Source organism: Tinamus guttatus, unplaced genomic scaffold (assembly GCF_059628265.1).
Source record: "Tinamus guttatus ecotype Peru unplaced genomic scaffold, ASM5962826v1 Tinamus_guttatus_pri_ptg000308l, whole genome shotgun sequence".
Classification (NCBI taxonomy): Eukaryota; Metazoa; Chordata; class Aves; order Tinamiformes; family Tinamidae; genus Tinamus; species Tinamus guttatus.
This window is the reverse complement of record NW_028288842.1, coordinates 1,489,175-1,599,075: the sequence shown is the minus strand read 5'-3', so window position 1 is coordinate 1,599,075 and position 109,901 is coordinate 1,489,175. Positions and strand designations below refer to the sequence as shown.

At 43.0% G+C, this 109,901-nt stretch overlaps 1 protein-coding gene across 1 annotated transcript; it reads left to right on the top strand.

Moving 5' to 3' along the window:
• Positions 1-7,571: 7,571 nt before the first annotated feature.
• Positions 7,572-103,619, top strand: ST8SIA1 (ST8 alpha-N-acetyl-neuraminide alpha-2,8-sialyltransferase 1). Its single transcript, XM_088528401.1, has 5 exons — positions 7,572-7,774; positions 31,218-31,362; positions 54,468-54,577; positions 59,283-59,375; positions 102,340-103,619. The coding sequence occupies exons 1-5, from the start codon at positions 7,581-7,583 to the stop codon at positions 102,824-102,826; spliced, it is 1,029 nt and encodes a 342-aa protein (XP_088384527.1). The 5' UTR covers positions 7,572-7,580; the 3' UTR covers positions 102,827-103,619.
• Positions 103,620-109,901: the final 6,282 nt, after the last annotated feature.

Genomic DNA, 109,901 nt, shown 5'->3' with positions numbered 1-109,901 from the left:
AAGGAGATGGTTGCCATATGGATTGCACGCAGCAGTATCACTGTCGGGAAAGGGTTGCACTGCCATTAGTGGGACATCACGGTGTTTATTCTAACAGATCTATGACAGCTGGCACCATAAGATGGTGCAGCATTGGTCCTGTGAGCCAGCAGCTGGCACACGGCCTGCACACCACGTCGGTCACTAAGCCCCTTTTGGTGCCTCGTACCTCTAAGCTCTGAGTTTTTCTTGGGCCTGTCCGAAACCAGGCTCACCAATCCTGGGTAGCATTTTCTGAGTTGGAAATATAAGTATAAATCACAACCACTGGAACTGGGAGCTCTTCCTAGCCGCTGGCAATGTAGTACAACCTCTCTGACATATTCACCCTTTCTGTCTTGCTTGGGAACAGAAAATATGTCCTAATCTGCACCACTAGCCTGTATAAACACCATCAAAATCACCACCAAAGAGCTACCCTAAAAATTATGAGAACTTCTTGTTATTTTATACTCACAACCAAGTAGCAGGACTCAAATTTAAACTCAATTCAAAGTAGGAGGAAGTTGAAATCCTTAGAGACATTAGCACTGACTTGAGAACCCCATCTTCTGTCTTGCAGACCATGGGAGTTGCTTTGACTCCTTCCTCTTTGGAACCAGAGGCTCTTTCACCTTTGCACCCACAGACTTGAGGCAACTACTGTTCAAGGATTCAGAGAGAATATTTTCATTTCCATCTCCTTTTTTGGAAGGGCTCAGTTCTGGAAAGGAAATGCCATCACTTCTTTTTTAGGCTGTGGTTACAATGATTATAAATAATGCTTTCATAAATAAAGCTTTCATGGAATTTAGAGCTTTGTGGTGGCCTGAAATCAAAAACCTTAGTGGTTTCATACAGTGTGGTTAAGTGGCGTAAATTTCAATGCTTTTCCAAACACTGGAAGATTGGGAATCGTGCTTCCTGGTGATGTTTGAGCAATTGTGTCTATGTCAGCTGAAATAGAGGAACACAGAGAAGAACAGAAATGAAAATTACATTACTTAACCATATCGGTCAAGCCTATCTTTCTGTGATATTTTTCTAAGCTACTTAAGACATGTATTTATAGACAGACCTCTTCTGTAGTCACCTTCGTTCCTTTTTGTACCTTAAACTTAGTATATTAGGGGAAAGGAATAGTCAGTATTTGTTTGTGGAAGAGATTTTATGAGGGAACATATGAAACTTCACCCTGTGTCTTTTGCAAGCACATATCAGGAATAATCTTCAAGTCTACAGAATCACGGAATCACAGAATACTTAAGGTTGGAAGGGACCTCTAGAGATCATCTAGTCCAACCCCCCTGCACATGCAGGGTCACCTAGAGCACGTGGCACAGGACTGCGTCCAAGCGGGTTTGGAAGATCCCAGAGAAGGATCCCCACAACCTCTCTGGGCAGCCTGTTCCAGGGCTCTGTCACCCTCAGAGGAAAAAAGTTCTTCCTCACATGGAGGTGGAACTTGCTATCTTTCAACTTGTACCCATTACCCCTTGTCCTGTCACTGGCCTTCACCAATGAGAAGAGTTTGAGTTCCAGAATTAAACACAACCGTGCACCCAGAGTCTGTATAACCTGGATAGCATTGGGGGAATCACATTATTAACTGACAACTGTAAAAGAACAGCTATGGCCTGAGGCTGCTATGTACAGCTGAGGCTCAGCAAAGCCATGTGCAGGTTGCTCCAGTGACGGCTCCGGAGTTCTCGCTTGCTAGGACTTCCACGGTGAATGCTGACAAGCTCCGTGCGCAATACTGCAAACCTCTGCATGAGGCTGTCGTGCCCCAGGAACCTTAGGAGGTCGCAGGATGTTATTGCATTCCTTCAGTTCTGGTTTGTGTTGTTACTCACCACAGAGTAATACTTCAGTTTGTCCTAGCTTCACCTCTGTCCTTTGATGGACAGTCCCTTTTGTGCCAAGCTTTGCTCTTATTTTGGTTACATATGTGGAGAAACAAAACAAATTTTCTTCATCATTTGCTTCTTAACAGGATTTTGATTCTCCTGGGTCAAGATGAAGTGATACTGTGTAACCTGAAAGGCCGGCACAAATATCCATAAAAATCCCGCGGTTCTTCTCTAGTATTAGCTGTCAATGAACACAGGAATTTCAGGTGATACACGAAGTTGTCTCTGTTAGGCATCCTACCGCACCAGGTTTCAAGAAGACTGTTATAAACCTAGCTCAGTTATCAGTCAAATCGTTACAGGTCTCTGCCTCTGTTTACACCGTTAAATGAGGATAACTGTAATAATAAGTTTCTTTTGGAAAAACAAACAAACGAACTTTGAGCCCTACTCAAAAAAGTGCTAAATAAGTACTGATTCATGAGTAATGTCTATATGTTGGGCACACTGTCCCTATGCACAAGTATGTTTCAATTAATGTATCTGGAAATCTACCCTGGGGACGGCATATAGAGTTTGCACATTTCTGCATCACCCTGTTTTTCCCTTAGAGGGGGAGAATAGAACAAATCTCGTAACCTAAGACCTCCTGTTAATTCCTGGCTAGTCTCAGAAGTAGTGAAAGGCTTCTCATGCTTCACACAACCTGACATTTGTTTCTAACGACAGCTAAGGATCATTTGTTACAGGAAAAAAAGAAGCAGCAGCAACATCAACACTTCTCCTCCCCACTTTTCTTCTGCACACTTCATCCTGGTCTGCAGGGATTACTTCTTGCAAGAGCAAATTTATTATGTCCCTCTCTATATGGGACACGACCTTCTCAAGAACAGGCACTTAAACAATGCTAAACCAAGAGCGATGCTTCTTGCCCACACTGCACAGATGGAAATCGCAGCAAATGTCAGACGTGAGGTCAGAATCCATCAGAGGCCTCAAGGAAAAGGAGCTCTGCTAATAACGTTCGTGCTGTTAGTGCCTACTTTCTCACAAGACTTGCTTGAAGTCTCTGCACACGCGTGAGCATTTGGGCATGCAGTGCCATAGATGCTGTTTTAAACAGTCTGTAATGAAGCAGGGCCCCTCCAGCCACAGTGCTTTTGGTGTGACAGTCCTAATGCAAAATCAGCATTAACCCAGGGCGTTCCTAGTCTTTGGGCTAGCCTCGGCCCCTAGGACCAGCCCCATATCTTCAGTGCAGATTGCTTTGACTAGCAAGGACACAAATCCTAGAGCAGCACAGGAGTTCAGGTTCACCACAGCATGCTCATCCTTAGCTTTTCCTGGGGGAGGATTCGGAGAGGCTGCCGTGCACACCTAGCTCCAGTCATGTTTGTTTATGCGTGTTCATAATTCTCTTCTTCTACACCCTTATAGCAATTGTTTGCAACTGATATCTCAGCTTGGAGGAAGTGTATTTTATAGTGGTTCTTCTAGGCTCTGATGCTGTCCAGTAATGATTGCCACAGTAGTCTGGGCTGGAAAATCATTTCTTATCCTTTGCTACAATAAGCCAGACCTATTGGACTCAGTTATACTCAAGGTCAGTCACTTTAAGGATTATATTAAACTTACTGTGCTTTATGGATGCATCCACTACTAATGGCTAAAACTATACAAACTGTGTGAATAATTGTTTATAACATTTGGCCAGAACACAAAATGAACACTGAGTATTTACTGCAGTTAGGAATAAGGGCTGCTTGCCATTATATGCTAAATACCAACCACAACCCTTAAAAGAAAAAAATCCAAGCTTTGCACAGACTCTGCTATTGGAGCATGAAATACTCACAGAATTGAGGAAACAGTATAAAACAAGTTATTTTAGTCTGGTGGAATCAGAAAATACCAATTTACCTTGAAAATATATGACAGCATTTTCATACTACCTAAAATCTGATTCCAGTTGCTCTGCTAACATTTGCACATTAGAAAATAAGTGGGATGAGGGAGAGGAAAGGTCCCGTTATTTTGGAAGGTGAGAGAGGGCTGAAATGAGGCACAGGCTCGGTACCAAAAGATGTGGCAGGAACACAAGATCGTGCATATGAAAGAAGACAGCAGTTGGGTTTTTGAAGGGATGAAACTGTTGTTCGCATGCGCTTCGGGTAAGGGCAAGGGAAAAAGGAGGCTTTATTCTGTAACCCCGGGAAAAATGGTCTTCACTTTGATCTCCTCAGCATTGCTTTCTCAGACACCGCCGGAGTGCAAAGCAAGTGAGCAGAGTATCAGCTCCACCCTCAGGGGCAGAGAGGGAAATGCAAAGCCAGCAGGGAAGCACACGCAGAGCTCACGAGCGCACACGCTATGGAGGAGAGGGTCTTTGTATGGCTGCACCGTTTGTACAGTTGTAACAAGCAACCAGCAATGGGAAACTGGAGAAAAGGTCTAGCGAGACATTTATAGTGAAACAGGAATACCAATATAATCGTTCCTCCATGCTTGCTTTCTCGTGAGTGGGTAATAACATCATTTTTTGGTTGTTTGAAATGCTTTTTGTTGAGTGCTCTCACTTATTGCTTTTCTCTGCGCTTCTTTTACAAGCATCTCTCAATAACATTTTTTTTTTCCAAAAGGAGAGCTGCATATGAACCATGCCCAGAATAGCCAGCCTTCCTGGTTGTGGATCTTACTTGGGACCAAACTAATGGAGATGAGAATAACCATCAGCACTCAAGCTCTCACTGAAATGGGGGGCAGCAGAGATCTCTCACAGTTGAATTTCAGCGTTTCGATTTGATGTAAAGGCATTACGGCTTGTTGATCGCTGCAGCTTCTCAATGACTGTAAATTGCCATTGAAATACTTCAGGCCAAGCAAGAGCTATGCTTAGCAGTTTATTCTTACCTTCAGCTTATTCTACTGTTATCTTCAACACAAAGTGCTAGTGCACTTCTCCTCAGGGCTCACTGACAGAGGGAGAGAGTCTTAAAATATTGTGTAGAAACAAACTTGACTGTAAGAGCAGAAGACTTGGGTTTGAGCTTGAGCTGGCCTATCTGTGATTTCTACCTCTGCGAGAGCAGAATAGAGCCAAGCACTTCCAGCTCTCCATGGCAAAAGCTCTGCCCCATCACTGCGCGCATCCATCTGGCTCCTGGTAGGCAGAAAACGGTGACAGAGTTACAGCCACCGCACTAGCCAGGACAGGATTGTTATAAATTCAGTGAACTGCCTGGGGGCTTGATGCTGAACTACATTCAGAAAATTGGGAGGAAAAGCTAAGGAATGTATTAGTGATTTAAAAATTAAAAATCCTCCAACATCGTGTCTCAGTGCACAAGACCAAAAAACCTGCATTAAACAAATATTCCCTCCCTATGTTATTAAGGGATAAAAATATATGTTTTTATATATATCTCGCTCTCTATATATCTATATATATATAAAATATTTAAATGAAAAAATAAGATTTTTATCATTTCCATTTCTACTTCCTTCATCTCGATTATTTTGGACAAACAATAACAGTCATTTCCTTTGCTCTTTTTCCCAAGCAACACTGGGACTCCAATTCATCTCTCTTCTCAGCTAGAGGTGAGCAGGGGGGCAGAATTTAATCTGAGATACAGTTTTGTGCATTTTAATAATTTGTACTTTTTTGAGTTCTAGCTAGTCCCAGCTAGCTGCATTTTGAATTACTCTAGAGATTGAATAGTTTCAGTTTGGTTTTATTACAGGCGACTGAATAAGTTCTGTTTTATTTTACTGTTGGTAGATAGCATTTTCACCAAAAGTACAGGTTTGCTAGGGGAGAATGAAAATATTTATTCTGCTCAAAATACTTTTTGTCTGTGGTGGGCCAAAATGCATTACTCAATTTCTTTTCAGATTTTGTCCATAGAAAACATCTCTAATGCTCTAGACAGCTCAAGTGTGTAAAGTAGGAATGAAAGCAGTATTTTTAAGGCAATTATACGCCTCACATTTTTTATTCATTAGACATCATCTTGCTAATATTCTTTTTGCCAGAGTATGGCAATACACTATGGAGAAGAAAACACTTTTTCTTCCCTCAAGCACTGAAAGTGCACTGAGATTTTCAAGCTTATATTTTACCAAAAAAATTTGTTATCTGTTTGGGATCTCCAGCTGAAAATGCTGTGAAGATAGAAAGCTATTATTTAGCTATTATTTTATTGCTACCTTATGGTCAGGACATATTAAACTAGTTCTCTCTTGCTTGCTTTCTGTCACCCACTTTTTTTTTACTCAGACATTATTCAGTATTAATCCAAGGGAAGTTCTGGATGTTCACAGAAAGAACCCTGGAGTTTGAGGTGGTTAAAGTCGGAGTTGTTTAAATGAATCCTTGCTAGGGCAAGAATATGAAACTCCAGATTTTTCTTTTGCTGTCCTTCCTGGAAACTTAACTATTGACTTTTATTACGGTGCTTTGGGTGATTTTAGCAGCTCAGCGAGGCAGTGCTTCCCTCCCCATTAGATGGCATGGCAAGCACTTCATTGAAAGGTTGTTGTGCTAACAACCCCTATTTAGGCAGAGGCTGCTCTTTCCCTTGAAAGCTTGTAAATGCTTCCTTGGTGCCTTGGTTTCCCCAAGTCTACAGCGCTCGAAGGTGCCTGTGAGCTGCCACTCAACCCAAAGTACAAAGTCCCTACGTGTCCACGAGACCGAAGGTCAAGGAAGCAGCCAGCTACTACCTCATACCAGACTCCCATGAGGGACACGGGGGAAGGTGCAGCATTTGCCAGGTGGTCTGAGAGATGTGTTTGGGGATGCTAATGGCAAAGAGACGCTACCAGCCCAAGCTCATTGTGTCATTAGTGCAGTTGCCAAGGTCTAGACCATGAGGTCTGAAATGGAGGAAAGATCTGAAAGGCAGTGACCCAGGAGGCCTCCAACACCCCTCTTATGTCTGATCACTGTTGAGAGGGTGCTGCGAAGCCGGCAGACACAAGCCCTGGGCGCGTTTTCCTCAGGGACCAACCCGAGGCGCGGGCGCTGATGCGGCCACAAAGCCGCTGCTCGGACAAGGGCTGCCGGCCACGCCGCGCTCTTCCCTGCGGCTGCCGAGTTGCCCAGAAAAACCAGCCGTAACGGGGCGGCTGGGCTTGCCACTATGGACACGGACATGGCTGGGGGCCCCCGCGCAGGCGGGAAAATGGCGCCCCGGGAGCCGCGGCGGCCGCGGCCGCCTCGCCCGGCGCTGGGGGTGCGGGCAGCGACCCGCCGGGGCGCCGTGGAAATTTACAGGCGGCGGCGGCGGCTGCGCCGCGGAGCGAGGGGGAGCGGCGGGAGGCGGAGGCTGGAGGGAAGGAGGGAGGGGACGGGCGGGCGCGGCGCAGCATCGTGTGGCGCGGAGCGCGAGGGACCCAAATGCCTGTGAGGACGGGAGGCAGCAGCCGCCAGCGCCCGGAGCGGAGCGAGTCGCGGCGCGGGCAGCGGAGGAAACGCGGCGCCGCGGCCGAGCCGCTGCCGCCGCCGCCGGGCCGCGGCCAGGTGGGCTGCGATGGCGGGCGCAGCCCGCGGGCGCCAGCCGCGCCGCCGCGCCTAGGGCGCCGTAGCGGCGCGGCGCGGCGGGGGTCGGGGCCGGCGGGCGGCCCCCGCGCCCGCCGCATGGCGCGGCCCTGATGCCGGAGCGCGGCGAGGAGACCACGGCGACGACGACGAGGAGGAGGAGGGCGATGGCGGGGCTGGCGTGGAAGTGGCCGCGGACGCGGCTGCCCGTGGGCGCCAGCGCCCTGGGCGTCTTTGTCCTCTGCTGGCTCTACGTGTTCCCCGTGTACCGGCTGCCCGACGAGAAAGAGATCGTGCAGGGGGTGCTGCTGCAGCAGGGCAGGGCGTGGAGGAGGAACCACACGGCGCTCGCCCTCTTCAGGTACCGGCACCACCGGACCCCAACTCCGCTTCCCCCCTCCCCGCCCCTTTTTCTTCTTGGCAATTTCTTTATTTTTTAATTCCCTCCGCGGCGCGCACGGTCCGCCCGGCCGGGGCAGCCGCCCGCAGCGGGAGCAGAGCGGCGCTGCAGGCGGGGGAGCCGGCGCGGAGCCTGCGGCCGCCGCGGAGCGGGGAGCCGCTCTCCTTCCCTTCCCTTCCCTTCCCTTCCCTTCCCTTCCCTTCCCCTTCCTTCCCCTTCCCTTCCCGGGCGGGGGCTGCCTTTGCCCCCCGGCTCCCAGCTAGCCAGTGGAAGAGCTCCTCAAGCTCGCTGCAGGAACAACAACAACAAAAGAAGGTGTTTGGGAATTGCCGGAATGAACCGCACCAGAATTCCCAGGGACTCCTTAGAAAAAGAGCGGCTTATCACTTTATTTGAAGCCCTTTGACACACACACACACACATATATATATATATAAACTTTCATTTGACATCAGTAGCAGCCAGCATGTGATCACCCTATGTATCGGGTCTGCTCGGATAACAGAAACTCCCCTCAGACCAGGCATTTTTTCCAAAACTCCTTTTACCCCAGGCTGCCAGGAGCATAGGCAGATGGATAAGTGCGTGCACCTAAACACCGTCGCGTCGCGTAGGCCGCAGAGAGGCTCCTTCTTTAGCCCAGGGTTAACTGTAAGGTGATGGTAACGTGGGGTCCTCATCCCTACATACTGGAGAAGAAAGTTGTGGGAAGAAATTTGGTTGATGTTTCCAGATCTTAATTCATCTTATTCCTGTTACGCTACTGATGCCCATTTTTTGGGAGGGGGTGGGGGGAAAAAATCCAGCTTTTTAAAAAGATGGTCCAGATAGGCGATGTAGGAAAGACTTTTAATATACTGCTTTTATATTTGTAAATCAAATGTTCTGGAAATGGGCAACTTTCATCTTAAAAACTGATCTGTAGTGATTTCTCCCTTGTGGTTAACAAACTCAAGTTTCTTTGACTCTCTAGCTATTCTACTTCCATTTGTTTTGCCACTCCCTGAGCACGATGATTATTGAAAAGATCTTCCTCAAAGAAAAGCTATTGTTTCTTGTCTGTATGTCTTGATGAGCTGGCTCAGTGCTAAATATAACGAGCTTTAAACCAATATGCTTCAGGAAAGAGGAAAGAACAAAAAAAAAGGAAGCCTTTAAAGGAAAATGTGTGCTGGAGATGCATAGTGAATATATCAAAATATTCAAATAATTGTGCTGTATATCTGCTTTTTTGCTGCATTAATTTGCTTCTCTTAGCATGAGCAAGGCCCATGTCAAGTGCATTGCTCTATAGTGTCGGATTACTGACAGAATGATGTGCTCTTTGCTACAGAAAAAGCTCCAAGTTCCTGTGAATGAAAGTCTGTATTCTAACCGAGGAACGGGTATCGAGCCTTACGGCAGCCCTGTGCTGGAACTTGGAAGTGGCAGTGCCTTGCATAATGTCAAACGGATTTTAATAAAATCATACTATATATTTAAGAACAACCACATTAGCTGCTATTTTTTCCTAGCCTTCCTGTCACCTCTTCTGGTTATCAAACAATTTTGTTTTTTATTGAGGATAAACTTATACTCACTAGCGTGCTAAAAAAATATATGAGAAAAAGCAAGCCTTCATATTAATATTTTGCATAATAGTCTTCTGGAGTCCTTTCAAGGTGTGCAGGTAGCCTGGATCTTGCTACGTAAAATAAGTTTTGTGTCTTCCTCCTCCTATAATCTGGCTTCACTCCTATTGCTAAAGTAGATTATTGTCATCTGGTAATTAACTTTATTGAAACACACTTTTGAAAATCAGGAAATACTGTTCCCCTATTATGGTCTGCGGCTGGATGAAAGAGAATTTTAGTAGGTAACTGTAGCTGAATCAAAGAGAATTTTAGTGAGTAACTGACCAAGGTCAAAGAAAATGTCTGTGGCAATTTGGGTTGAGCTCTGGCAGGGTGAGTACCAGCAAAACCCTTCATCCCCGCGCTGCTCCTTCCTCCTGTCTGGGGGTTGGAAAACCCTGAGTGAGGTTACAGTCTTGCTGATGCCCGAACTGTCCTGATGCTTGTGTGAGAGTTATGGGTTTGAATATGGACTTGCAGCATATTTGGTTTTTCAGTGTAAATACAGTGTGAGTAGCCATGGATTGATCCTGGGAGGGCTCAGTCTTCCACCTGTGCTATGCACTGTACGTAAAGGCAGCACAGGAGAACAGTTAAGCAGCACAGTTAAGCCTTTGACTTTGGCGTGGATCTGCGTTTAAAACCCGCTGTCAGGCTCGGCTCTGCATGTGTGACTTGGGTGAGTAATCCCTGCGTGATGCCTGCGTGCCGAGTCCTGCTGGCAGCGGAGCCGTGCGCGGTGGTGGTCGAAAAGGCCGAGGATACTGTCGAGGTTAGCAAAAGAGCTCCTGGTCCAAAACTTTCCTCAGCTGAACAGAGCTTCCTTTAAGGGCTTCAAACTCGGGGTATTCAGAGTTCCTGAGCATGGGCTAATATCTAACTCAAGGACACTAGTAGTGAGAAGTTAAAAGACACCGAGGGTACCAAACTGTCTGCTGTGGAAACGTCTCATCTCTGGCAAATACTGAATAATAGTCAGCCAGTCGGATGGGAAACTGTTTGATCTTGAACTGTTCGCACTACAAAATGGTCAGAAGAGGAATAAGACAGTCATTAGAGTCACTAATGGCTAATGTGTCTAATTTACCTACAGTAAAATGGCTTGTCATCCTCAGAGATATTTAATGTTATTGCACTCTAATTGTTTTTACAGATTGCTTGCTTTTTTGTGTGTGTGTTTTTTGGGGTTTTTGTTTTTTAAGGGCATAATGCTGCTTCAGTGATTTAGACAGAAGTTTTGCTAATTGCTATTTGTTATTGCTGAAATAAACGCTGTGCTATCGTACCTTTAGGATGATTTTATTTAAAACTATTGCAGTTGAAGAAAGGATGCGGCCTTTAAGGATCTGCCTTTAATCTGCCTTACGAGCCCCACACAACCTCAGATCCCAAGTGCCGTGTGTGTATGTGAGGTTTCTGCTTCTCCTGCTGCCCGGGGTGGACCAAGCTGGTGTGAAGCTGTGGTTGTGCGGCCACTGGAAGTCCCAGTCCCAGCTTCTTGGCCAAAAGCGTTGGGTGGTGAGGAGTGACTTGAGTTAGAAGTTGGAGACCCTTCGGGAAGGGGCTTTAAGGCACCTTGTGCTTAAGGCAATGGAAAGGCCACCCTTGAGATGTGGGTCGTGGTCTTGCTTCTGCGACAGGGGTTTGGTGTGATGCTGACAGTCACCCTGGGTTTATTTGGGGTGATTTGGTACTCTCTGTGCGTAACCTGTCCCAGTGCTGCTCCCTCTCAGGGAGGCTGGTTGGCCTCTCAGGGCTGGCTGGTTTTGGCAGATGGCTCCTGCGCTCCTTTCCCCCCTGGTTTGGCTGGCTGCCCACTTTCTGGGGACAGGAAGGTGAATCTCCTGGCCCGAAGTCGCACAACAGGGTGACAAAATATCCAGGCAGCGATGGATCCTGGCGCCTTCGCTCTCTGCTCTTGTGCTCTGCAGATGTGGGCAGCTGTGTGGAGCAAAACGGTGCTGTTATTCGTGATGGGAGTCTTAGGGTCTCACTGTGACTTCCTCCGTCAGCTGCGGTCTGCCTGGCAGAAATGCCTGCGCCTGCAATTAATCACAGTGAAGGTGAAGAACAGCCTCTCGTATAAATCGTTCTTCATTTTAGATTTTACTAACGCAGAGGTGGGATTCCAGGTCTCTTCCTAGTCTGTGCAAGACAGGTGCTGTTGCCAAATAGCTGAGTATTTCTTTAGTTGCATTTGTCTATATAGTTTTCCATCTCATGTGATGCAGGCACGTTACATAAGCGGTGCCATCCTTACTGGCCTACTTCAAGGGCAAATCAGTGGTGAAACTTGCTGAAGTTGACTGGCCAAGAATTTTGCCTGACCTAAACTGCTTTATAGGACTGTGAATTATTCCAGTTTATGTCATGGAGAACAGTTTATGTCATGGAGACATGTATAAAGAATGGATTTGGATTTAAAAGTAGAGCTGCGAAGTGCTGGATTAACACTAGATCAATTCTACCTTCCTGACCTACGAGACCACTGGAAAGCCCACTCTAAAGCCATCAGATACATTCAAATATTGTGCTCTGGCAGTGGCCAAAACCAGCTCGTTTTGCTCTTTCAAGTAGGTGGTACTGCTGTCTGATTATTTTTAATTTAGGCTTGTTCATGCTTTAAATGAGATTTTTGGGTGTATTTGCGTGTGTCGCCCGTGCCTGCTTTTTGCGACTGTCTCTGTCGGCAGGATCCTGCCTGGGACGTGTGCTAGAGGCTTGTTAGGGCTCTGCTCTGAAACTGGTTTGCTGGGCTTGGCCGTAAGTGGGTGTCTGTAATGCTGCTTCTCGGCCTCTCCGGCTGAGCTAGAACCTTGTTTTGGTGGGGAGGGACCGTTTGCCTAGCAGACTGACAGTGGGGGTCAGGGGGAAGGAGGCACAATTATCCCATTTTACTCTTTGGCAAATAGTAATATATCACCACAGAGAGGTATACTGTTTTACTATTTGGAAAAATCTTCTTGTGGTGCAGAAAGTGTATTGCAGAGAGAGATCTGGGTCCACACCTGCAAGGTCGTTACGTATCTCTGGCTACCCACATTACTTAAATAACTTTATTACTGTTTTTAAGTTAGTTAACCTGCAAAAATACGATGATGACGGACTGTGGTGACAAGGTAGGAATTGACTTCAGAACAGAGGTATCCTTCCACCTGTCCCCTACATGGGACTGCCTTGGGTTCTGGCTTCATGAAAGGTGCAGTTGCAAAGCTTGTTTTTAGGATCTGATCTTGCAGAACTTTGAGGTGTTATCTTATTATTTATTTATTTATTCATTACTTTTTTAATCCTGCGCTGCCAGCATTTGTAGGAGTGCGTAACCATCTTCCTGGGATTCATTTTGTGTGTGGCTGGGAGCATCTGAAGGCCTAGAGGCACCCGACAGGCAACACTAAGAACAGAGGCTTCACAGGAATTTAAATTGCCTAGCTAGGACTCTAGATGGCTGGTGTGTACATATGCAGATACTGCTGGGTATATATATCTGTATATATATAAATATAAATATTTGCACGTGTTTGTTTTTCCTTTTCTGCCTTAGGGTGGAAGGAAATGGGTGCTCAATAACCCTCACAATATAGTAACAGAGTAGTATAGTGATTTATTGCTGTGCTTGTAATTTTCATCCTACTCCACTCAGCAGTGAGGAGTGTCACTCCCATCTGATGTGTTTTCAGTGACATATGTAAAAAGACATATTTTCAAGGCAAGTACTTACTAGGTAAGAGCATGGAAAATGAATTGCCTTTCCCTCTTTAGAATTTATCTTCCCACAGTGAGGATGAGACTCCCTGAATTGAGGAGGCTGTTTAGACTGCGGTCTTCTGTTGTTCCAGTTTTCTAAGCACTAAAAATACTTAATTTCAAGTCTTTCTATATATTTTCATCTTGTTCTTTACGCTGCATATGGTTTCCAGGATGCAAGGAAACTTGTCCCAACATTACACACTAATGTGGAATCATTTCAATATAGCTGCATGCAGTTAAATTCATACTGGAGCACATTAATCCATATTATGTAATATTTGCAAACCGCAGTGGAGATGAGAATTTCATCATGTCAGAGTTTTTGCATGTAAAACTAGGAGACAGTTCTCTTTCAGATCATAAAGTCCAGGTTGATTAAATAAAGGGTGGGGTAGGCAGTGGAATTGAGAAGTCACTCAGCTTCAGTGAAGGCCTCTTCATGAGAGGAATTACAGATTTTCTCAGCTTCAGAAAGGACCTATGTCTGTTTCCTTGACTGCAGGGATATTTGTAGTTTTTAACATGTGAATTCATGGTAGAGAACAACTTTCCTGGCTTTAACCAGGATGCTGGAGGTTGTTTTCCCACTCCTTTCTGGAAAAAAAAAAGACCACGTCTGTGAAATTAGATTCTTATAAAACATTTCCTGGGCAGCAGAGCGTGTTTGTTTGTTTTTAATCAACAGATTGAATTAGTTTTCCTTCTCTTCCATCAACCTGGAAAAACCCTCCTGAACTTGTTGGTTGCTGTATTTCCTACTCAAGAGGAGACCTATAATGAGGTTTTTAACCGTTTCTAGTCTGCTTGTTTTTTTAAAAACCTCCATATATGCTGTGAGCGTCACTTTATCTCTTTTGCGACCCCTTTTAATACCCATGTGGTTTTTCTTACTTTTTCCCCCTATCCTTACACTGCTTGAAGCCCTTCTCAGGTTCCCAGGAACACCCGGGCTCTTTGGATGGGCCCTTTCATGATTCTGCCATTAGCGTATGTAGGAGTACAGTGAGGAAATTGTGTGAAATTATTTACTCCTTTATCTCGCTCTCCTACTGAGTTTCCAGTCACCTTCAAAGCACTGCAGCCGCTGCTGTTGCTTGTGGCATCTGCCATTTTCTGTTCTTTATGTGCTGGATTGCTGGCTGCCACACTTTAAGGATTAAACTGCAGACTTTGCCTTAACGTAGTAGGAAGATAAAGTCTCTCCTTATCGGGCCTCTTGTGCTGGGAGGATGCACAGCAAGGTTTAATTTAAAAGCTGCTTTGTAGCTTGCATGTGTTTTAAGGAGTGCAAGGAAAACAGAGCAGCCATTTGCCTGCTTTGTTGTGAGAAAGTTTTCCCTATTTTTGGCACGTCTAGAGTGCCTGTCATTGTGCTAAGTGAGTAACTGCTTTATATTTACTCAAAGATGAAAGATGAACAAATAAAACCTTCGTTCCCTTCGTGAATAAATTTTAGTGCTCTCTTGTGTATTCTGCCCTGGCCAAATTTCCGCTCTGGTAATGCCATCTCATCTGCCCCAACATTTGGAGTTTCCAGCGTGTGGGTTGTTCTGCTGCCTTGCCATCGTGCAGCGCAGGACGTCCCAGTGCAGGGCGATGAAGCGTCTGCCCATGTCAGTAATACTTAGAAGTGTCACAAGATTTGACGTGCCGGTGCAAGAAGCATTTAAAGATGCCATTGGGTGTGATTCTGAATCCAAGCTCACGGATCTCTCGTTTCTCATCGAATGTTATGAAGACTTAGGCCCCTTTGCAGAATGGTGCGAAGACTCCTAAGTTACACATCTGCTTTTTGTTTTGTTCTTTTGGCTGCCGGCTGCCCTACCAGAATTTAAGTGCTTATATACTCTCATAGGTAATGGGTTGTATCCGTTGCCTGTTTCAATGTTTAGGGAATGTAAGACCCATGATTTTGCACTCTGTTTACTCCCTGGCCCAGGTGGGGTAACGTTGTCCTGTGCCCAGCCCGCGCACCTGCTCCTTCGTGCCCTGGCAGCACCTCCTCATCATCCTCAGGTGCTCCTCGAGACTTCTGCTGTGGCGATAGGGAATCAGAGAGAGCAGCGAGAGCTGCAGGGGGACTTGAAGAAGCAAGACAAAGATGTAAGGTTAGAAGAGGAAGGATGTGTGGAGCAAAATGGGGCATGAGTATGTGTTCCCCTTTCCTTCTGAAGCATCTTTCTTAGTTGGTCTTCGTGCTCTGTCCTGATAAACCTGAACTGTGTGAGTCATTGACCCAATGCAATGTGAAAGCTCAGGGGAAACAAGAAAGCTGGAGCTGCAGCTCAAAATGAGTGGGCTCTGTTGCTGTCCGCTCAATGAGTGCTGTTGGAGACCTGTGGAAGTAGTGGAAGTTAGCGTGTAGACTGTAATCTTTAGGTTATATATGCCTGTTCATATGCGTGTTCATGGGTAATATTTCCTGTTCATCTTCTCAGGTGACATGGGCAGGGTTTAGACTCTTGGGTAAGGGGTTCCCATCTATGCAGTCTGTGCCATGTACTGCTTAATGGTAATATAAAAAGTGTATGAATACATCCATACGGGGTGGGGCTGTTAGGTTACTGCTCTGGGAGGGCAAGCAGTGACTGAGCAGCTTGGGCATTTATTATCCCTGGAAACAAGTAAACGGAGCAGATGCAAAGGGCTGTGAAGCAGGAAGAGCATTGGCTTTGCTCTTTCCCCAACTCTTAACCATGGGAACTGATAAGATCAGTGCTGCCAAATTGGTGGGGTGGTGTTTTCCTGAAGCATGGAGGACATTTCAACCATGACGTTAAATAGGACTCCTTGTGACCCTTGCTACCTGGGGGTTAAATCCTTCCTAAGTGTTGCCAAGCACTTGCTGGAGGTGGGAACTATAGGCTAGGGTGTATGTTTATGTGTCACTCTTGGATGGACAAGTGGAGGATAGCCAATTTCTGAGTATTTGAGTGAACTACCAAGATGCTGGGAGTTTTTGCTGGTATTTCCTAAGCCTCCACGGGCGAGTGCGATGCTAAAGAGATTGTACCAGTGGAAAGCTGAATGTTCCTGTTTGAGCAAAGTACTTCTGCAGAGCAACAAGATTTCCAGAGAAGTCAGAACAAGGAAATGTTTTAAAAGGGAAGCAAGCAAATAGAGGAAATCTTCACTGAAAGTAACTCATGTCTTTGGCAGGAGAGTTTTCTTTTCTAGCAGGGAGGAAAGAAGAGCTCTTCAGAAGGATTCAGGAGGTTCATCAAAAGATGCCAGGCCATAATAGAGGAAATGATCACAACCCAAGGACTACAATAATGGATGAAGGATCCCTTTCAAAGAAGTACAAACTTCCTTTACTATTTAAAGGAAGCATAATCTTTATGATACTAAGTTAGAAATATTGATGGGATGAGAAGCTGCACAACCCTGTCTGCTTGGGTCTGCCCTCTGCTCCTGAAGAGCTAAGCAGTTAATCAGACACCTCACCTCTTACTGCGGAGAGAAAGTATGTTTTAGCCTCAGCTCCTGCTTCATTAAACGTCGAGGAACGTGAAGTCATCACTGCAAGGCTCTTTGTTCAGGAGTATTAAGACATGTCTTGCCAAGAGCCCTCAACCTTTCTCAGTCTTCAGAGCTCTGAGACTCGGCAGCCTGGGGCACGTCCAACTGGGAAACGTCATGTACCTTGATGGTGGCTGCTCCTCTTAACCAAAGGAGGAGCAGATGATGTTTGCTTCCTCCAGGGCCATGCGGTTAATATGCCTTGCTCTGGGAGCACTGTAAGTTTGCTTTTCCCCGCAGCTGTAATAGGTGGGCTGGCACATAGAATCAATTGAAAATGGTAACATTTCACATAGGGAAAATGGGCAAGGAATTTTTTAGTTCTCACAGCTAAAATGAAGGGTTTGAAAGCATGAATGGGGGGAGGGGGAACTGATACCTCAAAAGGCAAATAAAAAGGAAACACAAATCCATTGTGGATGATTGTTGTCTTTTTTTATGTCTAATTTCTGTGCACTAATCATAATTTTAGGGGCTTGACTCATGATTTTGAAATGGTAGGGATTGCTATTGTGAAAATTACACAGCAGCCTATAATTAGGTATCTTTTTTTTTTTTTTAACTGAAGAAGCTGCAACAGCAAAGGGAACAGGAGAAACGAAACCAATCTGGGCATTCCTTTATAAAGCATATTATTAATTGAACATTGTCTTGGCATCCAGCAAGCTTTTAGCACAAACATGTTTACTCGAGCCTTATGGACGAATGCTAAGCATCTCCGGGGTTTAGTAGGCCCAGTTGGATGGAGTAATAAAAATGCATGAGATTTATTCTTTCTATCCGACTCCATTTATTCTCTGTAAATATTTAAGCATATCCAAGAAGGAAATGGCAGAGAATAGAACTCGAGCTAACTGGTCTAAAAATGGTAACAAAAGCGAAAAAGTAAACCTATCATTAGAGAAATCATGTGTTTTGATAGTGCTATTTAAACAACAGAACAGTGAAAATACTTATCTAGTGTAGTTCAGTAAATGCAAATGGTCCAGCATGTGATAACATGTTTACTTTTGCCTTGGGCATTTGATTAGTGAACATAGTGTTTTTTTTTCCTGTTTTGTTCAAAAAGGCAGTTTTATACTACACTTGTCCCAGTCTGTTCCTAGTAAGTCACATGCTAAAAGGGCCTGATCTGTGGAATAGTCCTGGAATAGCGTGTTAGCTGCCCTGCGTGGTAATAGCTGCAGCTGGTTTTATAAGTTTGGGACAAATTCTGCTTTCTCTTCTGCTGCAGAACAGGGGATTCACATTATGGAAGAAAATGAAGTTTCCTGTGCTGACACTGGGGTAAACGGTGGGATTTCTAGTGGTTTTGGCTGCTTTCTTTGTAACAGAGCAAGGAATACGTGTAGTGTGCTTTTATTTGGATCATGGCTCCAGCCTATATGAATATCTGCTTGCGCTGATCTCTGTAGATCCTAGCAAGTTCTGTCTTGAATCTGGCTTGGTCGTTTTCTTTTAGGGATTTTCTCGAGCAACTTGTGTGGCTGTGCAGCCCATGTCCTGTGAGACTCTTCCTGCTTTTCATTTTAAATCATTAACTTAGTTTGTCGTAGAGGAATTAGTTATCCTAGCAAGATGGAAATGCTCTAGAACTGTCTACAGATATTTCCTAAATTGTTTGATAACTTCTAAGAACAGATTTCAACAAGTTTAATAAATAAATGGCTAAAACTTTTTCACTTCTGAAGTAAATGCGTTAAATGTTATCAGGGAGAAATCGAGACCTGCTGGCTCTGGACTAGGTATCGAGCACATAGAAATAATTTTAAAGTATTTTAGAACTTGCAGGCAATATTCATATAGTCTCAAGATGCATTGTTGAAGGACTAAGTTGAATGATATATTTAATGAGTTTTGTTAGTTAGCTTACCATATTTCTCAATGGCATTAATTGCTCAAATGTCTGCTTAGGATTTTTACTTTCTATTTCTAGCACCATATTTTAAATATTGATGTTATAAAAGATCATAAATAGAATGTCATTTGTGGGAAGCACAAAAATAGCTTGCTTATATGTATTATACATATTGTCAGTGATTTAGGCATTTTGTTGGCACAAAATGAAAAATGTTGATTCACAATGAAGAACGATGAGTATTTTGGGCTCATCCTTCCCTTGAGAAAAATGGTAAACCTTTCTGCTCAAAAGAGGAACTAATATTTTCTTCTTTGTTTATCGAATTTTGTATGAATTCAATAGCAGACCTGCATTGGTTTACTCATTTAAACGGAATCGATCTGTGATGACTGGGTTCAAAGTTATTTTCTGCCAGCTAGCTTTACTGTGGGACCTTCTTTACTTATCAGAATCTTGTCTGAAGGAGCATTTGTCCTTGTTATTTTTAGCAGCTCTTTGATAGAGGAGTCTGTTACTACCCTGTGCAATAGTATCTGGGTCCTCTCAGGATTAGAAAGGGGAAGAAATGTTACCAAGTCTGCAAATCTGGAGTTACCTCTAGCATTTCCTTTCCCTTCCCTTCTTCCATCGTGTCCCTGTCTGAACTCCGTTACTGATGTGGCTTTTTTCTTCCGTGAGCCTCCGCACAGGTGACACTGAGATGTAAATAGCGCTCTCATACTGGCTCAGGAGTTACTTGTGTCCCAGTGCTTTTGAAGCTCATTAGCTTAAGTCTTTGGATCAGCTCCAGAACTACCACAGTTGTCACCATCATCTCTTTCCCGTTTTAAAGAGTAAGTTCTATAAATAGGGGTGCTAATTAGGCTTCGTTTGTGGCCCAGTTGCCTCAACTGCTTTTGTCCCCCGTGACCTGACTGCGGGGCAAGAGGCGCTGGGTGCTGACTGAGCAGCTGGCTGCTGTCAGGCAGGGTGGGTATATAGCATATACATCCCTATACATAAGACATGGGAATTCTGCTGGGGTAGGAACCATTAATGGGGGCCTGTCTTCTACCCAAGTCTTCACAAAACTTAAAGTATTTGAATTATTTTTGATATTTCCTCCTTCTTTCAAATGTTGTGGAGGTTAACCAACGAACTCAGACATCGGTGAGGTGGACATGTACTTCAGCCAGTGCCCTGGCTTGGGCTTATGTTTCCTTAGCCTAAAACATATGTATTCTTTCCTCTCGGGTGTCCTCAACAACATTCCCTGCCGGCTCCCAGCGGCTGCCTGCTGGGCCGCTTGAACCTGCGCAGGCCGGGCTGGCATGGCGGAGCAGGGCCGCCTCGGTGACAGCGCGGCCATCCCCCTGCCCCGGCCCTGTGTCTGCCCCGCAGCCTCCCCCGGAACGAAGCCCAGCCCGGACCAAACGTGAATCGTGCCAAGGCATCAAGCAGGGAGCAGACAAATTCCCGTGTTCTCAAGGACACGCTTTCTGGCTGTGGAGAAACCACTCGCGACTTCCCTACCCTCCTTCCCTTCCTGCTTTACCCCTCTGGTTGCTGCCTATTCTCATAGAAAGGGTATTTTTCTATGCTTGGTGAAAACCCAGTTTTCTATTTATAAGCATGTCCTAAACCGTCTTCTGTGTGGTGAAAAGAAGGGGTTGTGGAATTGGGTACTCCAGAAAGAAGGAAAATGTGTATGTTTGGATGGTAGGGAGGGAGGGGATGGTGTTGAGGGAGAGGAGCACTGGGAGGTGGAGAGGGAGATGGAAGAACTGTGGATTTGATGTAGTTGAGGCAAGTAGGTTGCCCTAACAGAAGCACTGAAAAAGAAGAGACAATAAAAAAAAATAAATAAAGATATGTTTATGTGAAACACTATACAGAGAAAGAAAGACTGTAGTTGGGAATTTGAGAACAAAATTACGGATAAATCAGAAAGGCAATCACTTAAAAATGGTCTCTGTATGAAATGTTCAATTAAGTAAGGAATTTAAGCTCAGATGAGTTAGGCAAGATAACCCAGGAAGTAACAATTAATTAAAACAACATGGGCTAAATTATTATAATCTCATTTAAATATCAAGTATCGAATGATTTGCTGGAAGCAGATCACTTGAGCAGTCTGAGGTTCCAGTTTCAGTAGGCTATAAAAGGTACAAGATAAGATGTGTAATTACAGTAGGAGAGGACATTTTCATGCCACAGGGTAGCAAGAGGGAGAAGCCTTTTGCTCTAGAGGTTTCTGTTAAAACAGGGAGGTTTGGAAGTGGAGTGAGGAAATGTGTGGAGTACTGCCCACTCACTGCGCCCATCTCTGGTACCTGTGCTGCTTAAGAGCTGTGGTAGGGAAAATATCCATATGGTTAGCAATAAGACAGGAAAACAACATTTGTTGCTCTGTTTTTTTTTATTATTATTTTTAGTTTGTGATTGCATGTTGCCAGCTAGACAGTCCACATTGTGGACTTTGAACTTTATATTCACTGGGGTTTAGACTGTGCCCCAGGATTGCAGCATGACATGCTTAGGCATGACGAATTGCAATGGACAATTTTAGACTCATCTAAAACTGGGCCTAGTAACTGCAGCTTTGGTATGAGACTTTAGTAGAAAGTTGTTGTGGCTTGATAGGTTTGATCCAAGTTTGGATTTTGTTCTGTCTGGATGTAACCACGGCATTTCTGTTGTGATTGCTTCTCACTCAGTACTTTAGTAGGGCCATATGCATAGTTGGCACTCACGTGATGCATAGAGAACATATATTCAGCACTAGGAGTTCCACGTTGTGCCGAGTGGATTCAGTATTGCCAAAGCAGACACCCTTTCTAAAGCCTTTGGGGATTCTGCGGAGAGCATTTATGAGTCTGTAGCAGAAATTGATGAATAGTTGACACCCATTATGGTATATAAGAGCAAAGAAATGTGCACAAGATTACTCATCACATCTCTTAGTTTAATTTCTTATCTCTGTCAAGGACTGGCACCATATGTTTTGTGGAAAGTCATATGCAGATAAGGATGTGTGCTATATTCTCCCCAGTCCAGTACTGATCATCGCAGCAAGTTCGTCCTTGTCAGCAAACAGCAGACTCACCTGAGCACTGGACGATCAAAATCCATATCTAAAGCTATTCCTGATACCCTCCAAAAATCACTGGGGTTCCTTGCAATCCCACTGCATTTCCCTCCCCATAGATGATGGGGAGATTAAAGCCCCTCTTCAGACCCAGAGCCCATGATCTTCACTTCCTTGAGTTGTTTAAGGAAGGTTTCTGCCTTGCTCCTCTGGAACTGCCAGTGTTTCTCAATTTACATTTCTTTGAGTTGCAAGTAGTAGTCTGTGAAAACTAGAGTGTGGCAACTAATTCAATGTAGATTTTTTCAACAGTCTTTAAAGGAAAAATAATTTCCTGTGATATGTGTGGCTATATATGTCAAACACTTCAGATTACATTTTTATTTAAAATTTTATAATGTTGCACTATGTATAATTCTCACGGGTATTACAAAGCAGTGTTTTGCATCAGGGTAGTATGCCAGGTAGTCAGCCAAAAAACAGCAGTGTGCCTGTTTACTACCTTAACTCTAATGAAGCCTTTTGCCAGGTTTGAGGGAACATGCAAGTCCTAGAAATATTGAAAACTCAACCTTTAGACCAGACAGGGGAAGGGAAGTAAAGATCAAGACTTTTCTGATGAGGGAAGTTTTGAGTGGCTGTAGGGAAGCTGTCTTGAAATGTTTGAACCTTAAGGTATCTTAAATTGTTGTGTGTGTGTATATGCAGAGCAGATAAGACTGTGTATCTGGGAAGAGGTCCAGCAGATGATGGACACTGAAGAGGTGGATGGAAAGTAAACATTTTGGCAGAGTTTCCCCAGGATTCCAAGGCCCAGAAAAGCATAGTACATAAAGCACGTTTATCCACAGGGAAGCTGTTTGATTGCTCCAGGTAATAGAGTTTGTGTGTTCCTGACTTATCCCTAGCAGTAAGGAGCACAGTATAGCAAACTATTTAGATTAGGCTGGACGAGAATGTAGTTCTTGTCTCGTCTTCACCTGTTCTTTCTCATTGCCAAACAAATGCCTGGCCTCTACTACTGCTATTTCTTCTATGCTTGTTTTGCCAAAAAAACCCCCAAAACATTAAGCATTGTAGGAATTTGTGTTGCACTGAGTGTTGTCAAATATCAGCTGTGGTGGCTGGGAAGGTTGTGTGCAATGAGTTGGAAGCTGGAGCTGAAAAATATGTGATGACCTTGGTGACTGATATGCTACGCTTCGGAGCCCTGATAAGTACTAGTGGTATGCCTGTGATGTTCTGGGAGCTTTGGAATTGTGGAAGAAATGTTTCTGATTTCAGTGAGATCAGGACAACATCAGGAGATGTTTTACCTAGAGTTGTGGGGAAGTTGGCAGTGCTGAGCCATGTACTCAGTGGCAAGAAGTTGTTTGTGCGTCAAGATTTTGTCCTTTCTGATGATATGGCAATTTTTATTAGACATAATCAGAAATGACTTTCCTGGGATTGTCTTACTTTTGTCTAGGCCAGGGGACAGAAGATAAGTTTAAATAATATGTAGTCACCTGTGATTATAGCATATAGAATTCAGCACACCTGAGCAAGCTGTGAGGATGGAGAGGGTCCCTTGCCTTTTGTTCGTGGGTGTGTGGTGGTGGCTCTCAGTATTGCAGCTGATCTTCCCTGTAAGAATAGATTTTGAATGTCTTGTTCAAAGATGATGGGATCCTTTCCATTGATTTCAGCAATTCTGGAAAACAAGCAGCAGCCCAAATGAAATATGATGGAGTTAAAGAAGAGTGCAAGATAGTTGCCCTTTAACTTTTTGTTTTTCTGTTAAGGAGCTTGCCAGAGTAGAGACTAAAAAAGAACTGGAAAGAACTAGATTGCTTAAGCTTTTAAAGAAAGCAAGTTCCAATTCAGATATGCTTTTTCCTCTGTGTTTGAAGCTACTTAGTGCACTTAGAAAATTATTTTGGTAAGTATATTTGCATCAATGCAACTGATTTTTTTAACACATGAAGATTTCAATAGTTAACATTTAAACCATGTGAACAAAACTGCTTCAAAAAGTTAAGTTTGTAACAGTAAACACAGCAGAAATGTGAGTTCAAGATGTGCTTCAGGTGAATGATTCTCTCTTCATCTGTGATAATCCTACCATTTGTTTTCATCTGTTAGAAGCCATCTGTCAGTGTACAGAAGGTTGGCTGAATGCAGTTCAGAAATATCTCTGACTACTTAGCCAAACTGATCATCAGCTGTTTTTAAAGGCAATGTGGATGGTTGCAGCATCTCATGCTGTAAATGAAGTCTAGTGTCAGTGCTTGATGTTGCATTAAAACATGGCTTTGGTCCAGAAGTTGCAGAACTGCAGTTTCACGGGTGTGTAATTCCATATATGCAAGGGCAATGAAGAATGTAGAGTTTGGTCAGTGTTGTCCTTCACAAGGAAAATAAGCCAAGGTGGTATTCATAACTTCATAGGGTTATTTTTTAGGCAGAAAGAAACATGGCTTACAGGGCTGCATTCTCAGTCAGAATCTACCCCCTCTGAAATTTAGCCCATCGGCAAATTTCAACCAAATGGAACAGCATAGTAGAGATGTTAAAGATGCTGAGTCCCTACAGGTTCATGAAAAGCAGTTCTTCATAGAAAGGAAAGATCAAAATCTAGATTTTCTGTTTTGTAGAGTTTTCTGCTTGGTCAGTCAGCTTGTATTACTAGTTGTCTGGTCATCAGATGTATGCATCCAAACCAGGCAAATCATATTGTCTCTTAACCAACTGGTATTGAGGAGAGATACAGGCAGTAGTTTGGGAAAACTTGAGAGAGGAACAAGGCTCATCTTGAACTGGGTTTCCTGTAGATGTCTTGGTATGTCTTTGATGTGTTAAAGTTTCCCCCAAGCATGCAGCTTTGTGTGCCTTCAAAAATCTCTCTTTCGTGTCTATGTGATACTTCCACGTTTTCTTGGCTCTATCAAGTGTGCTGGCCCGGCTACCTTGGCTTTATGCATCAGAGAGCGCTCCTGATCACAGCATAGGGTTATTGTCTCCCACCAGATGGTCTCAGTTTTCACATCTTTTCAGAAGCTGAACTCTGCATCATGGGAGAAGAATATTTTTGAGGTGGTCGCTTCACCATCTTTTGAGGGTCATGACTTCGACCCACCAAATTAGGAGCAAGCTGCCTCTAGATTGGTTTGGATCAGAGCCGAGGCAGACTAGTGGGCAGCATGATGTTAATGCTTGCAGGGCATCCGTCAAGGTTGAAAGCAGGTGGAGAAGGCTCCGAACTGTGGTAACTGACCTCTCAGGTTGATGTAGCTTGTATTATAGCTCTGGTACTTCAAAGTAGAGCTCAAATTTAAGAGTAGAGCTGATCAATTTATTTTTAGTGAACCTGTTCCTCATGGAAGAATACAGCCATTCTGCATCTTTATGCAGAATCCTCTTTGGGCAGGACAAGCTAAAGAAGTGGAAATATATATATATGTGTATATATATATATATATATTTTTCTTGCAGCAGCATGGTTGTATATTCCAACTTTCATGTCTTTAATTTCAGCTCATCTCTGTGAAACTGCTGTCTTTCTACTAGGTTTATAAGATTTTTAAAAAAGAGCATGCAAAACAATTAATCCATCCTCCCCACCCTCCTTCCCAACACCCTTTTGCCTCTGAATTTCTGACAAAACTGATTTCAGACTTGGACAGAGGTGTTTACTTTGCTGACTGTGCAGATGACATGAGGTGGACCTTGTGTCTCCCCTGGGATGGGCCCTCAAGCTCGGCTGCACTGTGTAGGGTGAGTGACTCTGCTCTGATACTTGCAAGGCAGAGGAGCAGTTCGCTGCAGTGCTGGTGAATCCCAGGATCACACAAGGTCATCTCTCCTGAGCTGCCCAGAAACAGTTGGCTCGGGCTCCTCAAGGTGCCAAATGTTTTATTCGATTATGTTTTTTAAAGGAAGCAAACTCGGGTATTCTCAGGTTGAGAAAATATTTTGTTTCCTTTGGGATATTAAAAAAAAAAAAAAGAAAAAAGGCTGAAGGAAAGTTGGAAAGGGTACCCCAGTGCTATTAATTTGGCTTTTTTCAGCAAATTAACCAAATATTGTGTTTTAGAAATTTCATGCTTCTTGCTTTGAATTTAGTCGCCTGCAACTGGGCTGCTAAGCTGATGAATGTGGTTTCCATGAACTGCTGATATTTCGAGAAGTGTCTGTGGCCTCTGCAGCCTCTTGCCTTTCATGCAGGTGGTAGCCTCTGGCAGCAGTTTGCTTCTGCCCGTGACCTTTTTATTAACCTCATATGTTGCCTCTCCTGGGGAGGAAAGGAGAAATGTTACACGAATCTCTTAAAACCTGGGTGCCAGGAATTGCTAAAGGGAGTACTGAAGTTGTTGGAAGCTTCATAAAAAGAAATAAAAAAAAGATAAATGTGGGGAGAAAAACACTAACGGCTTTAGTTTTCGTAAGATGTTATACTGCAGAGAGCTTGACTGGGAAGTGAATCAGATTACTGCTCTGTTCTGCTCTGTGGTGTCTGCTCTTCCATATTTCCTTTTCACTGTGTTTAGACATGTTCTTCAGGTTTAAAGAACTATGGGGTTTTCCCAGATGAATCTGTACAGAGCAGTGTATTCTTGATTTATGTGTCTTATGCCTCTGGATGTTGTTTCTGGCAAATATCTTGATATTAGTAAGATATTATTAGTTTAAATATTGCTTTTCCTCCCAAAATGGTTTTGTGTGCTCTTGCGAGTATAAAGAACATTTGCTTTGACTGTTCTCTTGTTCTTAGACAACTTTAAGTTCATTTTCCTGAATAATTGTGTTAAGGGTAGTTGTAAACTTCATCCCAACTGTCACTGTGCTGTAGAGAACAGGGGTGCCAAAATACTTGACAGAGCTGGAGCCAGGTTTGGTTTTGATGCGAAAGAGACTGTGTGACTCTGTGTTGTGTGACTTGGAGGATCTAATCGCCCAGAATCTACCTACAAGAGAAGAACATTATGTTCTGCTTTAGATTTCCTTACAATTCTTCTATCCTGTCTAAGGGGCAGGCTTTGAACACCTGGAATACTGAGGCGCTTGAAGCCCCATAAGCTGTTCAAAGCTTCAGTGGCTTCTTCAAACTAACCTCAAGGTGTAAGTACTACATCTATACTACATAGTGGTAGTTCGGGAAGTCTCTAAAGCACTACCTGCTAGGCCTTACGTGGCTATATAAGAGGACTGTTTTTAGCTGTAAGCACCAGCCATTGCTGGAAATAGGGTACCAGTCAAGGGTAATTTTTTATGTTGTTGTTTCATGATCATCGCTGAATGGGTGAGTTCAGGTTGTGTCCAAATGTGAACTTACACGGATTGGTTCTTGACCCTTCGTATTTCTTTGAATTGGTGATCTGGAAGAGCGCATCAAAATATTGTTGAAAAATTTTGCAGCTGAGGAAAAGAGCAGGGCAGAAATTGCTGCAGGAGGCCAGGCGCGTGATGCGGAGCAGTCGGGGTGACCTCCTCAGCTCACAAAGTCTCTGTAAAGCCAAATATGAAATCTCACATCCAGCAAACCGGAGCTCAGGCTGCAGTTACAGATGGCTGCCCCCCTTCAGAGGAGCACCGACAGTGAAAAAGAGGGCTAAACAGTTCATCAGTCCTGTGTGCCTGGCTTCAGACGTGGAACACATGGGTAATAGCGGAGAGGTCGTTTTGTCCCTGCAGCTGGCAGGGGGTGACTGTGCTCAAGATACTCCTTGCAGGTTTGGAATATTTAGAGGTAAATTTTGAAGAAGAAAGAACAGTCCCAAGAATGACAAAAGGAGTGAAAAGCTTTATTCTAAGCAGGAGATTCAGGAAACTCCATCTTTTCCACTCATCAGAAGGCAAGGGGGGTGGGTAAAATTTGAGAACAGGGGAATCTTTAAAAAAAAAAAAAAGGGGGGGGGGGTTGGAGGGAGGCAAAAAGATTTTTGCTAGCAGCTAAACTGAGACAAATTCAAACTCCCAGCTGAGCGCAAACTGGTAAAAGGAAAGATTTTAACCTTTTATTAGTGACCGTCATTTTTCTTCTGCCACAAAAAGAATCTTGCAACATGTTATCTTAGGGACACATTACTTTGAAGGAGATTTAAGAGAATTTCGGTATTAGATTTTGAAATTAAGGGTATTGGAGGTGGCCAAACCAAGTGGCCTTTGCCACATGATATGTAGCTAGAAGCAGTTAAGCGATTTGACTGCAACAGAGCTGACCAAACCTACCCTACTGAACCCAAAAGAGCCCCCTATACTTGGGCTACAACCCCTTGGTTGGGTGGATAGGAGGGTGGTTTGGGCTGAGTGCCATCTGGGACTCAGAAGGCCCATGAGTTTTTCCTCTTGAGTGTTCAGAGTTGGTTAATTCCAAAGAAAAATATGGGAAGTTAAGGTGAATGTGAACTGAAATATGAGCAAAAGGAGGTTTTGCCAGCCCATGTGCTGTGATCTTGTGCTGTCAACGTGTGACTCCACATTGAAATCGCTGGATGTAGGCTGGTGCTATAGCAGTTAAGGCCAGGGAGCTGGCCACAGTCTGGTTGCCTCAAATAGCTGTTTTTAGCTCAAACTAGGCCTGAACCTTGGTCATTGTTTTAATGCTGCCATTAAAGCCAGGCTGTACTAGAGTAGTAATAATAGTAATAAATCACGTTTCTTGTTACCATTTTCAAATAGTGGGTGAAGAAAAAGCTGGTGCTCCTGAGCCCAAGCAGAGCCTCCCTTTGGCTTTGTGTGTGAGGGTCTCTCTGTGAGGCCGCTCCAGCGCTAGGCCGCAGTCAGTCGCGGGAGCGCTTCGTGGCGTGGGGGTCCTCGGCACCAAACCTTTCTCTGCAGCCTTCAACGTGCAGCACCCGCTGCTAAAAATCCTCAGCAGAGGAGATCCTGGGGACATGGGTGACACCTCCAAATTGACGTTCAGCTGCTGCCTCATGCATGGATTGCTGCTCAAGCTGATGTGCAGGAGCCACTTAGGGCTGGTGCCCTTCCTGGTGCCTCAAGTCAGGCTGAAGTTGTAGAGGCCTCAAGTGAGATCCTCAGGTAGGTCTTCTGCTTGTCCCTTAAGAGCTCTCAGAGCTACGTACCCCAAGTACTTTTTGAATACCAATAATCAAGTTATGTAATATTTCTCTTACGCATCTCTACTGAATTGGAGATGAAGTTCTTTTGACTCCAAATCTCATCCTGTAATTGAACAGATGCTTGCAAAGAGTTGAAATCCTTGGCTAAAACCTCCTGCAGATCTGTGAATTCTAGTGTGATATTTTAGCTGTTCATGATTGCGATCCTGCGGAATAAAGCACATGTGAGCGCACAGAGTGTTTGTGCATAATGTCTAAACTAGTGACCTGCATCTCTCTGGACCTTTGAGGAGACTCCTTGTGCCTTTCAGAAGAGGGTTATTAATAAAAGACTGTATGAGACCTGGAAGAATGCACTTCTGGGGAGAGAAAATGGTAGGCATATATTCCTAGTTCGATGGTGGAGGGGTGAAGGGGAAGAGCAGCTCTTTGTATGATTTTTATTCATCAGCTTGCCCTGGCTGAGGAAAAGTTTGTTAGTATAAGGCATTCCCTACGTGGTTTTCACCGAATTGTCTGTTATTTTTATGCTTCTTGCTCAGACCTGACTTCCAGGGAAGGAATTAGTTGTAGGCTTTTGCTTGGAAATCTTAATTTTTTTAATATAGTTATTAGCTGATCTTGGACTGCCTTATGCTAGTTGCTGTACGAGGCAGTCACTCCTGGAAAAAATTGCAGTGGGGTAGAAAATACAATGAAAACGAGGGAAAGTGAGGCAAAAATGCATTTCTTTCTTGTTGATGACGAGTTAAATAGCCTTCCAGAGGCTGCAGACTGGAGTTCATGGAAAGCCAAAAATTTTCTTGCTCACCTGGAACAACATTCTATTCTGCGCCTCTGAAACCTGTTTTGCAAAGACAATTTGGCGAGGGATTTCAAATTTCCTTTGGTTTCAACTTCACAGCACTGAGATGAAGGCTTTATCCGAGCATCTGCAGAAGGCCGAGGGGAAGCCTTCCTGTGGTGGATGTGGGCTGACCAAGGCATGTCTAGCGAAGGAAATGACCTCTCCGGTAGCACATTATTGTGTCTTCTTGTCAGAACGGAGGTGAAACAGCTCTGCAAGCAGCACTTTAATGGTAAACATCCCCAGAAACAGCTATGGCTTAGACTTTTTTGTTGTTGTTGTGCAACACTTTAACGTTGTCTCCGTTTTTGCAAAGAGGAAAACAAATCCACTCTAATGTTCTAAGCAGTTTTCAGCTGGAACGTGTATGGAAAATGGTGTTCACACAGTAACAGAAAAGTGTGACTTTATGGAAAATAACATTTTTGAGGGGGAAAACATCAATCTTTTTAGTATGCATTTTTACAGAAGAAAAGCAGTTGTGAAACTTTTTTGTGAATGACAAACGTCTGTGTGAACCACTTCTTTCTTTTAAATAGAGACTTCTCTTTAGCAAGGGAGAAAAGTTATAGCAAGCATTTAAGCAATCTGTAATAACTGTTCTCTAATAACTGTTCTTTCTCTGCATCCCACCTTCAGTTCTTCGGCAGCCACTGGAGATGAGTTCAGTCTGTTTAGGAGTCCCTTTAAATACTAAATGTATACAATAAGAAATATCCATGTATTACTATGCTAAAATGACATTTTATAATGGATATTTTGCATGTATCTATTGTATATAAACATTGATATGAGGATCACCCCTGCATTAGAGAGAGACTGCCATGCTGTCTATAGAAAGATACTATATTCTTACTTTGTTGATGTCTAAAGCTTTTCATCATGCAAGTTGTAGGAAATGAATTGCTGAGCAGGCTGCAGTACAGAATTTTTGCTCAATACAAGTTTCAAACACCTAGGCAGCTTTCAGATTTGTAGTCAAGCTCAATAACAACTATTTCGGGGAAGTGTGGGCGAATTGGGATATACAGTTTCGGTGAGGAAGCAAGAAGTATAGTACCCAAAAATATATATATAGCAAATGGATGACTCAAGTTGGACTTCACTTAGAAAGCAGGCTCTAATACAGCTCTGAGAATAGCAAGGATATTGAGTAACTGGAGAGGGTGGCCATATGTTTCCATACTTAGCTTACATAACTCCTCTTTGAGTAAGTTTTCTTACACTTCAGATGGGATTTTTCTCTGATTTCTGTGTGTTTTGGAGACTGGGGATTTTTATTAATTAAAAGTGGTTGAAAAGCACTTTTTTTTAAAAAATAAATCTTGTTCTCATTTTATGCCACTCAAGTGAACAGATGGCTCACATTTTTACTAAGACTTTCCAGAATAAAAATGTGATTTCTGGCTCTTCTCTGTGTGTTTAAAAACAACTTGAAGTTGCACAATTAAACTATGAATTTCTAAATATTCTAATTTTCTGAGTTCTCCATTAGTATTTATTGTTCTGATGCACAGTATAGAATCAGCAGTTCTTCCTCAGGTAACTGGGAAAATGCTTGGCTTTCCGAACAGCGTCTGAGAACGGCCGGATCTCAGGTGCCCAGAGCGTCAGCTAAAGGTGGTCTTCAGAGAGGACATGCCAATTAATCCTTTTTTTCCTTCTTCTTGCCTTTCTTAGGAAACTACTGGAAGAATGTTGTGACCCTGGCCAGCTCTTTGCCATGACAAAGCAGAACTCCCCCATGGGAAAGAATCTCTGGTTTGACGGGGAATTGTTATATTCTTTCACTATTGATAATGCAACTTACTCGCTCTTCCCACAGGTTAGTAGCTTTGCTCTGTCACTTTAATTATCAATATATTAATATACGCAATGGTAGCATGGTGTAAGAAATGGTGTTATCCTCATTTCTCAATACAAAATTCTCTCGTCTGCTTTTTTACTTCTGTGGTGCGAATAGATGCGAATATTATGAAATAGTGACCTGTATGTTAATATTGCCCTGTCACTTTCCAGGATGGGTCCCTTCGGATATAAAAAGTTCATGAGATTGAGAAGCCCTTCTTGATTTTTAAAATAATGATAAAGGCTGGCTATTTTAGAAAGGTGGTGTCTGTATTTTAGTTGCTGATTGCGCTCACAAACCTAGGTTTCAAACTCCGACTCCTGCCTTCGTTAAACGAGGCCTGAGCCTCTTACATAATCCTGTGTCCTCAGAGCTGTCACTTTAAATAAAACATCAAGTCTGGCAAGACGTGTGATGACACTATGAGAACTGGCAACGCTGCAGAACGCAGAGGTGAATCTTGAGGGAAACGGGCTTTGCTCGCAGAGCACTTAGAGACCTGCCAATATTATTGGCATCCATCTCTTTAAACTGTTTGAAATGGCAAATTCTGGCCTGTATTTAGATCCAAGCTCAAACTCATCAGTTCCCTTGATGTCAGTAGAATTTGGCGGGGTTACGTTAAAAAGTGTCTAGAGAACTAGAATTTTACCTCAGTTGCTCCCATGGAAATTATCTGGAGTAACTCCTGGTCCCTTTTGAATTCTCATCTAGAATTACTTCAGTTTCAGTGTGTTTAGCTAAGGGGCGATGGCAGTTTGTTTAAAGGTATCCAAGTTACTTTCAAGTTAATGATGTTTACTGATGGCAAGCAATGTGAGCTTGCCATCTGGCTGTGTTTATAATAATAGACATGGTTTGATGTTTTTCAGGAAATGTGTTTTGGATAAGAGTAGCCTTACTGAGTGCTGGTAATTTGTAATACTGATCTAGGCTTCTTGTATTTTTAATTAATATATCAACTGATGCTAAACAATCACATTATTATATTGACTTTTGTACATGGATGCAGATCTGTTTTATTTTGCTGTAAGTTAAAGAAAAGCCAAACATCTGGAGATTATTGCCCCGCATTCTTCCAGAGAAAATTGTGGAGTATTAGATAGGCTCCTTCAGAGAGGTAAATGCTGATTAGAGAGGAGTTGTGATCCGAGGAGCCAGCAGCTTCCCACTTCCCAGGCCTATTTCCAAAGTTTATTGGTTGGAAAGGCAACATGGGGGACACAGGAGCTAATAATGAGTTGGGACTTCAGGGTCCCTTGGTCTAAAGTGATGGCTAGATTTTGTGGGTGTGGGGGGAAAAACTAAATTTCTATGGTGTTCCAACTCTAAAACAGTTCTGAAAAGCAATTCCAGGACCAGTTCTAGAAGTATTATTCCATACTTCATTGCTGGCAGATGCTACTCACAGCTATTCCCACCATCACATACCTTTTAAGAAGAATTTTTTGTAGCTTGGTTTGTTATTCTTATATATTTTGCCCAGAGGAGTTTTGTAAACCTCTATCCGATGAAACCCTGTTAGGCTTAAAAGCTTAGGAAGACTTACTAGTAGTGAATTCTTAAATTAAGTTATTTTCTAGCATGCTGCCTGTTTCTAGAAAAATACTAGACCAAATGTGTCAGGCCCTCTGCTTTGAAGAATGTTTTCTATTAGTTTAGTTGCAACTGGCAAGCAGTTTTGTGAAGATGAATATTCCTTTCAGAAGTATTCAACAGCTTAAAAGCACTTTAGGGTGGGTTATACCTTGAAATGCTCAGGGGATGGAACAGGAATGTAAAGGGCCACAGCTATGTTGATATAATCGAAAAAAATATTTCCTTTAGGATTAAAAAAAAAAAAGAAAAAAGCTCCATCCACATCAGTCTGCTGGATTTAAGCCAGTTTGTGCTTGAAGAAGATGTCTCTTCTCAATCCTGAACCAGTTGTTAACTTACAGCATAAAGTGACTCCAAATGGGAAACTTGCCATGTTTTATGGAATAGAATAAGCTTGCTGTGCCTCAGTGGAGACTTACGATGAAGAAATGATGCAAGGATCTCGGGCCTTAATATGTAAAAAGTCATTTGTTACTGAATGTGAAAAATAAAAAATGGAATATTACTCTTATGAACAGTTTGTGCGCATAAAGTTATTACAGCTGGTTCAACATCTTTTGGTGAAGAGCTTTTTCACTGAAAAGTGCTATTTCCTTAAAATAAACTTTTTGTATCAATTCTTTGGTTTTCAAATTTTCTTTGAAGTGAAAAGATTTAGAAGGTTTTGGTAATGTTAGATATTTTACTGTTTTTGCAATGTAATGTGTGTATATATATTTTATATATATAAAATTCCTACTGCATCAATAGATTTTTCTTTTTTTTTCCTGTATTCCCACTTCTTTTTAGTTTTAAGTTTTTGATAGACAAAATGAAAAACATGTTAAAAGGGGGATGGGGAGAAGTCACTGTGTGAAAAATTTCAGCATTCTGACTTTCAGCTTGTAGGAGCAAAGTTTGAAATTGCAGAATTTTCCAGGAACCAAAAATTCCCAATTGCCAGATGTGCAGCCTCCTCCTCTTCCCCTCCCCTGTCTCATTTTTGCTATTGATTTGTAAAATTAATGTTTTGAAACAGAAATGCAGTATTACAGAAAGTAAAACTTTTCCCCGCCCTGAGAGCAACCACTGTTGTTTTTTTATCCATATCCGAAGTACGGGTGATGACGTGAGGTGTTCCCTTCGCAGGACGAGGCCTGTCCTGCTGCCCCTCTGCAGTGTGAGGGAGATCCCAACTGCAGCTCGTCTCCCAGATGTACCAGCGTAGTGTTGCCTGCAGCTCTCGGATAATGCAGCCCGATTGCTGTTAAAATTAGATTTTTCCTGACAGCAGCTTTGCTTCGTTACCTGCTGTGGTCTGCAGCGCCACTTAGGAGGCCAAAGGCTGCGTTTGCATATAGGTGAAGATGTAGGTGTAGCTGTTAACAGCAGCAGCTCTGTGTGTTCCCAGCTTTGGACATAGGCCTGAAGTTTTCAGTTTTAGCCAGTGAGTTTGGCTCCGTGGCTGAGGATCTACCGCTGTGTCATTCAGAGGTGAGGATCACTCTCCTCTAGCCAAAATGAATGGGAAAACTCGGAATAAGCCGACGGTAACGGCTCAGGTTGGATGCTGAGGCCATGGGTGACTCCCCACCATAGGCCACATACTATACCAAGATTGGGTCTGAGTTCAGGAGGCCTTTCCCTCAGGACTCGCCTCTTCGTTCAGCCGTGTAGCTGTGGCCCGCTTGAGATGTAGCGAGGAAGGACGAAAGCAGGACTGATGCTTACCATCCTTTCTGATTCAAATGGAAGAAAACAGGGCTCTGTACGTTCTCGCAGCCTTTTTAGATGCTATGAGTAAATGGGAAGAGGAGTCAGGAAGTAACTCAAAACCATGTGAGAGAAAACTGAACTACAAGTCATCTGTTTTTAAGGTAGAGAATAGAAAATATCTTGGTCTCAAACATTTTCCAGAATGCTTTTTCATTTGTTCCCATCTTGTTCTTCCCCAGAGTTTCCAAACTGCAGAGCCCTTTGCCACCAAAGAGCAAACACACCGTGCTATTGACCTGTTTAAGCAAAGTTTGTTTGCTTGTTTTCATTTGTTGCCAAAAGCTTAAAGCAAGAATGCAGATGAATTTCCAAGCTCCTCTCCCCACCTTTCAAAAAACATGTTAAGTGTTATTTTGTGGAAAAAAAAGAAAAAAAAAGTATTTTGGAGGGAAAGGAGAGACTACATTTCATGAAAAAAAATCAAATTTTAGTTTTGAACTTTTCAATTTGACAAAATATAATGAGCTCTTTAAGCTTCTTCTGATTTTGTTGCATTTCAGTTGTACTTTAAAGTGTCCAATTAATAAATTCAAGTAAATTATTTCAAATTACTAAAATATGATTCCCCACCTGCTCCAAATCTCTTCAAAAGTTTCCTCATGAATAATGTCACCAAGTGGAAAAAATGCCTGCTTGCAGTGAGCTTCTTGTCAATAATCACCTTTTTGCAAATGGTCTACAAGAAACCTAAAGAAAATAGCTTCAGACTACAAATAAGTTTGGGAAAGTTCGCAGTTGTTTCTAGACGCATCATCATCAGGAAAAAGGCTGTATTTGTCAAACTGTTGATTAGAGTTTCTTCTATTATTTCTCTTGATTGCTTACAATATTTCTCAATTGACCAGAGATTTTTATTATGTCCTTTGCTGAGGCTGGACTTGACTGTCAAGGGAGCGCTGTGGCAAAGCGGGCTCCATGGTCCTGCAGCTAGTAGGATATTTTGTAATTATTTCAGAAAGTGCAGATTTGGAAAGCGAGTTTGATGTAAAATACATTTGCTCTTTCCCTTTTTGTGTAATGGTAGGATCCCAGGAAAGAAAAACATATTTGGCGTGAGGAAAAGCAGTAGTTTGATTTAAATAAGAGGCACAGGCTGAGAGCATAGGTATGAATGAATGCTAAGTTAGATCTGTGTAAGAAATGCAAACTGCATTAAGGGGAGAATTTAGCTTACTGAAGGCAAACCCTACGTGTTGTTCAGCCTGATTTTTAGACCCAGGTGCGAGGGTTGACCCTAAAATTGTGTGTAAAAGGGGAGACCATGTGAAGTGTAGGGCTTGGGTATTGATGGACTGTAGTGTTTGCAGGAGATGCCAAGTTATTAACTTCAGAAGTGTTTGGCTGTTTCTTCTGTTATTTCTCGCCAACAATCAAATGTGTTGCCGTACCGAGTTCCCAGTAAGGCTCTGTTTGTACTTAACTGCTCTTGGGGTAATAGATAAGAACATTGGCTGAGTCATTTCCATGCCTTTTTTTTTTTTTTTTTTTTTTTTTCCTTTCTTGATCCCCTGGGTAGGTGCATGAGGTGTGGGTGGTTTTGGAGCAACTGTTACATTTACCCCCATAAATTCTACCATCTAAAGGATGTTTAGCGAGCTCTTTAGAGTTGTATTGAGATGGCTAAAGGAGGCTCTTTCTTGATGCAAAGTTTCTCCTGGTAGCAAACCCATTTACATACCAAGACTTCCACCTACAGGTGCAATGAAACCTCTGCTACTTTGGCAGAGGTTTTAATATTTAAAGCTTGAGTGAGATTAAGCCTTAATATCCTGGCCACCTGTCAGCCTTTCTTCATTATTCACAGATTTTTATTAAATATTTTGTTGAATATTAAATAGTTGCATAGAGTTTCTCCTTCTTTCATTGCACCTTCTCCGATTTTGTTGGTCTAGCTAAGCGCGTGCCTCACCTCGCTGCACGTTTGTGCCGAGGAAGGCCTGGCAGCCACGTGCTCGTCAGCACCCTCGTGTGCATCGGAAAGGCGGCGCCAGCCCCGGTCGTGCGCCCGCGCCTCAAAGCCACCGCACCGAAACCAGCAGGACCGAGCCGAGTTCTGCACCGGCCCTGTAGCAGTGTGGAGCCTGCACGGAGGAAAGCCTTCAGTCACAGCATCCAGTCCAGACGTGCAGCGCTCCCTCATGCTACTTTACAAGGCCAGGCTTTTAGGGCAGCTTTGTTTGTTTGTGTCTAAGCAAAAACCCCACCTTGCATCCTCACAGGGCTTTAGTGCTGCACTGCGGCGCCCAGACACCATCATTTCATTCTGATGGTATCGTACTAAAACCTTCACCAAAGCATAGTCCGGAGGAGGTATTCAGAGGTCATTACCCTCCTTGCTTTGGTGCCATGGCAGGCAACCATATCTGGACTCTGCCTGATAGATATGACTAATATCTTTCTATCAGATAACTAATAAAGTTTTGCAGCTTCCGGTAGTAGAAGTTCCACAGGCCACTTGGGCAGTCCAGTCCAGCCCTCTACTATCCTTACAGGAAAGATATATTGCCCAATGTCTGATGGAAAATCACACCCTGGCTATAGTTAATTTTTTTCTAATCTTTTCCACATATCAAATCTCCCCATGGTCTTTTTGTCTTTACTGAACAATTCCTTCAGTCAGATTTTTTTTTTCCTTTAAACCTTGGGTTATTTTTGTTTTTCTGATGGCCTTTATGGAACATTTGTGACGATTAACTATGTGGGACCCTCACAACATATCATCAGTCTTTGCCTTTCTAGATGGTTTAAACATCCAGGGAATAATCCTCTGAAAGGCAGAGCTTAATGGCACTTTTTTACTATGGCAAGTAGTATATATACACACACACACATACACATATATATAAAATATATGTATAGGGACATAGCAAAGGTTGTAGGGAATTCCTATTTTATCTCTTTGTTTTTCAGTGTGTAGAGTCGAGGTGGATTGGACCTGCCTGCAGTGCATGAATCAACAACAAACAACCCTTTAGTCTGTGTATATAAGGCTGTGAATATGATGAAAATGTACAATGGGAAAACGTACTGTATTCTGGTTGCAGGCTAGCTAAAATATTTGTAGGATAGTTCTTTAATAGGCATTTTTCCGTGCTATTCCAGCTCCAAGCTTTTCCTTAATCTAAAAACCCCTGGCTTGTCCTGCTTCCTTTCCCTTTCAGTAGGGCTTGGCATATTGACAGCGTAGGTTGGGATCCCAGGAACAGTGCTGCAAATTTAATTCATTGGGTTAGGCTTAACAGCAGAAAATTTAGGTGAAATGAGAATATAAATGCAAAAGCCACACATCTATTCTGTGATCCACTGTTGTGCCAGAAGAAGAAATGAGAAAGCCAAACATAAATAATCCTTCTATGACTATGATGCTCTTTATAGAAATTCCCTCAGGCACTTTACAGTCATTTGAACTTGATGTAGGGTGTTACTGCTCAGTTAAATCTATGCCTAGAAATCTCTGGAGAAAATTTAAAGGAGGGTTTTCACATGGAGATGGTGGTGGTGGGAGGAAGAAATCCTGCAGCCCCCTTTTCTCCTCTGCAGTAAGCAGATGGGATGAACCACAATTCTTCTCGCTTCATGGACAAAAAAAAAAATGCAAAGGTACCTAGAGACTTCTCACCCTGATATTCTAGGCCATATATAAATGTAGCAGAATCTAGAGCTCTTCTCTGCTCTATATTTTCAAGGATGAGACCTTCTTAGCATTAAAGGTGGATAAGACATCCTGTGTTTGAATAGTGGGACTGCCTAAATGTAAGCCCAGCAACAGTGCTTTCCTGGCTCTCCTTTTGGCAGTGTTTTTGCAGCTCCTCTTGCCCAGTGTGGGGTCTCCCCTGCCGGCAGTGCCCAGGGCTGGCATCCCCTGGTCCTAGCATAGCTGTGGCACGGCGCTTGGCACTCGTCTTTTTGATATCCTCCAAGAATCTGCCATCACCAGGTAAAGCATTTGTGGGTGCTGTGTTATTGTCCACCTAAAGAAGCGCGGTGGGGAGATCGGTAGCACACTGTGCTGCAAAATGTGCAAAGGGAAGCTTGGTCGCACCAGGGCAGTGTTCCCGTTGACTTCAGCACGACGAGGTTTCAGTCAGCAGTACCCCCTTGCTGAGCTGGGAATATGCAGATTTGTGTCTGTGGCTTCTTTCTGGTAAATACAAAGAATGTCTTTTATTCAGTCCTTGGCCTTTATTGGCCTTCGTTTTCATGTAAGGAGTTGAGTGATTAATCTTGTTAATCTAATCTGACTGGAAAGCACTTGTTTGTACTCTTAAGAAAGACTTTCAGTGAAAGGGCAAGGCAAGTTTGAAGCAGGCATTCGGAAAAGATAAAACAGAGCTTTTTATCTTCCCTGTTCTTTGCTCCGGTCTCCACTGATAACGTCCTTCCTGTTGCTCATGTCAATAAGCAGGGTAGCGTCCTTGCACACAGGCTATGTGCAAGTCCTTTTGAGACTTGTGACAAACTTTTCTACTTCTCTGTGTATTTCTTTGAGTCAGTCCTACTCTAAGATTGTTAGTTTTGCAAGGCAAAGACAACCCTTTTTGCGTGCTTGAACACTGTTTGGAGCCATGGAGCCCATGTATGAGGATAGGGTACCTAATGATGTGCCATAATAGTCAACATTGTATTAAAGTGGGGTCATACATAATTTTGTTGGCTCTTTTTTCTACAAAGATCCTTGGTTTGTGACCCAGTCAAAGAAATGAAATTAGAGTTGAGGTCTGACTTTCCTACTGTGAAGTTGGAATGTTATTTTCTAGAACTGTTTTTTGAGAGGGGCTCACGTGCTGTCTTCTTCAGGAATTGATTTATCTCAAATTCTCAAAATGGGCTCTGGATAATCCCTCTGTTATGGGAGTTTTAAACTGACATATCTGATATCTCTTAGCTAGCCCAATCTGGAGTAGAAGAAAGTGTAGAGAAAAAAAAAAACTGTAGTGATAATTAGTAATAGATGTTTCTCTTTAAAGTTTGATATCTTGTCCCACTAGGCACTTATAAGGCTGAGTCCTTTTCTGAAATCTGCTGGTGTGTGAAGCCTACAAAATAAATAAGTATCCAGTGAAGATCAGGAACTCGCTCTTTCTGATTTCAAAGGGTCTTTCACTAGAGATGAAAAATTTAGAGGCAGTTAGAAAGTGAGAGGGATGGTTCTACTCCAGTGCAAATTAGATCATGTCTGTTTCCCTCAGTGTTTTGCTCCTAGAAGGAGCATAGCTATAGACCTTTTGATTCATACTAAGTAGGTCCAGAAGAGAAAAATCTATGTTTTTATTCTTACAAATGTAGGCTTCTAGCCATACTTTCCATTTTCCAAGTGTTCCAGGGTTTGATATGCCATGTATTTTCATCCAGCTAACTTGTTAACCTTGTAAAACTTGATTTTTGCACTGATTTGTTTTGTGCAGTGCATGTTAGTAACTATTTCCTAGTTACACTTCCTCTTTATTTTCTCTGTTTTTAAATACTGTTGGTTATGTGCTTGGCACTTTATTTTCTCTGCCAATATAACTGAGGGGTAACATTTATCTCTGGTAAGGTAATCTGAAAGGGCAGCAAACAAGAGTGTGTTTACAGAAATACGAGCTTGTGAAAACATCGCTGTCTTATTCAACGGGGCTGTTTTTTTCCTATCTCTAAGGTTTACCTCCCTGCTCTCCTGGGAGACCAAGTTTTCATTCCTGTCGTTCCTTCAAGCACATTCAGCCACAGAAAAGCAAGCTGGATTGTAGTCTTCAGTCTTCACTAGCATCACTTTCTAGTTAGCCTTTTAGTCACATTAGGGGGTTGATTAACTCCTCCATTAATCACTTCTGGGCTGCTGTTACGTTGCATGGGGTTTATATAGCTTATGGTTTACCTTAGAGGTGGGAAGATGTTGCAGGGGTAAAGATGAGGAGCTTGGATGGGCTTTCCCACCTGTGTGACAGCCGTGCAACTTTCCTGTGTCTTTTTTTCTAGTAGTACTTTTAATGCTGGGTAATAATGGCTTCCTGTTATTGTGGTAGCTTTATTGCAGCTTGGAAGGCATTAAGAAGTGGATAAGTTTTGTAAGAAGAGGTAATATCTTTGATTAGAGCAAAGTAAGCCTAGCTCTCGTTGAGCAGTTTCTCTCTGCAGCCCCCTGAACACTTCACTGCTACAATCTCAGTTTTATGGATGGAAAGGAGACAGGTACCTGAGGCCATTAGCGCAGCCTAGAACAGAGCCCTGTTTTAACAAACGTGTGTAACATAGGCTGTCTCTTCAGTTTGCTCTGCTCCAAGGAAGCACTGCACAGATTTCACTCTTTTTGCTGCTAACATGAGGTCTTGGTATGTTCTCTGAGTCACCTGATCCAAGCCACGTGCTCTCCGCGTTTGTCCAGGGTAACTCCGTGATAAAAGAGGACTTGGTGCTCACTGGTCTGAGGAAATCGTTTCTTTTGGACTGGTAGTTTTTTAAATTCATTCGCTATGCTCCCTGCACTAACTTCTGTAGTGAAACTAGCGTCTAGTTTCTAAATTTAATTGAACAGAATAAAGTCAAAGAGGCAGAGCACTAATCATGGGCAATGAAGGGCAAAGGGATTGCTCTTTTGCACAGTGACTGCATGCAGGGTCAGGAATTGTGATTAGCTGGCGGTTTTTGGTCAGTTGGATAATATTTCTATTTTGCTTATTCCTTCCTAATTGGTCTTATGTAACTTCTAAATCCTCCTACAGTGGGAAGCTCTTGATCATGGCCATATCTGTAATTATGTTGGTTTTTGCATGTTTGGACAAGTAATAGCCCATCTAGTGTTGTGATTTTTTTTTTCTTAATCCTTAGTAATTTTGAGGCCATTCTGAATTAACATGTGCAGATAACCTTTGTCCATGGAGTTTGAAAGTGGTTTTTATATTATTATTGGAAGCCTTAAAAAATTATTTTATTAAATATCTTATTGGCAGGGCAAGTATGGCTTGTTCCTGAAATCTCAAAATTAGAGTAAGTATAGAAAATTAGGAATGTGCAACAATCTAAGGCACCATCAATCCATGTCACTCATTTAAAAACCCTTTGATCTATAGATTTAACAAGTTTCTTCAACTTTTAGGCAACATCTCATTTACTCTGGTACTTTCAGGGAAGGAAAATATAGCATAATTTGCACAAATGTTTACATGGAAAGGATTATGTGCACAGTCAATCAGAGATTTAGTAAAGGTTGCATAGTTTCAACGTGCTCTTTAGTCACTTACTGTTGTGGGGAAGGGCTCTCTCAAGGGGAGATGTCTCCACAGCTTCTGTTTTGAGCCCCATGCAGCCATCCCTACCACCACTGGTGAACACAGCCAGAATGGAGGCAGGGAGTAAAAGGAGAGGAAGGGTCTTGAGCCAAGATAGGGTGAAAAAGTCAAGTTGGGCATGGAGGGGGAGCATTCGGTCGCACCTTTCCACCAGAATCCATGAGAGCTTTCTTTAAAAAATGTATTTTCCCTGAAATTGTGCTTTCAGGGCATTGCTCGTTTCACTAAGATAGGTCTGACTGCCGTTTGCTGGCACTGCACTCCAATCACCTGTCTGGGGGAGTCGATTTAAAAAACATGATTTTGTACTTTAAAATGTGTCTTTTGATTGTCATATCTTTATGTTTTTTCCTTCAACAGATGTCTAGCTACTTAGTCAAGGGAGAAAAAAGCTGTCTCTGCAAAAATGATGAGCTGCTGCTTTCTTTCCCCCAACTTTGGCTGTCTGTTAAAAGCAGTTTACACCATGCATTCATATTCTTCCCACTCTTTTGGGATGTGTAGGGTGTCATTTGTGGTGGTTTCATTTGAATGAAGAAAAAGAACTTTCGTTTGAGAAAAAGAGCATAAATCAGTTAAAATAGATAAAATGTCCGCACTCTGCAGGTTCACAGTTGTTTGGAATTACCATTGACTGTGCTTGGAGTGCCATGAAAAGAGTGTTTGCAGAGCAGATCCTAGGCATGTGTACGGTGCTCGTTATTCTGTCTGCCACACGTCTGTTGTCTGCAGATCAACCCTACACGATTCTTCAGATACTCTGACACCTGCAGATGCCAAGAGCTCTGTGTCCTGATCCAGTGGAGCAGATTTTGAAGGCAGCAGGATCCCTCCTGGCCCGGCGTGGCCTCCTGAGGAACTCCAGCTGTACGACGGCGTCGAGCGGTACCTGAGTGTAGCGCAGCAGCTGGGGCTTAAACTGCAGCCTGTTCTCACTGCAGTGCTGCGCTCGCTCTGCTGCACCATGGTCCCTGCTGCTGGGTGATTACCTCTGCAGGAGCATGTGCCATATTCCCTGGAATGAGTTTCAGTAACTAATTGCTCCTTTGGCGTCCAGGAGGCCCCATCTTGTTTCCTGCATCCTCCGACATACAAATGTGAATTAAAACTTCTGACTTGGCCTGTCAGACTTTGCAGTAACTAAGCACATAGCTATAAATTAAAATGTTGACTTCTAGAAAGTTAACCTAGGGCTGCTTTGGAGACAGGACAACATAAAAAATACATGAGACCAAATCATATGAGCAGTCAGAACACAAATGATAGTATAAGGCATGTCCTGATTGGAATCAGGATGCTGAGGAATGCTGGTCATTATCCTAAGTGAAAAGCTCATTATAGACATAGTATAGATAGATGTTTATGGAGAAAATATTTTAATTGCCACTCCTAGACTTATCTCCTTGTACTGTTAATGGAGTGACTGAAACTCTCTTATTTTATGCCTTAAGTTATTTAAAGCTCCACTCTGGCCGTGCAAATGGATATCAACTACATCAGTGTTTAGAGACAGTGAAAACTGTGATCTCTTGGGCGCAGGTTCAGCTGTGCAGGATGTTACCTCATCGGCTGGGTCAATAACGAGAACCCACTTTTCTGTTGTTTATTGTGCAGTCACTTCCACGTCTCTTCATTATGAAGCTGCTTGTTTTAGCTTATTCATTGTGAACTTCTGTACTCACTGCTTATTCATAGCCTTAACAGCCTGTAACTGTATTTTTGGTCATTATACTTTATGAGTCTCTATGGGTGTATGGTGTATACATAAATAAACATAAATTTGCATCGTTTATCACCTGACTAAAAGTAACTGCTTGTCAGGCAAGTGCTTGTGAGTCAAAACTCCTAAAGCAGGAGAGAATGACTAGCCTGTACACATAATGGGGGAATGGGATACAAGGCAGGGGACACATATGTGTGTCTCACTGATAATATATGAGGCTTGAGGGTCTGAGGAAAAGTTTCAGGTGAACCCCTGCATGCTAGAGCATAACTTGTACCCTGAGGCAGGTGGGTTCTCTCCTTGTTCCGTTGTGGTACTAAATCTCTGGCTATGCAGTTCTTAAGTCTGTGCAGAAGCCTCTTACAAATCAATTACTGCAGCTTCAATAGAGCTGTAACATTGCTTTGATGTTGGGAATTTGGATGTCTGCATTTTAAGTACGAGTGGGAGAAGTGATTTAAACAGAGTATTGTAGCCCGTGACCCAAAGCTTTGCCAAACTAGATGTGAAAGACTTGCCCATTATAAATTTTAATGTAGAAGCATTGCGGATTTGTCTTTAGTGTAATGTTTTAAAACAACCTCCTCTTCACTTCACTGCAGTATTTGACGTGTGGTATCTGTCAGGCAGTGGTATCTACAAGTTTTATCTCCTCTTCAGACTTCATGAAACCTGGTGATTTTTTTTTTCTGATGAGGCGGAAGCTGTGCAATGAGACATTGATTCCAACAAAAGGTCGGGCATTAATTCATTAACATACACAAACCTTATTTACATACACAAACCTTTTAGGTGGGTCCTGATTTAACTGGTAAAAGATTATGAAATTCACAGGCTTACCTTCTCATCAGACCCATCATGAAAGGCCTCTCGTCAAAGCTTGCAGGTCTTTCACACTCAGGAAGGACCTTGCCCGGACTTTTGTTTTTACCGTCATGAGATCTTTTACCTACAAGAGGACTTTGATCAAATAAACTTTTTACACATTGCATGCCTTCTTGCTATCTCCACCTCTTAACAAAGGTGACAAGTCTTGTTAATCAAAAAGACAAGCATAGTTGACAACAAGCCTAATGTTTGATGATAACAGCAATGGTTTTGATAAGGGATTTGATACTTCCCTTAACATCCTCTTTTGCTTTCTGTCTCCTTCACCCAAAGCCCGTGCACCACTTCTTTGCTAAGACAGCTTCTTGGAAAGTATTCTCAGCATGGTAGCAGGATGTTTGTTCCTAGCAAAAAAGAAGTACAAATGAGGGGCATGAAAGAAGTTCATGCTGAGGGGCATGAAAATATGATTAGAAATATATAGGCATGCTATAAAAAGAATCTATTTTTATTTAAGGTACTTATTCTCTACACATTTGGAAATCATTACATTGGGAAAAAAAAGAAAAAAAAAAAAACAGCTTGTCATTGTGTATTTGGTTGTTGCAGGAGAATAGTCTGGTAGCTTTTGTTTCCAGGTATCATGAATGGTGTTGTCAGGAGACCAGCACAAAATATGAAGATCTAAATGGTCCATTTTTGTTGTTATTTTGTGCAGAATCTTTTCTAATAATGATGAAAATACAAAACCAGAAAGAAACCTGATCTGACCTTCTAATAAAAGTTCATTTTTCTCAAGATTATATTCTTAAGAAGAGAACTTTTTTTATTTTTAATTTTAAATCTGACTTTTTTAGCCGGGAAGCAATTGAGAGGGAAGATACTGTACAACTTCCACAATGTCATTTTAGTCTTTTTTTTTTTTCTGACTACATCTTTAGAGGCTATACGGAAATGGGTGGAGAGCAACACCACTTGAATAACTCTTTTTAATTGACTGTCTGAGAGAGCTCTAAAAATAAGCTTACAAATACTGCAGGGAGACGAAACTAGAGGACACAGTTCTCTTATCAACACAGTTGCCTTATCAAAAAGCCACCAGGCAAGCTGTTCCCCTCTCCAATAATACTTCTCATGTGATTAAAGAAAGAGAAAAGAGAAGCATCAAGGAGAACTTGGAAGAGAAGCATCACAGTCGGACAAGTCAGTTTTCAAAGGGTAGCTGGTCAGGGAAGTGCTCGTATGGACTTCTCCTTTTGTACAAGGGTGGAAAACAACGCAACTGCAGTGGATAAAGGAGGCGGGGAATGGTTTTCTTCTTTCTTGTACAGGAAGAAGCCTGTCAGGAATATGTGTTCAAACATGCCATGTGGAGCATGTGGCCATCGGTCACGTTGTTTGGTGTTACTGTCATATGCCACCCTGTGCTGAGAGGGCGTTCAGCAGGACGCTAGCTAGTGATCTGTCCCTGTCAGGCACCTCAACTGCAAAGCTTGAAGTCCTGTGTTGTCCTCCCACTGCCCTCCTGCCTGATACAAGGCTCAAATGTTTACCGTTAGGAAACTCTTTTCCCTAGCCTAGTGTTTGAGAGGACCTGAAGCAGCCCTGGGAAAACACATGAAGGAAAAACCCTTCTCCCAGGCCTTGCTAGCCTTGCTGGTCTGCAGTGTTTGGGACCTGGGGAGCGATCCAGTACAGCCTTGGTGTGTTTATAATTTCCCCATGAATAAGTCACCTCCATGTTCATTAGCTTACCCTGGAACTACTTCCAATTCTTTTATTCCAGCTAAGACTCCAATGACAAAGTAGTGTTAATCTAAAAGTTGAAAAAACGGAGATTGGGGCACGCTAGCAGGAGCAATGTAGATTCAACGTGTTGTGGTAGACTTTGCTCAGAGCGATGGCTCCTTCCCAAGTCCTTGCTAGTGCCATTCCCAAAGGGAGGCTGGAGCTGACCAGAGTGCTGACCCCATATTAGTAAATATTCGATTTTTGATAAAGAAATTGTCATTGCTCATTTAAAACAGTTTCTAAAACTTTAATACAGGATGTAGCGAGTTGACAAATTACTCTTGTGACTTGCTGTGTAAAATGCTATTTGTTTTGAGGGCTTTCATTTTCAATCCTGGAAAAATTAAATAGCCTATGGAAACTTCATGGATTTTATAATTAAGAGAGGACAGCATTAGATTAAATGCTTGTGTTGTATAAATGAGCGTGCTTTGAAAATAAATGTTTGCTGATTTTTGTAACAGCTTTTTCCCCCCCTTTTTTTTCCCCCTCTCCAACTTAATAAACTTCTGTTTTCATAACCTTTACACATTAGATTGCATTATACTGCAGTTTCCTCAGATTACTTCCTTGTGAGCTAAATATAGTTTATTTACTTTTAATTTGCTAGTTGCTCATTATATGTAAATCCTGCAATTTTGCTAACCATCTTTATTAAGTTTCCTTAAGATCTTTTATCTTGGCTGTACCTTTCTACTGAAAGAGAGCCTATGAAAGAAAGGTAGACTTTAAATGAAAACCTATATCCTTTCATTACAAACATGTATTATTTTCTTTTTAAGTTGCACCCAAGTATATTATCTGCTTTTTAACTCTTATGAGTCTGCTTTTCTTGTACTGTTAGTTACAACCCTAGCTAGCTTCCATACTGTCTCGGCTGAAGGTGTACAATACAGCATGATGCAGGCTCCTGACCTGGTGAAATACAATGGTTTTGTTGTTGTTGCAGATACATTAATGATTCTTCAAACTATTTTCCATTTCTTAGTTTGGCCTATGCATTTGCTTGGATGTTGTGGTATGAAGGACAAGTATTGCTCCCTCCTCTGGCTTCATGCCCTTCTTCTGTCCAATTCAATAATACAGTTAAATGAATCCACTATTTCCTCAAGGTTCTCTTACGTATTGGGGTTTGGGTGTTTCCTGAGAGCCTGATATTGTGAGGTTTCTGCCAATCACTACCCATAAACTATTCTAAACACCTTGAAACACCAGAGCCTGTAGACATTTCTTAGCCGTCAGTTCTTTGTTGTGTTTTGCTTTGCTCTTCATACATGTTTACCTGACTGGAAGCAAGGAGAATAGTTTGCTTTTTACTGAAAGGTGTGAAAAAGTATCTGCATCAGTTTTGTAAAATTAAGAATTATCAAAGTTTAAAAGTTGGCCTAAAATAGACAGGTTCTCTCTAGCTATAAGATAAATGAAGCTCGCTTGAGAGGCTTAATTCTTCTCATTGAGGTAGAAGAGGGATAAAATCTGCATGAATCATTAAAAAAAGTCAACTGTACTGTCATGCTGCCAGGAACTAAGTTCAGCATTTAAATGCTACTCAATCCTCTAATTGCAAATTTCCTACGGATATCAATCCTTGCGGGTTGCCTTTCGATGTCTTTTAACTAGTGGATCTCAATAGATGTCATTGATTCATCTGAACTGTTTAGGAGCAAAGCAAATGTTAGATACTACTTTCTAATTAGCGTTTTTTTTATATATATACATATATATACTGTCTGCATGGAGGCATGTTGTCTTGAAGATTTCCTAAAAAATAAAAGCCCAAAGCTTTAAGCTTTGGTGCCTATCATACAGTAACTGAATCTCTATTTTGGTGCCTGCGTAAGTTGACGGATTTCCTTTGTTTCAGCTCCTTTTTCCTGTTGATGGGACCGGGGGCCCTCAGGAGGTCAGAGCGCCAGGCTTTTGTATCCGTGGCACCCTCCTTTTTACAGAGCAGAACTGGACGCCCTTTATACTTTTATGAGCTGGAACTAACCTTATTTATTGCATATCCTGCGTGCTGCTGCTAACGTTCTAGAAAAACTTAGTGTTCCTAAAACTGAACGAGCTTTTTAGTTAATGAGCCGCGTGGGTGCAGATGGGTCTCCTGACGCCTCCTTCAGACCCTTCCCGCTTGCTGTTGTCACTGCTCCCCACACGCTCCATGCGGACTATTATTGCTTTTGACAATTACTTATGTTCTACTCATGTTATCGTAGAAACAGTCATCCTATATCAATTATGCAGGGCTAGGATTGATCTTAAAATGCTTTGGAGCTGTGTTTTTGATTGCCTGTTGGTCCCAGAAGTAACCTTACGTTTGTATGAAACTGCTATTGAGATGCTATGTTACTCTGGGAAAATAAGTGAAGAGAACCCCTTACAGTCAGTACTTGTTTTTGCAAAATTTCCAAGTATTTTTCTATCTTTGCTGACTCTCCCACACTCTCACAAGAGATTAATTCAGCACGAGAGTACATTTTCTGCTCTTTCCCAAGTACAAGCAAGCCGATAACCTGCAGTTTTCCCCACTGTATTTTGGTTTTTGCTTATTACAGTTATTCCATCCTTAAACCACTGAGGGAGAAAGTACAGTTAAAGTTGGGGGGAATTGTCACTGGGCAGTAACATAATTTGTCTTCTGTCTTCATTTATTTCATTGAATATAATATTTACTCTAACAATCCTTCCATCACTGAAAGCTAAACATTGCGTATATACAGGAACTTCCTGTCTAGGAAATCATATGCTGCAAGGTGCGTGAGTGATTAAAGAAAGATCTTCTTCATTTTTTTCAGGCCTATAAGATAACTCATTTAAGCTCATACAAAACAGTAACTGTTCTTGGTGCCTAGTAGACATGCGTGGCATGAGAGAAGTAGTTTTTCCCCCTGAAGTCATGATTTTCTGTACTTCACCCATGTTTCCATGAAATGCTTAGCCCAAACCCCCAGATGTTTAAATGTATAAGCCCCTGGCGTAGTGAGTTTAACGTACTCAGGCCTCTCTCTTCTGCCAAGACTTCAAGCAGATTTAAGGAAGAAATGGAAAATATGGAGGAGGGACCATCCTTTTAAAAACAGAGGCCTCTAATTCCGAATGGTGACTGGTTGCTGCTAAGCCCCCAGGGCAGTGCAATAGTGAATGACTGCTGGTAGGCTTGTATATGTGTCTGGCTTTGTAGCTCTGGCTCTGTTGAACTTGAAGCAAAAGGGTCTGTACGCAAAGCAGAGCCGGCTTGGGAATCCCATGGAATAAATGGGGTTTTCCTTGAAGCTCAGCAGATGACCTGAAGTTGACCATGGTCAGGTAAAAGAGAAGATTTGCTGGGTGTTTCTGTGGCTGCAGGTAGTGTTTTCTGGTTCAACCTGTGACTGGAAATGAATCCTTGTTACCACACAGGATAAAAATCAAGTGAGTTATGCAAGTGCTTATGGAAGCCAATGCAAACAATTAGTCATAAATTCCAGCCACATTCGTTTTCAGGAAATTTGCACCTTAGCTTTTCTTTTACACTTTTTAAAGCTTTTCTTTACACTTTGTTGGGACCGTGAGCAGGATTTCTGCATGGCAGTGCAGCTGCAGGAAAGGAAGCTCAGTTCCTCCTTGATGCCCCCCAGGTGTGGAGCTGTTGGAGGCCGTCACATCTTCCAGTGCGACACAGGCCCCCGGCAGCCTGGAAAGCCAGGCTTTGTTTTATTTATTTCAGCATACAAAAAAGGTCAGAGCGTTACATACCTGGGATCCATCTGGCAGCAACTTCGTTTCAGTCCGTTGAGCAGAGTGAATTCCAATGTGCCCGTCCCTCTTGTTCGGGATGGTACTGCCTTGCTGAGGGGTTCTTGGTCCGTAGGGAGGTTTGTGGGATGTTCAGCAAGTGCCAGTGGAACACACAGTACGGTTCTGGCAGGCTTTTCACAAGCAAAATTTGATTTTTACAGCTTTACTCGCATGCTTCTGTAATAGACCTCTGCGTGAACACAAAACAGTTGAGGAGATAAATGGTGTTCAGTAAATCTGCTGGTAAAGTCTCAGTGTGGTAAATTAATACATTACAGCATATGCGTCTTCCTGCTCACAGCATTTGGTCAGAATTTATGATGTGGGTAAAACTGTCTTTCTTTTCAGCACTCATATACAGGCATTTCCACTCAAACTCACAGTTTTGTTTCCCTACACAAAAGTGCGTTCTAAATTATTACAGAAATCTTAGATGCATTTCAAACTTCGTGTTGCAATTTCAATCAGGAGCTCCAACTAGAAGCGCCAGGCTGGAAAGAAAGGTGCAAGAGAAAATTTCAGCTGTTACTGCATGAGAGACCTTTTTAGGTAACAGCATCCAGTTTTAATGAAAGTCATGGGAGCTGTCCCTGGCTCTGTGGTTTGGAGGGGGTTTGGAGCCCGCTGCCTTCAAGCCGTCACTTCTCCCTCCTTGACAGCTCGGTGGGAGGAACAAAAGGCCCAGCAGAGCAGAGATGATTTGTAAACACTGGGAACGGGAACAAGGAGCCTTTGCCACCCACCCTACCTGGGGCTGACGCATTCAGAGTGCCAGCTGCTTCCTTACACACAGGCACAGAAAAACAACCTTATGGGATGCATTTGGCTTCTGTTTAACTCTTAGAATACCACTAAGTATCCTGGTCCATAGGAAAACAGCCGGACTGCGTCATTTCCATGAGGATGCAAAAGCTCAGTGTTCTCTGCAAATCCAGAAACGCTTACGTTAAAAGGCCGTTTTATTGTAGTTTGGTATTTGGGTGTTTTCAGTGGCTTTGACATCTTCAGCATTAAATCAGAGGCTGAACACTGCATTTTTGTCTTGTTTTCCCAGTAAAGACTTGGTTGCTGATTAAAGCCTTTGGCAGTGAGTGGGCAAAAATTAATGCATTAACAACATAACAATGAAATCAAAGTGAATTAGAATAGCATTATCTGAAATAAATTTTATTTTTTATTTTGTTAGTACTGTGTAATGTTCTTTGAACTGATGACAATGATTTATTTCTGCTTAGATGAATGATGAAACTAATCAGTGAATTGCTGGATAGATGCTTTGTTAAATTAATCCCATATTCAATTGGGAGTCTTTAATCTATTGCTTTGTGTACGTTCTTGTCATAGAAATCATAGGGGGAGGTGGAGGTTCTTCTCTCATCTACATCAGTATGCACTAGAGCATCTTCATTGCTTACCAGTGGGGTTTCATAGGTTTGAACCCGGGAAGCTAAAGCAAAAATAGGACCAATTCTGAATATGTAAGGGTTTGGGGATTTTTAGTTAAGAATATTAGCAAAAATGAGTGTGGGCCAGTCACTTACTTTTACATTTTCTTTTTTTAAGCTAGATAAACTAACGCTGTGCAGAGTTTCTAGTCCATTCACAAGTCGCTGGCTGTTCAGCTAAATTTTATCAATGAGGACAATAACAAACGTGTTAATGAAATGACAGCGAAGGCCACGCAGCTCTAGGAAGCTGGTACTAACAGAAGTGCTTTTGCCACAGCCTTGCAATCCCAGGCAGGCCTTTGTCAGGCTGCTTCCCAGCTGTAAGCAGGAAAGCAGCTGAGCTTTCTGCCATCATTTGACATAAGTGGCAGTTGGGTCCCCACGAGATGACGTTATCCAAGAACTGGAGATTTGCTTAGCAGGGAGCTGCGCTCTGGCGGATGAAGAGCCGCTGTCCCTGCAGTCCAAGCCATGGGCATCCCCCAGCTGTGGAGGGAAGCGTGTGCTGCTGCTACGTGGGTTGCAGGCTGGGCATGTCCTGGTGGTTTCAAAGCCTGTTCCTCGGGAGGCAGAAGGTGGCCTTGTCTTTTGGAGAGAGACCAAGGAACCGCGTGGTTCACGCTGGCTTGTGGGCGACTTGGGTGATTTGTGTGTGACCGGATGGGTCGATGGCAAAACAGGCTCAGAGCAGAGTTCCCAGCAGACAGCGATATTGCAGATCAAGTGCACTCAAGAGCTTGAAGAAAGGTCATGTGTAAGATAACAAATACAGGTTTCTCTGGGGCATCTTAAGCAATTACTCCTCCTTAAGCTAAAAGCAGCTGAAATGCCTCCAAACAGGAGGGACACTTAATCCGTAGGCCTTTCCAGTCTCCCCGCCATCCAGGCCCTGGAGTGTGAGAGTTTGCACGATGTCTGTCGTGAGCTTCTGCAAACTTGCACCTTGCTCCCTTCTGGAAGCCGCCTCTGTTGAGGCTTTAAGCTAAAGAAGGACCCATAAATACTGTCTGGTGTCTGTGCAGTGTCCTGATTTTCCAGTACTTAGCACAGGGTGGCTAAAGAGTGAGTTTTGAGGGAGCTTAAAGCATTCAACATGTACCAACGCCGCATGAGTTACAGGACATAATGTCCACATTTCGTAAATATAAGAGTTAAGGGCTACTGCCTTTGTGATTTGTCACGGGCTTGTCTTTGCAGAACTAGCTGTCTTGGAAGGAACCCTTGAGTAAGAAAGGCACAGTTATTTATGAAATTTATTCCTCTTCCACATCTCCTCCCATTTTTCTTTCCTGCGGTGAGCCTGTAGGCTCTCGCTTGATCAGGGTCACCTCTGAAATGAGATGCCCTTTGAATTCCAAGATACAGTCCTGGTTCAATAAATGTGCAAATTGAAAAACGGCCTCCAGAAGGCAGAGGCAGGGGAAGGACGCAGCCGCATGCTCAGTCCCGCCTGCTGGGCCTCGGGACGCTGAAACTGATTTTTTCTACCTTGGCATAGGTTAAGCCAGGAGTACGAGACGCAGGACGATTTAATTCATTTCATTAGAAAGCAGGTTGTAGCTTCATGTCAGCCAAACAGAGCTGAGTTTGCCGAGGAAAGACAGAAACCTTGAATCCAGCTGCGCGTAAGGAGGAAAGGGAATGTGACAGCGTAACAAAGAAGTCCCGACAACCGCGGAGCTCGTGCTGCAGCACCGCGTCTGTTTTCTGGACCGTGTCGTGCCTGGGGACTACGTTATGCGGTGCTGGATGCTGCCCTGTGCACCTCTTGCAGTATTTAAGCCTGGTGAGTGCTGCCACCTCTCTCACGTGCCCCTCAGGACACGCGGGGGCCTCTGCGTCCTCGCAGGCTGGCACAGTCACTTCTGTCCCTGCTGCAAAGTCAAGTCTTGGCAGGCTTGATAAATGCAAATTTCCCTGCACAAATTTGGCATGAGGAGAATATTAAGCCAGCTATCGGAGGCACATCTTGTTCTCACAACAGTATCACGCTGCTCTGAATTCCCATGCCCTTTTTTTTATTATTTTTTTATTTTCTTTATTAATGTCCTGGGCTACACTGATGTACGGGATGGCTATATGCTGTTTAAATGAAACTGCAAGTGTTGGGAAAGCTGTCCCAACTTTTCTGTAGGTGAACAACTCGGGAACTGACAGGCAAATGTCCCACGTCTAGTTTTGAGATCCTCTGGAAGGAAGAAGACTGTATAAATGTAACATATCACTGCATTTGAGGCCATATTGACCACGGACAGCCTGGCAGCTTGACCTTGCACCTTGCTACCACACTAAGTTGCTCCCAGGGCTCCTACACGGTTAACGTGACCCTGTTTTAATTTCTGCTGTGCCCGGGCAGCTGCTGTGGAGCCCGGAGTGGCTCTGCCTGAGGCTTTGGGGTTGCAGAGCCGTGAGGAGAGCCGGGGTGGCGCGTGGTCCCCTCCCGTGCCCGCGCGGTGCCCAGCGCCTGCTGCCTTCCCTGCGGCTGCCGGCTCCGTGCGAGCCCGGGGACGTGGCTTTCGTGGGTGTTTTTCCACCACTCTTGTTTCTACTTTTTTCCCCGTGTCCTTGCAGCTTCAGTGGAGGATACATTCTGCGTATCTCGATCAGCACATGCATCGGGACATTGTAACTATGCAGTTTTGCTCCTGCAGGAATATTGTTATCTTTGCATTGCGGATTTGCTGCAGTCTGGTCTGGGGGAGCAGGGATAGAAGGGCCCTATTCCCGTCTGTTTGCTAACTCGTGTACATTTTCCTTTTTCCCGCAGCTCCTAATCCTGCCTTTTCTTTCCTCGCGTGGAGCCCTGCCAGCCGCCCGGCTTCTCCCGGCGCGCCTCGCACAAAGCTGCTGTGTGTTCTCCCCCTAAAATCCGCCCCTGTTTTCTGTTGCTAGGCTACCCCCTTGCAGCTGCCGCTGAAGAAATGCTCCGTGGTGGGAAACGGTGGCATCCTGAAAAGGAGCGGCTGCGGCCGGCAAATAGACGGAGCCGACTTCGTCATGCGGTAAGACGCAAACCCCCGCGACGCTCCCTGCCCGCTCCCGCGCTTCTCGTAGCTGTTCGCCTGTGAGCAATCGATTATCATTTGCCCGTTTGCCTTTATTCATTAATTAATTTAATAATGTATGTATCTTACTCCAGTGGTTTGGGTAAAGGCGTGAGAAAGGGCGGCAGGGGCAGTCCCGACCGGCTTCCGCCCACGTGCGCGTCGCGGGGAGATGTGCAGCCGGATGCGCTGGGCCTGTGCCAGGCTCTGCAGTGTCAGGGAGAGGGAACTGAGAGCAGCCTTTCTTTCTGATTGCACTGGGCTAGACAGGATCTCATCCTGTCATGGGCTCTGTCCTGTAACTCTAAATACCGTCACCTGACACCCATTAACCTCAGCATGAGGAGACGCTGACTTATAGGCCAAGCTTTAAGAAGGAAGCTGGAACACAGTAAAATGCTTTTACGTTTTTCCTCCCCGAAGATAATTTCTGACTGACAGAGGAAAAGACAAACCTTTTTCCTTAATGCTGTTTTCTTGGAGTTCCTCAAATTCCCTCTTACCCTCGCTGTTCTGAAGCCATTAGAATCTGTCAGGCAGGGTGTTGAACCAGACAGTGCTTTCTTGACTGAATTTGGCACTTTCCAGATCTGCAGTCTTATGAAAGGAAGACAGAAAATGAAGTCCTTTTTGTTCAACATGAACAAGAAAAGCTTTGTTGTAGGAATACTCCCCAAAAGATGAGACGTGGAGATACTTACAGCTTTGAAACAGATGCAGAATTAACTCCCACTTTAGAAAGTCCCCTTATTACATTTTGATTTGCTCAAAACCAAACCTTGCCGTGATTTCTGGTTTCCGCCTGAAGACCAAAAAAGCAAAGAAATACAGTGATCTGAAGACAAAGGAAACATATATTTTAAACACAGGCACAGAAGGAGGGACTCAGTGTGTTGATTGCCATTACTGTGAAAATCCTTAGGTGTTCCAGAGACTACGTATAAGAAACTGCAGGGTATAGCATGGTAATGTTATCTAGATGCAGTAGAAAATGGAATTACCGTAGCAGCAATTAATTACAAAAGCAACAGAAACTTTTATTTTTTTTAAGCAGCTCTTGTAGCTTGTTCAGAGAAACTGCTTTCCTCTCCAGGGATGGTAAACCAGACATCATCTGCACAGGAATTATGAATTGGAAAGAAGCAAAAGGGAAAATCCTGCACAATCTCAAAGCTGTCTGTAGACTGTGTTCTATTAATCATGTGCAGTCGTGTTTATGGCAAATGTTTCAGTTCTTTTGAGTAGAAGCTACTATACTTCTGGGAGAAAGTATTTCTATGGCCCGTGGAAGATGGGATTTAGTAGATCTCTTCTAAATCTAATGTCTATAATCTGAGTGAAAAAGCACAATAATGAATTGCATAACGTCTTTCATTTGCTCTTAAGAAATGCTGTTAAGGTTAGTTAATGAGTTTAAACTCATCCTGTTCTGACCATCATCTCCAAACACAGTTGTACCATCATATGCATTAGAAGAGCAGTAATTTTCAGCCCCTGAAGCATAGCACACTGTATAAGCAGTGAAAAAGGTGCTTGGTCTTGGCCACATGGTCTGTATGTTCAATTAGCTCTGTATGTGGTTGTAATAGGCTGTTCTCTGGTCAGCAGGCCTTTTTTTTCAGGTTTGTCATCTTCAGTTTTAAGTAAATTCTTTATTTGTCCTGCCTGCAAATACTCATTTTAGGAGATAAATAGCAGGTAGTGAACCCAAAGAGGTCTTTTTGTCCGCATTTTGGCAAGATACGGGTTAATGGAGGAATCCCACTTTCTTGGCATTAGATACTGACGAAATATTTCTACCTTGTAGTTCTCCCGTTTTCTCAATGGCCACATCTGCCGCAGAGAGGAATTTTCTCCGCTGTGAAACAGTGTTGGGAGGAGGATGTCTCTGAGCCGGTGGCTGTTAAGTTTGCTCCAGACCTGGCGGCCTGTCACTCTGTTTGAGCTGCCTGGTGGCAGGGCTTGCTAGCTCTTGTTGGAAGAAGCTAAGCTCTTATCTCTAGGTTCTGTGCTTGCTATGTAGGCAAAGCTGGGCTGCTTAAATGCAGTGCTGCTTTGGCGGTGTGCAGAGAAACGTTGCTTTTGTTTGTTGTATGTAGTTATTGTCTTGGTACTGCCACAGGTGCCATAAGGAAGTAGAAGCGAACGTTGGAAAACGGACGTTAAAAATTCAGATTAATCCTTTTTACTTCGAGCCAAGGCGGATTAAGCTGTGTGTCTGCCATGCATGCGTGATGTATTCTGAAATAGGTAATTGCATAATGTCTGTCAAATGAACGTGTCGTTCATTGGCCGGCCAAGTTGCCTGTTTTCTCTGTATCTGTGGGACATGGACATCTCTCTGGATCAAACGTGGAGGAGCTGCTGCTGCCTTGTGAAGGCTGAAGGTTCCTCTCAGTTGTAGTGACCTGTTGAGCTGAACGATCGCAGATGTAAAAAAGGTGCAGCACAAAATAGAGAGACTTGCTTGAGACTAAGCAAGGAGATACATCACGCTGTTATGTTGCCTCCTTCCTGTTCCATTCATATAAAAAAGTACTGGTCTTAAATGTTGTCCTGATACTCCCTTATTTCTCACACATCGCATGCTTGCTCCTCAGCATGAGGAGCCAAGAGTAAGACCATTAAATATACACATTCCTTACAATGATTCCTTTGCTTCTTGGTGTTTTTCTCACCTGTGTAACAGTCAGCACTCTGATGACCAGATTAAGAAAATTATCTGAAAGGCCAAGAAGTTGCTTGACAGCTGGTTTCTCTGCTGAATACATGCAGCATTTCTTAATATTTCATGCAGAACAAGCTGGAAATTAAATTTCCCGATAAAAAATTTTTATCAGTTTAAATAATCCACCTAGGACTAATCTCTGAAAGAAATTTCTTTATTAAGATGGTGAAAACTAGTGAGAGATCTCGGTCTTTCACATTGCCTTTAAGTAAACACCAGTCAAAATTGTCCTCTTAAAAGGTTTCCCCTGGAATTTGTGTTTATTCAAATCAGAGACCATACAACTGTAGACTGGTGGAGGTCATCTGTTCCATCTCTCTGCTCTGAGGCAAGATCACATATACATAAATATATATAGCTTTGCTTCCCGATACTTGTTTGACTTGCCATTAAACACTGCCACAGAGAGAAATTTGGCAGCCTTTCCAAACAGCATTATTCTGATTGATTTATATCCTACCCAGCCCATGTGTTTCTTTTAGTTTTAATGAAAACCTTTCTCACTTTAGATTTTTTCCATCCTTTCTGAGAATTAAGTTTTCCATATGTTTCTAATCTTTCTTCAGTGACTGCATTTTCTGAAACCCCTCATTTTGATTCCTGTTGGCTGACTTCATTTTAAGTTATCTTGCTTCTTTTAAATTGTGGTAGGTCAAGCTCAGTTCCCTAGCTGAGATCTCAGTGGTTTCCATGTGTGCCTTAACAGATACAGTCATATGAAGGAGAAACCTTTTATTCTTCCTAATGAATATGGGTGACTTATCTATGTTGCATATCCAAAGCCCTTTGCTGTCCTTCTGTTGGCATTTTCTTATCATTTGCAGTTAATAATATGGTTTTGAAAGCTGCTATTTGACTGCACGCAAATCCATGCCCTTTTTTTTTTTTTTTAAGGAAAATGGGATGTTTTACATCAATAAAAATTGCAGGGTGGGTGTTAGGTGCTCAGTAGTGCCCTCTCCAGGCACTGCTGTTTTTCATGGAAAACTTATCTTTCATTTTAAAAGTTGGGCAGAGTTGTAATGAAGGCTATTGTTTTGATGCTCATTTTTGATGTAAGTTCTATACAAAGAGTAGATCTCGCCTGACTTTAATAGCTGTAGCAGTGCCTGGGCTTGGATACTGTTTGAATGTATTTTGGACATTATCTACCAGTCCTTGCTCCTTCTCTCGTGTATTTACTATGGAGCATTTAAGCCTGTTCATTTTTTAGAAGTTTCCTTCTGCTTCTGTTTTTCCAAGTCTTGTCTCTCTCACTTTCCAAAGTCGACCTGCTTAGTCTTTTTAATATTATCACCTTGCCCACCAGAACAAGACTGTGAGAGGAGCCGAAATACAGATATTTAAAGAGCCACTTAAAGTCTTCATCCGTCTGTGTTTCTTGATAAATTGGGGTGCGCCGAAGATATCCCACGATGTAATATTAAATATTCCAGTAGCCTATTGCTTGCAAGAACATATATAATGCTTATAATGCTACAGGGTGAAAACTTGCTGGAGCCTGGGACTAATTTACCACGTGAAACAGGGTGAAAAAGAGAACTTTAAAGGAATTTGAGAGAAGCCATTGCCTTTTTTTACACTGTTGCCATCTTACTTCCACAGTTTGTCAGCCTAACAGCCTGGCAGAATTGCCAAGTCTGTGGTTTCCTTTTTGCTTCACAGTTAGGATCATCTCTACAAAAGGGTTTATTCCTTTATTCTCCACAATCTCCAGGAAAAAAAAAAAAAAAAAAAGTTCTGCTGTGCTTATAGATGTGGTGGAGTAGGGACCATCCGTGGCGAGCTGCAGTATTTATATTGTGCTCTTACATTCTCGGTCAGTTTGCTTGGCTTTTTATGAAAACTGCAAATTTAGACTTAAAAAAAACCCTGGGGTTGAAGCCTGTCAATCCTGAATGTCAATTAAAATCTTGAATGTCTTTCTGCCTGCAGGTGCAACCTTCCTCCTCTATCCCGTGAATACAGCAAGGATGTTGGATCTAAAACCCAGCTGGTGACTGCAAATCCCAGTATAATTCAGAAAAGGTAGAGAGCATGTTGCTCCTTCTCTCATCTGGGGAAACAAAAAAAAAAAGAAAGTGTTTGCTTTTTATTGTACATATTAGTGAATTGTGTTCTGTTTTTTCACAATGAACGATGTTCTGATCCTGGAAAAGATGCAATAAGCAGTGGATTGAAGTTAGGTGAAATAAATGGAGACTAAAACTCTGATTGATCCTTTCACTGTAAGTAGAGAAACTAAGAAACTAACTGGCTTTTTACAAGATTTTCTTCTACCATTCTCTCCCTCCCTGTGTCTGTATGGCGAGTTGTGCGCCAACATGTGCTTTGCCTGGCTGCAAGCTGGGCATATACTTATGGTATACATCCTGTGCCACAGTGAGTTAAGGTCCTCTGCTGTAATCCCCTTTCCTTTTCTGCACGTGCCGATTTGGCTTTCTCTTTGCTCCACAACCGATAGTTTCTGTGAGACCTGTGGGCTCTTCTTGGTATTACGTGTTTACTGGTTTGCAGTGTCCAAAGTGAGTAGGAGAGGACTGATTGACAGGTTGTGATCATAAAGCCTGGCTGACTTAGGAAGCTGGGATAAAATTTATTTGTTTATTAGGGTTAGTGGAATTTTTCTAAATGTCAGTAGCTGACGAGCGAGGGGAAGAAACAAACCAAAAAAAATGTCAAAGTCATCTCTGTGATTTTGCCTTGCTGAATTTTAATTGCTGTGTTATTTGTTTATCTCCCAGGATGTGATAGGCTGTTCGCAGACAGAATAAAATCTGCTAGTAACTTGCCACGTTCACTGAAAAACATAGGAAAAAGGCATAAACTGAGACAATGAACAGGAAATGATTAGGCATAAAAGGACTGTAATGCAGGTGCTGGGAGGTGAAGGATTGTGAAAGGGAAGAAAAGCAGGCGGATAAAAAGGATTAAGAAAGAGAAGAAAGGCACAAAATAGACATGGAAATTGATATTCCTTGATATTTCAATTCAATTTAATGTTTTTCAATCAGGAATTGAAGGGTTCTCTGTGTGTGTGGAAAAAAAATAGGTGATATGGTGCTCTTAGACAAAGTGGTAAAGAGAGGGAGAGCAAGAGGGAGATGGAGGAGCAACCAAGTGCAGGAGCCGGTGCTAAGCAGAGGGGTCCGAGGAGGACAGGGCATGGATGGACGCGCTCGCGGGTCAGAGCAGCGTGGAATGGGATGGGAGCAGTGTGGGCAGCGGGATGGCTCTGTGGGCAGTGGGATGGCTCCGTGGGCAGCAGGATGGCTCCGTGGGCAGTGGGATGGCTCCGTGGGCAGCAGGATGGCTCCGTGGGCAGCGGGATGGCTCCGCAGGCAGCGGGATGGCTCCGCGGGCAGTGGGATGGCTCTGCAGGCAGCGGGATGGCTCTGTGGGCAGTGGGATGGCTCCGTGGGCAGTGGGATGGCTCTGTAGGCAGCGGGATGGCTCTGCAAGCAGCGGGATGGCTCCGCAGGCAGCGGGATGGCTCTGCGGGCAGCGGGATGGCTCTGTAGGCAGCGGGATGGCTCCGTGGGCAGTGGGATGGCTCTGCAGGCAGCGGGAAGGCTCTGCAGGCAACGGGATGGCTCCGCAGGCAGCGGGATGGCTCTGCGGGCAGCGGGATGGCTCTGTAGGCAGCGGGATGGCTCCGTGGGCAGTGGGATGGCTCTGCAGGCAGCGGGAAGGCTCTGCGGGCAGTGGGATGGCTCCTTGGGCAGTGGGATGGCTCTGCAGGCAGCAGGATGGCTCTGTGGGCAGTGGGATGGCTCTGCGGGCAGTGGGATGGCTCTGCGGGCAGTGGGATGGCTCTGCAGGCAGCGGGATGGCTCTGCGGGCAGTGGGATGGCTCCGTGGGCAGCGGGAAGGCTCCGTGGGCAGTGGGATGGCTCTGCAGGCAGCGGGATGGCTCTGCGGGCAGCGGGAAGGCTCCGCGGGCAGTGGGATGGCTCCGTAGGCAGTGGGATGGCTCCGTGCGCAGCGGGATGGCTCTGTGGGCAGTGCGATGGCTCCTTGGGCAGTGGGATGGCTCCATGGGCAGTGGGATGGCTCCGTGGGCAGCACGATGGCTCCGTGGGCAGCAGGATGGCTCCGTGGGCAGCGGGATGGCTCCGTGGAGAGCGGCACGGGCGGCAGGTGAGCACAGGGATCAGCTCAGGGCAGTGGGACTGAAGATGGGGAGCTGGGAAATGTGGCGGAAAGGACGGAGCTAAGGCAGACACGTTGGAAAAGTGGGATGAAATGGCAGGAACATTGCATCAGGGAAAGGAGATTCATTTGACTGTGGCATTTTGGGTGACATGAAGAGGAATAATGGGAAATGTGAAGCTTATCAAGGATGTTACAGTTGTCAAAGCAGAGGATAATTAAACTCGTGGATCCTTCCATGTTTTTTGTTTCCCTTCCCTTTCAATGCCTAGAATAGAAAAGGGTAATTCCAAAGGAGTAATAACTCACTCCACTTAACATTTTTGAACAGAAGAGGAAAAGGATGTTCTCAGTGACATTAGAGGAAGACTTTGGAGCTTGCCCAGAGAGGCTATGGAATTATTCAGCTAGGAAGAAAAAATGAGAGTGAGCATATGGCTGAAGAGGCAGATGAAGAGAGCAAGAAGGTATTTTGTGCGAGGTGGATCTCAAAGGAAGGAGTGGGTGGAGAGGGAAATGCAAAAAGAGCAAGTGAGGAAAGGATGGGAACAGGACAGGAAATGAGCTTGTTTGCCAGATCAGTTTTCATGGCTGGATGATCAACTGTGGTCTAAGAGCTTTGGCAAGAAAGTACTATAGGGTGTATATGCATGTGTATTGATTAGACAAGGACAACTGTGGCCAATTATTGAGACAGAGAACAAATTCATGGTGCTGAAAATTGGCAGAAACCTCCTCTTAGGCATGGAGCTATTGAGCGGTCTGACACTCGCTTCCTCTGCTTAGTCATAGACAGATTTTTTTGTCTGTTTTTGTATAAGACTTTGTCCAATTTCTGTTTAAGTAAAGATATGTGATATATATAAAATTATAGTATTTTACTGCCCTTTCCTGTATGCTTTCCAAACTCATTATTTTACCTCCTTCAAATTAAACTGAAGTCAGACGTGAACATACAAGATAAAAAGGTGCAAGCTTGGAAGTTAAAATACAAAGAAAGACTCAACAAATAATCCATTTCTATGAAAAGAAGCTTTTTAAAGAATTAAGACTGCTTGTAACTCAGGCTTCCGCAATATTCAAGGACTTTCAGCTTGGTGGCTGATACAGATCTGTTTCTAAGCTGTAAGTTAACTAGCTTCACATAATGGTATTACTGAATTATCAGTCTCCCACTCTCCTCTCGTCCTTGCTTTAAGTAGGTTGATACTGATGAGGCTTGACATCTCAATTATCTCCCGAGTGTGTTATGGCAGATTTAGTGAAATGGTCCTGCAACACCATTCATCGCCTCTAACAGATTCATCCTTACCAGGTAATTTATGATTAGGCATATTGGACAGGACAAGGATTTTATACCAGGGATGTGGAGGCAATTTTCTGTGATGTTTTAAAACTGGAATGCTATCTTTGGGAAAACAAAATTGTTGCAAGTAACTGTTGCACAGTGGTATCTGAGCTGCCACTGTTTCCCTCTAGACATTCCTTCAAGAGCCAGTTTGCAAATGTAACAGGAATATAACAAGGGAGTCAAGATTTTAGTATGTACTATGTCTGGGAATACACTGACTTTAATGATACCCTTTGGGCAGCAGATAATAATAAAAGAATTAAAGATTGAGTTCCTAAAAGTACCCGCTTAGTTTTCACCAGGAAATATAACTGTGCAGATAGAGCAATTTTCACGTGTAAATATTGTGCTCTCTTCTCAATTGGGTTTGAAAACCTGGCTTCATATAATTCAGGAATACGGGCAATAGAGGCAATATGATAGAAATTCCCCTGCCAGACTAAGAGGACTCGTGATGAATGGCCCAATTTCTTTTTTTGCCCAAGATGTCTCACAAGAATCTCCCTCCGGTTAATATTGGAACTGACAGTCCTTTGTGGCTGTGTGAGATTTCTTTTGCCACTTTACAGCCTAAGCTTATGTTGCTGTTGGCTCTTGCTTTTAGGCTATAATTTGGATTGAAATGTTGCATAAAACTGTTGTGGGGGTACCCCACGCTTCAGTCAAGCGGAGGCTGCAAACAGGTTGGCATTCTTGGTGTTTCACGTTCATTGCCCTACCACTCTGGTAGTCTAGTTGACTTGTCCTTATTTGTAGGGAGCTACTGTGGGCATTAAACAACTTTCTTTTCTATATAGCTTCCCCACCATTACTAGAACCCCAGACATTGTATCTAGCAAAGATTATTCTATGTTTGTTCTAGGTCTTATATTTTTTGCACAACTGCTATAAGTCAGTGTTAGGAGGGAGGCTGTGTAGTAGCTAGAACTGTGATGTGAATATGTTTCTTCTCTGATTTTCTCTATGACAAATTCAACAAGAGTATTAGGTAATATCATTTATGACAACTGTTTTGATGATTCTGAGCACTTGTCTACTACTGTGGAAAGTGACGTGTAAGTGGATCCCACATGGACACAAAAACACTTAGGTAGATAGTAATGATCTTCAGAATCTGCTCTTACTGGTCAAAGTGATGCAAAGAGTTGCTGTTTAGGCTGTGGGTATTACATGTTTCTGAAGTTGCTTACTCTGGACAACTTAAAAGAGGCAAACTTTAGCAAATATATTTTGGATAGTTTCTTACCATCTTCAACAATTTTTGCATAATAATGCCTTTTTACCTTCTGACTGCTAACCACATCTGCGAACAAGTGCTGGGGAGGTTAATAATATTCCTTTCTAGCTGTCGTATCTGTTTCCTCTGTCTACTCTACGCAGACATATATCATCGTTAATATGGATACCATAGTCCAAATAGATGGTTTCCATTGAATAGCTTTGAGATCTATTGATGTTTGTTGCTGAGTATTTTATCCACAAGCTGTCTGTGTGTCTGCAGCCTGTGTAGGAATAATCTCATTAGCAAGTGGCATGACGAATATGGTAGCAATTTTAGTTGCCATAATTCAGCGTTATTAAAACTAGCAGAAGCCCCTGCAGTTTGCAGCACGCACTTACTGATGCTGTCCCTGCGATGTAACCCAATAACCAGGTGAATGATGTGAATCCTCCCAGCCGTCCCTTCCCGGGTGCTGCTTTTTGGAGGCGGTGGTGGTGCCTGGGAGGAGGCACTTTGCACCTAACTAGAGCCCACAGCAGTGCTGCTGCTCGCTGGGCTGCTGCTGCTGTCAGCTCGAGGAGCTGAGCGCACCGCGCACCGGGACTCGGTCGCTGCCCATGGGCCTTGCGGCGCCATGAGCACTGAGCTCTGCTGCTTCCCCTGGCAGAACTTCTCCCTGCTGCCGCTGTGGCCCGAGGGGAGAGCTCCGGCTGCCCCGGTGCCCGAGCCCCCCTCCTGGGAGGTGGATTAGTCCCTGGTAGGAGAATAGCGCGCACCAGTGCTGCCCTCCTGGAAGGAGAGGAAAACCCTGGCGCTGAGCGCTGAGCGCTGAGCTGAGGGGACCTTGAGCTCTCTTGTGTCAAGTGCTCTAGTGCCAGGGAGAGCCTAGTGCTACAGGAGCTGTGATGTCCCTGTTCAGTATCCCCTCACCTCATCAAGTCGATTAACGGGGATGAGGACTGCCGTGTGCTTTGAGGGCCTTGGAGGTTACCGCAGGTAGATGCGTTATGGCAATTCCTGCCTGGCTACTGGCAGGAGCAGGGCAGCCGTGTAGGAGACCCGTGCGTCTGCGGCTGCAGCATTTCTGCCACAGGGCCTCTCGTTGCTGTGAATACAGGAAAAAAGGATTAGTGGAGGTGGTATCGACCACTCTTCGAAATGTGGATGTCCTTAGAGTAGAGTCAATCAACAGTTGTATAATGTTGCTGATGGAAGTAGTCTGACCGAAACATGAAGGGCTGGATTTAGGATCAGCTCTTGTACTTTGCAGCTTTGTGTGGACTTCAGTCACTGAATCTGAATAATTTTTTTCAGCAAATTAATTTTCTGATCTCTGTAAGGTTTGACACTTTTTTTTTGATGCATATAGCTTCCTCTACTGAAGCAGAATGAAGGAATGATACTGAAGACTTAACAAATGCTTTTATTAGGTTTCCACAAATTCGGGTGGGATTAAATTTTCTTCCCACTTCTCCTTCCATCTTAGTGCATGGTAATGATCTTTCCTTGATCCAATCCTGAAGACAGCTTTGAGTCCAATTGGCTTAAGCCATTAGGAATAAATGAGGGAATTATTTAATTTAATTAAAACTTTCTTGATCTTTGGTTAAACAAATATGCAATACCAAAGCCTGTTGCCTGCCCCCTCTCAGGGAAACGGTAGAGCAAAATTTCTTGATTATGTCTCCATGAATAAATTATATATTATTTCCTTGGTAGCTGCATTTTAATTTGGCCATTAGAAATTGTAAGAAAAGAAAAAAAAACAGTAAAAGAAATACAGAAGGAAAGTCCCTCTTGGTCATCTTTTTCTTTAGGAGTTAGAAGAAGAAAAGATCTCTTCCTAGGAAGTCACGTATCCACCATCCTTTAAGCAATTCATATAGGATTCTCTTCCATTCCAGGTGTCCACTTTTGAGTATACTTCTGATTCCTTATTTGGGAAGTAATCCAAAATGCGAAGAATGTTTGTTTTAACTCAGTTTACAGAACTACCAGTTACATGTTGTTCTACAAAAGTTGGCAAACATCTCTGCTAACTCCAATGGGGTAAAATTTCTGGGAAGCAGTTCTTCAGTGGCAACTTACAGATTTCAACAAACCCTTCTGAATGTGGAGGTTCCTTGGAGCTCTGTTTGCTTGTAAATAGTCCGTTTTTCTTGTTTTTTCATTTTTTTTTTCCCTGAGATGAGGTTCCTTTTAGAGCTCTGAATATGTTGACAACAGAAGCCTCAGTTCTCCCCTGTCAGAAACACCTGCTTTGTTGGCATTTTAATAGAGAAAGAAACTCAAATGCAGTGATGAAGAGGACTTAGCGGTGTTACCAGCAGGTTAAAGGCAGAATCTGGAATAGGATCCACACTTTTCAATCAGATTTTGCAGTTTACTAACTGATGAATGGAAACACGTGCAGGTGTTACAAAGTCAGATCGTAATTAGGACGGTTTGATATTATAGCCAAGCATCAGACCAAAGCTCAGTTTGTTCTCACCTTCTGAGGAGCCCCATTTAAATCAACGTCTTTTATTCTCATCTTCTCCCTCTGTCTTCTTAACTTCCAGTGTAGACAGGACTATAGTCTACTTTGAAAAAAAGAAAAGGATTTGAAAAGACTTTGTGGAAACTGTCAGATGGCTTTCAAAATAGTAGTAATAGAGAGCAAGCTGAAAAGTATCTATTTTTGCAATGTGTTTATGTGCTTAAGATTACTGAAGTGCAGCTAAGAGTGAAGTTAGCAAATGCTGCACTTGCACTTTCTGTGTATAGTTAGAATTTCTTCTTGTATTTCTTTACCATATACTAATATCATATGGTATAATCTGTTTTTGTTTGAATCTGTGGAGTAGTATCTCGTTGTACTGCTCTGTATGTCAGTCAGTGTGAGTCCTAATACTAAATGAAGAGAAAGCAGTCAACAGCGATAAAATAACCAGCTTTGAATGTCCCTGAATATGTTGTTTATAACAGATTGCCCAAATAATTGAGAAGAAGTACGGTAAATAATGGCTAACAAGGCTCTTTGGCAGTGCAGCTAAGGTTTGTTTTGGCTAGGGAAGGACCGTGGCCAGTGACACAATACAAATGACAAAGGACTAGAATAGGGAAAGAGCCTGATAGATGTTTTCATTTCAGGTATGGATGAAGAAATTAACTTAGTTAGGAATCCTGTTAGTTATCAGTGGTTCCTATTCCTGGAACAAAACAGATCTCCCAGGAATTCTGCTGTCGACCTGGTAAGAGTCACGATGATGGAATAGAGGCTGCACAGCAAACCCGTGGGACTGCAGATATTTTTGTAAACAGTTAAAATTCAAAGTTACCATGAAAAAAATAGAGAAGGATTCGGAAATAAACAGCATACCTCCTCCACCTGGGGAAGACAGTGATTAGGTGTTACCTCTTCAGAAGGAAATCACACTGTGTTAGGCCAGTGACTGAATGTGAATTGTCAACATCCTGCCATTGAGATAACAGTCTGTCCTAAACCATTCAGTTATAAGGTGTTTTTATTGTAGAATTGGAGAGGTATAGGATGCCTTTCTGACTTTAAACTGAGATTTTGATGATAATTCTAATCATCTATATCACACTTCTATTGTGTGTTTTTTTTTTGTCTTACCAGAATCACCAGTGCTTGCCCATGTATGCTGATATTCATTAACACATTGTCTCACACATTTTAATTTCTTTGGCAAGCCATTGCAGGAAAACTGGTGCTTTCCCCCTCCCCTTCCCTCCTGCTGTCTTCTGAAGGCCACTGTATTGACGAGTCTGCCAACATTGCCAAATGGAAAGAAAACAAGCTGTCTCGTTTTCCATTATTAGGCTTATGAAATGGCAGTTGAATATGTCCTTGAGGAAGTAAATCCTTTAAGTAAGTTAGTTTTTTCCTCCTTATACTCCTGCAGTGGGGCTCGTTATGAGAGCTGTCCCATCCTGTATTCCATGAGAACTGTCCAATCCTGTTGCCAGTACGTGGAATAGTGTACCCCAGAACCTGCTTCATGTTTAAGTATATGAATATTATCTTTGAAGTCAGCGGAGCAACTTGCCTACATAAGATTTTGCTGCATCAAGCAGTTTAGTCTCTTGTATGAGCAACCCTTGTTTGCTCAGGGTCACATTCAGAAGATTTCTAAGTAAGTGCCTAATCTCTGTTTCAGTAACTAATCTATCATTGTAGCATGTGGTTTTGGCTCAGGTCTTTCTATCACTGCCCTATCTCTTGGAGATTTTCAGGTACTGATTGGACAAAAAAAGCTTTTACTTATTTTTAATGAAGATTCAAGTTTTCTTGCAATCTAAATAATGAGAACACAGTAAATACTTTCTTTGTAGTCTGTCAGAATGTGGCCTTCCCCCTTTTCAGTCTTTCTCTGCTCCAAAAGATCACTTTTAACAGCATCTACAGCTGTGTGATGCCATAAATGTCAAAGAAAGCCTCCAAAATCAGGAGACAGTCACAGGGGCATATTGTCCATACGGGCTTAGCTACAGGCCAGAACCCTTAGGTTAATCACAGGTGCAACAGAGAGGTTAATTAAAGCCTGTCTTCTCATTAAGCAGTAGAAGGGATTGCTAGGAATGAGCTAATCCAATTGGGAAGGCTGGAGGTTTTATTTGTGTATTAGTCTGTGCTGGGTTGTGCAGACTTGCGAGGCTTCAGTGCTGCTGGTCTCCTGCAGAGGTGGCACGGCCGGTTCTTCCGGACTCAGGGCACCTGGAAACCCACTGCTAGGTTGGGCAGAAAAAGCATTTTTTATTACCAAAAGCATTTTTTTTTCTCAATGAACATTTTGGGCAACTATTTCAGTGTGAATTCCCGTGAAAAGACTTTGATACAAACGTAGAAAATTTTGCATATAAAAGGAGAATGGATGCTTTCTGAGGCAGAATGTGCTTCAAATTTAACTTTTATCAGCTCTGTCACTTGCAATTTGTGACATCCTTCAGATGTCAGCCTAAAAATAACATGAGTTGTGTCACAAGGAATCTTAATTTTCCTCACTGCCTGTAAAGGGAGGCCAAGGTGACTAGCTCAGCCCATGAAGCTGCTTTGCTTAGGCACATGTGTTCTGGATAGATCAAGTTGCCTTTGCGGCTTCTGTTCTCTCTGCAGTTTTACCCCTGTTGCGGTAGCTCCCACCTTATTACTTTACACCAACCAAGAGCTTGACCCTTATTTTTCTCTCAGCGAGGAGATTTGACTCTTGCACTAACGGAGCTTTTGCTGGACTTGCCTTCAAGGCTGAAGAATCCCAAGGGATGTGGATGGGGCGATCTCATCTTCCCAGGCTCCAGCGTGGTCCTGGCAGCCCTCTCTGCCTGCGTTCAGCCCACCAATCGTCTAAGTGTGACAAGTGCTTTGAGAAGGAACTGTAAGAAAGTTGCTTCCCTGGAAAACATATTAAGGAGATGCTAATAGCCGGGAGGCAGAAGCTGACTATTTTGGTTTTTAATGGGAGTGTTTTCAACTTGCCAGCTGGTACCTTTTCTAGGTAGCAGAGCTGGTTCTGTCCCAGCCTAGCCAGCTGGCACTTCAGGTGCTAGCTTGAAATTAGAATCTGTGTGACCCCAGATTGGTTATTTCTGCTAACTAGGTTAGTGCCAGTATTTGTAGGCGCCTCAGAACCATCATCACAGATATCTGATGTGTAGATTTAGCTACAGCCTAAGTTCCCTTCATTAAGCATGAAGGGAGTTGAATGGACTCCCTAAAATGACACCTAAACAGCCCCATCATAAAGAAAATACTGCTGCATCCCTGGGAAATAAACACATTGCTTGAAATGACTTCCTAATGGTAGAGTCACCCTAAGCTGGATATGTAGCAATTTAAAAATCTACGAGTTTGAGGTTGTGACTCATAAAATGGTTCTTACAAACGAAAATTGAGCTGATTAGAAAGACAATGAGTTTGACTCAGAATCTTTAAAAATTTCTGTATATTTCTTACAAGAGGGTACTGCTAAATTGCTAGAAATGAGTCATTCTAAGTGTTAGAGAACACTTCTTGTTATCAGCCTGCATATGATAGCAGAAGTGGAATAATTTTCAGGGAAGGTACACTTACAAGTAGAGCTGGGTTTGTTTTCTTGTGCGGAGAAACACTCTCTCCAAATGAAACAAATGTAGTTGCAACAATTGGCCTTTGCATTTTGTTGCTTGTTTGCTTATTGCTATAGAAATTTTGGGTAGTTGACAGCTGTCAAATTATTATTTTCCTCCTGTTTGTTTATCTATAAAGATGCTGGTTGGACCTTTCCTTCAGGTATGACTCACTACTTGGGCATTTTGTGCATAGGGAGGTTGGTTAATATGGCATATGCATAAACCACTGAAGGGTTTATTTTTCTTCATATTTCTATAGTTACATATTTTATTTCCTTTAAATTGCTGGTCCCGGAAAGCTGACAACCCCAACGGGAAGCAGACCAGGCACATGAAGTGGCTTATATTGTGTCCACTTTCCCCAAGCTCTGTTCACAACTTTGAGTGGCACTACTGGAAATGAGATTGCCGTGACCTGGAGTGGGGGAGTCTGCTCTGAATGTTCCTGCGTATCTTTAGGATGAATTTTTAGGGCCCTGTCTTGTGAGACTAGGGATAGCCCGCACTGACACGGTGGATGGGCAGATATGCATCGTTCTTGGGAAGAGTGGAAGAGACCCCAAGTTGGGAAATGCTCCAGATATGCGGAGCTCAGCATCCTTTTAATTTTTATTTTAGCACCAGCCTTAATGCTGCCCGAATGATCTTTTTTTTTTTTTTTTTTCCTTCTTACCCTAAAAATCTTTTGGCCAATGCATAGACGGGGTACAGGTTTCTGTTACACTGCCTTCCTTTTGGCACAGGGCAATAAATAGGAGTGGCCTTCCAGCATTTGGTGGCATTTTGAAGTGACAAAAGCCCCTTTCCACTGTCAGAAACCTTATCTTGAGAGTACCAGAGCAACTTCCACCAAAGTCCACAGGCACTTCATCTGGTCTGTATGTAACATTCACACGCTCTTGTTTCAGAGCCTTTAAATTGTCATAGAAAACACACAATCATGTTGAGACCTCCAAATAAAAGTGTATGTCATCACAGTAGAAAAATTAGGGCTTGAATATGTGGGGAATAATGATGAAATAAGCTTAGGCTTCCTTGATTTGAAGTTGAATCAACTAGAGTTAGAGTAGCAGGTTAGATCAGCATGTGTAGACACCTTGTAATATTGAACCGCGTTCAATATTATGTGTAACAGCAGATAAAAGATGGAGTGTGTGTGCATAAGACCCCAAATCTAGCTCAGATAGGGTAATTTTGCCCTCATTTGACGATGTGAATATGCAATTGTAAGGTTCATTGCATCATGCTGCTTATGCATGAGAGTAACTTTCCTTCTGCACTTTGCACTGAAGCTGCTGGAACTCTTAAGGTTCAGACTCTGAGTCAAATTGTATGCTCAAGTAAGTACCCATCTCACATGAGGGTTGTAACAGTACATGAGTGTGATTTTTCAAGTGGTTTGGAATAAAAAGTTGTAGCAACTTCCTGAACTTTTCATACATGAAGTTCCAATAGTTATTTTTAACTCCATATCTTCCGCTCTTCTGGCTGACTTTTCTGTTAGAGATACAGAATCCTTATGGTTTAAAAGGAAATGCATTTTTCTGACTGGATTGTTTCACTATGATTTTCTTACCTCTTCTGATTTACTTTGCATACAAAGATGGCAGACAACATACCAAATATATATATATGCCAGAACTTCTCTTTCGGTTGCTTCATTGCATGTTGTAATAGCTAATATGTCTGCTGCTGCTGACAGGGTTTCTTATAAATTAGACAGTTTTTCTGAGTGGATTTATGCCCAGAGAGGTGTTTCAGATCAATAACAGTGGAGAATGTGGACTGTTCTCAAAAATAGTCCAGGTTTAACTTTCTGATATCATACCTGTTTCGTATAAGAGATTGGTATTAGTGAGAAATGTTGATGAAAAGCATGAAAATAGACAGCTGAGCCAGTCACTGTTCCCATGCCAAGAGCTTATCTCGCAGCTTCAAACATCGTGGCTCATTTATTACTTTCATCAAAATTTCCTTCCTGATTATGCTCAAAAGTCATCAGCTTGAGTTTCTGCTGTTTTGCACTAACTATGTTTAATAATGTAGACTTAAACCAAATGGCTGCATGTGCTGCCCAACTGAGGGAGTCGCTAATGTGCATGTACTATTCAACTGAAGGAGTCACTAATCAAGTATTACCTTGTCTAACCCTGCTTCAAGCAGGGACTTAGCCAAGTCCCATGGATTTTTGCATACCCAAGTCTAAGCAAGTAATTCAGAAATCTCTGCTTAGTTCTGGGAGAGTCTGAATGGACGCAGATTTTCTACTAAGAAGTCTGGTTTGATACATGTCCTTAGATGTCTGCAGCTAAGAGTACTATCAGTAGTTGCTATAACTTGAGCTGAAGCTCATTGATCTATCCATATCTTCTGTATATGCAGATTTTAACCCTCTTTCTCCTCCTATATTCCTGCCTACTGCCTCTTTCTTTCTATCCTTGCTCCCATTTTCATGCCAACACGTATTAATCAAATTCTCCATTTTGTTGTTCCTTTAAGTCACCCTTTGCTGTAAAAAAAATTTAAAGGTATGTGTGTCTTTGTGTACTTATGCATATATATAAAATTTAAATATAGGCTATAGGCCTGTATTATACAGGCATTAGCCTGTAGAAGTATATATAGCATTTCTTTCACTCGCTGCCTTATAAAATACTGAAGATTGAGGTGAGGAAGCACGTTTTGGACCAAAGAACTGGGTAGCACTGCTTTGCTAGATCCTGACTTAGAGACCAACTGGAAAGATTCAAAAAGCTGTCAAAAGTGACAGTGGGTGAGTGGAGCACCAGTCAAGGCAAGAGAACACTAAGAGTTAAATCTAATTTTTTAGAAAGTGAGTTGAGGATAAAACAAAAGAAAAATACTGGTCTACTTAGTAGCAGCAGAAGCATTCAATTTTGAGTTGGGCCTTAAAACAGAAGATACTAATTTTAGATATATATCGGAGGTTGGCAGCTAAAATAAAATCAACATTCTGAATCAGGTGAGGGGCTAAGGGGGAGTAGTACCAAATTGGATTATTGATAAGTAAATAATTGCACTACAGGAGTGGATCCAGGCCCTTTCTGCTTGCACAAGGATGGAAAACCCGGCTGTGCGACCCAGCGCAGCGTGTTATCCTGCAGGAGAAGGGCAGCTCGTCTGTCTCTACGTGCCCTTTCTGGGTGGGCTTTGGGTTCCCCAGGGCTGCCCCGCTGGGGCTGCAGGAGGGATGTGCTGCGGGGATGGGTGTCCTGGTCACTTTGTCCTCAGCCCAGCGGGACGTCACCCCCTCATGCCGGCTTTCACCACGGTGCTTTAGTCTCGGACGGTAAAAGTTGGCGTAAACGCAGGTGGATGTAGATGACTGGGTGCAAACTGTGGTGAAGTAAAACAAAATGATGACTTAACGCTGGCTTCGTTCTGTGTTGGAGGCGTTGGGAAAACTCTGGAGCGTGGCAGGTGCCAAAGCGTGTTAGACTGCCCAGCTGCAAAGCCTGAAGCTGTCAAACATGGAGTGTTTCTGACTGGTGTTGGTCATGAGCTCAGCTCTGCAGAGAAAGACCTGGGCGTCGTGGTGGACGACAAGTCGACCACGAGGCAGCAGTGTGCTCTTGTAGCCAGGAAGGCCAATGGGATCCTGGGGTGCATTAAGAAGCGCATCTCCAGCAGGTCGAGGGAGGTGATCCTGCCCCTCTACTCAGCCCTGGTGAGGCCACATCTGGAGTATTGTGTCCGGTTCTGGGCACAGAAGAACAAGAGGGGTGTGGAGCTGCTGGAGAGAGTCCAGCGCAGGGCTACAAGGATGATCAGGGGCCTGGAACATCTGCCCTATGAGGAGAGGCTGAGGGAGCTGGGCCTGTTCAGCCCAGAGAAGAGAAGACTGAGAGGGGATCTAATCAGTGTCTATAAGTACCTCAAGGGAGGGAGGGAGGATGGTGCTGGTCTCTTTTCAGTGGTGGCCACCGACAGAACTAGAGGTAATGGCCACAAACTGAAGCACCAAAAGTTCCACAGGAACTTAAGGAAAAAATTCTTAACAGTGAGGGTGACAGAGCCCTGGAACAGGCTGCCCAGAGAGGTTGTGGAGTCTCCTTCTCTGGAGATCTTCCAAACCCGCTTGGACGCAGTCCTGTGCCACGTGCTCTAGGTGACCCTGCGTGTGCAGGGGGGTTGGACTAGATGACCTCTAGAGGTCCCTTCCAATCTTAAGCATTCTGTGATTCTATGATGAGCAGTAATGGAGAGCAGTAGCCAAAGGGCCTGTTTGTGGTGTGTGATACAAAAGGTTGGATCTCTCCCACTTCAGCAGGATTTTTTGTAAATGGAATAAGTTTAAGTTAGGCTGATGAAGACGGTATCAAGGCAGATGAAATGTGGTTGTCCCTTCTCCTCCAGTGAGGTACAAAAATGCAGAGGGAGCAGTCACGGACCTACAGCGAGTCAGAGACAGTGTCCGGAACAGCATCTTCCTGGCTCTGCCCGCGGTTCAGGCACAGGTTCTGGTACAATCATCTGCCTTGGTCTTCGCTAACGATGCTCTCTCTCTTATCAGCATTAAATCAGCATAAACAATCTCATGGGACCTGCCAAAAACCCTACTTCTGTCTACAGATTGCTAAGTGCTGTTCGCGCGCTGTCAGGGCTTGATTCCCGTCTCCGCTGCATCTTGCTCACGTGTAGAGACATCAACTGTCCTTGGGCATGGCCTGGCAGAGCCCTGAGCATCCAGCCTTCCTACGGAGCGGATGGTATCCATCAGTTCTTCAGGGATGTGTCCCTTCCTATTAGTTTTCCACAACTGGTGAGCAGCCACAGCACAGAAATACCTTCAATATCTTCCTTTTGTTTTTGTTAGCATCTCTGATGTTGCTGGATCAGCTCAGTGCTGGGCTCATATTTGTCCTTCTTCTCATTTTGCTCTTTGCAACCTTGTCTGCAAATGCATCTCTGTGAAATGAAGCCTTAAGTAACCGCCATTAATAGCAGCCCTGGAAACCTGAGTAAAAAAAGTTATAAATTAATTAGTGGTGGAGAATGTTATTTACTTACTTGATATAAAATAGGTAGGTGCAAGATATTAATGCTTTCTTCCTGTGTACTCTTGCTGTTTGCAAAGGATATTTTTGTCCTTTAGTGTGAACTACATTTTAAGGAACTGATTCCATCTTCACAGTTTCTTTGCAGAAGCCGTGCGTGCATGATAATCTTTAAATTGTGCTTGGTCATCTTCAGGTGTCTCTAGTAAGTTTGAACTTTGCTTATTTTGCCCTATTCCGAAAGACTCCTCATTCCCAGAAGGATTTATTGCTGAAAGAACACTGGAGTGGTTAGGACAGGAACCAGAAAACAAGATTTCTGTTGTACGCTTTTCATCTCAGGAAAGGTCATTTTTGCCTCTGATCACTTGTTTGTAAAATCGAGTATGGTGATACTCATTGGTATCGTAGTGGATCATTTTAGAATAAATGTTTATGGAGTTCCTGGTCTCCTCTGTTAGAATGCTAATAATATGTCCTTTTTGGTTAAGATCCTTTTTTTTTTTTTTGCTGTAGAGTATTTGTTCATATTCAGTGTGTTGAGCAGGAATACCAGGCAGTCTCATTCCTGCCGTCTATGTTGTGTTTTATTCTAATCTTTCATCAGGTCTTAGAGGCATTATAGTTGCAAGCCATTTTCTGACACCAACACAGTCTCACTTCTGACCACCCAGAGCCAGCACTGCGTGCTTTGCGTTACAAAACCTGCAGGTAGACAACGCTGCTTTGCATTTAAGACCCATGGGCGACATATATCCCTCACCAGGCTTATGATCCCTCTGCTCTCGGTACGGCTTATTGACTAGTCGTGAGCATCCTTCTCCCGCTGCCTGGGCTGATCGGGGATGTTCTCTGCCCCTTTCTGTTAGTGGAGTTTGCCAGGAGATTGAGTCACGCAGAGTGACTGTAATTGTCACGCGCAAGCTGCTCCTGTGGCCCTGGCAGCAAAAGAAAGAGGACGTCCTGGTAGGTGGGGAACAGACTGTTCTCACGAAGGGGGCTCACTAGCAGAACTGGGCCTTTATTTTGTGTGTACCCTTTAACTTGCTAAGCAAATTTGCTCTGATCTGGGTTTTTCTTCCCTTTTTTTACATTTATTTACAATAGATATGCACATTTCTTGGTAAAATGTTTACTGAGTTTGTAAATGAATTCTGTGGGATGTTAATAGGAAAAAAAGGGGGTAGTTAAATACAGAGTTTTAGGGGAAAACTATTTCTAAGGCAGGAACCCTCTGGCTCTTGGCCTTCTTGCAGTACCTCTCAAATTCACATCTGGTGAAAACACTTTGAATGGTGAAAGCTGACTGCTCATAACGAACTGTGCCCAAGTTGCACAGCACAAATCATTTCAAGAATGAATCTTCCCCAGTGATTCTGGCAGGTGGCAGTGGGGGGACACCATTAACAGACTGCTTGGTGGTCACCTCAAAGCCTGTGATGCCAGGCTGTGCTTTATTCACTTAGCTCTGAGATACTGTGAGTTGAGGCAGAAATCATCTTTCTATTTAAGCTGTGTACAGCAGTCTGCTCCGTGAACCTCGCCGTGAAGTCGGGCTGGATCCGCCGCGTGGGCACAGCAGGGTTACAGCTAATGGGAAACATCCTCAGCTGGTGCCTTTTGTCAGCCTAACTCTCCTGTAGCTGACAGAGCTGCCCAAACAGCTCTGGTGTCTCCCATTGCTCCCTTTGGCCCAGCTGCCAGGGCCGGAGCCTTCCTGCTTCCCCATGACGTGGGGAACTTAATGACGTGCCTCGTGTTCAAACGGGGCAGTGTGTCCTACAAGCAACACATTTTCTTGCAAGTGATTGGTTGTTAGTCACCTGGGAGTGAAAACTCCCAGCTTAAACCTGGGAGGTGGTTTCCTTGGTATTGCGATATATGCGGTACGTTTAGAGGACCAGGCTTAGGTTATTTGTGAAGAACTTGCAATTTATGTTACTGATTTCTGGTGGAAGAAGGTAGCACTGAACTTTGACTCTCTCTTTTTAAAATTTTTTAATATTTTTTTCTTAGTGATTCATCAGGCCATTTTATACTGTAACCCTTACTCAGAGGAAGATTTCCCCTTCTCATTTTTAGTTAGTTGTACATTTTTACATGTACATACATTTGTAATGTAAAATGTAAATTTGTAATGTAAATGTAAAAATGTACATACATTTTTAGTTAGTTGTAGTTATTTGAACTAATGTATCTGCTATCCGGATGTCCACAGTCACATATGAAGAAATGCAAACACAGAATCCTGTTCCAAACAAGCCTGTTGTCCTGAAAGACACCAGACAATAACTTTTGAATGTTTTTCAACTGGTGGGTCCTAAGCCCTGCGGAAATTTTTCAGTGCAGACGCCTAAACATTATTTGTGGTTTGGGTCTAATTAATTCAAAGATAGGAATAGAGTAGCATGTGAACAAAACAGGTGCTTGTTTTAGTGGGCTTTAATATCTTACCTTTTCTTGTGATCATGTGCAGAGGTTCCTATCTTATGCACAGTTGTTCACTTAGAACAACCTGGGTGGAAGTCACCTCACCCAAGCGTAGGTACCACAAAGTCCTGTCCAGGCTCCTTCAGTGGGGGATAGGGAGAGGATTCACCTCGTTAAGACTATCCATCCTGGCTTAGGATGGCATGAACTGCCCTCTGAAGCTGCTTCCTCCGTGACGTGCTGACAGCAGGGGTAGTTATAATGACCTGCTTAGGCTGAAATGTGGATTAGCTGCCCTCAAAAAACAACCCCCTCCTGCCTGTCAAAAGAAAAAAAAAAATGTTTTTGTTGAGAAAGTGCCAAAAGGGAAAGAGATTTGAGAAGCAACGTCCTTCATCTGTCACAGAGCAGCTGCAATAAAGGCAATGAAATACAGATTTTCTTCCATCCCAGATGCCGTCTGGGTCTTTAGTCACACTCTACACTAATGTGGATTAAAATTTGACAATAGCTGCCCAGTCTTTCTGCTGCGTATTACCCTTCTTTCTGTTACAGCAATGTCTAAAGAGACCAGGACGTGCTCTGCTAGGCCCTACATGAATAAAGAACAAGAGTTGCTTTCCCCCCTAATTGCAAATGCTCTGCATGATCTCTGCTCCTCGGAGATTTAGGCTGGCTTTAAACAGGCAAATGAGAGGAGAAGCTGCATTACCTGGTGACACATGTTTTCAGATGCTGGATCACATCTTAAAACGTGTTTTAATAACTAGCAGCTGCTTCCAATTTAGAACGTTGTTCCGTATTAAATGCAGGTGATTTTTCGAAAGTGTAATTAGATCTTTTTGTTGTTTATAGCAGAAGATGCTGTCTAATATTTTGAAATGTGGCATTGTGGTGATTACCCATAAAACAGCAGTCAGCTTTTGACCAGCAGAATGCTAACAGTCATTTTTCTAGCCATCACTGGTGCATATAAAACGTAACAGCAGTAGTGTATTATTTATAATAAGAAGTTGTGTTTTCCCATCTTTAATTTATCAAATGCATTTACATACTCCAGATCTAGCATTTTCCTCATAGGTTAATGGTAGGACTAACAACAGGCTACTTGAGTAAAGTAGTCCTCATCTTTAGGTATGACTTAACAGTCTTGCCCTATGACCAGTGCCTCCCATTTTGTGCAGATGTTTTTCACTGGGTTGTACTGGTGATAGCTATGATATAAAACTGAGTAGCAAGCCTGTCATTCTGGTGGCTGGTTATCCATTATGGTCTATGAATTTCTGCTGCAGCTGAAGTTAATTGCTGGTATTTTTTGTCACCTTCAAAGCCATGTGTTGTGAACCTCACTGGTTGCATGAGCAGTTTCTCTGCAATTTGATGGTACGGTGCTGCTTGATTTTGTTTTTGGCTGGAGACAGTTTTGATGTTTAAATGGGCAGAGAAGGTGTCATAGTTCTCGTTTCACAGCCTCGCTAGCAGTGGGAGCAGTTGAGCTGGTTACCAAGTGAGAGAAAAGGCACAAATCTTTTAGCAGACACCAAAACCCAGAAGGGGAGTTTGGCAGACGCAAGCTGAGCAAATGTGTGAGGCCCCATAGCCACTGGCTGTGCTACACAGATGGGTCACAAGTGGCGGGAGTACCTGCTGCCTCAGTCTGCTTCAGCATAAGGGATCTGCAACCTTCATCTTTCCTGTACGAGATCGGGAGAATGAGAATCTAATCTCCACCAGCTGGTTACTGAATTCTGCTATGAACTAGGAAAATGAGTTTTTCCCTTTTTGCTAACTCTTTAAATGAACTAAAAAAAAAAATCTAATGAGTAATAACTGTTGATTAAAAAAAAAAAAAAAGTCCAATGGGGCCAGTAAATGTTACATAAAAAATAATCGACTTATGCATGGTGAATCCCTGATTCAGATTAAAATATTTTACACCAGCTGGGGAAATCTTGAGGCGAGGCCCTGCTGCAGGTGTGCTTTAGGCTCCGTTTCAACCCCCTTTCCATAAGCTGCCAGGCTTGGGCGCCAGGTCCTCGTGCATCAGGTGGGCAGGAGCTGGTAACCCCTGGCAGAGGGAAGGGGCAGAACAGGCTGTTAAGTCACTGCTGTGAACGTTGCAGAACTGTAAACAATTCTGCAGACGTGTCCAGCTGCTTGTATTTATCTTTCCAGTGCATGCAGCTGCCTGTCTAAATAACTGCCCTTTTCTCTTGGCCTTGCTATGAAAAAGCCCAACTAGAAGCGTTACTGATGTGGAAGCACGAGTGTCTCGTAGTATCATAACTTAATCCATGTAATTTAAAAGCTGAACCCGGAGGTGCATTTAAAAGTGAGATGTAACAGGTCATTTATGATAGGTATACCCTGCATAGACAAAAAAAAAGTGTTGATCCCTGAATTACTTAACAGCCATGTTAAGTAGAGCTGGGTAGGGAGCAGCTGCTGTGAGGGTGCAGTCTTTTTTTCCCCACCAAGATATCCAAAAACCTTCCCTTTGCCTACATCAAAATGCCATGTTGTTGTTGCTGAACTGTGACCGTGGAGCCGCCCGTGATTCAGAGGGCTGCAAGAGGAGAGGTCCTCGGTTATTCCCTTCTCTGCTACAACGAGTCCTTTCTCCCTGGAGCCCCGGCCTGGCAAAACACGTCTGGCGCGGAGTGCCCAGGCACATGCAACAGAAGCACAAGGGTCTGTGTCTGCCCTGCTGCTGGCACCAGATTTCCTCCCTCTGCCGTGGAAAGAAATATTTTCAGTAGCAGATCAACAGCGAAGGTGAAACTGTTTGAAAAAAATAAACACTTGGCCGTTATGTTTTGTTCTGCACTCACTTTCCCCTTATCTCAGTACAAATTAAGTGGAAGTAGTTATATAATATTAGGCCTGAAGAGATTTGAGAGTGGAAGCTGTTGCTGGAAATCCCAAAGATGATTAGAGCTTATTTCCTCACCCATCTTTGACACAATTACAAGATTAGGCTTTGGTTCCTGTTGCACATAATTTCCTGAGAAACAAAGGAGAAAGCCCATGGGTGCACATGCAATAAAGCAGCTCGCTGTGGTTCTGTGAGGCCACGAAACCAATTCTTGCAAAAACCCTGCATGTTGCTGTGTGTTATTTGGTGGTAAGAGCCCGTGTGCACTGCAGCAATGAGTAGGATGTCAAAAGCAAGTGCAGAACCAGGGTAGGAAGAAGCACTGGGTGGGTCTAGGCAACATCTCAGAGACACAGTTGCCAATGTCAGGTGAGGGAGGAAAGCAAACATAGAAGAGAACAAGGAAGGCAAGATAAGAAAAATGGTGCACGGCGTTGGTGCTGGTTGCTGCACAATAAATGACGAGGAATGAGGCGCAGACGGTGCCTGCAGACAGTGGCAGGGCCCCCCGGGAGGCGCGTGGGGAGACGCATTCCGAGCTGCGGAGCTTTATTAGGGCCTTGCTAGTGTTCCCACAAGAAAAGCAAATGCTTTCGCTGTCGTGGTTGCGACTCTCAGGGAGCTGCAACTCAACGGAATGAAAAGTGAGAAGGAAAATCGGCGTGTTTATTTGCATATTTATAGATCCCAGCAGAATTAGGCATCTTGAAGTAGGGCTAAGTTTGCTTGTTCTCCCCCAGCAGCATCCCATCTTCTGCAGCAGCAGCAAACACTGATCCCCACACCTTACAGCACAAGCTGGCCCAGGTGCCCGTGTGTAACCATTAACCAACATCCCTCACGCAGCAGCTGGGGCAGAACTGTCAGAGCCTCCCAGGAGAGCATCCACCAGCCTTCCCCTCCGCTGCCCTTTTAGAGAACATTTTAAACATTACAATGTACAGAAATCCTATCTATGGAAGAATAGCAGGGTGTCCGTTAACACAAATGAACTATGGTATGTAGGAGCAGTATTGAACCGCTTTGTAATTAACCTAAAACCAGTGCATCACATCTTTTAAAAAATATTTTAAGGAAAAACAATCTCACACTGCCTACAGGCATACGATATTTTTTAAAGTGGTCATTAAGTTAAAAAAAAATCAAATCTGAACCATATATATGTCACAGATTTAAAGCATTTTCATGTTTCATGCTTTTTTTTAACCAACGAAATATCCAATTAAAAGGAGAAGAATAGTAAACTTCATAGAGGTTTTGAACCTGATTAGGTATTTGTCCTGTGCATTTTGAGCTGCCTGAAGACAACCTGGCACTGTTTGAACAGCTGTTTTAATGCCCTTGGTGAGTTTGAGGCAGTAACACCAGCAGTGAGATTGGTGTGAGTGAGACTACCATTTGTGTAATTTAATTAATTTTGGTAAGGCGGTATAATTTGTACAAAGTCGAGAGACAGAAAATACTCCGGATCTTATTTGATAGCTCACAGAGATGTTACAACTCTACCTTGCAATAGAGACCCTGCAGTACCTGCTGTGTTGATCTTGTAGAGGAACGCCACGATTTAATGCCAAGGTAAGGAGAGAGACCTAACCTACCATGGAGGCCTGGATGTACCAATTTAAATGCCACTGTAACACTGCAAACTTGAGCCATTGGAGAAGCTCTGATATGAAGAGCCCTTTACACAGTCTCTTGAAAGACAGTTTTTTACATATCCCTGTATATTTTGGCAGGTTTAATTTGTTGGTGAAATCGCTGCCTGGGCTTACTGTGTCTCTAAAGGCCTATAAAAAGGCAGGAAGTGTCACCTGTTCTGCAGAGTAGAGCACTTGCAGCTGCATAAGCTACTTGTTTTTTCTATACTGCTTGGCATCTCAACGGTGTTTATAAGTGGGTGCTTGATTTTCCGCCTTAAACTATAACTTTTTCATTGAAGGGATTATGTTTGAGAAATAACTGCTTGCCTATAGAGGACGATAACAGTGATAAAAGTAGAGAAAGAGATTAATTTATCATGAACAGCGTTCGTGGAACTATAAGGGCACTTACTGCTCTTAACTGTGCTATTGAATGAGGGGTCCTCTGATCGGGTTTAATGAAACAGGAGGCGTCTGGATCGTGGAGCTGACTGCTCCAGCATATAGTTTATGGGTACAGCAGTGGCCTCCAGGGCCCAGATTAATGTTCATTAGAGCTCGGAAAGAGATAAAAGAATTTGCTCAAAAGCTATGGGCAAACTCATATAAAGGTCCAGATAAGACCTGAAACATCTGGGACCTTTGGGCAGGAACCAGAGCCAAGAGGAAGCAGTGGAGAGATTTTGACAAGTGTTTATGCTTAAACCTGTGTGGTTTTAGGTCACCTTCATCTTTCTCACCCTCTCACTAAGTGAACCCGTCCCATGACTCCCTTTTGGTTTGCACATCACTCGTTTTAAAAATGTATTTCTATGCTGTTGCTTTTTGACGTTTTATTGGGCAGCTGCTCGCCCTGCTTTTACGCTGCATCTCTCAGAGCATCTTCTCAGCCTGTACCCGTATAAACCTATAAACCTGGTCTCTACAAACCTTGATTTGCTTCTGTCTTTGCCTTCTGTTGGTCTTGCTATTTCCCACCCCCGACTTTGCAACAAAGACATAATTAGCAATTTAAATAATCTGCATCTTCTAACTGCTGTTAGTCTGCTAAAGCTGCCGCCTTAATGCATAACGTACCCAAAGTGCTCCAAGGTGGAGATAATTTTGCACCGTGTGATTTCTTGCACAGCGAGAACGGCGCGGTGAGAAGATGAAGCCATGTGTTAGCAGTAAGAGTCCAAGAGGACTGGCGATCTGCCGGGGAAGGCATTGCCTTGGGGAGTAAAACCTGTGCAACGTTCTTGCACCTGCACCCGTGCTGCACAACCCGCTGCTGATGGGCTCTGCTTGTCCCAGCACTTGCAGCTGCGGTATTTATTTCACAGCACTCATGGTGGAACTGCTTGTTTTCATCCATCCCCCCTGTGTCTCCCTATTTGACATGCATCTCTACGCACGTCCTTCCGATATTTATTTCCGTGTCCGAGCAGATAAAAGTGAAGGACTTTTAAAGTGGCCGTTCTTCAGGGGTTGTGTCCCGGACTCCAAAAGGCTGGGATAAGGTCCCAGAGATTGCTCATCTCTTTTTGTCTTTTACAGAGCGCTGTTGCTGGCCAAATTGCATCCAAACGAGAAAATATCTAGAGTAATCCCGGGGAAGTCAGACATGACATCAGCAGAGTTACTCGGGCAGATAGCAAGAGCTGGGGCCGTTGCTCTTATTTTCACAACACGCTTCCATAGTCAGGAATTAGTGTGATACTACTATGCCAAATTCATAAAATGTTTCAATACAAGGTGCCATCTCAGCAGTTTAAGGCCAGCACAGGGATTTGCCTGTGATCAGTGTTTGCACTGGCAAATTTTGGTTATTTGCCACAGTTCTGTTGCCCAACCAGCTCATTGTGGGTGAAATAACTAGCATGAGCCGAGGCATCATTCTTTGCTGGCGAGCAGATTGCTGTCGTAATGTTCTCAGCCCGCGCCATGGGTACATAATATACCTATCCATCATCCCTTAAATTTACGAGGATAAACGCCGTCTCTCAAGCTGAGCTGATAGATATCATCTCGGAATTGCATTCACCTGGGTTGTAGGTATCAGGGTGATATTGAATTAATCCATGTCAAGTTTAGATAACTTCATCCAGTGAGTTTCTTGGTGTGACAGTGATGCAGATGGTTAATAGTCCATTTTTGTCAAGTGAGAATAACTTCATTTTTACCTTTTTTTTTTTTTAACCTGTATTAGATGTATGTTGTGTGTTCACATATGCTAAAGGAGCTTTGCTTTTGGGCTTTCTGAAGGTGGGATCAGGCCCTCTGGCTGTTGTCCAGTTCAATGCCCTTAGACTTTAAGCCACTTTTTGTTTGATTTTACTATAATGTTCTTGATTTTTAAGAGAATGAGTAGACAAGGAAAGCTGAAGGCTTGATTTTGATTGATTGAACTCTGAAACTGTGCTCATCATTTATGTGACTTCCTGACACTGTGGTTACCAAGCATGAATATATCATGAGTGTAATTTTGAATGTAGCTGCCTTAAAAGGGTTTCCAGTGCCTGGAAATGATCCCCCTGCTCAGTACAGAAGGAAGAGTTTGGATCCATAACTGACCATTTCACTTGACATATTTCTTTATTAAAAACAGCTCTTGTGCCTTGGTCATGGGCCTACAACTTATGAATAATCTTGGGTGCATTTTTGGATAAATAATTTATTCACTGAAAAATGCAATTTCTTACTTTTTTTTTGCAAATTTCTACTTAAACTTTTTCCAGGTTCTTCCCAGTTCAGTACTAGTTTTTCTAATAAAGAAATATTTCATTTTGAAGTAGTTGGCGTCCAAAATAACAAAAGGTTCTAGTACAAACACAAAAAGAGGAAGACAGGAGAAATAAGGTTAGGAAATGATTTTGTATCTCAGTGTCAAAAAGTCTCTTGGCAGGATGTGTTGAAGATCAATCAATCAATAAGACTGAGATGCAGAGCAACATGTTTAGACAATACTTTCTGTTTGGGATTGAGTAAAATATTCTGAAACATTTTCTTTTCTCTTTAATCCACAGGCATATTTTTATGTTTGTCCAGGAACTAAAATGTTTTAAAAGAAAATAAAAACCTTTAGTATTTTTTGTCATATAAGCTTTAAAGATGAAAATGCTATGAAATTTACTTGCTGAAGTATTTATTGAAGAAATATTTGAAATACATATCCATTTGAATGTATATTAAGGGGAAGGGGAGCACAGCCCAGTGTAGAAAGATTCATGCAATAGTTCCAACAAGACCGGAAAAAAAATACAAGTGGCAGCTGAAAAAAAAGTAGACTAGAGTAGAAAGAGGAAGTAATATTTTGTGTTCACTAAGATAACCAGAGGTCCAGGCAGAAACCTCGACAGGACTAACACGAAGGGAAGGAATGCTGGGGGAAGTGTGCATCGGAAATGGGTTGGAGACCAGGATATTTTGAAATAAATACTTTCTACCAAGAATGAAAACCCGTCTGTTCCTGTAAACACAGAGCTCTTGATGAATGGTTTCCTTTTTATGTTTCACTCGAACTAACCTCCGGGGTTCTCAGTTTTCCCCTGCCTTGATGGTGCCCATCCAGATTTAGTACAAGTGCAGATGGCATTCATATGTGCTTAATCCTGTCTTTCAAATCGTGTATCCTGTCTTAGCCCATTAGATTCTTTCAGCACTTCAGCACAGTGGGAAATAGAAAAAATCCTTTGAGGAAAGCATCCTGCAATCCCCAGGACATGGAACGTGATTTAAAAATGTTGGCAATCGTGTCTTTTTTTCCTCTTTCCATACTCTGCAGGAAGATTAATGAATTTCTGCTGAGCTCTGATCCAGTCCTCAGAAATGTCAGAATGGGAGGTGGGCAAAATCCTTACCAAACAACTTAACTGATGATGCACAAGATGTTAGAAAACTCAGCTTGCTCCCTGTCTTGCTCTGCTTCTCAAAACTAGCAGGAAGAAAAAGCAACAGAAAGTTTCATTCGTTCTCTGTATACATAATACACTTTGTTTGTTCGCACTTTTTTGTACACACTTTTTGGGCAGAACTTGAATTTTCAAGCTCAGGAATCCATTGTGGATTTCTTGTTAGCTAAGTGAAGCTGATTTTGTCTTTACATTTTATATCAACAAAAGCATTTTATCATAAGGGCAAAGGAGTAGTTTCCCTTTCCATGAGTCTCCCCAGCTAAGTTAAACAAGCTCAAATTTATGGACTGAGTTTCTGTATCATATAAAGCCTTTTGGGGAAAAGCTGAATGGTTGAGATTAGTTCTGATTTACTTGGATACCACAGCAAAGAGGAGCACAAACTGCTTTTGTACTAAGTTCATTCTGTTAGTGAGGAAGTTTGTTTAATCAGTTTTTCATGGCAGTTTTCTGCCTTCTGACCATCTGGAGTATATTACAGACAAGAACTTCTACATAGTTAAATGAGAGATGTACCGCCCTAAAACCTTCCTTCTACCCTCCTGCCTTCTTTGCTTTTTCTTTAATTTCTGATTTGAACATCTCAATAGTGGAAGCATGGTGATTTTCAGAATATATGAGCACTTTGCTAGGTTAAACATTCAAGCTGATTTGCTGACATTGGTTTCATCTGTTTTTTTTTTTTTTTTTTCCCTCCCACAATAGCTGATTTGTTGGAAGAGGAAGCAGCAATCTGCCAAACGCTGTCATTCCATTGAGGGGGAAGCAAATGGCACTTTTGGAAGATGCAGCAGGCTGAAGAAAATCAAACTGTTAGTGTGCACAGCACAATTTAACAGAGCAGAGAAAAATGTGATTCTCATGGAGGAAAAAATTTCTCCAGAGTGAATTAAAAGTGGATGATGAATCCACATATTTTATTCTAGTAGCAGTAGCAGAGTTGGGTGGAAAAACAGGTTAAGCAGTTTTTATTTACTTACATGGTCATTTACTGGCATGAGGGGCACAGGGAGAATTCTCTTAGTGTAGGTCTGAAAAGGACTTAGCGAAATCATGTGTTTAGATTTAGTTGAACTCTTAGTTAATATTTGCTTCAATAACTGTGGCCAATAATCTGCCACCTAACAAATAAATAGCAGTGCAGATGCTTAGGGTTTTTTTTTTCCACTGAAATAGCAGGATATGTATGAAGGAAGATGAGAAAATTACTTGTTCCATTATTTTATATACTAACCTGTTCTTATGCACTAGGTTTCTTGGTAAATTATGGTTTAGTTGTGAATTACCAAAGCTGGTGTTAGAGCAAATGTAAACAGAGAGCTTTCTAATACAAATCAGGTTCTTAAGTTACCAAGGAGCTTTTAAAAATATTGCTGTATACTTAGAAGGGCGCAGTGGTAACATAATACTTTCAATTTTATTGTGCGTTCCAAACTCCTCGAGCAGTTTGTTTTTTATCATCAGTGGTTTTCAAACATGGCAAGGAATTATTTCCCGCGTGAGGTCTCTGTGCGGCAGGGAGGGTTGCTGCTCTCCCACGTGTACGAGCTCTGCCTGTGCGAGGTCGCAGCCCCCGCTAGCTCGAGTCCCCCCACGTGGGCACAGCAGCAGTGAGGGGGCCAGGCCTCGCTTGGCTCCCCAAGGGTGACCTTGGGCTGGCTTCTAGAGGCATCACCAAAAGCCCCGTTGTTTCTTCCTGGAGAGTAAAAGCAGATACAAGGAGAGGTCCTTGGCTGCCCACCCTGTGCTGCCACGGGTCCCCCATTGCAGGCCTAGACGTGGCTCGTGCCAAAGCCAGAACGTGGGCTGTGCTTCACCTCTTCTGCACAGAGCTTTTGTGCTTATCTGAGGGCCAGCGGCTGTGTCGATATCGGCAAATCAAACAGGGCCAGGGCCCGTTCCCAAGCTGCAGGCTGAGGTGGTAGAGACTGGCTTGCGCAAGCACGTTGGTCGAGTGTCGCTGGTGTGTTTGCCTTAGAGAGAACCGAGCACCTGGAGCAGCGTCAGTGGTTGAGCTCATGCAGTTAAACAGCAGGAATCCAGCATTTGCACGGAACCATTGCGTCGTTGAGGTTGGAAGGGATCTCTGAAGATCATCTAGTCCAACCCCCCTGCTCAGACAGGGTCATCTAGAACATGTCACACAGGATCCAATTAGACTTTGAATATCTCCAGAGAAGGCAACTCCACAACCTGTGCCAGTGCTCAGTCATCCCCACATTTAAGTTTTTCCTCAAATTCAGGCAGAAATTCTTGTGTTTCAGTTTGTGCACATTGCCTTATGTCCTATTGCTATCCACTGCTGAAACTGGTCTGGTCAAAACCTCCCTGACACCTTCTCTTAAGACATTTATGTACACTGATAAGATTCTATCTCAATCTAAACAGTCCCATCTCTCTTAGCCTTTCCTCACATAAGAGATGTTCCAGTCCCCTGATCGTCCTCATAGCCCCATGCTGGACTCTCTCCAGCAGCTCCACATCCCTCTTGTGCTGGGGAGCCCAGACCTGGACACAGTACTCCAGATGCGGCCTCACCAGGACCAAGTAGAGGGTGAGTATCACCTGCCTTGACCTGCTGGCAACTCTCTTCCTAATGCACCCCAAGACACTATCTATGTGTAAAGTTTGCCTAAATGATTCTTCTCAGTCAAAGGGAAGTCTTCCTTCTCAAGACTTTCTCTCTCGTTTCGAGTGTCTGCGATTCCCAAGAGCTGGCCTTAGCAGTAAAGACTGAGCCAAGGAGGGTATTCAGTAACTCTGCCTTCTCTGTGTCCTTCAGCAGCAACATGCCCCATTGGGGAGCAGGTCCACATTTTGCCTAATCTTCCTTTCGCTACTGGTGTATTTGAAGTTGTTGTTGTCTTTGACATCCCTTGCCAGGTTTCATTCCAAATGCGCCTTAGCTTTCCTTGAAGCATCCCTGCATTCCTTGACAACATTCCTGTATTCTTCCCAAGGGGCCTGTCTTTTTTCCACATTTTGTATACTTCCTTCCTCTGTTTGAGTTTTGCCAGGAGCTCCTTGTTCATTCATGCCGGTCTCCTGCCCTCTTTGCCTGACTTCTTACACATGGGGATGTGCTGATTTTGAGCGTGGAGAAAGTGGTGCTTGAATATTAACCAACTCTCTTGAACCCTCGAACCTTCCTTTTAGAGCCCTAGCCCATGGGGTTCCTCCAAGTAAATCCCTGAAGTCCAGTCTTGCAATCCTGCTTATTTCCCTGCTTCTTGCTTGTAGGATCCTGAGCTGCACCACCTCATGGTCACTGAGGCCAAGGCTGCTCCCAAACTTCACATCTCCAACCAGCCCTCTTTGTTTGTTAGTACAAGGTCCGGCAGCACCTCTCCTTCTTGGCTCTTCCTTAACCTATGTCAAAAAGTTACCATCGCTGTTCTGCAGGAACCTCCAGGACAGTTTGTGTCTAGCTGTGCTATCTTTCCAGCAGACATCAGCGCGTTTGAAGTCCCTGTGTACATTTTGCAGTTAGATAATGGCGTAGACTATGTTAGGTTGACCTTGCAGCTTCTGTGAAAATCACTGTCTGAAAGCCTTGCAGCTCCCAGAGCTGCTTGCAGGCGCTAATTAACGATTTTGCTGTTTTCCAGCTAAGGAAAGGAGTTGGAGTGCACCTACCACATAATGCAGGAAGATCTTCCCTAATCATATCCCATACGCCCTTCTCTGGCTGCATTGTGCCATGCTCCCTACTTGAGCCGCATCTCCCCTTTGCCCTTCTCACCTAGTTTAAAGCCCTTCTTTCCAGCTGGCCAACCTGTTGTCAGAGACACGAGTGCCCATCTTACATCTCTCCCCATCAGTTGTTGATCTTCATACAGGGTCCCGTGGTCAGAGAACCCAGAACTCTGTTGCCAACACCAGTGGCACAGCAACTTGTTAACTTGGAAAATCCATCTGTTCCTTGTTTCATCCTTCCCCCCAACTGGGGAGACTGAGGAGGAAATGACGTGGGCTCCCAGACCCTTGACCCCACTCCCTAGAGCTCTGAAATCCGTTGTGATGGTGTCCAATTTGCCTCTGGTATTAATAGTGCCCACATGGAAGAGCAGCAGAAGTTAGTAGTCCAATGTGTGGATAAGCCTTGGCCGCCTTCATGCGAGATCTCGTATTTGAGCCCCTGTCAGGCATCAAACCTCTGTAGACAAGAGGTGCCTCCATTCCCTGCGGTGGGAGTCACCCACAATCACTTCCCACTTCTTCTTGGCGTTCCTGCAAGGCTCAGGGTCTGCCGACCCCATTGCTTCTCTGGAAGCCATGCCCAGCTGCTCCTCCGCCTGGAGGGCTCCAGCCCTGTTCCTCAGTTGCAAGTCTCCAGGAAGATTAGGGTGATCTTGCTGCAGGCAGTTTCCTGTGTGGTTGGCTTTGAATGTCTCTGTTTGTGCAGGTCTGAACCAAACAGGTCATGAGAACCAGACCAAAAATATGCATAAAGTCTGAGACTGAGACTGCTGAGTTTGGGAACATTTTTGGGTGACCTGAGGCCTGGAGCTTATGTGCCCTGAGCTAGGAAGAGGATATAGCTTAAGGAAGGCTTTGTCGGAAAACTGTTATCTACATTGGGCTTCAGACTAGTAGGAATCGTAAGTTTGCTTAGGGATTTTGCTTGTTTTATCTTCCTATGTAGTTGAAACCACAAGCCACTTTTTTAGATCAACTGTGAGTTATATGAACTGTGAGTATAGCAAATATCATCTTACTTTAGAAACACAAAGACACCAGTCATGTCTCTGATTTCTCCTGCTTTTCTGTAGCATCTGGCAGTTGTAGCTATCGATTCTTTATTACAGGTTTTATGTTGGTTACAGAACACTGGACAACATGTTCATGAAAGTTTCTAAAGAGCCTTCTGGAGCAGGCATCTCCTACAGTGCTGGCAAGTGGACACCTGCAAACATTTTGCCAAGATACTTCTCACTGTGCATCTTCATGGCTTCTCCTTGGATGGCTTTATGGAGTCTTAGGTGAACCAGAAGCCCCCAGCAGATTGCTGGCCCCTCTGCAGCAGGAACACTAAGTTTTGGTGATCCCATCCAGTCCTCTGACATGTCTCGGTTCCCCTGTCTGTTGGGGAAATACATCTATCTTACTGTGAAGGAGATGTATGCAAAGACCTGAAGATAGGTTGTCTTGAGAAGGAGTCCACTGCTGTGCTATCCCGAGAGACCTGTGGGACTTTGTAGCTGAACTAGGTCAGGCATCTTCCCTGCGGAGTGTTCTAGCTCCTGAGACTGCAGGGAATGGGATTGAGAAAAACAAAACAAAACAAAACAGAGGGCTGGCTGGCGTATTTTGACTGAACTGATTTTGCTGCCTGCCTTTCTGATTGGAAATTCATTAGACAAACCGGTATTCACTAATTGTTTATGAATTTGACTGTGCAGGTGTAGTTGCATTCATCAGGGAAAGGAACTGGCTGCAGCTGCTGGGACAGAACATAGAGGATTTTCTGTCAGAACGTTTTCGTTTTTGCAGTGCTCATTTTTTTTTCCCCCCTTTTTCTCACTTCATGCTTTGGCACAATTGCTGCCGTCTCTGATTTCTTCTGGTACGTTAAACATCTCAGGTTCGGGAATTCAAGTGGTTGTGCTGAATGAATTTCCTCCACGCTCTTTGGCATCTAGATAATATCATTGTCTTTAGTCGTATGTTTACAGTGTGCTTCTTGAATATTACAGTGTACTGGAGGGTTCTCAGGCTTTAAATATCTAGCATATGGGGTCTGCTAAGTAAAGACTGAGCTGTATACTCCTCTGATAAAAATTTATGTAAATACATTGAAATAAGGGGAAATATGTAAATTGAAAATATCAAAACATGACCGTAATGATCATGTTTCTACTTCACTAGGAGGTATTTTTCAAAATAGAGAAATCTTTTAAAATGTGACATTTCTCAAGTTATCCTTTTCAAAATTAAAAGCACAAACATGGGGGGAGATGGAAGAAAAGGTTTGGTTTTCCAGCCGGCTTTGTCACTTTGAGGAGGACCTGTTGGCATTACAGGCACAGGGCTAGCTTTGCTGGAGTGTGGGAGGTGGTTGTGCAAAGCAGCGCTGCGTCTTTGTGAACCGTCACTGCGGCTTAGAGAGTTGGCCTTGAGGCAAGGTCAGATAAAAAGGTGTCACTGGTTGAAAAGTGTGTTTGTTTTCCAAATCATTATCCGGATAAAACGAACTTCGGCAATAGCACCCAAGTCTTGCAGCATTGCTCTTTGACGTGTGCTGGCCTGTGTCTTTAAAAAAAAGGGGGGGGGGCTAAAATCCCTTAATCTTAGTATTTGATTAGCTGTGGGGATGCAGGGGAATATGTATACTGAGCTCTTAGGGAATGCAGCCAAAATAGCTGGTCTCTGAATGAGCCTCCTCACATTTGAAGTCCTTCTGGAAGTGTAACTCCTTCTATACCCTGCTCAGGATGGCATTGCAGTAGTGACTGCTCTTTGTCCTATGCGATTTTCCTTTAATCCGGTGTTGACAACTGACAACGTCAACATTTACAGCTACTTTCAAACCATGCTTCAGCCTTATCAATTGGATGCCCTCAGGGCATCGTGTTTCCCTCTGTCTGAATTGTGCTGTAGCCCTTTTACCATCCCTTCCTTCTTACTCCAGAATACCCTTCCGCCCGTGTTGCTGAGTCCAGGCAGTGATAAGCACCTTCATGGTAGTTTTTCCTCCAGGTACTGTGTTTCCTGCTGCTCTAGGGGGACAAACCACTAATGGGTAGCTTTTATTCCTCTTTTGATCATTCAGCAGTAGTTTAAAATAATGACTCAGTCTTTGTTCACGTCTTTGGTGTTTACTGTAATAGCATGAAGCATGTGGAAGTCATTTAGCATTAATGTGAATGTCAAGAGTCCTTTGACAGAATTTCTGCTGTAGCTCAGTGAAATTGCTCTGAGCATTAAAGAAAAGCAGCTTATTCTCTGCACTGTCTAGATTTGGAAGAAATCTTGATTCTCTAGAAGATGGGAACTCATTTTCCTTAGTCTTTGTTATGTGAGTGTCTATAAAACTAATACTGTTTGTGTTTCTGAGAGAAAAGATAGCTCAAAAGCTTGGGTTAAATAAGATTATATGAAGCTAAGGTTGTGTGGATGTTTTTGCTGACTGTAGTTTCCAGATGATAACATCTGGATGTTATGTCCCTAAGCCATCTGTCCCTAAGCCATCTACAAGATCAGATTGTTTCAGCTTGGTTTAGAAAACTGCTGAAAGCGGAGGCCACGTTTGTGTGAGAGGCGAAGGGTCAACTCAGTTACTGAAGCTGTGGCAGGTCCAAGTTAGTGCCCGTTTGTCTTTGAGAAGAGTTAGACCTCTTGTTTCTCATCTAGTAAGAGACTGTGCTAACCAAAGGCTTGGCTGGACTCGTGCTGTCAGTGTCCTCTACTGATAGTTTGAATTTGTATAACTGAACAGGCAGAGTCTGAAGACCCAGCCACCAGTTTTGACCTCACTACTGGTTTAGATGGTCACTCTATTTTAGTCTTCTCTTCTGATTTGTTAAATATTTTATGTCAAGTAGAATTAGCCTTAACTGATTTTCTTCCTTCAGCAGAGAGCTGAAATATGAGATTTTATTGCCCAGCGGAATATCCTGGCTATGGGGTCTTATGAAGTAAAGTTCCATCCTGTTCTATCTATCTGTTCTTTGACTGTTCCTTGAGTTACTGAAGAGAAGACAGATGTTCTTGGCTGATATGTAAGAATATGGGATAGTGGGACAACCTTTGCATTACCGTGTGTCATTAAGAATGAGAGACACGGCACTTCTGAGTATATGACACAGGAAGAGCACCGACTGCATTTAAAAAATCTGCTTGCATTTGATCTAATAACACTGGCCCTTCTCTGGCGTTTGGAAACTAAGAGAAATGGTGAGCAGAGTGTTTTGTTCCACTTTGCTCAGCCAGTGCATATAGAGCTGTAAAGCATTCACCAGCTGCCTTTGAGGAATATACTTGAATTCCAACAGCTAGCATGTATTTCCTACCACCTTAAACACTTTTTTTTTTTTTACTTCTTTTAAGCTGTGACTCCGTAGAATGAAGTTAATGAAGGGAAAAAAGATGAAAGAAGTCTACTACTGTCACAAGTACCAAAACAGTTTAAGAGATTAGCAAAAGCTCCAGCATGCTCCTTCTATCCCTGCTTTACTTTTCTTGTGAAGCGTATTCTAGCTATAACAATTTAAATTGAGTACATGCTGTACTAACACTTGAAGAAGAGCTTGGCAGTTTAATCACGTTGAAAAGAAGCTTAAACAGCGTTCTCAGTGTTAAACACCATCACCTTGGAAAATAAATCTGAAAGATCTGCTGAAAATAGTTGAATCTCCTATGGAAGATTTCACCACACCAGAAGCACAGTGCTAGGAGATACCAAAAATAAAGAAAGGGTAAAAGGAAGTTGATGCCAGCAAATGAAACTGAAGTTATTATAAGCTCTGGCTGATTAAACATTAAATAAAAAATATGTAGCAGGGCAGAAGGCATTTTGGGAAACAACTAACTAAAAGTTAAAGCTCCTCTTTCCATCAACAGTATAAACCAAAAAAAAAAAAAAAAAAAAACAGGAAACCCTCTCATCTGTCATAATGTGTGTAGGAAATTCTGAAATTTAGGTCACAAAAGTGCGTCTCCCCACTTTAGAATTACTTCTGGACTTGAACTCTGGAGGGTGTCAAATAAAACGCCAGTGTTTCAGAATGGTTCAAGGCTATATTAGGCCTTTAATCTTGATATCCATACTGGCCAAATTGGTAGAGACTATGTATAGTATCACATATAATATATATAACATACAGGGAACACTTGTGCTCTTCTGAAGAGTCAACATGGTTGACTCCAAAGGAAGTTTTTCCTTTTAAACCCTTTGGAGTTCTTTGAACAGATCAGCAAGTACATGGGCATGGATGGGCTATATCCTGTTGATAAAGTCTATTTGAATTTCCAAAAGGATTTTCGCAAAGGGAAAGGAATTGAGGCAGCCGTATCATAAGGGAGAAGCTACTGGAGTGCCAAGGTAAAAAAAAATAGTTAGACGGATGCAGAGGTTAAGAGATTAAACAATATTTTGAAGTAGATTCACCCTATATTCCTGTGGACTCAGTACAATTGTTTTTATTACCAAGCTTTTAAGTTGTTTATGTTGATTAATATGGATTTACAGTCCATGTGCCATGACCTCAGAGCCCACCAGTGGTCTGTATTAACACTGCATTAAAAAACAAAGTAAACATTTTCTTAAGTGCTCACTTGAAAAAACACAGCCTGTCCTACTTGCAGTTTATATGCTAATGCCTGTCGAAGAATCTGCTTTTTTACATAATTCTTTTTCAGTTTACACACTTAGTAGCTCATAGCATCTTTAAAAAGAAAACACCTTCAGTTCAAACACTGCTGTTTTTCTTTCTCCATTCAATTATCTTTGGAAAGAGCTGTAAGAGGGTGAAGAGGGGAAGTAGCCAAATGCCACCTTCCCTGACATTTGCAAGTTATTGATACACCAGGGAGGTCATGATGTTAAAGGGAGACCGAAAAGGTTTAGTATACTGTTAAGTATACCGACCAGAAAGTGTTCTCAGCTGTGAATAGGTCTTTCACAGTTCTGAACAGTGGGTACATTTTCTATTTAGGTTACAAAGCATTTGAAGTTTTAAGGTCAGCATGAACAGACAGGAAAGCGTAATTTTGTCAGCGCTGTGTTTGCAGCGGAGCTGTTGCAGGAGGCCTCTGCGAGACCTCACAGTTTGCCAGCGCTGCTCCTGGACCGTGTGTGGGTGGAAGACGTAGAAGTGCAGGAAATGCTGCACTGTTACTGCCCTGGGAGGCAGCCACTGCAAAGGCAAAAATGGCAGTTCTGTGTTCTCTGCTTTTTTTTTTTTTTTTTTTCCCCCCCTAGCTAATTTCACTAGTTATTGTAGCATCCACCAGCCTTTGAGCAGCTGTGCTGGGGCAGTATTGAGAAGGTTTAAAAACACGAGGCATTTTTGACAACACAAGTAGCTTGCACTCGTAGCTTGCCTTTGCTTTTATATTATTTCTAGTTCTGTGGCTTTAGCAGCCACCGTCTTCAAATTTGGAGTCAAACTTAGATGAACAGCTCATCTTGCGAAAGCTGAGATTCAAGCTGTCAGATAACAGAAAGAATTGATGTTTAGCTCTAGTGCTTTTGGAAATAGCAGCTATTAAAAACATTCTAATTTGAGTTGGCAGGGTAGGGATTAGACACAGTCCCAAAATACCAGTGAACACTGGTTTTAATGTGTCATTGCTTCCAGATCAGTGCCGTGTATAGGACAGCTCTGTGTACTACTGAAAAGTGGAGAGTCAGCTTTCCCTTGACACTATATATAGCGTTTCCAGTGTGACAGCGTAAGAGCAGTAATGGATGGAGGTTAAAAAAAAAAACCCTAATTAATACTGAGTTCAGTGATAAGGGGAGCCTCTTTTTGCATGGAGACTAGCATTTACCTCTGCAATATTTAACTGGACTTCCTAAGTGCATTAAATTATTTGAAGGTCATGTGCTAAGGACAGCCGTAATTAAGAAGCAGAGCGGCAGAGGAAGATGTGGTAGTCTGCAGTCCCCCTGGACTTCTTTGCTTTTGGGTCTTTGGATGTTGTGGGAGTGAATCCTTGACCTTGAAAAGGCCATTGGCAAGGTGCCTAAAGGGGGATGAGGACTGTGTCACCCCACCGGTGCTATGAGCTCTCATGGACCTGGGAGAATTCCTTGCTCCAAAATAGTCTCAAGTGAGATTAGACCAAGCACTGGGGGCTGATGACAGCAAGAAAGGACTCCTGCACTGATGGAGAATGCTTAGCATCAGTAATTTTTATCATCTCTCTGAGATGTCTTTGTGATAGATCATGTCACTTCGTACCTTTCTAAATTACTCAAGGCTCTGAGCTTAACACCCAGTGAAATCAGAGTTGGTTTTGCCATTGCCTCTAATGAGATTATCACTGAATCTTAAGTAAGATAAGTTTCCTCAGGCTAAGTAAACAGTGACTTGTTTATAACTTGGAAGCTGGGATTAAACAAGAAAAGGTTTAAATTTGTAGTATATTAAGTGCTCATTTCTGGCTCCTTCAGTGGACAAGCAGAATAGTCTGCCTTGCACCTAATGCCTGCCAAAAATGCGTGCTTAGAGAAACGAGTGCACGGAAGCTAGCGTGCTATTAATGCAGCCACAGTCTGTATTTTAGTAGCAGTGGATAAACAGGCCCCAAAGGGGCACATAATCAGGGAAGTGTGTCATATGAACGATTAAGAACAGTACCGCTCGCTGAAGGCAGCGGTCTGAGGAACGGGCGCAGTAAAACTCCTGTCAGAGCAGTGACGTTTCGGATGTGCGCTTGCAAGCCAACTGCTTGTGACTCCAGCTGCCAGCCTTTTCCAACAGCCGCAGCGAATTGCTAAATCATTCTCGGCTAATGCTGACATTAAATTATCTAGATAATTTTTTGTAAAGTTATCCTTTGCTGTGTGAACAAATACATAAGTCTTTATGTGCCTTGTGTTTTATTCCCCTGAGCCGTACTTGGCTTAATTTTGGAATAATACACTGTTTCTTTGGCATCCGAGCTGTCACCCTCATTACTCAATCGTTCTTTTTGTGGTAAGTCATCTTGCAATTAATCCGGAATGCTGAACTTGTGACTTTGCAGATGCCAACACAGCAAGTGACGGGGATGTCATCATAAGCATGAGATAGTGACTCTAGGGAGATGAAAGAGCAGCGGGGATGCAAGAAAATGCTGCCATTATTAGCTGCGAGTGGGTTAGCTCAATATCACTGCAGTGAGTTCTTTGCGGTTACTGGAAGGCGTCTTGTAGTACCAGAGAACAGTTCTATCCCAAATATCTGCTAGAGAACATCAATAAGAACATTGAAGACAGATTAAAGACAAAACCCAAAACACTTAATGCTCTTAAGGCTTTGATTGTACTGCCATGGCAATGTACTGTCTCTAGCAGTTTTCTCTTGGATGCATAATTCTCTCCGAAAAAGCACAGGAATTTGAGAGAACTCTGCAGCTGGTGTAAAGGATTTTATTTCTCTGATATCTGTGCAGTTATGCCTACATACGCCCATTGAAGACTGTGTGCTTTTTAAGTTGATCTGTCGTATGGGACCTGACAGGAAAAATATGTTGCTGATGGCGCTATTCACTCACTGTCCATTAGTGAGTGCAGCAGAAGCAAAACGCCCCGACTGAACAGGCTGTGATTTGCTTTTGTTCACAGTCTGAGCCTTCGTCGCCTCTCTGGGCGGCTCTCCGGGTGCTGGGAGACACGGCTGCAAATTCCTAAGTGCCTCCTGCAGTTTCTCAGGAGCTGCTCGGGGCTTGGGAGATTCCAGCTCCAGTTTTATCTAAGTGCTGGGAACCCACCGTATGAAATTGTTTGTATAAGCAGAAGGTCCAAGGATGATTCTGACTGCGATTCTTGCTCAGAATGGGGTTGACAGAGAATCTGCTCTGAGACACACTCTTGCACAAGGGGCTGGATAATTTGTCGGGTTTCTTTTGAAGTCCCTTGAGTAGGGATGAATCACATAGCTGTGGTGCTATGGAGAGTGCCAGAACTTTCAAAGCAAGACAGGTAAGGTCAGGGCAAGCACTAACAAGCAACCAGCTGCTCCTTATTCAGAGACCCTGCAGGAAGGAAGGTCTTGGTGCCCATCTGAACCCATAGACTCTACCAGCATTTATGCTAGGACACGCAGAGAGAGGCAATATCCACACATTCATGCATGTGCTCCTGAGCTGGTCAGATGCTGAGGAAAAGATCTCCTTGTCTCGTTGGGCATGGAGTAGTGTCCTCACAGTGTTCTGGGAAGGATTGTCCCACCCAAAGCTACAACTGGAATGGCTTTGCCTGCAGGACCCCCTTCTGGATTGGGAGATATTCTCGAGTATGACTTCTAGAAATCTGCTCTTGGTAGCATTTGTCCCCAAGTCTAAGCAGCCCGTGTGAGAACGTCAGAAAGCTGGCCAGGGTTCCTGTTTTTACAAACTAGGAACAGAAAATTTCATTTGCTTCTAATATCTCCCCTCATGAGGAGCGCAGGATGGGCAGCAGCTTTTCGGTTGTTTCAGGCTGTCAGACCAGCCGTAATCAGCATGTTTTATGCTTCTACATGGGCTCCTGGCCACCTGTATAATGCCCATCTGTTGAACTGGGCATGATGCCTAATGACACTGCGATCCATACCATTTGAATAAGACACTGGTGTCCATGAAGTGATGTTTCCGAAGAAAAATTTGCAAAAACATGACAAATGTTACCCCTTCTGCATGAAGTCCTTCCTAATCAGCATTATCGTTGCAGCACCATGTGCTTCTTCATGAGGCATTTGGAGGGATTCATCTAAATGAAATGTAAATGTGCTGTGGCAACAATAGCACATAAATATGCAGCGCCAGGCCCTGTCGCTCCATGGCCACATCTGAGCATCTTTAGTGAATTCATCCTAGAACTATGTATTTTTTTCTGTGAATAGTAAATCTGCTGAAAAACACAGTTTTCGAATAAACACATCTCTTTGCCAGACGAAGTGAAATTTGTTAATTAGCTGTGAGTGGGAAAGAAAATGGTAAAACTGGCTGCCTGCGCTGTCGGAGGAGGAGCTGCCTCTGTCTTCCCTGCATCCAGTGTGCAAGGGCCCCCATCCGTCCAGGATCCCACCATCCCCATCCTGCGTGTTCAGGTTCCCCGTTCTCTGAAAGGAAGTTTGAACCCACATCTCCCAGTGGATACTCCAAGTTATCCAAGGGAGAGAGGTGCTCTGAAACTCCGCTGCTGATCTTATTCTAGCCTTGTAAACAATTAGACAATCTTTGGAACAGGGCTTGGGCACTGAAACTTTTTACTCCCAGGCGATTATTGCCAGTATCAAGGGAGAGATTTTTGCCTCACTTAGTGACTGTGTTCTGATCAAAATGGAGCAACTTTGATTCAAGCAGGAGGTAAAGAAAGAGCCTCAATTCCTATTCCTGACAGCCAGCTACAGGACCAGCAGCCAGTCCTCCTCCAGGGATCTTTAGGAAGAGAAAACTGTAAAGATAGTTTTAGGGAACACTTTGTTGGAGGTCTAATGGTAACAAGTGAGAGGGCTTGCACAAGAAGATACCGCTAGACTATGAAATTCAGCCAGGGCACTTGGCTCTTGGCTGACCTGCTACGTACAACGATGTACCCTGGCTGTTTCTAGAGAGAAAAATGCCAAATGTAGTAAACTTCAAAATGATTCTTATTGTTGTATTTTGGATATTCAGACTGAATTGATTTCTTGTTTGGAAGTCAGTGGCTTTGTCTATTTGCTACTAGCAAACAGCACGGTGCAGTAGGAGCAGGTCTCTAGGGCAAAACAGAAGATCCAGTCTTGGCTCATTTTAGGGCTTTTGCCTCAGAGTATCTGTAGTCTGATCCTGTGGACTGAAAGTCTGTTAGCGGTTGGAGAACTCCTAACCTAAAAAGAAACAAAGGATGCACTTTGCTTTTCTTTCAAGTCAATTTGGAAAAAAAATACCTAAAACCAAATTTCAATTCACAGGGAATTCAAATTTGTTCCAGTTTGAATAGAATGGTTTATTCCAGCATTCCCGTGAGTTTCCTTTGAGTGTCTTTTTGGTATGTATTTTCTGAAAAGAACCTGAAGGAAATTTGGAAAGAAACTTGTAGCAAATCAGAAACCAAAGATTGTGTTCTGAAAATGTCAACAAAATCTTTCAATTTGTTTGGAGCATTTTAAGTTTTCTGCCAGAACAAAGACTTTATGATGCTGACGCATGTTCATGAGACCTTTGGATGTTGCTGTAGCTGTATTTTTTGTTGGCAGTTGTTTCAGCTGAATTTTTTTCCATTGCTTCTTCAGGTCACATTGGATCATGTTAAAATCCGTGTATCTTACTGTGCATGTGGTTCTTCTATTCTTGTTTCCAAGAAGTTTATACATAAAATTGATCTCTTCATAGCCCTTTGAAAAAGCTGTTGTCTTACCTCTCTCTGCCTGTGGCAGAGAAAGGAAAATAAAAAATCAGTGTCCCAGCTTGCTGCTTCTGACTGCTCTGCTGTATGACTGTGAAATCAGTCACGACACGTATATGAGCCTGAGCTATGAGAAACTGAGAGAGAAGATGGAGCAACAAAAACAAGACAGACAGTTGTGAACTGAGAAATCATTAGGGCTCATGCATGGCCGAGCAACCCAGCTGGTAGGAAAGGAGTGAATGTGAGGACTGTGCAGAAATAAATTCGTGGTTTTTGCATGCTGAAGTGTATGGGGGCTGTGAAGGTTTCTCAGGCTTTAAAAAGAAAGCAGACTCTCAAGAGCAAATCATTGTGATTTTTATCACAGAAAAGCGTCCTCCAAACCGCTCCACAGCCCTAAGACGAGCAGGTGACTCCTGTTATTCAATAGAGTTGCGGTTTAGGTATTGGATTTTACGTGTGACTGACCTTTATATCAGTATCATCTAATGCAATGTAATAAACATAAGCACTGTGTGGATGACCTAGAATTTCCTGCCAGATATCTCATTCGTCTTGGCACATCCAGAAGTGTATGGCATGGAAAGGTTATATTCTTGATAAAATCCAATTTTTGAAGTAATATATAGGTCTAAAGTCAGGAATAAAATAGACATCAGTAAATGACTGTTTTCCTGGTTGGTAGAAAATATGTTCTTTGAGATTTTTCACAATTCCAGAATGAGAATTAACTGTGATGATCACATAACCTAACCCAGAAGAAGTCATTAAAAATGCATAATCAAAACAAATGACTTGGAAGTTATATAAAACTGGTATTCATATCTAAATATTTCTTAGTATTGCTTGTTCAGAATGTAGTTTGGGTGATTTTTAATAAACTTTTAAAAAACAAGAATAATGTGGACTTTCAGAGTATCTTTTAAAGACTTCTGTGGCCCCCAGAGTAACCTGGATTTTGAAGAAAAAGAAAACTGTCGCTGAAGATTATCAATTTCCAGGAAAATTGCCAGTGTTCCTTTGGGTTCTTTTTGATGAAATGAAATCAGAAACATTTTGGTTTTTGGACTTAGTTTTCAACTGTTTCTTTGAGTTTATGTTTTTAGAAGAAATGTGGTGTTAAGACAGTGAGAAGTTTGTCTGGACTTTCTCTGGGCTAAGGAAAAGCCTACACTTAATTTTAAGTGTACGTAGGAAAAGCGGCTTTTTGGTGGATTCGGTCAGGAGCGGAAGAGCCTATATGTGAGCAACATGCTTTTCTTTGGTGTTTTCCAGGTTCCAGAATCTGCTTTGGTCCAGGAAAGCGTTTGTGGACAGCGTTAAAGTGTATAACCACAGCTATATCTACATGCCAGCCTTCTCCATGAAGACAGGGACAGGGCCCTCCCTCCGCGTCTACTACACCCTGCAGGACTTTGGTGCCAAGCAGACGGTGCTTTTTGCCAACCCCAATTTCCTGCGTGACATTGGCAAGTTCTGGAAGAGCAAAGGCATCCACGCCAAGCGGCTTTCCACGGGACTCTTCCTGGTCAGCGCTGCCCTCGGCCTGTGTGAGGAGGTCACCATTTACGGCTTCTGGCCCTTCTCGGTGGACCTGCGTGGGAAGTTCATCAGCCATCACTACTACGACAACGTCTTGCCCGATTCCGGCTTCCACGCCATGCCGGAGGAGTTTCTACAGCTCTGGTTTCTTCACAAAAGCGGTGTCCTGAGAATGCAGCTAGAACAGTGCAAGGACCCTTTAGTCCAGTCTGCTACCTAAGGATTGGAGGGGTCAGCTGCGAGACCCAATAGTTTTTACTTCTCCTGTCCTCCAGAAAGAGGGCTCTGTTTTCTGTAGATCCTTTTTAAAGGGAAGAATAACTGTGGATTTGTGGATTTGCATGGACCATAAAAATGCTACTTGAAGGCCAAACGGCAAACATCCTTAATGTACAATGTTTTACGGAACTGGGGTGAGGGGAAAAGAATCTCTCCATGGAGTCCATTCGGACGTATTGTGAAAACAATGTCAAAAGTGACACAGCGGAACTTTCTGGGTGATGTTTTTAAATGACCAATGTAAAAGGGCATTAAGACTCAGAGAGAAACAGGGCCACCCACGAGCTTTTGCTGACAGTGCCAAATATGACTGTCTGTTCAACAATCCATTTCATTCCAGATTGGCACCTCATACGATTTCTTACCCTTTTCCTTTTTTTCTCTACGTGTGTATGTGTGTAGGAGCGTGTGTGTGGTTTCCTCCTTCTTTCCTTTTTTTTCTCTTTCTTTTTTTTTCCTCCTGTATTTGGTGGGGGAAAGGAAGGAAAAGCTTGACAGCCACAAGAGCTGAGGAGCCTCAGCTCCTGCAGAGACTCGGGAGAGAATTAAGGGTGCTGAGAATCTGGCAGAAAAATGTCTTGGGAATGTCCTGCTACCAAGCAGGGTTAGACCTGCCTGTTGTAGAAATTATCAGGGTAGTTTAGGTCATTGCACATGTAGTTAGGCTAATTCCGTGTCATGAGGAAGAGCTGTCTAAGGGAAACTGTGCTGAAAATAAAAAAAGAAAGGAAAAATCATTAAATGCACCCTGGTTTAAGTCGGTCTGTTACACAGTTTCTACATTGACTTGTAATAGAGATTGCTGCTGACCTGTGTTGCTGTTCAGCCTTTGGGATTAATTCTGTGTTCGTTTGGACTCCAGACGCACGTTGACTGTCAAGGGGATATGAGTTGTTCAGTGGAAAGCAGAAGGAGGTTCTTCATTTGCTTATAGCAGAAAAACTGCAGAAATGAATGTAAGTGTCATTTAAAATGTGTTGAAAATCCTTTCCCTTTGTGTGGCTAGCTCTTCTGTTTGGATTGTAATGTTGGCCTTAAAGACTTGTACTTCTCTTGCAAGATTGTCTCTGGTCAAAGAAAGTTTGAAAAATAAAACAGCTTTTGGGAGCACTCAAAATCTACATAGCCAGCAAGAAAAAAAAAAGAGAAAAAAAAAAGATAATGGTAAGCACTTATGTAATGCAGTAATTCTCTTTGCAATCAGTGAATTATATAAGTGTATACATTTCACTTAGGCTGCCCTAGTAAGTGCAGTGCCTAAAGGACTGTTTTATTTTAGGTTGTTACTTGGAGAGCAGATGATTCTCTTGCCGTGTAAATGAGACATCTTTTTGTTTGTTTATTTAGCACTGTAGGACAAGAAGAGAAGACTAGTTTAGTCTACAGTGCAGTTCCTGCTGCAAGATGTTATCACCGGTAACTCTTGAATCCAGATTAGTGTTCCCTTTTCACGCCTCCATCATTAGTAGCTGAAATTCTAGTCAAGCTCTTGAAACAACAAAACTGTTGTCAGGTTTCCACAATGATTTCCTGTGCTACCTGTTTTAGCTCCAAAGTGCTAATATTTTGGAGAATGTGTCCTATCATATGATGACAACCTCTCTCTTTGTAGAATGCCAGCTACCAATTATAGAGATATCATTAAAAAAAAAAACAGAAACCTTGGCTCTTCTTTAAATATGAATAATTCAGCTATCAATGTAGGACCCTGGGGGAAAAAAGGCATTTTTGCTTTTAAAATCTGCCTTTCAGAATAAAATCTTCTTTCTAGAAATTAATTTTCCCAACGTAAAGTGGGCATTGTTCCATGGGATTACAGTGCAGTTCTAAACTGTAAAGCGGAGATTTGGATTAAATGGTGTTTTTAGAGATTGGTCTGGTAAAATCTGAATGTGCTTCTATAAACCGTTTTATCTTTGTCTGTATTTTTTAAAAGGAGCTATCCACATGCTGCTGGAATATTGCTTCATCAGCAAATGCTTTCCCTTGTGTTGTCTGGTATCTTACAGTGTGGGTACTCAGTGAGGGAAGATCTGAAACTGAGGTGTTTTCTCTACTGCTTCTCACAGCAGGTTTTTACTGACCTGCCTTTCTTGGAGAACAACAGATGACCGTGTGGTTTTCATTGTACATGCCAAGTTTTGCACTTTTTAATGCTTTAAAGAAGACATTATTTGTGAGAACACTACTCAAAATCTGACTTGTTAAAGTGGCATTCAGACATCAGCATTTCCTTGGGAATGAGGAGAGTAGGGGAAAAAAATCGCCCTTTTTGGTATTTGGAAATCCTTCCTCCCATGTGCTGGGAAGATAACCTGGTTAGAAGGAAAAAAAGAGAAAAGAAGTATTTTTTCTAGGAAAAGCCAATGCAGTATTTCATAATGTCTGTCTTGCTTTCAGCCAATGCCCTGGGGATCTGGAAGTGTTGTATTCCCCCTCTCTGTATGACTGAAGCAGACTGAAGCTGTAGTCTGTGGTCTTTCAGAGTCCTTTTTGATGTCCCAAATCCTAATGTGTGCAAGGAGATCGTTTTCAAACAAATGAAGGGCTTGAAGATGCCCAAGCTGTGCCTGATACATGTGATTAGTGCCAGAAGACAATTCTGGCTCTATTCTCATTTATCTATGGGGAATGTAACTGGATCTTACAAAGGCAAGCACATTTGACAGGACTGGAAAAGTTTTAGAGTTAAATAGCTTCCCATAAATTCCAAGAAAGCGGGCAGCTTGGGGAAGGAAACAAAACTAATTTCCCTTTTCGAGGTCGACTCAGCAGTATGAGCTCGACAGAAAACTCTGCAGGTTGGCTGAGTTGTCAGTCCACACAGACCTACTGGCCTTGTGCCCAGCAAGAAGAAAGGGACACAGGAGAGCCCCGAAAGTCTTTTGTGGAAAGAGCAATTGATAGTAAAAATGAAAAGTAGCTGGGGACACGTCAGTGGCAGCTCTGTGACAAAAATCCCCGAGGAAACAGGCTGTGTCTGTTCTGCTGCTCGTGGCGTAAAGCTGGCCTCGTCCACAGCTTGGAGTAGCGGGATGCAGGTGTAGGACCACTGGTGCGAAATACAGAGTTGCATGCAAAGTAGTATTCCTCTTTGGGAAGGAGGCCACGCTGTAAGGTGGGACCGTTCTTCTGCTTAAACGCGGGTGCAATCTCATCAAGGGGGCTGACCATGAGAAACGAGCATCTCATGGTCATGAGAAACTTTGGACAGAGCGGTTATATCCATCCATCGTATCCATCCCTGCCGATTGGTCACAGAGCAGTTGTGCACAGCGCAGTTGTTCAGACATCAGGGCCCTCGATCAAACCTCAGCGCTTGTGTTGCTGTTTTCCTTGGCGTGAATTGGAATCTTAATGTTTATTTCCTAAGTGAAATTCATGGCTCCAGCCTCTCTATTTCCACTGCCAGTCCCTGAATTTCTCAGCTAGTGTAATTAAATCTTTGCCAGGGTGAAAATTACTGCAATTCATCTCCCATGAAACTGATTTCAGACTTGCCAAAAGACTTGTTAATGTACTTGAGTATTAATTTTGTCATAGATGTGACAGGTTGCAGAAACACTAGAATCATTTCTCTGCACAGGAAATACTGCTCCTAGATTGTAAGTAGAATGAATGAAAATTCCTTTACAAGGGATCCCTGGAAGATAGTCATCACTGAAGTCATTCCAGGTATAATCTTTCTAGATATTGATAAGCTTTTGAGTAAATCAGGACCAATGTGTGAACCTGTGTCAAAACAGTGTAAAACTACTCATTTCTCTTCATTATGAACCTTGTGAAGCCCCGTTCTAAAACAATCAGTTGGGAGCCAGCAAAATAAAATCATGAGGAGGAGTGTTAAATGTGACAATAAAAGCATTTATAAATTGCCACATATCTTTTATAATTCTAAGGACCCTTATTCATGAATGATGTATTTTATATTTTTCTGAATCAAAGATGTCAAATTCGGGTTGAACCACCTACTAGAGTCAAAGGACCAAGCTGTTGTTACAGCATTGCTTTTGTAGAACATAGAAGTATTAGCTGTTTTGTTGACGTGACTACCAAACTTTTGGTTAGCTTCATCAAAACGGTGTCATGACATGCACTGCTGAGTGTATGCCTCTCTGAAAGGTGGAACTGTCAAGGCATCTGCTTTTTCTAAACTGTGTTTGCGCAGTATGGTAGTTACATGCAACCCTTCCCTTTGTACATGGACATCTGGTTTAGTATCTGGGTCACCCCTCCTATGATTAACAATGAGAACAGGAGTGAGGAAACTTGATCTAGAAGTGAAGATGATGACGGTGAATGTGTCTCACCAATTTGTTGCCTGCCTTGGTTCTTCCCTTCCGCTTCCAAGATATGTAGTTATTGGCAATCCAAATAGTATAAAAGACAGACAGTTCTTGAAGAGCTGGATGGTGCTGGAAAAATTGAAGATCAAATCAGTAACACAACAAATTGCAAGCAACTGTTGGATGTTTTCTTTGGGTAGTGGCTGTGAAAATGGACTACCTATGAGCTACTTACGGTTCCCTGCAGAATGGCAACAAAGCAGAATGTGATGACAGCTATTGCTATGAGGAGGGAAACTGATTAAACAGGAAGAGAAATCAGAATGAAGAATGATGATGAAAAATCCTTCTTTACTGTCTCTTCTGTCCTTCCATTCACCTCCAAAACATATATAAATGGTCTGACCAATTTATTATCCTGAGTCACCGCCATCTTCATAAACTATTTGGTGGCATTTCCATGTTTTGAGACTTCCTGGGAAACAAAATCCCAGCAGACCTCATCCATGAGTCTTTGGTCCCCTGTTTAATAAATGTGTAGTAGCTACTCTGAGAACTGTGGTTACCCTAAAGTGCTATGACCTCTTTGCTCCTAATGTTTCTGGTTTCATCAGATCTCCCCCCAAGATCCCCTGCATTTGCATGAATGACCCAAAAGGTGACAATAAAGGATTTTGCTTCCCTCTCCTTTCTTTTTGAGCATCCTCCTTGGGGTTATAAGAGTGACTCAAGAAATCAGCTATGAGGAAGCTAATACACTCTGCCTTTCTGAACTATCTTTTCTTCTAAAGCGATTGATAAAGCCAATGAAAGCTATCTCCAAATCCAAAATAGGGCTTCCTTTAGGTTTTGATATTTCCATCACTGAAGAACAAGAAAGGCTGGAAGAAGGCTGCATTTTTTCATAGCAATTGCTTTAAAATACCTTCTGTTTCCTTGAGTTCCCAAATTTCATCACTTGGAATCTGCCAAATGCTTGACTTTTTGGTAGTTTATAAACTGCACAATTTATTAAAGCCCTGCTGGCATGTTTGCTTAAAGGAAACACAAATGCCGACAGGAGGCTTACGCTGTTCTCCCAGGCTGATACTTCCTCAGCAGCAATGATGAGTGCAGCCGTTACTTACTCGTCTCTGATTCTTTGTTTTCTTCAGTTTTTATTACAGCACATTGAGCCCTAGTGTATTCAGCCTCTTTAGCTCAGTGCACGATTAAAAATGAATCTCCCTCTCTCTTCAGCTCAAAGAGAAATTGTGTTCTTAATTAGAAGTTGTTGCATAGATTCCCTCGGCTATCGGAGGAGAGATACATGTAGTGATTTATGGTGTTTTTTTCTAGACGTAGACTGCATGCTCAGATGTCCAGTTGGACTGTGAAAACCCAGGCTTTGGCTGCAGGATTCACCTGCAAAGGGCCGGACACAAGCGTGAGCTCATGGGCCGTGCAGTTTGCCTATGTGCATACTGGTGTGGTTTTCCCCTGAGCATTTCTTGCCCTGAAAGGCTTTCCATCTCCAGCAAATCTCAAAAAGGCCTATTAAAACTGCATCTTAAAATAATTTCCGTGCGCTCCCTGCTGTGGGGAGGTTGCTCAGCTTTCTGTGGAGCTGCGTGTTTATCCGCTTGGTGCCGCGAAGGCAACTGAAACTTCACAGTCAGAGCACGCAGCGTTTTCTGGTTTATTTGGCGTTTTCACCTTTCAAGTCAGGCTTTTTTTTCCTTACTTTTAAACTAGATTTAACAATTGTTGAGTCTAAAGGGAGCTATGAGAAAGTAACAGCAGAAATAAATGTTCTCTGGCTTTATGAACAAGCCACTGTTGAATAAAACATGGAAGAAGGTTTTGAACAGTTCCTGTTGATGTCTAATTGTACATACAGAGGGTTGTTTGCCTCAGATGGGGTCCATAGCAAAAACGAGCTGCATCATTATCTTTGCAACTTACTGAAAGGGAGTCACACAGATTGATGAAGTATTTTAAACTAAGCAAGAAGTCGGGGAATTCACATATTCCCTGTGAAGCTTTGTTACTGTTTGATTACCTTTGTAGTAAAGGAAACATTTTCACTAAAAAAAAATTAGATGTTCGGACGAAAAGAGAGTCTGGCTAGAATAATACTGCTTTGCAGTACTGAGGCCCTGGTTCAAGTCCCTGCTAAACATCAGGTGTACAAAGGATTTGAAGCAGCATCTCGGCATGCTGCAAGAGTGCCGCAACCCCATCTCGTTTTCTGTCTGCATGTATTATTTCTGGAGAAAACGCTTGAAACCTTTATTTATAATCCATATATGCAGTCAAAATAAATACTCCTCTTTTTTTTTTTCAAGAAGAGAAGATTCCTTTTCGGATACACTTAACTTTCAGTATGCGTAGCAAAACTGACAGCAGTTACCTAGTTTTCAGGTGAATGCTGTTTCGGAGTCGTCCGTCAAGGCTGCCGCATCCATGTGGGCTGCCTGCTGCCCCTTCAATGCTGGAGTCTCGGCAGATGATACGGGATGTGCTCCACACACAATTACAGGAAAAGGCCTTTTCTATCCACTGCTCTGCTGGCTTAGTGTCTCACCTACCCTGAGCAAAGGTATTTGTTAGTTCTGTACCAGCTGGGAACTGTGGAAAAGTACAGATTGTGATCCTGAAGAGCATGCGTTGGCTGATTTTGTAGGCATTGGATGTACTTGGATGTACTGAAAGTGGAACTGAGCATTGAAATTCAAATGTTTTAACTCA

Coding starts and splice junctions, on each gene's coding strand:
- ST8SIA1 (XM_088528401.1), top strand. CDS start 7,581: ATGGCGGGGCTGGCGTGGAAGTGGCCGCGGACGCGGCTGCCCGTGGGC. Junction 31,363..54,467: donor CTTACTCGCTCTTCCCACAG/GTTAGTAGCTTT, acceptor TTCTGTTGCTAG/GCTACCCCCTTGCAGCTGCC. Junction 54,578..59,282: donor GGAGCCGACTTCGTCATGCG/GTAAGACGCAAA, acceptor TTCTGCCTGCAG/GTGCAACCTTCCTCCTCTAT.